The 144,179-nt window shown below is 44.4% G+C and overlaps 1 protein-coding gene and 1 non-coding gene across 8 annotated transcripts; both read left to right on the plus strand.

Moving 5' to 3' along the window:
• Nucleotides 1-23,900: 23,900 nt before the first annotated feature.
• HAPSTR1 (HUWE1 associated protein modifying stress responses) lies at nt 23,901-80,009 on the plus strand. Of its 7 annotated transcripts, none has more exons than XM_075164939.1 (5): nt 23,911-24,339; nt 25,296-25,376; nt 29,576-29,851; nt 44,807-44,908; nt 49,392-49,669. In XM_075164939.1, exons 1-5 carry the CDS (start codon nt 24,120-24,122, stop codon nt 49,652-49,654), a joined length of 942 nt encoding a protein of 313 aa, XP_075021040.1. In that variant the 5' UTR covers nt 23,911-24,119; the 3' UTR covers nt 49,655-49,669. The 7 variants fall into 7 exon arrangements, with proteins under 7 accessions (XP_075021043.1, XP_075021040.1, XP_075021041.1 ...); XM_075164944.1 differs by lacking the exons at nt 44,807-44,908; nt 49,392-49,669 and adding exons at nt 71,552-71,629; nt 79,165-80,009 and having other exon boundaries at nt 23,916-24,339; XM_075164945.1 differs by lacking the exons at nt 44,807-44,908; nt 49,392-49,669 and adding exons at nt 71,552-71,629; nt 75,953-76,047 and having other exon boundaries at nt 23,918-24,339.
• Nucleotides 40,492-40,597, plus strand: LOC142089479 (small nucleolar RNA Z159/U59). Its single transcript, XR_012676211.1, has one exon. It is a non-coding gene; the product is annotated as a small nucleolar RNA Z159/U59 (small nucleolar RNA).
• Nucleotides 80,010-144,179: the final 64,170 nt, after the last annotated feature.

Below are 144,179 nucleotides of genomic sequence, written 5' to 3' on the forward strand. Positions count from 1 at the left end.
GTGAGGAAGCGGCTTTCATCAAAACGTCACAATAACTCTGTTACCTTAAACCTGCTCTTAATTAATGCCGGGCAACAGCATCAGGGCATGACGATGGATAGTCTGTACTCCCCCACTCCCACAAAGCACCCGGCATGTGGGATACAGCCACCCTGACACAGTTTGGTCCCCAACGCCGATCTGCTGTTCCCTCCCCCTTCATTTGATGGGTCTGGGAGAGGACCAGCTCCCTCCTTCCCCCCAAAGCGCTGCTAGTGCTGAGCTGCCAAACACCAGGCAGAGCCTTTCCCCGGACCCGCGGCTGCCACGGCCGCGCTCCCCGGCTCCCCCCCAGCTGCATCCCTCGCCAAAAGGCTTTAACTCCGCACAAGGTTTTTCCAAGGTGAGACCAGTGATGCAGGAAGGGGGACCTCTTTAGAGCTGCTGAATTCATCTTAAATTTGCAAAACCCACTTTGACGTTAAACAGAGCCAGGCTTTGTAAGGGCCATCTCTGCTCCCACTTCTGGAGAGAAGAAAGTTTCATTGTTTTGGCCACAGGCGATGGCACCGATACAAACATTTAGTGTGCACAATGACAAATACTCTGTATCTTAGCACATTCATACTTCAAGAGCCACCAAAAGGGATTTAAACACATCTGAGTGCTCAGCAGGAACTGGGAAGGACAGAAGATTGTGTTTAAACCTTTGCAGTCTTGCCTTAACAAGAATTGCTGACAATTAAAAGAGTCAGCCTGCAAGGAGCCCGTACCAGGTATTGTATGCAAGTCCCCTTTGCTACAGGAGGATTCTAGCCAAAAAACCCATCGCTTTATGTCAAGTGAGTGAATGTTGAGTCAGAGCAGAAGGCGACAGGACGCTGCGCTCTGCCGCGCAGGCACAAGGACATCAGTCTCGGGAACAAGCACGGTCCATCTTCGTGGAAGCTAAAAATAGCGCCTGTTGGGATTTGCAGAGCTAAAGCAGTAAATAAAAGTCCGGAGGGGAGCTCTTGTAATGAAAAGGTGACTTTTTGTGTAGCCCCGATGGGAAGCTGGCCGGGGGGAGGGCAGCCGCTGGCCCAGACCCCGTGAGACCACCGAGATGGTGGGAGGCCTCTGCTTAACAGCCTGCATTCCTGGGCTCTGCCAGCTCCCCTTATCTTTCGATCTTAATGGTAACAACAACCAACCATCCGTACCTGAAGCGGGCTGGCGGGCGAGAACGGCCTTTCAGGTGTACAAGCTCCTGCGGCGCTGCCAATTCTTAATTACTACCTGAGGTATTTCACAATATTTTCTGTGATTGGGTTTTTTTGATTTTTTTTAAAGCTCCACATGCTGGAATCTTGTCAATTCGTGAGAATTTCAGCCCAGATTTCGCATCATTTTTTTTCTAACCCACAGCTTGCTCTTTCAGAGGAGGGGAAAGCAATTTGGGAAGCTCTGTGATTTTAGAGGCAGCGCTCGGACAAAAGCACTCCTCATCAGGGACTGAGCTGGGGAATTGCTCTCGGGCAATGAGCCCCACCAGCCCAAAGAGCAACTTCCCCCAAAACACGCCCTGGGAAGCTGAGGGATGAAGTGGACATACACAACGCAGTACAATGTTTGAAAGCAAGAAGAGGAAAATAAATACGCTGCTCCCCTTGCAGAAGTGGTGTGATGGTGTGATGGAGAGGCTGAGCCGCGGAAGGACCGCTCTGGCTGCGGGGAGACAGCACGGCGTGCACGGTCCTCGGTCCTCCCAGGGGAACTTCAGGGATAGATCTGCTCATCCAGAGGTTTCTGTACACTGCACGCCTCTCGTTTCAAACACAGCAGCCCCTTTGCACAAGCGCAGCCAACCAGAAGGTTTACTCCAGTAATAAACTCACTATTTCTTTGGACTTTTCTATTCCCCTTACTGGCCTTTCCCAGGAAGTGTCTCTGGGCAGGCGCGCGCCCTCCACACGGGCTGCGATCAGCGAGAGCTCACCGCACAGCAACCGCGCCTGTCAGCAGGCTCCGGCAGGGCCAGGGCTTGGCTGCAAGGAGAGAGGGAAGCCCAGGCAGCCCCGGCTCCGTCCCGCTGGCAGAGGTGCCGTGCTGTGTGCCACGGGCTGGGCGAGCTCCTGTGCCCGCACCTCCCCGGGGCTCCTGGGCCGGGCAGAGCCCTCCTGAGCAAACCGTGTCCCTCCCGACAGGGCAGCAGCTGGAGGCCCGTGTATTTTATCATGTTCAGAGTGAGTGTGATGGCAAGAGGTGTAATCTTCCTTACAGCAGCATCGCAACACCCACAGAAAGGTATTTGGAAAAACTTTTCTATTTTGGCACTATCTCATAGAAATGGCACTGCCAGCACATCTTCCAAACGAGTCAGAGTACCGATGAACACAGCGTTAGAAAAGAAGAGAGGAGCGGAACCTGCAGTTTGAAATAAGATGCAAAATAAATGTGGGCCAGAACCTGTGCTAAAGATTTGTTCACAACTGCAAGTGCCAGGCAATAGGGGAGCTCTGCTCTTCTGCCATACCTGCGGTACCATGAAGGGGCATTTCCCTCTGTCTCACAGGACACAAGTACTAATGACGCTAATCAAGTATCAGCATGCAGCCCATCCCATTCCGTATCCCACACAAAAGCCCATGACTTTTTCTCATTAACAATTAGTAAGCAAGGGGCTGGGCGGCCCTTCAAGTAACCTGGAGCAGCGGTGCACAAACTGACCGATATTTCAGGATTTCTCTCTATAGTCTTTCTCTAATTCACTCCTTACATAACTCATGTTATTTTGAACCCCAAAAGGCTTTTCTTTCATAGAAACAAACACTCTTAAACAGACTCCCAAAGTTATGGTTATGTTAGTGTTTAATAATCTTTCAGTGTAAATTGAGATTTCCCACTTAAAACAGCAGGTACAATTTAAATTGATGGTTTCTACTAGAGGAAAATGTTCCCTATGAAATTTTGCCAATGTGTACAGTGTAGTTAGTGCTCAAGTCACATTTATGGTTAATTATTCATTCTCTTACTTTTAAGTGCCTGGGGTGATGGTGTAATAACCCACGCAGTGCTAGGCAGAATTTATTTTGGAGGAAAAGTTATTTGTTGGAATTTCTAAATATATTTTGGGTCGATTTTAAAATAATAAAAAAACCCTGAAAGGTCAGTACGTGGAAGCCTGTAAGGAAGCGTGACCGCCCTTCTCCTTCCTTAGAGGCGGGTATTAAGCTAAAGAAATGAGGAAATCTGTCTTAGCCTAAAGTTACAAGAAATCATTTCAAAATCACCGGAGAAATACTCTTTTCACACGCAGCGTTTGCCTCAAGGGATGCAGCGGAGGGCGGCAGCAGGGGACAGCAGGGGACAGCAGGGGACAGCAGAGGGCAGCGAGGAGCAGCAGCGGGCAGCAGGGGACAGCGGGGGACAGCGGGGAGCGGCAGAGGGCAGCGGGGGACAGCGGAGGGCAGCAGCGAGCAGGAGCAGGCAGCGGCGAGCAGCAGGGGACAGGAGGGGACAGCGGGGAGCGGCAGGGGACAGCGGGGAGCAGCAGCGGGCAGCGGGGAGCAGGGGACGGCAAGGGACAGCGGGGAGCGGCAGGGGACAGCGGGGAGCAGGGGACGGCAAGGGACAGCGGGGAGCGGCAGCGGGCAGCAGGGGACGGCAGAGGACAGCAGGGAGCAGCAGGGGACAGTGGGGAGCGGCAGAGGACAGCAGCGGGCAGCAGGGGACAGCAGGGGACAGCAGGGGACAGCAGCAGGCAGCAGCGGGCAGCAGGGGACAGCAGGGGACAGCAGGGGACAGCAGCGGGCAGCAGGGGACAGCAGGGGACAGCAGGGGACAGCAGGCTCCCGCCCAGGTACGAGCTCCGAGAGTCCCCCGGTGTTTTACCCCCCCCCGGGCTGGCAGGGCTGGGTGAGCCCCGGGTGAGGTTTCTCCCAGGCCAGGGAGAAGCAGAGCTGGTTTAGAAACTATTAGAGACGATTTCTGTGACAGCAGGAGAGCACGAGGGAAGTTTTTAAAATCAACGCGCAGGGGCTGGGGAAGTGGGGGTGGATAAGGACCACCAGGGGTTTGTCGGGATTGCACATCCCCAGTAGGGATGTAGGGAATCCCAGCTGGGAATTTTCCCACAAAATTGCAAGCGACACAGAGAGAGATGAGTCAAGGAACCGCAGGCATCTAAATTCATACAGGGTAAATAAAATACTCTCCGACAGCTACCGGCGCGGCTGTTAGGGGCAGGCAGGCAGGGACAGGGGACAGGAGAAGAGCCAGTAGTGCCCTCCCAGCTGTGTCCCAGCAGTGCCACAGCTGCCTGCTCCCGGCCGCCCCAAGGAGACTCCCTTTCCTTTGACGTTGCAAAGCAGCACCGATACCGCGGCTGAATGTAAATGCATTAAAGCAAAGGCAGCCTTGCAGAACTTGCGACCGTGTACATGTGCTTAAAAAACGCCTGCATCATGGGATCCTGAGAGCTGAATACTGGCTGCGTTACAGTATATATGTAGCTGGCATGAACTCTAAATGCATCTCTTCCCAGAGTTTATCTCCGCTAGTAACCACAAGGACAACAAGCAGATCTAAACTTTCTTCTGAAGCTTAGATGCTCCAAATTTTTTCCTTGCAGTATCGTTAGTTCTAGGTCTCCTGCAGATCCCCGGGGACTCATCCAAAGGCTTCTGAGACCCCAGATGCAGCTAAGGGAATCCAGCTGCCACACGAGCGGCAGCAAATATATCCCATCTTTAGGTTTGTCATACTTGGGTTTTAGCTAATTCTGTGTTCTAGGAAACACCTTTTTACCCATGGCTGTGGCTGCAGGTCTCTCAAGGTCTTTCCAGTATGATTTTGATTCAGCCAAAGAGGGAAAGTCCTGTAAACTATTGCAACATAGATTTTATATTCAATCCTGTGTTCGGGGGTTTAACAAAAACCTTACAGATGCACAGGCTATGAAAATGATGTTTATCAACTAGGGTTTTTTTTCAATATCAAATTTTAAGTCTTACAGTTAAAAATCTTAATAACACACAACACTTCTAAGAAATGCAGCATTTCAAATCTTTTATAAAGATAATTCTTGGGGAAAATATGTGTTATGCAGTGCATGAATTAGGAAGATGTTTTGTACATCACATACAAAGAAAACAGCAGCCTTGGAAGCAAGATTTCCCCTGTCAGTGAAGAACGTCAGAGCACAGATTAAGCCAGCTTCTTGAAATCAAGAACCAGCAGTGCAGAACCCACTCACGCCATCTCATTGTATTTGAGGATCACTCTTCCACAGCTACTAAACAAAGTTCCTCAAAGCCCAGGCAGAGATCGCATTGCTTTGGGATACACCGAGCAAACTCCCGTGTCACAGCTACAGCAGCTGGTGAAACATCGATTCCTCGGGGCAGGCAGCACATCTGTGCCGGTGCGAGCAGGAAGCGCCTTTGCCATGGAGATGAAGTACAAGGTGAAGTTCATCCCCCGTGTTGGCTTGGTCATTCTGCTAGCGTGGCTGGCTGGAGGAGAAAAGGCGACGAGAGCTGCGTGTGAGCGGCGCAGGACCAGCTCAGCTGCTGTCCTCTCCCCCCGGCAGGCCGGCGGGGCAGCGCAGCAGCAGGCTGGTGAAGAATGGTGGGCACGCAGCCTGATTGCTTACACATGCGCCTACCATGTGCATTCGGAGCAAAACGGAAAAATAACTTGGTTATAGAGCTTTGTGCCTGATGCTGTTAAATATTCCCAGCCTGGGATTGTGAACATTCTGGAAAATAGTGAATTGAAACAATTTTCTCAAAGTAAGAGAAGAGGCTTGATGCAGGCTGTAGGACTGTAAGCTCTGAACGTGGCTCTGGAGGAAGAGTAGCAGCTATGGCTCCGCTCGTCACCCCGCCAGTATTTCATCTCCCCCATGAAACGTCTCTCGTGTCGTGACATGTCGCCGGAGTAGTATCTGCTTATTTTACTATGTGGATTTTTTCCCCAAAGGATCTGCTCTTCCCAGGAAATTACTTGGGAGACAGTTTGGTTTAAGGCTGGACTCAGTTCTCCATTATTAATCCAAGGTTATTGTGTGAAAACATTGCTTCATGGTGTAACGCCACCGCTTCAGAAGTGTTCCCCAGGGTGGTGCTGGTGTAGTAGAGGCTGAACACTGTGTCTCTTTCCAGGACTACACCGGCTGTGTGAGCGGGGGAAGCTCGTGTGAACTGTCCGTGCCGCAGTTAACATCTCTAAAATGAACAGGTTACTCCTGGAAATACACTTTGAGATCTTCCAATAGAAGACAATGGTCTTATCCCTTCATTGAATCTGGAAGTTTGAAAAGGGATTTAAGGTATAGTTAGTTAAGAAAATATATGATTTCTTAAATTCTACAAATAGACAATTTAATTCAAATTACTTATGCCAAAACCGATTTGAGGCAGCCAGTGATTATACGTGGTGTTGGATGGCAGCGGCGTCTCCGGTGTTTGCAGAGCAGCCGTCAGGACTCGCAGCCCAGCATCCCAAAGCACACCAGCACTCCTGGCCCCGAACCCCGGGTGGTCAGGGCAGGTGAATGGGCTGTTCTCCCACGGTGATGGCTGGGACGCCCCGTCCTCGGGAGGGGAACATCTGCAGGGTGGCTCTGGCAGAGAGCTGGCAACAGGCAGCCCTCTCTTGGCACCACCAGCAAGCTTGTGCAGTTCCTATCAAACACCAGGTAAGACGTTACCCGGAGGGAAGAATGTATCAGTGATCTATTTTAGCATAAATCCCCCCAAAACATACCCTAAACCGTGCAATTCCTAATGCTCCTTCCCAAGGGGAACCACTTGCTCCAGACTTCGGGGACCTGGCAGAGAGACAGAACCCACCGACCGCTCACACCCCAACCTGTTTAATGAGCCAAGGCAGCCCAGCTGCCCTGCTCCTGCGGATCCCAGCTGGCCAGCTGGAGGGACGTTGTGCTACCCTGATACTGCACATCTATCTTAATTCAGGCACTTCGGCAGTCATTTGAATGGCCACTTTGCTTAAGGGCGTTTTGCTTCGGGTGTAAATCAGTGAGCACCGCTCTTCCAGTTTCAGAACACTTAAAATAATAACTATGTGCTGGTATCTAGGGGTTTTGCCCAAGCACACCACGTATTTCACACCTAGCCTGGCAAATCGCACTTTTTCTGGCCATACCAGGAAAGGCAGAGTTTATAACGGACTTACCCCCCCTTAGAGCAGTCCAGAGCCAACCGGCAGCCCCTGCCGCCGCCGCCCTGCGCCGGCACGCTGCCATACAAATGTGCGGCTGCTGGAAGAGCGCAGGCCTCTTCCTCCTCGGCAGTGGGTGACACCAGCGCCTTAACAACTAAAGGGAATTTACATTGCCCGTTCCAGTCCCCCGTAATTCAGCTTCACCACACAAGCACATCTATGATCAGCGGAATTGTGTTCTTCCATCGGTTGTGTGCGCAACAGTCGGAACTCGCATTGTTTCCTTCCTTCAGTTCCCACTGAGAAGCCTGAGTGCTCCAGCACCCCGAGAGAGCTCAGCGCTCACACGGTTTTATCCATCCAGAAAACTGCCTCTGAAGATTGAAAAACAGTCGGCAATTTTTAAGCTGGTGGAATAATTCTTTATTGTTTATTCTACCAGTGTGCTCAGGAGCATGGTCTGAGCCAGCCACACATCCTGCTATTCCGTCACGGATCGAATCAGGCATGCTCCGGTGGTGCCAGTACGCGGCTCCCTGTAGCCATGTGTGTCTCTTGGTGAACAGCAGCGAAGTATAAATTCAACAACTTACACGGTCCTAGGTCTGCCGTGGCTTCACAAGAACCTCCCTTCGAGCAAAAGGTGTCCGTACCTCGAGATTTTCGATCAAAGCCAGTGATACATCTCCACAAGACACATCTCCGAGAAGCCCGGCTGCCAGCGAGCATCCAGGTGTGCCCGGTGGGCGTCTGCACCGCGGAGGCAGATCTCCGTCCGCGCGAGGCTGGCTGGCAGACGAGCGCCCTGACGAACGCCCTGCTGCAAGGTCTGCAGGCAGGCAGCAGCAGAGCGAGCCTCTACCCGTCACCCTGCCCCGCGGGCGGACACCGGAGCGCTCAGGGAGTTTTATATAGGTCAAGTAATCTTTGAACATCGTGTCTCACATCAGACCTTCCTGAGCAGGAGATTTTATTTATAGATCTAGACGCAGGTACAGATAGAGAGATATAGATTTCAGCTTTCACGGGGGAGTGGTTGTTCCTCGTTAGACCCTTGGACCCAATTTCCTTTGGGATGTGTCATCTTAAAGCGTTGCCAGAGACTGCTGTATCGTATCCAGATAGAAGGTGACAAGCACTATATAACCAAATTATAAAATGAATCAAGTCATTTGATAGTCGAAAGAAAAAACGCTTCTCCCAGAGCTCATCATTTATTAAAACCTGAAATCAAGAGTTGAATATTTATAGTTTACTTTTGTTCCTCTTTCTGGAGCTCTCTAGACAGACATTTTGTTCAGTTGGCCTGAACAATTAAATCTGCTTTCAGAAAGAAGAAATCTGAAATGCTTTCCCAGGTTTCTTTCCTCTTGGAAGATATTAAGAGTTTTGCCCATTTAAGTGCATGATGTTTCCCAGCTTTCTGGCCTTCAGTAACTTTGGGTTTGGCTGCTGCAGTCCAAGGCGGTGGTACCGGAGCCCATGCCACTGGGATGCTGGGTGCCTCCCGTCCCTGGGGCTGTCACACCTCGGCCCGGGGCTTCTCGGTCACAAACACTCGTGCACAAACCGCACAGGAGCTCTTGTCCTGCAGAGCCCCGGCACACCTGGAAGTGCCCTACAGCACAGAAAGCAGTTTTCAGCCGGGTCGTTTCAGAGGATGCGTTTGAACCCAGGCGCTGGATCCAGCCCAAGCAGGGAACCGCTGCTCTCGTGTCTGGAAGAGCCAGGGCTCGGGTTAGCCCAAGGCCTTGTGTAGCCCAGAGTCTTTTCACGTTTGCCAAGTTTTCCTCCAAGTCTCAGCTCCGTCAGCTGCAAAGCCCATCAAATTCCCCCGACGTCAGAACGAGCGGTGGGAAGCTGGCACCTCCCTGGGACCTGGCTGAGCCCACCACGTGGACGGCAGACGGCCCAAGGCGCACATTGACTCACAAGGACTTGATTTTTGACAAGATATTGGCTAAAGCACGGCTCAAACTGTCATGCTGGAGTCATGGTCATTTTAAACTGCAGTGGTATGAAGAATAATTATTTATAGATTATCACCTAGATTGGCATCTGCCTAAGAAACTGGCTTATTTGTTTAAAAATCTCTTTCAGGAGTTTTTTCCCAAATCGTATAGAATAATTCAACATCCATTACAGAAACAGATCACCTGCAATCATAAGCACATCTGGGCTTATTATTAAAGGCTGCTTATTCAAATTAAGCTCATGAGAAGTTCCTTAAAGAAAACGGACTGAAATTAAATTTAGGTAAGACAGCTATAGCAATTCAAACTTCTGGTCTTTGTGCTACCTTAAGCTTAAATGTTAGCAAATCCTCTCCAAAATCAGCTCGCGTCCAGGCGTGGGCAGCAGCTTTATTCCTTCCATCCCAGTGAAATCCCTACTGAGGAACGAAGCAGGTTAAACTGCATCTGTGGACTTTATATTCACATTCAAAACTAATGGGCATATACCTCCACCTGGAACAAAATGAACTGCATGCTTATTTTTAAAAAGTGTTTTTAAACCCTAATTTGCGGGGTGTTTGTGTAGCGGTCACTGTCCTGAAAAGGCAGAATTCAGTTCTATGGCATTTCTCAGCGGCTACAGCGAGAAAGGAAGGTAAAATATCAAGAAACTAAAAAAATATGCACCCAACACTCCAGGGCGTCAATGTCTATGTGAACACAGAGGTGCTTGTGAAGAAGCCTTGGGGTCCAGCTCCTTAAATTTGCATTTTCCCGTGTCGAGGCTGCTCAGGTGGCAGCGGATATTCCAGCACCAACAAGTGACTTTCTGACCACTTTCTGTCTCTGCGGGGCACTGCTGGGAAGTTTTCCTGTTGTTTTTTAGAGAAGAGCTGAAATAGGTAGGCGCTATGTGGTGCGTCGGGGCCCTGGCCGCCGGCACTGACCCAGCATCCAGGGGCCAGAGCCGGAGCGCTGGGGCATTGCAGAGCGGCAAGCTCCTGCCCCAGGGCTGGGGAGCCCCGGCGCGCCCGTCCCCCTCTCCCACCGCGCCCCGCCACCCCCTCCCGACTGCCGCGCTGCGCCCGAGGAGCCGTTGCTGCATCCAGGGGCAGTTCTCATGCAAGATTTTTTTCTCATGATCCAAAGAGAGTTCAAAATGCTTTTTAGAGCAGATTAACTTGTATATCCGTAGAAACCGTAATCATACTCTAGGGGTTTTAAATGCTCGCCCTCTCCCCATATTCATTCAGCAGCACCCATAAACGTTGCCTTTGCAGGATCCCGCCAGGCAGGAGCAGCCGAACCTGTTCTGCAGGGGCTCCAGCTCCCTCTGCCCCGGCCAGACTCAGCCCCTTCTTCCAGCCCGACCGACACACGTGTGAAACGGCCCCGGGAGTCGTCCAGTACAAACAGATGACACACACGCACGGATCCCGCGGCGCTTTCAGAAGGAAAGACCCCAGGGAGGGTTTCCCGTTCGCCCAGCTCGGCAGTGGACCTGCCGTAGGCTCCCAGCGCTGCGGCCGCGGGGACAACGCCGTGACCGGCACTCCTGCGCCCGCCGCGCACGCACGGGGCGAGACACGCGCAGCCTCTTCGCTAAGTGTAAGAGCAAGATTCAAAAGACGAGCAGGAAGTTTTAATAAAACCAGTGTGTTAAAGGGGAAAAAGGCCAAATCAGTAAGAATTCATCTCCTCAACATGCGCCGGTCCTTGCAGCGCTTCCTGCGGACTTTAACAGTAAACACTTTTGTGCTTTTAGCTACACGTCGAAGCTGCCCGACGCATGCAGTGAAGTTTTAAACGAGAAGCACTCTGCATAACGGCACCTGCTTAGGAGAAAAACTGGTGGCAAAAGTGACAGCTGAACTGGTTCCTCTCGGCACTGCTGCAGTTCATGAGTTCTAGTGCAAACATCCAAAAAAAGTTGTTTTATTTACACAGGCAGAAGGACGAAGCCCTGGCTGGAGCTGTGGATGGTGTACTTCAGGGTCAGGAAATCAGAGGAGGCATCAGCCCTGAAGTCAGCGGTGGCAGAGGGATACGGTACGGGATGCTGGCCCTTGAGGGAGATCCAGCGACCAGTGTCCTCGCGGTCCTACGTTCGTTCGGAAGGGCTCAGTGCTGTCTGGTAGGTAGGAGACACCCGCGGATCTGACCTTCCAGCTGGACGTGTGAGGCGTATAGAGGACTAACGATATACATGCAAGGGTTGCATTCCTTCTCTGGGACAAAGATACCTCCAGAGGCAAGGTCTCAATCCTGATGGAAACACGCTTGAAGTGTGGTATTTTCTCCCGGCCGTTGAGATGGAAGTTACTGACTTGGACAGATTTTTCTCTTCTTAAATAGTCATTTCAAGTCAGAAGACACCATTATGAAAATCTGCTTAGCACACAGCAGCGAGCTTCTACCACGGAGTTTTACACAAGGAAGCATAAACTGCCCAGAAACGCAGAGGATCCACACTTACGCTTCAGCGTAACAGGATTTTCCTTCCAGCACTAAAAAGGTCATTTGTTCGTGGGCTATTCAGCAGGGAGCAAGCAAGTGGCTTGCCATCCGCCTCCTGCAACGTATGCAATTATACAATACAGCAGTGCTTTGCAATTACACAGCCTCTTTCATTCAAATGCCGCAAATCATTTTGCAAGCATTCATTCAATAACTTGCACAACATCCTTGCTGATAAAGTACACATGTTAATCGTGGCTCAGCATCACAGGCTGGGCACAGCAAGATTCCGGGACTCGCTCGGGGTCGCACTTCGAGGATCAATAGGAATCACTGGCATCTCCCCTCTCATTACCTAATGCCAGTTCCTATATGCAACTTCCTCTGTTCGGATTTTAAATACAGATGACTGATGCCATCTTTCTATTCCTGTTGGAAGGAATCCATGTGTCAAATCTGAGTGTGAAAATACCGTACTTTGATACAAATATATGCCATAAACGGAGATCACGCTAGTAGAGCTTGCAAATTCATAGCCCTTTAAGTCCTGAAGCATCTCAAAGAGCTCTTCCCCGAGTACCTATGCGATTTTCACTTTACCACCTCTCAAGTGGAACATAACATTCCCTTAATAGCACACAGCAATCCACAGCATAGAAAGTGAGGAACCGTATCGAAGGATGGGACCGAGAATGAGAAGGGATTTAAACCCAGAAATAGGGTAGTGCTTCAACAAAAGGCTTGATCTAGAATTCCAATCTATTTTTCCCTGCTTACCTGAAACACGATTATGAAAGTCTGCCTAATTTTCTGCTTATCACAGAGCAGAGAATTTCCGCCGCAAAGTTTTGTATCGGGGAGTGTCGAGTGTCCCGAAGGGCAGTCCCCACGCTTACAGCTCGGTACAACAGCATCCTTCTGGATCGCCACAGTGTCGCTCACTCCTGGGCCAGACAGAAGGAAAAAAGCTACTTACAGCCTAGTTTGCTGAAAACGATCCCATAGGATATAATTTCCCAACGGCTTTGTCTTTATTTACAAAGGGACAGACAGATCAGCAGTATTAATTAACAGTTATTATTGGAAACGGATGAAACCTTGGACTCGGAAAGTCCGTAAGCCACCGCTTCGTGAGCGTGCCCCAGGGGAGAGCTGCTCTGTACCTGCCTCGCTGCTCGAGACGGGCGTCAGCCCCCTTTGCCCCACTCATGCGGGCTCCGTGGTGGGAACTTAGGGAACTCCTACGCCAGAGGCATCCAGACCGCTGTAATGCTGGTAGTGAATCCATTCGTTTCTTCAGTCCTTTTATTTCGGTGCTCTTGTGTTCACAGTGAGATTCTCCGCTGTTTCAGTCTCCTTTGAATGCTCGGGTGCATTTTGTCTCCCGTGCGAGCGCTGGCGGCCCCCACGGCTGCAGCCAGAGGATGGAGCCCCGCCGCAGCGCCGCAGCAATGGGCGGAGTGGACGCTCCCGATCCGCTCCAGCACCAGGCTCGCTGTCCCAGCTTCTGTCCCCCGTGGATGCCACATAAATTAAACACTCTGACTTTTCACAGGTGTGTATGGGCGAAGGATATGAACGCTCAGAGAACCGGGGGGACTGGATAAGGCGAGAGACAACATCTCAGGCTGCCTCAGCAGGTTCTGGAGGGAACACCTGAAGAGATCCAACTGCTCTGCAGCTGTGGGGCTTGCCTCTCATTTATACCATTGTTCCCAAATCTATTTGAAAAATATGAGTTTAAAGCAGGTTTAAATGCAGTGCAGCACAAACCCCTGCTGTCAGTGGCTACACATTAAGGAGTCATTCACTGTAAGCTATATGACCTACACCGTGTAAAGCAAAGACACTGAACTTTAAAGAACAAAGGTCATTGCGAGGGGTAACCACCATCTTATCTAGACTTGAGCCTTCTGTCTGTGTCCGAGACACTGGAGGGGAACACTAACGGGCACTCTGGCATCCATTTCCTTCCTTCCCCTTGTTGTTCTTTCCCAACATTTTTGACATACTCTCTTCCTGACCCTTCTGATGAGCAACCTCTTTCACAGACAAGCCTTAGGGTGGAGAGGAACTGCTTACAGACAGAGAGACCTTTCCCCTTTTACCTGCTACTTGTATGACCGTGCCTGCCATCCAAAGTCTGATGAAGATAACGCTCGGCGCGTTCTCTGCTCCGGGAGTGCAGCCAGAGCAGGAGGCATCGCTGCTCCCCTCTCCTCCCACATGTGCCTTGTGTAAATGTGGAGTTTCTGTTCTATTTTTTAAATCGATGTCCTCCCGTGAATGCCTCTGGGGGTAGAAATTTAGGAAAACAAGGTCTAAATGTTTGGATGTTCAGATCCTGTAAATCAAAGCTGGAGTTTCTTAATGAAGGAAGTTAAGAGTAGCACTTTCATTTCATTTTCATTTCTGTGCAGAGAAGAGGACTCCAGAAGTTAAGTGCTAATTTTATTAAATTATTATCCACTGAAATACACCCAGATCGGTGCAGTAACTCAGCTAATGGCATCTGTAATTATTTGATTACAGTTGCTGAACTATGGACCTGTGAATATTAAAAATATTATACACTAATATAAAGCCAAGGGATACTCTAACTGTCATGAATTCAGATAAAGCAACTATAAAAATTTGTATTTGCAGTATTAAGCCCTCAAAATGAAAACCACCAATACATCTCTTCCCTTCCCAACTCTAACCCAATGTGATGCTTCTAGGCTATTCAGAGAAACATATTACTATTTAGAACAGACTAACTATCTTTTTTCCCAAATAGTTCAATATCTGTATATTGAGACATATCTTCTCCTTCACCATCCTCATTCCCAACGTCCCTAGAGCTGCCAGCTGTGGCACATCATGAGCTAAGACACTAAGCCTGCTCCAAACAAGGAAATTTAGACACTTCTTAGCCCATACGTATTTTTACAACCTGTTTCCACGGATTCACAGATAAGGACCCGGCACAGTGATCTGTAGACAACAGAAATAAATACAAACGCACCTTTTAAAAGAGATACATAATGATAATTCTCCCCCAAATGAAGAAAACATTATGTAGAAAACATGATGTGACACGTGGACTAGAACAATTCAGTTTTGAAAAACAAAAGAGCTGACAGCAGCAAAGCTTGACTTCAGAAAAAGAATAGTAAGAATTCATGAGAAGCAGGGAAACGTATCAAATAGCTGACCACATTGCTCCCTGTGACAATTACAGGGGCATAGGGTATAGAAAAACCCCGAATCTAAAAGTAGTTTACAAAATATAATAACAAGACCAAACTGGTGCCCCTGAGAACACGTCACAGGTACCTTCTAGCCAGGTTTTACTCATGGTAAACACTAAGCTACCAAACTTGTCCTGCTAGGAGTGGTCAAGTGCAGTCTCTTCAAACCTCTGACGGAGCTAGGCCAGCAAAGAAAACCAAACCAACCCTCCAAACCACGATAAAGCCCGGAAATTCCCAGCGTGAGCCACCATCCAGGTCCCGCAGGCTATCGGGCGCTGGGCGTCCAGCACCCACCCGCAGCCCAGACGCCTCGCTTTCTGTTTTGCACGAGGGGATTTTAATAAAGATAAGTAACTGCCTGGTCGGCAACGGCCATAACCCACGGGGCTGGCAGTGACCACTGGAGCGGTGCACCTACTGGGGACACAGGGAATTACAAATAAGGTTGTTTAGCATGCCTTACTTGTTCTATAGGTTGTACTGGAATTATTTATGATTTCCTCCTCTTCTAAGCAGATATTTTCTCCTTAGGGAAGGCCAGTGTCTAAAGAACCCTCCTTCCCTTATCTTCTTTCCTCCTATTTCCTCCCAAAAAGACAATTTAAAGGAGGAGTTAGTTAATATTTCACCTACAGAAGAGAAGAACGACTTAAAACACAATGTTCAGCTCTTGTTGCTTGACGACTTTGTATTGATTCCAGTCTGCTCTGTCTCACCATCTCCACATCACACCAGGACAACAAGCCAGCTCAGGAACCAGATTTGCCTGAAAACCAGTATTTTTTCAAACACAGTAAGATAAAACAAAAATTGTTTTCAATCTGATCCTGTTTGGTATGTGGTACACAACTGTGAATGCTGACATAAAAGAAACGGAGGGAAAATTTGGCTGGGGAGGAACTTTTGGTGAGTGCCTGTAATTTGCCTAAACCTCGGTTCGTTTGACCCTGCCCTCATCTCTCATCAAACGGAATGGGGGTGACTGGAGCGGTGAGAGTAGGCAGAGATGACCCAAACTGTCTCGAGCTGCAAGGCCAGAACCAGAACTTGAGATCTGGAGTAAAAGGCAAAGAAAATACAGAAAAAAAAGTTTTTTAAAGAAAGGAAGCTTATCCCATTTCCATGTTTATTGGATTTAAGGGTCTGTTTCTGTTCTATTCCCAGGAGTAAAATACAGGAAGAGTTACAAACATTTGTTGACAACGACTGACTATAGCGATGGGGGGAGAAAAATATGCTCTGGAGTAAGTGCTCCAGCATCCCCATAAATCTGCACTGGAATAGACCCTAGCCATTGTATTCCTAAGGCTGTTACAACAGAGCACAGCAGGACACGCTCTCACCATAGCAACCCAGAAAACTGCCCCATCGGAGAACGTTTCCGCTCTCTGCCACACCAATCCTTCCCTGTCCTTGCTTCCCAAAGGAAGTTGATGTATTCGCCTGAGTCCCGGCTCCAGTGCCACTGAAAGCCTCCTGTACCCCATCGAACAGCAGCAACGGGAGGCATTAGCACCGTCTTTCTTACGCTGCAGAGAGTTATTGAAAAATGGGGTCACACCCGGGAAAGAGTCTCTACACACCAACCTTTCGGGGCCCAGCGCTCGCTCCTTATGGCGCGTATCGGAGAGCTTTAATGATCTGAGATGAAGTTCTAGCCGTGTTCTTCACAGCATCACCCTCCTCCTCCGTACGACTAGCCCCCCCCATGAAGAAGGGGGCTCCGTTCACAGCCTGAGCCCTGATGAAAGTGATTTTAGACCAAGTCACTGGGCTGCACCGTGTACACTTGCACGTACAGCCCTGCTACCCTGCTGCCGCGGAGGTGGCTTCTGGCACGTGCCAGCCAGGCGGCCAGAGGCGATCACGTCAGACTACATCTAATACAGAACTTGTCTCTTAAACCTCGTATTCTTTAGTATTTTCATCATGTTTCATTTTAAATATTTTGTTAACACTTCATGACAAAAATCTGTTCTTCTGCAATCTTCCTGGTGAAAGAAGGTATTTCATTAGGCACTTATGGAGTCAATAGGACATCACCCTTATTTTCCTTGAACTAGAAAACCAGGCATTCCAGAAGAGGAACCGCATACATCATCCACTGAGACCGAATGACTCTATTACCATCCCCAGTTTACTACATGTCCTGTCTGCTCAGGACAAATTGTTAAGAAGATTTTAAAGAACTGACACTACGGCGATCTCTGAAGGGCAGGTATTAATTCCATACCTCTTACGGAATAGAAGTGTAATATCTCCTTTATATAGGTGGAGAATTAAGCAGAGAAGCTAGAGGACCCATTTTGAGGAGTGCTGTGCATCCTACTCCCACACAAACTAAATGAAGTCTTCCCTGGCCAGGGTCCCAAGAGATTACTGGTATTCAAACAGCTATTGAATCCTCCAATAGCTGAGCTGCAGAACTGCAAATATTATATTTAGCACTTGAAATGCTTTAAACTCGAACAGTCAGTCCTTACAACATGGGAGTAGGTGGTTTGATTTTTTTTTTCTACTCAACTGATTAGAAGAGCGTGGGGAGAGATGTACTTTTTAAAATAAATAATTTGGTCAAGAACTGAAAGGACGTTGCTATTGAAGCTGGAATCCGAGATCTGATGTCTATCCTCTGTTCATATTACTGCTTACCTCTATGCACAGCTGTGCACGATATGCCCACTTGCTCTTTTAAAGAAAAAGTTCAAATTCAGTTGTCCTTCAGCAAGCAAAATATTCAGTAGCTTCAGTGGGGGTTCTGCTGAGCCTCAAAGGTTTGATCAGGAGCCTGCTTTTCATGGATTATTCAGCCATCTAATCCTGCTAAAAACGTTTCCTACGGAGCTCTGCAGGCACAACTGAACCAGACCCTCCTGCACTCCTGTTCCTGAGCATCTAGTCCAGTTGTGAGTACTGTCAGTGCGGCTGAGATAGGCCCAGCTGCAGGACTGATGTGTGCTACTAGATAAAAGGAGGACATTTATTCTCATTTGCAACAATATCAGGTATAAAAAGATTATGGGATCCCTGCTCTTCAAAGCTAACTCCAGCAGTATAAAATGAGTGTTCTCATGACTGCACCCAACAACGCTATGTAGTAAACTAATGCTCTACCTACGACCCTGCTTCTTGATTTCAGAAGCGGTGGGTTATGTGACATTACCAGCTGTACAGAGGTAAGCCGACAACTCAAAAATAAAGCTCTTTCTGCCTAGAAACAAAAATGCCATCTCTGAGGACAGGGTTAACTTAAGAAACAGTCTTGCACTCTGTGATTCCAAAACACTCTGCAAAGAGTGATACAGCAAGCTACTTTTTCTTTTATAGTCTGTGATGCTCTAAAAAAAGAGGGGAGCTAAATGCTGAAGTGATTCATAACTGCCTTTGGGAGCACGCAGGCAACCTACTATAGACCTTTGGCATCCTGCTGCTCCTTCAACTAATAAATGACAGTAAGTGGTGAGGCACCTGCCAGCTGCAGCAATTTGTATAGTGCCAAATATCCCAACATCACACCACAAGATCGCATGGAGAACTTCTACTTCCATTTATACTCTATTAAGGGTTTCTAAAAGCCTCGGCTTCCTGTCTCATGAAGGGACTGGAACAAGTCATCTACTCTGCAAGCTTAGATGACCCCCACAATGGCTTTTTTCCCAATCTTTCATTTACTCTGTAGCCTTTTTGTTTTATAGGCCAGTCATGTATCTGCAGTAAGTGATTAAGATGCTTTACAGTTAGACTTTGACCTGCAGTAGTCAGAGATTATTGGATATTGTTTCTCCTGCAGCTTTGGACATGGCTTTGGGATTCGATTTTGAGTAAAAATTTCCATAGTGGGCCAACAGATATACTAACCATAGCACAAGCTCCCAAACTGAATTCAGCTTCGAGATCCATCTGTCTTACTACTGACAACAGAAATACCAGCTTATGCACAGACTAATAAGGTTGTGTTATTAGAAGGAATAGTCATCTGCTCATTCATCGTATATCATGAAAATATGATGCGCACTTTTTTCTTCCTCTGTGTTTTAATTGCTAGTCCTTCACAGCAAAGATCATCTTTTCATTTGCATACAGCCCACGGCAATAGGACCTGGTTCATGAATCTTAATTAATGTGCTATGTAGAAACTGTTTTTATTTTTGACGATGCACTAAAGATTTGAATCTGGAGAAAAAAAAAAGCTGTTTAGAGAAGCATTATAGACAAGCAGTGTTCTCATTTCAGAGCAGTTCTTAAGGCATGAAGAAAGACTAGGCTGCTCCGAAGTACTGAGCAGGAGGACAACTGCATCTTCACCATGTGCTTTATCCTATTATGCAAGAAATACCATTTATTTCAGTGCAACCAAACATGTAGTAAGGTACTACCCTGTAAAACTGAAAAATACGTCTGCTACTCTTTTTGGTAGAGTTTGAATTCACACGTCAATGATCCGTATCCTGGCGTAGTCATGTAGCCTTTCTCGCAAAAGGGGAGTCTTGTTCCTTGTCTGGATTGTTAATGATTTTGATATCAGAGCCCTGACATGAGGTTTTGAGAATCTTGTTCCCACAAAGTCAAACTGCCTTCCTTCTCATACTGAGCACGGTTTTTCGGGCAAAAAGTCTCTGGATCTCCATTTTAGGCAAAAATAAATTGACCAAGCTTTAATCACATAGTTTCAAATTGCTTTTATGTGACAGCATTTTGATCACGGTCTTAGAAGTGCTGCTACTAAAGTGCTCCCAGGAAATTGCAGGAAGGATGCAGACTCTGTTGCAATATTCATTTTTTATTTAAGGTTGTCAACATTTTAAAATTCAAAACACCACTCAGATAGCCTTTCTGCAGTGCTTAGCTAGTTTTGATTTTCGGAATGTACCATTACATAGGAGCACATATTGGAAAAGAAATCCTTTTATCCCATTTCCTTTCTTTTCTACTTCCCACGACCCCAAAACAGGAGAATATGAGGCTCTTGCGACAATAACGAACCCTCATACACCGATGCTACTGACCTCTGTCAATCAGTTTCTGTTTCAGACTGATCAAGTGTTTCCACTAAGGGTGCTCTATCTTCAGGTTTTTCAGTAGCAGTAACAAGCAAATAGCAGTAACAAGCTAATATACATAAAAGCCCAACTGATCACATCAATAACAGGTTAAACTGTCTTGATTATGTGATATGCAACAGCCAGCGCACTGCTGTTCTCTGTAAACCAGACTTCTCATAGATACCTGCTGCTTGCTTGCTCCGGCATACTACTTCAGATTTACTGGGGCTGAAAACTTTTGCCTGAGAAACATTACAATTTCCAGCTGAGTAATTTCCCTCCCTCCTGACCTGGTTTTTTTGGAGGACAGCATACCTAGAGTCTGATCCCAAAGGACAAAATGGTGAAGAAAAATGAAACTATTGTCACTCAGACCTGTTTTTTTCCCTTTGGTGAAATGAATACCTGCTCCCCTCAGTTCCTTCAATATCTTAAACTATCATGAAAGTTCTCTTGTACAAGTATCCACACATCTGGCCGCAGCACTGTGAAAACATTTCCATGTCTATATTCAGTCATCTATACATTCAGGTATTTTAAAATGTCAGTGTTCACTTTGAATAGATTGCATTATCAATAAACCCTTCTCTTCCCCCCATTTTGTATTTTCACATTTAAGAAGTGTTTTCCTTTATTGATCATTAAATTCAACTCCCAGTATACAACTCTGCATAAGGGAATAAAACAAGTCTTCAGAGCCTTCTACAATTAGCATACCCTCATCATGCTCCCGTAATTCTCTCCCCTGAGACCTCAGTTGGGATGCCACACTGCTCTCATCACTACTGCGTTCCCATGGGGGAAATCAAGAGGCAAAACACCAAGATTACTCAGATGCCACATTCACCACGCGTACACCATTGATCTCCCAGTCTTCTTGCATTTGACTCTAGTCAACAAATCGCTTACCAGCAACCAAAACCAGCACAGCTGTCATTGTTCCAGGCCACCGATGGCAGGTCAAAATGGATTAGCATGAAACTTGTTCTTTATTTACAGGGAGGAAAAATTCTTTAGTCAATCAGTATTGCTCAGAGGATACAGGCACTAAGCTTCTTAGGAGGCATCAGGGAGAAGAGTGCTTGGGTGTGTTAAGGGGTTTTTGCGCATGGTGCTTTTGTTCCTTTTTCTTCTTTTCTGCCTCTTCCACAATCTACCCAAGAAAAGTCAATCAATATTGTCTTCATTCTCCATTTAATGCTACTTCTCTACCTGCACGACTCCTTTGGTACATTATTCTTCTAGTCCCAGAAAATGCTTGACTCCTTTCCCAGGTCCCTAACACCCTTTTTATTTTCAGGTGGCATAATGAAGTCTGTGGACCACGTTAAAATTCTTCAATCCATTCTATCAAAAAATGATGCAAGTTTTCTAATTTGAAAATTCAGTATTCCAGTTCTCAGCTGTGCTAAGCCTCTCCACACTATTATCCCAGAAATCGCCAATGGCTACTTCAGAAAACTGTAAAAACAATTGATACAACTCCAACGTTACCCACCCCACTTGGCGTAACGCGTGTAGAAAGGAAAACAGCCCTCTTAAAATTTCTATCAGCCGTAGCTATTTCTGAGAACTGTGTGTAGCCAGGTTTCTCGAAATGAAACCAGGAAATTCGGGTGCTACGCTTTTACCCAGGATTACCTGGTGATGCGTTACAACTCCCTGCTTGATTTATACTGAATGGGCATCAGTCATAGCCAAATTTCAGGACTGTGTGCTTGATAAATCATGACTAACACTACATTGTATTGCAGTAACCAACTGTTTATTTCACAGTTGCCAACGTTATGCAACTCTTTAGAAATATTCAGAAAACCAGATGTGTGGTACACAAAATCCAGGATAGCCATGTCCCCTCCTACATCAAGCTCCACGCAGTCACTTCCGATCTCAGACCCTACAGAGAGCATCTGCAAAGCCCACTGAAGCTGACAGGAGCACTTTTGCTCACTTTTTGATGAGGGAGATGGATTTAAGTACCCTATTTATTGGAGAAGTACTTGAACACAATCCCATCACACATTCCCATTTGATGTCTTTCAATATTCAAACAACGTAAGAATATAAGGAATGAACATTTCCAAGTTATAGGTAGTTTATAAGAAATCCTATTCAACAGAGAAGATAGTTTCCTCTTCTGTTCTTTGTTTTCCTTAAAACAGTTGCACAGGAGAAAAATCCATGTTCCACCACAATATGTACTTACTGGCCTACTGATCAATATATGATTTACAAAACCAATTCTCATTTATTGTCAACATTTTAAAATTTTTAAGAATTTATTCCTTTCTTTTCTATGCTATCTTTGTACATTCATAAAAGCCCAGTAACTTATACCTAGGACTACTCCTAAACCTGCTGAAGTTCATAATCCTAAACAAGGATTGGACAGAGCTTTACCTAGAAAGGAACAGAATATCCATGCCTCTGTGTATGTGCATTAGTGTTATGAAATATATATTAAAAAGCCAATGCCACAACTTCAGTTTAAGAACACGTGCAGAGAGATATGGATACTCACAGGCTCATCCTTTCTGCTCACATGGAGCACCATAGCATAACCCACAAGGAGGAGGTCCCTAGTAGGTAGTCTCAGTGGTCTAGGAAAGATAGTAGCCTGCAGCTTTCGTTTTCAGTTGTCTTTAGAGATAAAAAATCCCCAACAGTTCTAATTATTTCCCCATACCATCTCTTTCCCCACTACGTATGATTTAGGCTTGAATTCCTGCACGTTTTAGGAAGTTGTATGAAGATCAACGTTCAAAACGGGAACAAGTACGGACTGAATAAAATAGACTGCCAGAGGAGGAAACAGTCCCTAAAGCTTGTGAGTGTTTCTAACATCCAGTGGGCCTGAGTGGGATGGGAACACCAGACTAGCAGTTTATGTGTAACACCAGTTTAATAACATGGAAGAGCTGGTCTGAAACCCAGCTGTGCACATGCAGCAGTGGCATTGCGCTCAGGACAGCGGATGCAAAACCACCTGCAGAGATGCCCAGCCTTTGCACGAGAGCAACAAAACCCAAGGGAGTATTTCGTAGAGGATGGAGAGGGAAACTCGAGGTGCTTGCCAGCTGATCGCTGTTTCTACACCAGTTCATGGCTTGGCTCACGCACTGGCTCGGGGGGACATCTGCTTTCGTAGCGTGGCTGAGCAGTTAGGAGGATGATTTTCACAGCAGCATTTTGAAGCGATCGTAAGGTAAATGAGTGCTTTAAACACATGCAAAGAAGCTGTGATTTCCATCTGTTTCTTGGAATTTTGCCTGGTACAGTGCAAATACACTATAAGAAGTGGTAAATAATACAAGTATAAAAATGGTAGAAAAGGGACCGCAAGGGTTTGAATCCTCATTGCCAATCTCCCGGCCGACACCTTGCCCTCTCAGGCGCCGGGCTCGGCCGTGCAACAGGGCTCAGCCCCGGCCCTCCGGCCCTGCGCGGCAGCCATTTTCCCCCGGGCCTGGCCCCGGCCTTGGCCACAGGCCGGGCGGAGGAAACCACCTCCGGGCGAGGATCTGCCCCTCAGGTGGGTCGCGCGGCGGCCGGCTGCCACCTCACGGGCTTTGGCGCCGCCGGCAGCGGCTGGGGGGAAGCCCGAGGCGGGGCACCGCCTTACCCGCTTGGGAAGGCCCCAGCGCCAAGATGGCAGAACCGCCCTGCCCTGCCCCCGCGGGCACCCCGGCCCGCGCAGCCCCGCTGCGGCCGTGGCGGGGCTCCAGGACCCCGAGCTGCCGCCCAGGCCCGCGCCCGCTGCGACCCGGGCCCGGCGCGGGGTGAGGGGCGCCGGCGGGCGGGGCCGCCTCAGGGCCCGGCGCATCACGCCAGGGGCAGGGCCAGGCCGCGCCGAGGGCGGCGGGGGAGGCCACTGCGCCTGCGCCCCGCGGCCGACGACATCTGCGCACGGGCGTGTGCCGGCGTAACCAATCTTGCGTTCGGGCCCGCCCCCCCGGTACGTGCCGCTTGATGGGCGTGCGGGCGGCCCAGTGAGGGCCGGCGGTGCCGTTCAAACCGGCGGTGCCGGGGCAACAGCGGCCAGTCGGGCGACGGGGGCGGGCGCTGGGCGGCAGCACGTTCCCAGGCGTCTCCGACGGGCTTTTACTGTGCTCGGGGCGGCGCCGGCGCTCAGTGTGTTTGGAGCCGGCGGACGGGCGGGCCGGGCCCGGGAGCATGGGGGTGAGGTAGGGCCGGCCCAGCTGCGGAGGGGAGGCGAGCGCGGCTGTCCGGCGGGGCTGGACCTGCGCGGCGGCGGGGAGAGACGCGGAGCCGGCCGGAGGATGGAGGACAAGAAGGAGGAGGGTGAGGCGGAGATCCAGGAGCACGGGCCTGAGCACTGGTTCAGCAAGTGGGAGCGGCAGTGCCTGGCCGAGGCCGAGCAGGAGGAGGCGCTGGCCCCGGAGCTGCAGGACGAGGCGGCGGCGCAGCCCGAGCACAAGCAGCAGAAGCTCTGGCACCTGTTCCAGAACTCGGCCACCGCCGTGGCGCAGCTCTACAAGGGTGAGCGCCGCGGGGAGGGGGGGGGGGAGACGGTGGGGAGGGGGGCACTGCTGAGGCGGCTGGGGCGGGACGGGGCTTGGCGGGCGGTGGAGCCCCAGCGCCGTGGGTTTGGGGCCGAGGCCGGGCCCGGAGAGGTGGTGGTGCGGGGGGGGGTCGCGGAGGCGCGGGGCGCCCGCGGAGCCGCCGGGGGTGGGGTGGGAACGGGGCCGCGGCGTCACAAAGGGGATGTGGCGGCGAGAGCGGCCTGGGCAGGGGGAGGAGCGGGCTTCCGGCCCGGGGGCTCCGCGCCCGTCCATAGAGGCAGACGGGAAAACAAAATGGCGTGAGGGGGAACCGTGGCCGCTGCCCGGACATCGCCCTCCGCGGCCTCCAGCGGAGCGGCCTGGGCCGGCGGAGCCGCTGGGCCGGCTCTTACCTCGGCCCGGCCTGGCCACCCTCCCAGCCCCGGACGGGCGGCTGGCGGAGGGGTCGGCCTGGGAGGCGGCCGGCGGGGCCCTGCCGGCCCGGGGGAGGCAGGGCGCTCCGGCGGAGAGCGGCTTCGGCGGGGAGCCGCGCCGGGAGGGTCCCGGTCGGCGGGGGCGAGCCCCGTGAATGCCCGGGGAGCGGCGGGCTCCGGGGGCGGGGAGGGTGGGGGCAGACCGGGAAGCCCGGCCCTGCCGCCGGCGGCGGCTCCTGACGCCCAGCCCAGGGAAGAGGCTCCGACAAAATGGCGAAGTGAGGGGCCGGCCCCATTGTGCGGCGGGGGCTGCGGGCGGGGGCCGGGCAAGGCGCTTCCCCGGCGGGCTGGGGGCGCCTCCGCCGCGCCCGCTGCCTGGGACCGGGCCGCTGCCGGCCCGCCCTTCTCGGCCCTGATCCCGAGTTGCCTTCGGAAGGTGGAACAAAATGGCGAAACCTAACATGGCCGTTCGGAGTTGGTGACTCCAAAATAAACAGCGTGTGTCCTTCCCTCCCTGCAGACCGGGTGTGCCAGCAGCCGGGGCTCTCCCTCTGGGTCCCCTTCCAGAACGCCGCCACTGCGGTCACCAACCTCTACAAAGGTAAGGGGCTGCCCCCCCCAGCTGCCCCGGCAGCCCTCCCTGCCGAGCCAGGCCCCACTCTGCCTCCTGCCCCGGCTTACTCATAAGCAGGGCCTGTTAATGTCTCTTATTCACCCTGATAAAATCTAACCCGAGACTGCTTCCTGAATCTTGCAAGTTTTCCCTGGGCCACTTTAGCTGACGGTAGCTGAATCTTTTATGTTGCCTCATGTCAGTGACTAATAACTTAAAAGCTGTTTTACTTTGAGACCCTTGAAAAAGGTTGTTTTTAACGTGTGGCTTGCTTTCATGAATTCAAGGGAAGAGTTCAGTAGCTTATTAAACAGTACTTAAATTTCCTGCATTTTGTATATGTCATGGTGTATTAAATGTTGGGATATCAGTATAATACATGTATATTTGCGGTTAAGCATAGGTTGGGTTTAGTGTTTGTACAATTCTGCAGAGATGTTACGTGACAAAAAGTTTTATCTTCTTGTGACAGTGAGGCTTCTTAAGTAAGCCTCCCAGTTTATTTTAAGCACTAGAATGTCATTATGACTGTGTCCAGGGTAGCTGTAAGAAAGCAGTGTTAGCCAAAACTTTGATAAGAGTGCAGTCCGCACGTGGCTGTGCTTTCGTGCTGTTTTACTGTGTGTTTCTGTCTGTCAGGATCTGTTTCTGAACTCTCCTGTTCTTTGGGTTGTCACAAGAATTCTTGTCTGCAGAAGAATCATTCAGTGGTTTCTAGTTTGCTTAGAAGATTGTACAAAAATGATATCTATATCAGTGGAAGCTTAAATTGGCGCGGTGTGATTCCCATTGTTACTGTCTTCTATTCCTAGGAAGGAAGAAACTTTCAAAGTTCTACACTGTTGTTTTTCTGACTTGTAGTTTGATTTTGTTGGGTTGTGGTGTAGTTTTTTTTCTTGGTCTGTACAGCATTATCTATAGTTCTAGGTGCATTTTCTTTCATTTGTCTCCAGTTTTCCCATTTTGGATTTGCTTTAAGCAATTGAACTTTAACATGTTTGTGATGGCTGATCAGGTTTCTGACAGATGTGGACAGAGCAAGGAGGAAATGTAGATGCATAACCCTCACTGCCAGACTTGACTCTTGCAGAAAGTGCATTTGGATGTTGTATATGTGTCATAGGTCATACAAAGGGGCAGCACATCTTATAACAGGGTAGGTGTTGGCCTGAGGGAGTGGGTCACTAGAACATGGTCTGAGACTCTAGTCACTTGAGCATGGTGCTAGAGTAGCAGCAGGTAGTGCTAATAAGTTGTCTGGAATAATTATAGTCTTTTTTTACAAATGGCATTGCTCTCCCTTACAGTGTCTTTACTACAAAGACTTAGGCTGTTTATTTTTGGTTAAATCATGTGATTACTCATGCTATAGGCAAAATGAGCCTTATTTTTCTTCAATAATGTGATTAACAGAAGATTATGTGGTGATCAGGGAAACTAGAATTTAAGTAGGAAGCTGTCTTTAGTCAGGTGTGATGTAATACTTCAAAAAGCAGCACCTGAAACAAATCTTTCCTTAAAACAGATCTTTAAGAAGTGCTGAAGTACCTCAGTTATTCAGAACTGCTATCTTTCAATTTTAAATTAACTTCCAAGTGGGTAGAAATTTGTTGAGAACACAGGCAGAACCATCTAGGTACTGTCATACCAGGCACATTGGAGTCTCTTAATGTGAATTTGCCTTCCCTAGTGATGAACATGGCTTTTCAAAAAAATCGCCTCTTGTTTCTCCCATACTCAGTAATGTTTGTATTTTGGAGGACTCTGTCCTGTACTGGAGAAGTACTTGGTGTGGTAAACTGAACATCACAAACTGCCTCTTGCCCTGTCAGCTGGTTTCTGATCTGATAAATGTTTGGAATTTTGAGGCATCAAAATTCTTTTAACAAGTGATACATGATGAATAGTGCATAAGGAGAATGCCATGATGTCTTGAATGTCAGCATTTTTTCTGAAAATAGATTAGAAGTTTAATATCACATCTCACTGCGAAGGTCTTAAATCATGAATTTCTGATTGGTGCTGGTGATAGAGGCCTCATTTAAAGACATTTGATTATCTTCCAGATTGCAGTAAAGAAGTGAAGGTGTGGCTTGTAACATAGGATTTAGAACTTAAGGCCACTGTAAAAAGTCTTAGGCATATATTAGAATAGGATTTCTGAGCCTACAATTTGTCTTATTTTTATTAAAAAAAAGCTGAATGTTTGGTAATGTTAGTTTTGATTTAGTAATTTCAGGATGTAGGCAGCTTGACTGCTTATATTTTGCCAGCTTAACTTTGTAAACACAGTAGTTATAGCTTTTACCATAAAAATCTAATCCTTCCTGGGGTAATGATGCTTGAAATTTGTCCAGGCTACATCAGCAGGCAGTGTGTTTGACCTCATAACTAGTTCATAGTTAGTCTGTTGTAAAGCATTCTTGTATACAAGGAAAGCAGGTTATTGACAAAAAGCTGGGCTCCTTGCCTCTCAGAAGGACTTTCTCGTGGTATTTAGGGAAGTGATTAAAGGACTATTGTCAGTTTTCAAATTAGCTCCAAAATGTTTGGGGAGCTTTTACTAGTGAGTGCATTGGAGCTTTAGCTGCTGTGGAGTATAAAATGGCTGGAGGAATAATCTGTCATGTTGCCATTGCTTTCACAGGAATTAGCATTTGTAAATCTTCTAGCCTTTTGATTACAAAGCAGCATAGGCAAAATACTCTGAGAGTGCATAAAAGTAACTAACATGGTACGTGTACTCTATGTATACTTGTATAGCTTATATTCTAAAAGCCCCAAGATTTAGCTATGATCAATTTGAGATGTTTTTCTTTTTTGGTAGATTGTGTTATTTTTGAAGTGCTGCTCTTTGATAGTGTAGATTTCAGTACTGTCTTTTGTGGACCATGGAGTGGTGCCTTAGAACATAAGTCTAAGAATAGCATTTCATAGTGATTATTTTTGGGTTTTTTGAGTGTAAGAAAACTAGATTAGATGTGTATGTCACTGTTTACCTGTAAACCAATATCTTGGACAGCTGTTGTTAAATAAATCTCTTAATATTGTTCTGGGCAAATGGCTCTTATGTTGGACTTAATTAGTAAAGCAAGAATGTAGAAAGCTGTTTTAATCAGCTCTGCCAGATTTAAAAAAAATAATCTATGGAAATCAAGTAAATGAAGTTGGAGTGGATATGTTGATGTCTTTTAATGGAGCAAGGGCTAACATAGCAGTAATTTTCATAAAACTGAAATAGTTGTTGGCAGAGCTCTGATAACAAATCTATGACAAACAAGATGAGCATAATTGTGTAGAGAATATGGTTTGTCCCACCTGTTACTGTTGTCTGAAATTTACTCATGCTTAAACTAGTAGCCAGAAATGTACTTACCGAAGTTTGAAAACAATGTAATATAAGGCATTTAAGAGTGCCTCTTGGAGGCACAGTTACAACTGATGTGCACAGGTGACCAGTTACATCAATGGAGAATGAAATTGCATTTTGTAGTAGGATTAATTGCAAATAATGTGTTTAAAGCTTCTGTATGTAAAATTTGCAATGGGATCTTAAATGGGGAAGGAAATTTTTTTAGACTTCCTTTGTAAATGGTATGTTGCCTAGTTGAAAGGCATTGGGGACCCTTGTGTTCTAACTAGTTTCAAAACTATGGCCTCCTGTGAATTGCCTCTGCAATTGAAATTCAGATGAAACTAGAGTGACTCTAAAGAAATCTGAGTTTTCTGAAAATTCCTTACCAATCAGAATCAAGAAAAGCAGTTATTCCTTTTGGTTTTGTGGGGTTTCTTGACTGTACTGAAGCACTGTAAGAGTGCGTCTCTTAAGGTGCATTGTCTCTTAATTTAAGTACCTTCCTCAGACTGACAAGCTCAAAGTGTATTTTTAATGTTAATGCAATATGGTTTTGTAAACAGTGCTGTAGTGTTGACCTGAAGTGTAGTAAATGCTGTTTAGGTGGTGCTTGAGTGGAACTTTTTAGCTAATATTCTCTTAAGGTTTAATATGACTCATCTTCAATGCTAGCTAATTTGTTACAGCTAACTTGGTACTGCATTACAGTAACCTGTAGAAGATATACTTCTTTCCCATGGTTGACAGGGAAGCCATATCAGTGATGTGCCATACTATACCTTGCTCTATCTGTAACACTTACTAAGAAAACTTTTTTTTTGTCTTCTTGCAGAAAGTGTGGATGCCCATCAGCGAAGCTTTGATGTAGGAATTCAGATTGGCTATCAGCGTCGGAATAAGGATGTGTTAGCTTGGGTTAAAAAACGCAGAAGAACTATTCGTAGAGAAGACTTGATCAGCTTCCTATGTGGAAAAGTTCCTCCTCCAAGAAATTCTAGAGCTCCCCCAAGACTGACTGTAGTATCCCCTAACCGAGCTACTTCAACAGAAACTAGCTCATCTGTAGAGACTGATTTGCAACCCTTCCGTGAAGCCATAGCTCTGCATGGTAACAGTAATTTTTTCAATACTACTTGGTTAAAATTGGGTGGGGGTTCTTAAAGCATGTCTGGCTCTTGGCCATTGTTGGTGTCATAATATGTCATGTACCTGATGTTCCAGCTGAAGGTATCTCCTTAATTCTCTAAGGGAGTTTTTGCATGTATAAGGCATGTAGCTACTAAAAAGTTGCGTAGTCAAATATTTTGAATGAGGAAAAGGTATTGTATAAAAATGAGGTTTGGATCTAATATTCTACAGCTGTGAACTCAACAGTTACGTAGCAACTTTTGGTAGTGTTTTTGAAACATGAAGAGACGTGGCATTCATACCAATGCTAAAGTAAACAGAATTCTTGGAAAATGATAATACTATGCTAGCAACTAGTTAAATACTAAGATTTGACTAGTGACAATTCACTAGCAAATTTTTGCAGGGCTAGGGAGGGAATTTGATGTCTGAAGCTTCTGTCTTTCAGGTACCTTACCTCGCCCTAGTACTCTTGTTGTTATGCACTGGATAATATGGTTTAGCATTCTACTTAAAGTACCCTAGAAAGGGTGCTTCACTTGCACATCATTGTGATAGTTGAGTCCTGTTCAGAACTTAGTTCTAGTTCACTTTCAGTCTTAAATTTTGTCTTCCAGTGTCATACTGAATTTCCTTCCTTGCCATCACCAACAATGTTGGCGATGTATCTTTTCTCTTTTTCAGATATGAATATTCAGTAGCTTATTCTGCATTGGCCTGTTACCTAGCAAGTGATAAAGAAAAATGTGTTTTAAATTGCTCCTGAGGTGAAATGAAGCGGTTCTTCTGTGGGTTTTATGCCTTCTAAAATTCTAAAGGGTAGCAGATATCTTGAGGTATAAATAGTAGACCATTCTAAAAGGAAAAAATCAAGCTATCTGGAAGTACAACCTGAGAAACTTAAATGAAATTTTTACTGTCTCAATATTCTCAGTGGGTGGTGGAATTAATGAGTTAATTAGATGAGTGGATTCCTGAAAATGCAGTTGTTGCTTCTGCTATGCTGTGGTGGTTTTTCAAGATACATAAGCCAGACACTTTTACTGTCTAGGTGATAGCCTAATTCTGGTATTGTTTGCTGCTCTGTTGCCATTTAAATCAAGCATGCTTCCACCCAGTCAGGTAGTTTTTGGCAGTTTTCCTTCTCGTATTGGAAGCTGGCTAGAGAATTCTGTGCACCAGTATTGCTTATCCAGTAGGTAAAGCTAATTTCACGAGGAGGACAACTGCAGAAGCTGGCTCTCACCTAATACAATGTAATAAACGCCCTCTTAAAGTCTTGTTTTCTGAAACTGTAGTTGAATGCGATGTGCAGTTGCTTTAACTATAAAGGCTTACTTTCAGGTGAGACTAAGCTGGGTAGACTCACTTCAGCACAGTGAGCTCTCAAGCAGAGTAAAATCAGAGGCATTTTTATTGGTAATATGGCTCTTTTCATGTTCTTGTATTGTTTCGTAGCATCTGTCTTGTATAGGGGTGGTTTATGGAAGTCACTTCTCTATAGCATGGGAATCTGAACCATGAAGTATGAAGTTTTTTCATACTTCATAACCTAATGCAGGGTCATGAGGACTGTAGGAAGTTCCCTGCTCTGCATTGGCACTGCAGGGGCTAGAAATGCACTCTTCCCCTTCATCAGCTGGTTGACAAGATTACATGTCAGTCACCTTCTGGATTAGGTTCTCTTGATATCAGTTTCAATCTGGTCTTTGACACAAATGCTTTTGTGCTAATCCTTTAGTGACTAGGCTTGTATTTGGCCTCATAACTGTTTTTAGGTTATTGCCTACAATGTCTGTGTTCCTTCGGCTTCTCCCCTCCTTTTCTTTAACGTTAGGGAAGCTGTGATTAAACTGTCTCCCAAACTGTTTTCCTATTTATCATAGGGCTTCTCAGAATTCTGTTTTGATTTTGAAACCTGTGTAGGATCTTCAGGTGTGTGGAAAATTAATGTCCTCTGTAGGGCTATGTTTATCTTCATTTTTTGGCAGGCTGTTTAAAAGTGATTTGCTGCTTCTAGGTATTGTGAGGAAACATGAGAAAACCTGGTGATAGTGAATAGCAGTCTCAGCAGGTGTTCGGGACTAAGCTTTAGGGGGAATTTTTGACAGGCATGAAAAGGAGTGAGGCTTTGTTTTGTGCTGGTAGGCTTCCTGTGGAAATGAAGTATTTCTCTATTGGTAATGTGGATGGGCTGAATTAGATTTGATGGGTAATGCTAAAACTTGCTGCTCTAAGCAAGATCTCTTAGTGAAGCAAGGATAGGTATGAATCTATGTCATATTATGACACCAAATAAAGCTCTGTTGAAATTGAGCTGGTTTATTGACTTCTCAGAAGTAGGTACTAATACATGTCAAAAAAACCACGGTCCTACAACTTGTTGATCTTGCTCTTTGATGGGGGAGATACCTGTATTTTGATCATGTAACCTCTAAATGCTTCATAATCACCTCTGAAAACTTTGACAGGCACTGTGGTAACAAAGTAGCTAATAATTAAATATTTCCTGGAACATCAAACACAATTCTAGGTGTATGCCCTAGACTAAAACATCAGAGAAGAGTATCTTTAGGTATCAGTACAATCTTAAAACTGTATGCTGCATCTGAAGAGAAATCTGTTAAAATTGGGTTTTTAACCTTACCTCTTCTATCTCAAACCTTGTTATATCTGACCTATATTGTAGCTTGGCAAGGTAGTTAACAGTTTTCTTGATGAAAGCTAGGGATTTTGAACCCAAAATTTAATCCTGTGATATTAGTTATTAATAGTCTTTGTGCTATAAGGAAACTTGTTCTTCTCTACTGTTCTGCTTTCAAGACTTGTTACAGTAGTTAAAAGCAAAATGGTCATGCAAAAACTATAATGACACAAGAATGTTTAAGGTGTATGCAATCTACCTTTTTCTTTTAACTCTATGGCTTGTATGCTGTGCAGCTGTTACTGAAATCTTTAGTGTAACTTAAGGGTACTTGAGAATGAGTTTTTGGAACTAAGTAACCTCTTGAGAGAGTTAAACTCTCGTAAATAAAAAAATGTTTGCCCTTAATATTAGATTTCTGTTAATAGTGTGCTGATGGGTAACTTTTGAAATAAAACATGGCTGGAAACTTGAACTGTGAATACCTGAAAAGACATTAAAGCCTTCAAGAAAAGCTGAGTAGTTAGCTCAAGGTAATATAGGCTATTTTACTCTGAAGTTCAAGTGGATTTTTCTGAAACCTCAAGAACTGTACATCTGATGATGCTTAGTGTTTTACGATGGGATAGTAGAAGATAAATACCTTTATTGTTGAACATCTCAAGTAGAGTTGGGTTTTTAGTTTCTGCCAGACCCTAAAATGTCACTGCAGTTAGCATAGGTGTGGATGTATCTTTACCTACTTTCTGGATGCGTATTGCCATATCCAATTCTGTAAGAGAAGAGTTTCAAATGACAGAGTTATATCAAACTGAGCTAATAGTCATAAGATTCCCAAAAGTTGATGTGTGCCATGTCATTTTCTGATTGGCTGTAGCTAGCATACTAAGCCTTGCAGTGCTTGGTGGCTGTGCACAGTCCATGTTTGAAATGATGCTTTGGTCTTTTAATGTGGGATGTGCCCCATGCTTTTCAAACCATTCTCCCAGCATAACGGGGGAAAATGCTATGATTTGAGGAGTGGGAAGAAGTAAGCATGGGAAGACAATGATGAAATGCATTAGACTTGAGCACTCTTAACTAAAAATGTTGTGAGTGGGCAACAGCACAGTGAGGGAGTGTTAGTTCTTTTGCTCCTTAGCTTTAATGTTGATGTATATCACTAATGTGATTCAGTCTCTTTTGGGGGGTGGGGAACCCTTGCTCTAGCATGTAGAAGTGTGTGACTTCGCCCCTTCAAAGAGCCTGAATTTCCATTAGGCCTTCTCTTCTCAAAATATTAAATTGCAATATAAAACATCAGCAGTTGTTAGCAGAGTGGAGAAGAAGCAGTTGGTGGAAGAGGGGATAGGAGAGCAGAGTTCAGGTTAGTTTGAAAGAGTGCAACTTAAAGGTTGTGTATATATATAGCTATCTTAGAGTTGGGTATTGGTATGTACTGCTAAAACTTGCTCTTTGAGCAGTACTGTGAAAGGGTGAGTGTGACACAGAGGAGTGACAAGGATCTATCTGCATGCCATTTTGTATTTATCTGGAGTTATTAACTAATTCTTGCTTTAATCACACTTATCTAAGCATGAATGTTCTTTTTGATACTTCCTGATTAAAACTTCTGGAAAACAATAGTAACACTATTATTATACAGAACAGTAGTTATCCAGTATATTATACTGTGGCAGTGACCTGAATAACTCATACTCATTATGGACATGGTTATAGTGCAGATAAAACAGCATTTTCAGTTTGTTAGGCCAGTGTTGATAAACTTGCTAATTTTGAGTGGACAGTTTTATTTACCTGAAGTATTTCATACTCTATAAAATATATAGTTTTAGCCAAGCATTCTAGTCACTTGGTAGGTTTGGAGAGTACTTAGTTATAAATTAGCTAGTATTGGTCACAATTTCTTCTATACTGCAGCTTTTTCTAATAGTACAATAATAAATGCTTTAGAATATAGCTTCAGATAAAAGCAGAGTTTTTTTGTGAAATTACTGGCTATGAAACACCATATTGTTGATGATTTGACTGAAAGATATGGCAGGACTGAGAATGTAGTAAGTACTGCGAAATATTTCAGATATGCCCTCCACTTCAATCCTTCCAAGTTTAAAAAGGGAGAAGGAGCCATGTGTCCTGTCTTAAAGGCCTTTCATAAAAAAGGAAATGTCTCCTGCAGAAAGCAGTGGGAGATTTCAGGGATGGTCATGAGATCATGAAAGAAGTAAAGACACTTCAGTAGCTGTTTGAATCTCTATCCCGTTGTATAGACAAAACTGATGTGCCTGTGAATAGGTCATGTTAATCACAGTACAGAAATCTGAGGTTGTGAAATGGTGTTGCTAACAGTCATGTCATCTTACTACTTCCTAGTATCTATTACTGCTTACTTTCTGCTTTAAATGGTTAAATGCTTTGGGAAGAGGTCTCTGAGTCCACTGAAAACTTAAATTCAGAATAATTCACAATAAATGGGTTTTCTGAGATTTCCTCTTTGCATTGCAACAACATTCCAAGAAAAAATGAACTGCGGATCACAGTTCAGTTTCAGATCCTGAAAGGTGTTTTCTCTGTGAACAAAAAATACATCTTTTCTATTGCATTGCTGATTGTCTTCAAAGGCGTTGCTTCCATGAAATGGCAACTTGATATTTCAGTGCATGCCTTGAATTTTCTTTCTGACTCTTCTATGTTAGCTTGATTACCCAATCCTAAACTGTGATCTAAATGTTTCATTTGACAGTTCTGCTCTCTTGGATTGATGTGTAGTGCTATGTAATGTGGTTAACTGCCAGTAACTGATACCAAATTGTCACTCAGTCTGTTAGCATACTCAGTAATGACTGTTCCTCACTTGTTCAGTATTAAATACCTGTATGAGATGCAAGATTAAACTGCAACTAGAAGCCCATGTTGTGATGCAATATCTTTGTACTCCTAGCTCTGTAGAAATTAATTCAAAACTACTCTCCTGCCTTTGACACTAGGTTTGATTGAAGATTTTAACAACTTGATTATTTCCTGAAGGTTGTTTATGTCTTTATATTTACAGTGATTCAGTATCACCTAAATATTGGAAAGTCAATGCCTGCTTGAGGCATTGCTTGCAAACCTTGGCAGTCTGTTTTAGAATATGCTGCAGGATATTACAGATGCATCTTTTAATTCTGACTTGTATCTACTATTTTAAAAAATGCCTGTTACTTGAAAAGGCTCTACTTAAAACAGTTCTTGAATGATGCCAAAAATGTATTCTCACATCACAGGTCAGTTTTGGGGCTTATTTATAATAATTTGTTTCTCCTTACTTGGGCATCAGACATAATAAAAAGATGTCATGATAAAGCTGAATTCGAATATTGATCATTTGGTTATGGATTGTATAACGTAAAAGTAAATGACTGATAAGTGGTGTAAATTGTTGACTCTCAGTGGAAGTAACAACACTGAACTTGTGTGTTCAGAGCAATTTTGCTTGGAATAGTGATGTGGGGGGAAATCTGTGCAATCAGTTTGGATTTGAAAAAATGTCACCTTCTGTGCACTGTCAAATTTTTTCCAATTTAAATGTACAGGATGAATTAATGTTGTTCTAATGTATGTCATGCCAGTTGAAATTAAACTTGCTGTTGTCTTTGAATTGTGAAGTGATTTGTTACCTGCCCAAATCTTGCACATTGGTGGTTTATCCAAGTTATGGTATCTGAATTGGCATTTTCCTCATGCATCATCCAGTTAGCTACTTTACTTTCTTTAGTAGATGTACCGGAACCTCTTTTCATAATGGTTTTGAATTTAAGCTTGACCTTAATCCTGGGAGTACTGGAACAAACCTTGTTTCTGAATTACCTTTTCACTGAAACAGCTTCTGCTGTTTAAATACTTTCTGCCATTGTGAATGAAAGATGATTTTAATATTAATAAAACCTGCAGGGTCCCTGTCAGGCTTCAAATGATGCTCCTGGGTTGTGTTGGAATGCCAGTTAGAGCTGTAAGCAAAAGCTCTAGGAAAGCATCAGTGATTAGTGGCTGTTTCTACTGGTTGTTGTATAATGCCCAATCTGTGTAAAAGTCTATCCTGTGCTGCTACAAGATACAAGCTTCAAATGTTCATTCAACAGTACTGTACAATAGAGTGAAACTGGTTGGCCTGTTTTATCCTGACTTGTATATTAACCTGCCACTGCTGCAGATGGCTTTAGAATTTGTCTTGCGATTGAGGTTTCTGGCAACTGACCTAGTAGCTCTAGCAGCCTTCTCTTCATAGAGCCTCTGAAGTTGCTTGTTTATCCTATCAGCAGCTAATAGGTAGGGTTTTGTTAGGCTTTACCTGTCAGTGTATGACTTCTGGCTGCCTACTTGACTATATATGAAGATGTGTATTAAATGGCTTTGCACACACACAAGATGTATGATGGCTGGACAAAGGCATAGAGTATTTGAGACTGGAGAAAACCTCTGAGAGAGCTCAAGATTTTGAAGGCTACTGAGACACAAATCTTCCTAGACAGCTTAACGTTTGCTTGTTCTTATTGCTAGAAAAATATAGAGATGTAGATCTTGTCTGCTATTCTTCATCTTCCTGCATGGCTCTTGATTTGGTTTATTTCTAGGGCCAACAGATGGTTTTGTACTTTCCTAATAATACTCAGATTTGAGGCAGTTATGATAGCAAAGATGTTTGTTTTATATCTGAGCTCTTGTTTATCTACAAATGCAGCCTGAATTCCAAATTAAGAAGAATTGTTAGGCTTTCATGTACTAGCTCTTACTAAACTCATGTTTTGGAATGTCCTGCTTTTGCAAAGTTGTAATAGTAACATTACTGAAAACAAGCAGTTTAAATTAGTATGAAGTTCATGGTTTTCTTGTTTATGGCCTTGTTTCTACAAGAAATAAACTTTGTTTTAATTAAACATTGTATTAATAACCTGAACACAAACCAAAGTGATTGCAGGGTACCTGTGACAGTGTTTTGGATCACATCTGTCAATAGCAAATTTTGGGGGATTGTCATGTGGTCTTGTTTGGCTTATTTTTTTATTTGTAAGTGCTCTTTTGAATTCTGATAATACTAATATGTTGGCTAATAGTGGCAGCCATGAAATAAAGCTTCTATTTAAACACTAGCTGTGTATAGACCTGTCTGAGATCTGCTGTCATACTGCACTTTTCTTTAGAACTACAATAACTCAAGAGTGAAAGGGAGCAGGATGGTGGTGTTTGAAACAAGACTGAGTCAAGTCAACCTGAAAAGCTCTTGGTAGGGGGATTTTCATTCTGGGTAACTATTGGTCTAGTGTGAAGCCTTCATATTGAAATAATCTACTCTTGAGTATGTACGCATATTTTGAATAGCCTGTCACGCTTGTGGAGCTAGCATTTGCCATAGTGTGCTGTTTACAACCTGGTGTATAAGCTCACTTCTAACGTCATAAAAAGCAGTTCTAGTTATTGCTAGATTCTTATATGGACTAAAAGCTGGGAAGGTGTGGTCTGGACTTCAGATAAGTAAGTGTGGTACAAATAATAGGATGAAGGGCATTTAACATACCACTAGAAGTCAGATAAGTGTCATCCCTCTGCCACACATGGGAAACTAACTTTCTTTACTGTTTGACCTAAATGCTTTTTCTTTTTTCCCCTAGGTCTTAGTGGTGCAATGGCTAGTATAAGTGTTCGCTCAAGTACCCCAGGCTCGCCCACTCACGTGAGCAGTGGCTCCAATGCTAGTCGAAGGAGAAATGGACTCCATGATGTTGATTTGAACACTTTCATATCAGAAGAAATGGCACTCCACTTGGACAATGGTGGAACTAGAAAGCGTACCTCAGCCCAGTGTGGCGATGTCATTACAGACTCACCAACTCATAAACGCAACAGAATGATCTAAACTGCAAAAATTTCAAACCCACCATGCTGCTTGAAAGCCACTTGATCCTCAGAGTACTATTGAAAAGGAAACATGAGGCCATCTTTCCATATTCACTGTTTAAGACAAATGAATTCAATAATTGCCATAAAGGAAATTTTAGATATTACATTAGATGCCTCTTGTAACTGCGGCTTTCTTAAACTATATTCTTAGCAGAGGACATCAGATATTGTGTAGTAGTTAGCAAGATCATCATAGGCAAACATGTATCCGTTCCAAGGCTAAAAGTGACCTTACTTGTATTCTTAAAGGGAAAGGAAATTTCAGATGTTTATTTGGTTATAGAACGCTTTTTTTTGTCCTTATTTCCTGCTGTGTTGAGTATTTGCTTAAACAGTATTGCCAGTTTGACTGAAATTGTCTACAACATGACTTGGCATCTTTGTCAAAACTGCAGGCTTCCATTTTTGCAGCACTGTACCATGCACCTAGTTTCTATATAGTAACAGTGTGCAAGTTATAAATATTGGACTGTACCCTTTTTAGTTTTAAAAGCAGTTGATAATTCTGGTGATTGTGTGATAATGTAAAGAGGTGCTATGATGGTCATGCAATTAATACTTAATATTGAATCAATACAAGGATCTTTATTGGATTCACTTTGTGTGTTTTAGTGCTCTGAAGTAGCAATATTAAACTTTTCCCCGATTAACTTCATAGGCTTTTAAATCAGTTTGAGAAAATATATGTACTTATTGGTATTATCCTCGTGGTAATCATACACAGTGCAGACTGCACCAGTGCTGACCTAAATTTAGAGAAAGATGTCCTGTAATTGGAAAATAGGCTTTTCTGTTCAGTATTAGTGAAGGGTAGGTTTTGTGTACACCCATATCCCATTTTACATTTCTTGTGAAGTAATTGCCCATTGCGGGGGAGGGGTGGGAGGAGAGGGAATGAGGGGGGAATAGTTGGAAAAGGGGTGTGTTCTAACAAGTAAGACTTCTGGTCACATGTGGAAACTTGGACTAACTTAAACAAGATTCTGTGTGATGCCATCTCCTTCAGGAGGGAGTGACATGCAGGTTCTGTGAAGTGCTAAGAAAATAATTTAAAACTGGAAGTTGATTATAAAGCTCTGGATGAATTAAAAAGGATAAATGGCTTTCTTTTTGTGTTGAGCTTACATTCATAGGATTGAACTCTGGCTGCCATAACTTAAGCATAATCTAAAACTGAACTAGAGATCAAGACTGATCTGCTGCAAATCCGTTTCTGAATGGGGAAGGATATGTGTCAGTCTCAAAGAGTGTCCTAACTATTTTTACATGTAGATGCAGCAAGTCTTTGGTGGAGAGCTCTGGCTTTTAGGGCCTCTAAATCTCTGCCTAGAAAAGGGATAATACAGGAGGAGTAAGAAAATGAAGAGCTCCAAACCTGCAAGTTGGGAAGGGGTATTTAGCGAGGTGGTATGCATGCTTTAACTGGAAGCATAGGCTGATTCTTGGACGAAATGCAGCTATGCTAGATTCACAATACTAAAAAAATTGTGGTGTTCTAGCTCAGTTAAGGCACCTTGAGCTCCATGTTAATACACAGCTCTTCAAGACTTTTGCTTATGTGCGTGTAGAGTCAGATCTTTTTTTATATTATCTTCTCTGTTTGAAGCAGACTTTGCTGTAGTTTTGCTCCTTTTTACCCTGATGTCCTCTCATTGGTGTTCTGTAGTCAAGGCAAGACAGCAATGATGTGTTAAATTCTCAGAATTCAAGGCTCTCTAAGAGCATGATTTTCTTGCTTTGTGGTGCTTCCATCAGATTTCTTTACATTGAAGAGCTCTTGAAGATGTCAACAGTTGCACAATACTGTAGCTAGAGGTTCTGTAGCTTATGGGACAAGTGTAAGAACTGTCCAAAGCACGATGGTAAAACTGTTCAAAGCCCCCACCTGTGTTACATAACTGAACTTGCACATCACCTGAAGACTCAGTGTACATTAATTTCAGTTACTACTATTAACTACGATTCATAAGACTTATTTTATGTAAGATATTAATACTGCATAAAGCTAGTTTTCATTTGGAGACTGCATTTTCAACAAAGATTTTGAAGATGGTATCTAAATATATCTGTTAGTATTTATTAGGCTGTTGGCAGAGGGATTTTTCTATTGCAGAAGAAAAATCTGGAGTCCTGAACAGAAAGGACATGTGTGAGAACCATTCTTCAGCTCTTCTGTTTATTCATTAACTGGCTTGTACAACTAAGATGCTTACGCTCCGCAATTTCTAACACACTTTACTATTACATGTGGTAAAGGTAACATCATATTGGTATCAGTTCTGCATATATGGATTGAACTTTAACAGTGCTTCTGGTCTAGCCCAAATATTCAGAGCCTGTTCAAATTACTTCTCCCCTTCCTTGCAGTGAAATAAATCCTGTTAACGCTTTGAAGTGTTAATTCAGTCTAGTACCACCTAAAACTAAATTTGTCTGGCTTTTTATTTAATTTGTGCCATTTTTCTTTGGAAAAAAGCAGGCTTAGATACTAAACTGGTTGCATTAATGTTTTTTTTGCTTGTATCTTAAATATTTGGCAACTTTTTGATTGTTTTTTGTTTAGCCCAAACTGTTGTTTGCTCTTTGTTAACCTCTGCCAGAATGATCAAAAATGCATGTATTCACCCGGTAAACACAAGGAGAACAGGTTGTCTCTTAAAAAAATAAAAGTCCAGTACCTGTTGCTTTGAAGACTATTTCTTGTGCCAGTGTAGAAAATTGATGTTCTGGAAATAGCTGTCAGCGATTATCCAAACTGTAGCTCCTGGAGCCAGAAGTGAGTTGGTTTCCTGTAAGAAACACTGAATTGAGAACTGTTTAGTTTGGTAAAAATGGTGCTTACTTTTGCTTTCTCCTATGAATCGTATAGTTGACCGGTCTCTTCTCCATGTACATCAAATCTAACATGAATGTGCGGCAAGTTACATAAAGTACATCCTGCACTGAAGCTACTGAGCTTGGCTTGCTTATTAATGAAGTAAGTTTTAAATGTTAAATTTAAATCTATATTACAATAAAGTAATGCAAAAATGATTTTGGCTGAAACTGAAGTCCTGCAGTTAAACTTACTCTCAAATGTGGTTTACCCAGCTGGAGTAATAGAAACTCTAAGTCATAATAAACCTAATAAAAAAATAAATACAACTAATCAGGCTGCTTTGTAGTTCTTTAAGTTTCTGAATAGTACAGTCTATCAGTAAACCCAAACCAAGATACGGTTAATGTGAGTTGACAGGCTTATTTGGTTCTGCAGAGTAGGATTTTTCTTCAGGAATCCAATTTGATGGTAGCTGTTCAGTCTAGCTACACTTAGGCTTTCCTTTGTCTTTCATGCACTAATGAAGATACTAAGAATTGGGGTGTACTGTTGCATTTGTACAAGATGTTCTGCAGAGTTTAACATCACTAATACTTAGGAAAAGTATCTTAAACTATGCCACTTAAAACCTCTTTAGAAAGTTAAGTGGTATTGACTTCAGTGATAGAGCTTTCCAATCTTTTGCAAAAGAATCCTCGGACTTAAGTGAAAAAGAATCCTCGGACTTAAGTGAAATTAGGTGCTTTAATTAGCAGCTTTTCCTGCTTTATGTGGGTGTCCCTAAACCTGCAAACTATTTTCCACTTGCTGTATCAGCATGTCTTCCTTATGAAGGAAAGCTTTATTTCACAGGAGCTTTTGAGTTAAAAATGTCTTTTTTTTTTTAATGTTAACATTTTTTCACTTCTAGCCAATGAAATGTTCCTGTGGGGATTTGGAAAGTATTCTTAAATGACTTCTAATAAAACAGCATCTTTCAAATGTTAGCCTAGAGCTACTTTGGCAGAAATAAGGAATGCGCACCTGACTTGTTCTGCTGAGGTCGCGGCACCAGGTGGGGCTGACGGTGTCTGGGGTGGCTCTAGGCCCAGCGGTGCTCTCATTCCAGATCCGCTGGTTATCGAAGGGGTGAGGACGGCACTGGCCCGTGGCAGTAGCTGTGCCTCTCCACAGCTTTCCTCCTCTGCGCCTGTAGCTCCTGCGGGTGGTTGGAGGGTGGTGAGCTTTCTCCGGGAGCTTAGGATGAAGTGGCTCTGTAGTCAACACTGGTGCTTTCTGCTGTCATTCTCTCACACCATCTCAAAAGGGAAACTAAACGTGTCTCAAGCTCACGAGGGTAGCAGTGAACAAACCAGCCAAATTCACTTCTGTGTAGTACGGAAGCATCACGTAGCTCTGTGTTATAAGAGAGACTTGGAAGCTCAATGTTTCTCAGGGGGTCATAAGATTCCAGCATTTCTTATGTGACTTCGCTTTGAGTAGTGATGCTGCTGCTCTTGTGGCTGATATTACAGCATCTATCTGGGTATTTCGAACAGTGGGACTGTACGTAAGGGCTGTATTTTCATTGACTAAGATGGGATGTGGTGGGGGAGTGCACGGGATTATGACCTCATTGGGATCTGCTGCGAGCCCGTTGGGCAGGCACTATGGTTTGTAGAAAATCTTGAACTTCAGTATAAAAAGTCCTGATCAGTGGGTTAAAATAGCATCTAAGACCACTCTTAATCATGCCTTAAAATATTTCACCGTTCTTATATTGACTTTGTTTTAAGTGTAAAGGTGAAGTCGGTTCTGGATGCCAGAGAACAGAACAGCAAGCTATGCATGAAAGGAAATGCTGGGGTCCTCGTTTGTATCGTCAAGGTGTAACACTGTCTTGCATCTTTGTCGGAAAGAAACTCAGGATGCTTTTCCAGCTCTGAAAGTCAAGCTGCAAGAATTCCGGTACTTTGTACATCTAGTGTCCTTTTTACAAAGCATCAAAGCAGAGGCTACAAAATGTTTGCATTTAAAATAGGTACACTAAAAATCGTGTTCTAAGTCTCTACTGGAGTTTTGATGGGTCACTTCGAGCTCTTGCCCATACAGCCGTGTGTAGCTCTGCTCACAGAATACGGTCAATGCTGAGAAGTCCAAGGTTTGCATTTGTTTCTTTATTAATGCGTATTTTTGGTTTTATGTTGGTAACTGTTTGAACCTAGCTTTCTTGTTTTGAAGTGAATTCCTGGAGTCTTATCTGTAATGCAGTATGCAAGAGTAAATGAGGAGAAAATACCAAGTTTGTTCTGCTGTTTAACTGAGTAATTACTTGATCTCGTATAGTTAGTAACTCCAGATGCATATAGTATTGCCTCTCTGCAAATTAATGATCTTTAGACCACTTCCAAACCACAAAAATCTTTACATCTCTGGAATGCTTTAGGCCAGTCTTGTAGCTATTTTTTAGAAAGACCTACTGTGCTTTTTTGAATATAATTAAAATTATAAAGCTCTGGGGAGAGAGTTTTGCCACAAGTTGGCAACAGTGATATCACTCTATCTATTTCATAAAGCACAGCTGAAGATAACTAATGCTGTCTTCTACAAAAGTTTCCTAAAACCTGTTTTCCTATTCTCTAAAAGTACCAACAACAAGAAATGTGTGGATTGTGCTTAGAGGCGAGCAGACTTCTCAGGAAGGACCATCTTCTAGAGACTTGCATTGAATATCCTGCCAATAATCCAACTCTTCATCTTACCGAGGGAACCACAGTTTGTATCATTTCTTCTGTCTCAGCCTTTCAGCTGGAAAAGCGCACACAGTTAAGTCCGCTCTGTCATGGCTGCGTTTCAGTGGCTTCCTGAGGAAGAGCATCTGTGATCTCCCACGGTAGGCAGGCTTTTTTCCTCTCCCTGGAGAAACTGTTGTCATTAACGTAAATCACTGAAGATGCATTTCTGTCTGCTAAAATGAATTTTAAAGTCTTTGACTTAAGTGATTGTAGTTTTTGGAGTAGGAAACTGCTGAAGATGCTCTGAATATTGTAGCTGCAGAGGCTTCTGTGCTGCCAGACGACAGTGCAGTGGTGCAACTCATTTGGAGTCTTAGATTATTTATTAAAAACTGATTTGTCTGCCTCTGCTTGCTCTGTAACAGCTTTGGATGTGGACTTGCCAAAAGGCAGGCTTCCTTAAGCCTAGATGCGTTTCCCAAAATATGGGCAATTCTTCTCTCCCACAGAGAAATTTTCCAGGGAAATGGGTCCAACATATTTAAATAAATAGTTGGGGTCTTTAATAATAGTTTCAACACAAAAAGGCCTAAGAGTTCCTTCAGAGTTAGTTTTCAGGTTGATTTGATCTTTTCTAAAGCACGCACCCACAAGCCGTGTCTGCATCTGGTTTTATTCCTCCTGTCTGTGCCCATGGCCCATTCTGACCTCGTACGTAAGGCGCATTCAGCGTGTCTGAACGTCAAGATATTTCTGGTAAATGCTTGTACGTGATACGTGTGGTGTTTCTTTTAAATGAACATAATCTTGGGTTGCCCACAGGTTGTGGGCCCTACATCCCTGGAGATGGACATCCTCAGGACCCAAGCGGATACAGCCCAGAGCATCCTGCTCTCAGACCTGCTTTGAGCAGGGTTGAACCAGGTAACCTCCCGGGCTCGCTTTCCACTTGAGTTCGTCTAGGATTCACTAAATACCATCCTTCTTGATGCAGTTTTGTCCATAAAAGACACTCGTCTCCTTGTTGCCAAGTAACACCTGCTGCTCAAATAACAACTGACCACTGATGATAACTTGGGAACGGATGATTTTCCTTTCCCATGAGGCACATACTCCTCCGGAAACTTAAAGGTTGTTCTACCAAAATTGCTAGTCCGTAACCTCCTAAGGATATGCAGCCCTGCAAAGTAGAAACTGGTCCCAGATTTGATTACTTGAATTTCTCGCCTCTGTCTTGTGTGTTTCATGGGCTTTGAAGTAACAGAGTTGTTTCGGGCTGAATTGTGAAGCTGCAGTGGATGTTTGCACTACATCATCTGCTCGGCTGACGGAAACGCCTCCGAAGGACAGGAAAGCGTCTGCCAGAGCTTGTCTTTGATAAGTCGTAAAAATGCCATTTTCTAAGAGGTGAAATTCCAATTAGGATATAGCTAAGTGCTTCTGTATTAAGGCCAAAGCCTCTCCTCATTAATGTTCTGGCAGACTGGTAAGTGATATTGCGAAACTTGGAGTGAAACTTCGTACGTTAGCTTCTGTTGGTGCATTTTGATGTGATCTGATATAGGGGAAACGGTGGATAGGGGAAACGGTGGATAAGTGAAACTGTCAACACAGATTAGACGTCTAATCAGTTAAAGCTCTAATTGTCGTGTCTGTTTTTCCTGTGACTTATTGGAGACAAATGGTAAAATCATATCAGTTATAGAGGTCTAAAACTTTCCACTTACTGGACACTGTCTGTGCTGAAGACTCAGAAAAGCACCAGGTGGACTAATGGTGGCTTGAAAATGTTTTTCACAAACCTGGGATATTGCCTGAAAAGTAGAACATGGATTAGAGTTACTCTGTTCCAGTCTTAAGATGTCCAGAAATGCAGATTTTTGAAGTTGTTCCAGTGCCTGAGTTTGTTTGCTATGAACTGGAACTGTATTACTTTAATTTTTTATTTCCTGAAATAGTCTGACTTTTGCGTATTCCACTGAGACTAAAGCAGCAGGTCCCGGCTAAGCATCCTTCCTTTCAAGGATGTGTCAAACTCGCAACAGGAACCAGTGTTAAATGTAAAAAGTCATATTGAATGTATCTTCAATATTCTGGCTTGGGAGGAGCCTAGATACTACCTTTTGGCCACAGGCTCCTGCAAGTGCATACTGCAGTGGGTTTTTTCTTTTTTTTTTTTGTCCTTGGACTCCCAGGTTATGATATCATTATGACAATACTGGAATACTTTTAACACAGCCAACAGTTTCTTGCATCTCCAGAAGATGGGCTGGACAGATCTGAGAGATGTCGCTGGAGCGTGCCAAAAAGGGGGGCAGAATTGGGAAGGGTCTCCCCTTCTTGAGAAGTTTTGGTACCTGTCTGTGCATCAGAGGCTGATCTGATACCACTTGGAGTAAATAAATATCTGTAGATTTGATCATGCTAAGTTCTGCAGTTATGTTTCGTTAGTTTTAAACCTTTATACAGATGTGAAGATGCATGAGGTTCCCAGCACTGCTGGTGAGTAACACACCAGGTTGTCTTTCTATGTTGACCAAGCAGCTTTCAAATGAGACTAACTTTCCATCCCATCATTTACTGTGCGTGTGGATTTGAGAGAATACTGTCAACGTTTTTGGTGCCCCTTGTGCAGCTATTTTGCCACATCTCTGTTCTGAACAGAGATGACAAATCTAAAGGCAGATTCCCACCACCTGCCCAACCATAAACTTGCCCAGTACAGGGCTCTAGGTCAACCCGTAAGTCTTTGTGGTAGTTGCATTAACGTGGAGCTGGAAGACCCCACTGAGACCCCTGGACTCCATACAGATGGTCAGCAGGAGATAGTCTTGAAGAATGTAAGGAATAAGTGATGGGCAAGAGGTGGTACAGCAGCGTTGGAAGGTGAGGTGAACTTGCCCGTCAGCTGTCACAGCCCTCAACTACAGTAACTCTTAAGCTTAGTCTGGAGTAGCTTTGTATTCCTGTTGTCCCTGGTTCAGCATTGGCTGTACTGGCCAACTGATGGCTTGGGTGACTTCAAAAAGTCATTTTTACAACTGCCCATGTGCTGTATTACTTAATTACACAAAACAAGTGGCTTAAGTTCCCAAATAAAGCCATGATGCCCTAGTATGGAGAAGAATCTCTTTTTTTAAGCCATAGTTTGGTTTGTGGTTTAAGCTCAGTGGAGGCATTTCGGTTTCTATCACAGGGGGTTTCATGGGGATGATGCTGATGCTTTGAAGTATCTCCGAGTTTCTCAAAGCTTTAAAGCAACGCAAAGAGCCCTTGGGATTATTTAACTGCCGTGCTCAGTGCCTTTACCCCTTTGAAAACCATTCATTCAGCAAGCAAAAGTAATCCCTGTGGTGACTCTTGCCAATGATTTTGAAATGTTCTTTGTAAAGCAAAAAGTCCGGAGTCAAGTAACGAGTCACACGAGCGGTGCTGGGAGGCAGGAAGATGCCGGCTCTGAGAAGCGGTGATACGCAGTTACCGCACTGAGCGTCTCATTGCTTACAGCGATGTACCGCTCTGACCACGAAAATGAAGTGCTGGCCTGAAGAACGTGTATGACGTTGCAGATCAGGTGTGGCTGGTCACGGCCGAGGTGCGAGGCAAGGTGGCAGCCATCTCCGTTCGGGCGGCTGGAGAAGAAAGCTCCTGGTGCCCAAGTGTTGACCGGGGGGCCGGTGCAGGTGAAGTCCACAATTGTTTGCTGTAAAGGCTGATGTTTGGTAACAAAATCCAGTATGGAGGGAGTATGGGGTGTAACTTGTCAGAAACAAAAAACAGATTACATGATAAGATTTTCTACAATTTCCGTCTTGCTCATATGGCTGCTTGCTGTAGTTAGCAGGATACCGGAACAGAAGTGGAGAGAGGGGACTTAGCCAAACCCTTATGCCTTAATTCCATTATCTGATATCCCTCCAAGCTGCCTGGCAAGCACTTGGGTAGGTGTGAATAAGGATTTCTCGAAGGAATATGAAAAGGGCCAGCGGGGCCATCACCTTGAACTTGTCCTTTCAAGCGTTATCTATAAATATGGTCCCCCAGAGCAATCCAGCTGGCACCCTCTAGTCAAGCTCATTGCGATCTCAGATAAAACTACTGTCAAGTGGAGCCAGATCTTCAGCTGCTTTATGGAGCTGTGCCCATTTGCACTGCTTGGGAGTGTGAATCGGGGGAGCTCCTTCCCATGGCGCAGCCTCGCAGCCAGTCGGCAGCAGGGAAGAAGAGGGGTGAACCTCCCAGTGATGGCTGAACCGCAGCACTCGGACGTTGACAGCGTGCAAGTGGAGAGGAAGAGGAGAAAATCCAACAGAGATGGTGTGCCCCGTAAATCCCATGTGGTGCTGCAGCCCCTGATGCTTTGGGAGGCTCATCCCAGCGCGTACCCGTAATGTGACAGTGGTCCAGCTACTGCCTAAATAATGTTTTTAAAAAGCAGCATGAGCCCCCACATTAACTGGCAGAGAAAAGACAAGGTGACATGGGCAGCCCAAGGTGTGGGGAGGGAATCCTGGCTCTCCCGAGCTCAGGAGGAGTTTTGCTGCTTGTGTTGTAGCCCAGATTTTCCTTCGGTATGTGGCATCCAGCAGGTTGTGCCAATGGCTGTGCTGCGCTGTGCGACGGGCTGGGCCTGCATCCTTCACCCGTGGGCCTGCATCCTTCACCCGTGGGCCTGCATCCTTATGATGCCTTTGCCTGCTAGCGTGTCTGATGAGGAATCGATGCTTTTTTTAGCTGATGAACTCTAAGATCATCCGATGAACGGAACTATGGAACAGAAAATCTCCCTTGAATTTACTGGCTGTATTTGTATTCTTAAAAGAGCTACGTGCTGTCATCTGTCCTTTGTGAAGATCAAAATACATCCTGACAGCCTGCTTTCCTCCTTTCTCAGTGGCCAAAGGCAACTTTGCTGGCCCTTGGTGCTGAAACTGTCACTTTTTGTTAATCCTGTGTGTTTTCTACACTTAAACTTTCAAATATATCAGTAGGATTGCTGTAATCTCCATAATCATAGCTTTATTATACAAGAGTAACTCTTACATATGTAGCCCAAAGTTAACTCTCCTCGGACAGCAATGAAACAGGCGACAAGAGGGCCAAGACGCTTTCCAGGTGCTCGGGTACAACGGTGGCCCTGCCCAGCCCAGCCGGGCGAGGCTCCGGCTGGGGCCCTGCTCGCCGCAGGGGGACGCACCAGGCAGCGGGTGGGGTGACGCCCTGTGCTTTCCCGCTTCTGCAACGTGCATCTCTCTCAGTTTTACATTTGTTTCCATTATCTGCCAGAATGACACTTAATCCATGCGGTAAAATCCAGGTTTAGCATTTCACATAATGAAACCAGTAATACATTGCAAATTAAATGACATTATTTGCTTTCTCTTCTCTGAACTTTGTTTCCATACAGGATGTGATCAAGAAATGCAAGATGGAAAAAGAAAGTCAATGTTCATTGACGGTGAAATATTAATGCTCCTTCAAAATGAGGGGTGGAATAGGGTGCTTGCTTTTCTGCTATGCGGCCCCAGGGCTGGGGAAATTCACTCCCAGGAGTTCACCGCAGCTGTGGCTGCGATCCCTCAGGGTAGCGCAGGGTTTGCGGGTGAAGCTGGAGAGCAGAGGGGAGTGCAGGCGCAGGCAGGGAGAGAAGAAATGTCTGATAAGAGTTAGCAGGCATCATCATCCTCCCTCTTAGAGGAGGGGGTTGAGACGAGCAGAGCTTGGAGGAAGGGCCAGTCTCCATGTCCCAAGTCGTGACCTGCCTGGTTTTATGGGAGATCCTTGTCCTGTGTTGGAACAGCCACCTCTTATGGGAGGTGTGGAGAAGATAGCACAGTGCAGGGTTCATTGCTACCTCGGCTTTCGCTGTGCACGTCTATGGGGACACTGAGGTGTCCCTGCCAGCCTCACCTCTGCCCCTCTGCCTTCAGCTGGGCAGGGTGTGCCTGCTCAGCCCCGCGTTCGGTCCTGGGATCCTCGCCTTGCCCCCAGCATTCGCTGATGCCGCCGGCTGGCAGGAGTGTCACCGTGGCAGGTAAATGATGTGGAAACTCTTTTATCTTTGTCTCTCCATCCCACGCTGGGGCTTGCAGAGGGCTCTGGTATGAGTTGACTTCCCTGGGCTGCTTGAAGCGCTCTGACAAACCTCGCCCAGCGAAGCGAGTGCCCGTGCGGCGCCTGTCCCGCGTGCCAGCGTGGAAACGGCACCTGGCATCACCTGCTGCCGAGTGGGTCCCCGAAAAATCCCGACAGGGTGTGCTTACGCTGCTGTCGGGTGGGTGTAACAGGGATGTCTCTGCAGCTTCTGCCGGCCAGCACTGTCCCCCCGCAGCCATCTCCCCACGCACACCCTGTGCCGACGCCTGCTCCGTGCTCCTTGGCTGCGGCTTTCCTGCTGTCCGGTATTGAGAAGAGGTTGGGGGAGCTGGACAAGGGGTGGACCAGTACTGAAACAAGTGGAATTGTTTTAAGGTATGGGCATGTCTTAGGAATGATTACACAGGGAAATGGACCAAGATTTCCCCCCTGTTGGGGCTGTCATCTTTACCCAGGGTTCAGCCCTCCTGGTTACACAAGGCGGTACCTTTGCATCGGGGTTATTGCCATTATTGTGCCGAAAAGCCTGCGGGTACCAGAAGGGCTCAGGCTGCCCCGTGTTCCCCGCAGCCTGCGCTGGCAGAGCCGGCGCGAGGGGAGCAGCGTCCCCGCCACCCGCGCTGCTGCGGGCGCCGCGTTTCCCAGGCCTGCAGAAGCACTTTGGTGCTCACACCACGCACCTTTTATTCAGGCTTCCAGAACATTTTTTTTTTTTAGCTGGAGGCCTTCAGGTAGGATTTAGGCGAAGGTAAAGAGCAGATTTCCCCGGGCAGGCCGGGGGTTCCGGGCCCGTCCTTTGGTCGGTGCTGCCACCTAGGGTGCGAGCGGCCGAGGCTTCCTGCAGGCACAAGCAGCCACCTTCTGAAAACGCTTCCCACAGTGTTTTCCGCAGGGTTTATCCCCCGAGCACCGCTCGAGAGGGGTGTGCGGGCAGCCAGGCCGGAGCCCACCACGGCTGCTGGGGCAGAGCAGCGCTTGGAGGCTAGGCTCGTATCCAGTATGTTATTGCAATACATTATTCCAAGGAAAAAGCTGCATAAAAAATTGCAGAAGTGTTGTACTGTGGCTTGGGCGTTAGCGTGGTCTTGGGGAGTCGGGGAATTGGTTTCCGGCTTTGCTGTGAGCTCTGCGTCCCGCAGGCAGCACCGTCGCTGCCGTCGGTTGCTGCAGGCGCGACGTCCCCGCTGAGGTCAGCCCGGGTCTCGGAGCGGCCTCTTACCCGTGGCTGGGCATGTACTTTTTGGTTTGTTTGTTTACAAGTACCTGTGCAGCTTGTCAGGTTTTGTGGAAGAGGTCGGAGATCGCTGGCAGTGACCCGTGTTTAAGCCACGAACTAAGGGCTCTCCGCAGAGCGACCCTTACTCGTGGCGTGTGCGCTGCCTCTGCAAAGCGCTGCTGAGCACCTCTGGGGACGGGCTCGTGCACCTTACCACGTGCTTTGCTTTGCTGTTATGTTAAACAGTCCTTTTCTGTAGATCCAAGTTTTTACCCGTACTTAGAGAAAGCGTGAGCCAAAGCTATGCTGCGGGCCGGCTGCTGCCTGGGCTGCGGGGCAGGGGCAGGGAACAGATGTTCAATTCAGACCGAAATCAATCCCGAGCTTGAAACCTGCACTAATGGCTCTGACCCCACATCAAGGACTTCAAAGATAAAGGGAAATTTTTTTTTGTAGTTCCAGCTCAGGTGTAACTGAAATTCCATTTTACAGACTGCTTGCCACAGACTTCATACTTGGAAAGCCCAGCAAAAGGGCTCTCACTTTTCTGCACTAAACTTAAGCCTGGCTGAGCGTACTGAAGCTGCACGAGTTTGCCCTAAGCTTACCTTGGTGTAAGAGTTAAAGACCTCAGAAATCCAGCCGGTATTTTACCCTGTGCTCAAATTCCTGGTTAAAAGAATTTCCCCCTCGCCTTTGGAAGTACACAGCAGACCTTACGCGTTGTTGCAGCCCCGAGGGCTGCTTCCATTTTTAAGGCTTCTTGTTGGACATCTTCCCCCTCTCTGAAACACTTCTTGGAGTCCTGTGGTACTGGTGGGCAGGAGATTCTGTTCCTAGAAAAATGTCTGGCTGGCACTTTTTAACGTGTGCGGTTTTTAGATTCATCTCAAATGTGTACATTTAAAGCCATATCGATTTCAGTGTGCTTTGAACTTCACCCTTTTTTTTCTTATTTGTTAATGTGGATGTAGATAGCTGAGAAAACTATTAAGTTTAAGTATTACAGATGGACTGAAATCCATCAGCTACTCAGAGTGCAATTAAACGCTTCCTCCTTTAGGTACTTTGGAGATTTCAGAGGCTGCGAGGCTGGTAGTTCTGGTATGAATGCATTGTCAGTTATCACAAGTAAGTATTATATGTTGCATCTTTATTTATACGATTTAGAGTCGTATATATACCTTGAAGTGATGCTTTTTGGCTGTGAACAAGAGAAAAAGTGAATGCTTCACTGAGGAGGCTTTCTGAACGGGGAACACGAAGGACGGTGTTGTCCCTGTGGCGGTGATGCCGTACCACAGCAAGTCCCTCTCCTGAGCTAAGCGTGGATGCCAATTTGCGGGGGTAATTACTGCCTAAAGTCACCCTGAGCGCACGGACCTGGGAAGTGGCTGGAAATGGTGGAAGGAAAACGCTGAGTGTCAGCAGTGATTTCATAGAGAAAAGCAGCTTGTTAGGCACAGGCATCAGCTGTAACTAGAAATTTCAGGAGAGACCTTTTGTGTCATAAATGGCTTTAAAGTCATTGATTAAATAATATTTGTGTCCTGCAGAGAAGGAAACCTTCAGCAGCCTTCCTTAGCACCCATGCAGAGCTTAAAGGAGGACAGTCGTGGGGTGGATTTGCAACAGTGCTCTGAATTTGCTTTGCACTGGCTGATGAGGAGCTGCAGCGGGGACCTCAGCTGCAGGGGACATGCCACCTTCCATGTCTGTGTTCGTGGTCCATGTCATCTCCCGAATGGATGGCTCCATCTCGCCTGGGTTGCACCCTTGCTGGTACCCCAAAGGAGATGCCCACGCTTACACACAGCACATGAACCAGCTCGAGGAAGCTCCCAGTTCAGCTGCTGCTCTTTCAGGCCAGAAGATCCCAAACCTGGTGTTTTGACATCAAGGAGTTGCTTTCTCTGACCTGATGAAGATGCACTTCACTACAGGTAGGCTCCTGGATGTACAGCCTTCCCTTCATATTTTACTTTGGGACTGATTTTCTCAGAACTATGGAGCATCATTTCCTGCTTGCACGTCTGTCTGGCACCCACAGACAGTGAATATGGAAGTCCATTGATGGGCTTTTCCAAAAAGTGTTGTTGTAGGGCTACTGGGAGTTTGGAGTTACAGCCACAAGTCATTGCATGTGACTCATTTTAGACTCCAACCAACCCAGCTTATGGTATAGAAACACTGTTAGTATCTTCTAAACTTAAGTTTATTTTGGTGCAACATCCCCCTTATTTCTTTGCAAGAGCTCCAAAACTTGTTCTTGGATAAACCTCCCTATTTCCCAACTGGCTTTCAGCAAGTTCCAGGTCTGGTCCTAATTAGCGTGTGTGAACATATGTTATGGGAGGAATTTGTCGTTGGGAAAACCCTGGTATACTGATGGGTTTTTTTATGTGAGCATCCAAACTGGGACAAATTAATTTTCTTTCATTGATTTGAGTTGCAGGAAAAAAAAAAAATTAGAGATGTCAAAATCGGCGTGTGAGGAGCTGAGCGTTACCCTCTGAGGCCTTTGCATCCTTGCTCTGTGCTATGGGCTTTGCTCTTTGGCTGGGCCAGGGCTCCTCGGCGTGAGCCCTGTGACCACGGCTCCGGCGTGGCCTCGCTTGTTCTGCCCCGCAGTGACGTCTCTGCCGGAGCCCGCGAGCCCTGCGCGCCCCACAGCAGGTCTCTGCTCCCAGAAGGAGCTGCCAGCAAACAGGGTTATGGAAAGCCGGTGGCAGGAAACTTGGCAGCTGATAACAGAGCAGCTGTGTTTGTTGTTTCTAACTGGCAGAACACGAAGCAGAATTAATTTGAGCTACTGTACAGGTTACTACAACTCTTAAAGCAAAGGAGACTCTAGAAATATTGCTGCTGACATGCTAGGTAACCTTTTGGTATGAATTTTTGGCTGACCCTGTCAATTTTACTTGTAACAGCATAGGAGAAATACGAGGAATAACATGTCATGTAAGGTGGCCCATCAGTAACCACAGAGGCTCTGTGCTTGCGTCGTCCGTTGCTGGTTGTTGCTGGCGATGGTGACAACAACTCTGAAACCATGAGAGTGGCACATCCGCCAGCTCATCTGAGCCCTGGGTTTCAACTGGTCAAACTGGTACTGCTCCAGTTGGAGCAATTTAGGTTTCAGAAGGCACAGCATCCCCAGGAGCAGAGCCTGACTTTGCCGGGAGGTACGGGCCACCCCTGAGTCCCTGTGGACGATTTCCCTTGGCGCTGGTGGCAGCAGTGTCACCAAAGCCCTGCTCTGCCCAGCAGCGTCTCAGGGAGCTCCTCTTCCATGCACAGGTCTGCTTGCAAGCTTCCTAAAGCTGAAATGTGCTAAACGTGTTCATTCACCACGTAACTTCCATATTTTTTGCTGTCCATGTTTTCGGCTTCTTAGGGTTGTCTCATTAGCCTGGCTAAGCCTGTTCTCTGAGGGATGAGACGGTCTCTTTAGTTGAAGAGTCAATGACTGGGCAGCAGTTTTACACTTCACCCCCCTCCATCCTTAGCCGTTGGGTGGCCCCAGCCACTGGAGAAATTGAGATTGAACGAGCACCACGGCACTGCAGCGATTGAAGAAATGGTAATTACTGGATCCAAGAACAGGTCAGGAACTAGAAAATCCCATTTGACAGGAGTGTCTTCACTGCTCCATTTGCCTTGTAAAGCTCCTGGTCGGCTCTGGGTGTCAGACACTGCCAGAGCACTTGCTCAGCTGAGTCAATTTTGGGGAGCTTTGGGTTCTTTTTATTTGCCTTCTGAGTTTTGAGCCATTCAGCGTCATGCTTTCATGCAGCTCTCTCCAAACATGAGCTGGGAACCTTCACTGTAATAGCCCGGCGGCTGAAATTTCCACGTTACAGCGTGACTCCAGGCGGTGGTGATTCAGAAGAAAGGAAAGTTCCCTCTGTTTATGTATCAATAACAGTTCTGGTTTGGTTTTTTTTCCCCCCACTTTGGTCTGATATTTTGCCCATCCTAAGGCATCTGAGGGACCTTGTCCTATTGGGAATATTCCCACCTTCCAAGAGGGAAAAGGTTTTCAGCTCATTCTTTTGATTCCTTCGGTTACTTTAGGACGGGTGATAATACTAGACCAGAAAGCAGCTTCATCAGAGCTCCCCTTCAGAAATACTCGGGATAACTGAAAAAAAGAGTTGTTAGAAAACACTTTGTAACATCGCCGCTGCTTTTGATCCTGCGGTAAAATGAGAGCGAGTCCGTGCTGTCGTAATTAAGTGATGGTGTGAAAAGTCTGGAAAACAGTCCAGGTATAATGGGAGCATAAACTTCCCCGACGTCAGACCCGCTAACGACTCCCCTTTGGCTTCGGTTTCCTCCTCCGTGACTTTGCGGATACATTTGGCAGCGGCTGAAGTTTGAGTTACAGCCACAGAAAGTAAAACTGAATGTCACTGAAGATGTGCTTTGGAAAGAAGATCCAAGCCTGCTGTACTTAATGGAATGAGATAGTTTGAGGATTATTTCTTCCTAAACAGCCCAATGAAAGTGAAAATTTTTCTGGACTGCAGTGAAGAGGATGCAGCGTCCAAGGAAGTTCTGCAGTGTTTTCACCTTTTCCCTAACCTTATAAATACCATGTTTTATTAGTCGGTAGCAGGATGTCAGGCTGTTTGGGACTATTTCCCCGCAGCCTGGGAAGGCGGCGAGCGTGCCTGGCGCGGGCAGGGCCGCCGGTGTGCGCTGGACAGGAGAGGGCACTGGCACTCCAGCAGCGCTGCGGGCTCAGCACCCACCCGGCCAGCGCCCGAGCCGCCGCATCTCGGCGCACACCCGCGTCGTCTTGTGCTCCCGATATGAGACAGAGCCTACGAAAAGAGTGAACGAACTGCGCTTATTGCCTGGGTCTCTCTGGGATAGGGAAATCAAAGGGCTGGGGGTGGATTGCTGGGCACACGCTTGCACCGGGTGGGAGCCTGCCCCTTTCCCTTTAACATAGGCAAGTTCATCTGCCGGTGTCCGGTACGGCTCTTTGAGTTTTTTTCTGAAAAACTCTGACTTAGTGCCCTTTCTTTTTCTTTGCACACACAGCAGGTATTCAATACACAAATTAAGGTGACGTTCACGTTGCCAAGGGAAGCTCAGGTCTCTCCTGCAGTAAAGGTGCGCAGTCCTTCACCCCGGAGCCAGGGTGTGCTGCCTCCCCTCCTGCCTCCCCCCAGCCATCAGAAAGTGTGAAACACTGAATTTCCCACAGCATTTCCAAACAGCGTGCTGGGAAGCAATTAGCAAGTGGCCCCTAACCAGAGGGTGAGGAACGCTGGGTCAGGCTCCGTCCCTCCACAGTCCCACCATCTCTGATGGTGAAGGGCTCCCTGCCCTGAGAGGAAACGCTGGGCACAGACCTCTTTTTTTTTTTTTCTTAGTTTCCCTCCTTTTTTTTGTTTTAACTTTTTGCTTTGCACATGTAAAGGGTCTATAGTGTCGGAAAGAACCGAGTTCTGTTTGTTTTCGACTCTAATAAGTCTTAATTAGAGACAAAGTAAAGCTCTTGTGAAGCTGTCGGCATAATGACAGGCTGGGAGAGCCTCCCTGCTGAATCCGATCCAGCCCCTGGCTTCCTCGTCCCGCCAGCGCGTGGCAGAGGGGCGGCGGGACGGGGCACGGGTGCTGCAGCCCCTGCCTTTCTCCCGCCAGTCCCTCTGCGATTTGTCTCCGCGCCGCTGAAGGTCTGTGAAAGGCAAAGCAGAAAGGGCCCGACTGCAGCGGAAGGAAATATATTTAGAAACGTGAAACATAGGAAGGGAAAAGGTTGTATTGTATCATTCACCAGGTTCTTTTGTTTATTACGTTGCTGGGCTAGTGTATCGTTTTATAACCCCCAAAGAAATGCTCGTGCTTCTGGAGGGCGGCTTTGTGCCGCTGCAGCCCGTCTTCTAAATACAGGCTGTTGGTACGAGACATTGTTTGGCTATTCCAGTGCTGCTCAGTTTAAACGATGAATTTGTCAGGCTGGGCTTTGACGTGGGCCCAGGAGAAAGGCGATTCACATTCACGCTGCTTGTCACCTCCCCTGCTCCAGCTTCAGCTGAATTCTTCCTTAAACTGGAGTTTATCGGGCGAGGGGAGCCAGCAAGGTGCAACCGACTGGTTTCCACGCTGGATTTAACGAAGGCGACGGGACAGCAGGAGCTGCCTTCCCACCCCGAGCAGGTCAGTGGGGATCTAATCCTCTTCGGTGACCTTCGCAGCATCGCCTTGTCCTCAGGCTGATCTAAACCAGAAGGAACCTCTGGGCAGCAAAGGCACGCTCGGGTCTTGCACCAGCCCGTTTAGGAGGTTGCTGCATTTCCAGTGTTGCTCTTGAATGCTACGGAGCCGCTGGTACTTCGGTGGGGTGGTCGGCATCTTCAGTGGTCTGCTCTCACGCACAGCTTGGTGTAAGGGGAGTGTGACAAGTTAGGAGAGACTTTCCTGCACTGTCGTCTTTTTACAGAAACTAAGATGCTCTGTCTGTCACACGTTTGCCTTCTCGGCCCAGAAGATGGGTGCGTGTGGTGTGGCTCCTTATCACAGCTCGGCAGGTTTGTGGGAGCACCGTCTCTTGGAGCGGTCCCCTTTTGCTGCAGCAGCTGCTGCCCACCGCATCTCTATAGTTATCTTGGAGGAATTTTTTTCCACTCATGATATAGGCAAGATTTTTAGCCTGTCTTAAACAGCTCGAGGAGCCTATGCCTTCTAATACCTCCCCATAGGCAAATATTTGCACATATGTAAAAAAATAATTCATTTTTGTGCAGGCTCTCATTCAGATTGTGCCCATCCATAAGTGTCCTTTAATGAGGGTCTGCCTGGAACCCCAGCCTCAAAATCATCCAGACTCAGTGTCCATCTGAACCAGGTGAACCCTTAAAAAGCCTGGAAAAAATAAGGACCTAAAACGTTTCTCTGTGAGAATGCATAAATACTCAAATGCTAAACTAAAAGGGCTCTCGTCTCATCCCACAAGCCATCTGAGAGCATGGCTCATTCAGCCACAGGAGGATTTTAGTACTTTAAAAAAAATTGCCACAAAACATCTGCAGTCTGCAAAGAGCTGTTCTGCAAAGCGTCGTGTAGGCATTCTGCGATGTGTCCCCAAAGGATTTATTACCTCCAGCTGGCTGCTTCGCAGCAAATTCTCCTTCCTTCATCTAGATGGCACTCTGCGGTCTGAAAAAGACCTTTTGCAAATTAACGTGGAGAGCGAAGTTTCAGCAATCGCAGCCCAGAGCCTGCATCTTTAGTTATAATTTTGTCAAACTCTGGTTACGTGAATGGGCAGGAAAGGAAAGCGGGGGGGGGAGAAGAAATTACATTGATGGAATTTTTTAGGGTTTATGAGCTCTGGGACCTTAGGGAAAAAGGTCTTTTCTCCTGGAGCAGGTGCTGGTCCTTTAATGTTCACTTGATAAATATGGGCTCCGTATTTTGGGAAGCTGCAGCACAGTCAGACCTCCTCATCATCTCCTTAACCAGCCCCACCGCTCACCCAATTTCTTCTCCTTGTAGGTTGTGCTACTTCTGAGCCTTCTGGGTGTGGGATATTTGGCCCATCCGAGCTCGTTCGCTCTTTCTGTTCCCCAGGTCACTACATGTTGTACAGCCCGGCCTTCAAAGGTTTGCAAGCAAGCAAAGGGATTAGAAAAATAAGCAAAGATGGCTATTACTTAGATACTGATGTACTGCAGAAAACAGAGCTGTCCCAGGGTAGCACTTTCTTGCTTTTAAAGGCAAATTTATTGCCTTCTACAAGTTTATTTTTCTGGCTATTCTCAGGCAGCCAGAGAAATGTCTGGGCGCACCAAATACAGAGTGGGATCCGATAAAGGCAGTTTGGGGAGGATGAGAAAGGGGTATATGGGGATGTGCTAAAATGACCAGGGGAAAACGCAGTGAGGTGGAAGGGCGAAGAGTGAGGGAGGCGCCGGGAACAGCAATGTGTGTTTTTAAACTGCGTTAAAATGCCAGCATCCCCAATAGAAGCAGAATACCACTGGTGCCGTCTTTCTGCTGGTCTGAGTTCGTGGCATGGGCTTCAGACTGTGAGAAAATGAAGCACCTTAATCTTTGGCCAAGCAGACGTCTGGGGATGCCCAGGGTGCGTATGCAACACGTGTATGTGATTCCCTATATAGCTTACTGTAAAATTCTGGAATTTATTGGCCTAAATGGGATGAAAGGTGATGAATACGTTGTATAACTTCGTGATGGTCTCCTTTCCTTAGCATGTGTTGGTGAAGGGAGACTTTTGTCTATCCATATGCCCCTTGCCCGCAAAGGGAACTGTGCGGCTGAGTACTGCAATCAGCATTTGCTGCATCTGGAGCCACTCTGCCGGTGGCCTTTGCGTGGAGTGAGGCTCCTTTCAATTGACGGCATCAGTGCTGGGAACGGTGTCTGGGGAGACTGACTTGAGATATTTCCCTGTATGTCTTGTGAGCTTGCTCTAATTGAGCCCTCTCTGACCGTTGGTGACTCATTTAGCTTTCAGGTGGCACTTGGAGAGCACCCCAAGCTGCTGCAGGGACCCACCTTTCCCCATGCTGGCCATGGCCTCGTCCCAGTACAAATCCCCAGTACACATTGCTTAGATGTTTTCAGAGAGCAGCTTTTTGCTGGGTGGCAATCGTCAGAGCAGCGGTGGGTTTGTCAGTCCAACGTCCATTTTCACCAGTCTGCGATTCTGCCCGGGGTGGTGGTGTGGGCATGGCTCACCCGCTCCTCCTCCAGCTCCCACCAGCGTTCCCTTCCTCTGCTCTTACTCATCTCTGGCGTGATCGCCCACGTGTCTGGATGTGTTTCCTGAAGTTCTCCTTCCCTTTCATTTCTGTGCCTCTAGTGCAGGCGACGTCACGTGCACAGCTATTTCTTGCCAATTTGCAGTGGTTCAGCTTGCAAAACCCCTGTGCCGTGTTTCCTGGTTTGTGTTTCCATGGACAGTTGTTGCTTGTTTGGGGCTAATGAGAGCTCTGGGACATGGTTTTGTAAAGCTGCTGCCCTGTCCTTCAAATCCCTGCCCTCGAGGTCTGCTACTGCTAAGACAAGGCAGAAGAGGATGAAGTGTTGTGCAAGTTGGAAGATTTAAATAAAATTACGTAATGGTTTAAGAACTTTTCCTACTTCTAGTGTCCATTGATCAAGGATACAACAAAAGAAATCCTACCTACCTACATGCATAGAGCCGTCTTCTCTCTCCACCCCTGCCCTTCCCTTGGTCCCTTCCACAAAGCGTTACCTTTGCAGCTCAGCTGCATCACTTGGTGCTCCTAAAATTAATAGATCCTCTGAAAACTACAGTTCATGGTGGATTCATGTGAACCCACTCTTTCTTCAAAGCTGCTTGGCCCTGGTTTGGGCAATTCTTAAATCTATCATCTTTGGCTGCTTCGCCCCATCTCCCGGGCTGCTTGCCCTGTGAAGAAGATGGCAGAAGTGATGGGGATGGTCCCAGTGGGCTGTCACTCGTCACGCCGGCCGGGAGGTGTGACTGGATGGACCACGGGGTTGCTCACGCAGGATGTGAGTAACCTGAAGGAGCCGTCCTGTCCTGTCCTGACGCGGAGCGAGCAAATGGGGAGTGAGTAAGAGGTGGCCTGGGCATGGCATGGTGGAGCACCAGAAATAGCCTCAGGCTCCATGGAGGAGCTGCTGATGTGGTGAGAAGAGGAATTTCAGGATTCTGGCAGTGTGTAAGGGGGTGGCAGAGCTCCAGATGGGGTTCCCCATGTTACGAGCCGGAGCAGACTTTGAACCTGTGCTGCTTTTATGGCAGAAATAGGTTTTCGTGTCTGTCTGCTGCCCCAGCAATACCCCCGCTGCGCCGGGGGAGCGTCTGACTGCGATCTGCCCCACCGAAAGCCTGCCGGGGCCCAGCGGCAAGATTAATGCTTATGGGGCTTTCCTGGTGAGACTCTTTGTGGTATTTACCAGAAGTCCCTTGAAGGCAGAAATTATTGCCTTAAAAGATTAAGGCATCATTAATCATGTTTTTTTGTTTCCCACTCCCCACAGGTTTTCTTCTGGCAGGCTGGCTCGGTGTTACTGATAAGATCTTTCTTATTATTCTCCATTCAGAAGAATAAGTTTATTCAAGTCTTTTCTACAATTGTGCCATCCTCAGGTAAGAAGGAGCCTCGAGAAAATTTCAGGCAACCGAGAGGAATTGCTTTTCACTTTGAACACAGACATATTTTGGCCTCTCATTCTAGGTTTCGAGTGATGTATTTAATTCACGGTTCTTCATAAATTAATGGAAATTATTTAAAAAAATACATATTTTTATCTATGATGTCATCATCATCCAAGGATCCTGCCTTGGTGTAAGGGGAGCAACGCGGGACGGAGGGTGGTTGCAGAAGTACTAGTTTCTCCTGACGTGGTGGCACTAGTTGTTGGGGTCGAGGGGTTGACCTGACAGTGGGACTGCATGGGGGTTCCCGGCTATGGTCTGGCCCCAGGAATAGTGTGGTTGAAACAGAGTTTAGGTGCCCAATTTGGAATTATTTGGAAAGTATGTCCCAAATTTTTGAGTTGAAAACTTAAAAATTAATCAAGGAAGGAATAGATGCTAGGATAGAAACAGGGTAAACTTTTAAATTTGCTTTGGTTATTGAGACTGTCTGCACCATGGGCTGTAGACATGGCAAAAAGTCGTGCCCTCGCTCCCTGGTGCATTATTCATTTCCATCCCCACAACCCTTCTTCTGCGCTGTGCCACGGAGGGCCACGGTTGTGCCTTGTACTACTGTGTGCAAAACATTTCTTAATTTATGTGCTAATTAACCTGACAGCATGACTTGATTGTTAGGAGCTTGGTCTCCTGGCAAGGCTGTCTTTGCAGACAATGATCCTTCCCTTCTGTTTTAACTAGAGCAAGGAGCGCGAGGCGGGAGCAGCCTGGCAGCGGCTGCTCGGGGGGGCTCAGATGCGATAAGTGCGAGTACCGTGGAGGATGCGGCAGCTTCAGAAATATCTGCTTTCAGCCTCCCTTTTTAATGGAAGCTTTATTTTAGAAAGCTTTAGTTAACGTCATTCTAAAGTTTATTTCCATTTTATATCTTTAAATAAAGAGGCTATAAAGCTCCTGGCGGGGTTTTCATTTTTGCTGGCTGGGAGAAGAGAGGTGAATTGGCTGCTTGTCTCCCGCAGGGATGCTTTTGGGGCTGCTCAGCGTGTTCCTGCTGGCAGCGCCGCACAGCCTGACCTACCTACGGCCGTGACTCATCCGCCGCCTCCTCGGGGCAGGTGAGGATATCGGATGCGCTTCTGCAGCCTCCCGAGCTGTATCTATACCATGCGACGCCGCACGCAAAGCCCCTGTCACTTTTGCCAGCGTGTCTTGGGGCCACTTGGGTTTCCTTCGCTTCCTGCGCTGCTGCCCCAGCCTGGGCAGAGTCTTGCCAAAACCGCTGTTCATAAAGGAGAGATGAAGGCGTGCGCTGCTTGCGGGGCCAGGGCAGCTGTGGCAGCCTTGGGTTCGGTGCCAAAGTCTTTGCCCTGGCCTCCGGCGCGGGGATGGGGGATGCAGCAGCAGGCAGCGTGTGCTGGGGCTCCGGGGGTCAGCCCTCGGTGCGCTCGGCCGGAGGAGCTGCAGCCCGGCTGCTTGGCAGGCTGAGAGCTCGCGCTCTCATCGCCCAGGTTATTGCAAAAATAAATCTAGGCGCATGAAAATGAATGGCTAGTCTTGCTATGCTTTTCCTTAATTGCTTGTTTCCTACACGCTTGTACAGCACAAGCTAATTTTAAGTAAATTCATATAAAATTAAAGTCTTGTAGTGAAGCTTTTCCTGAAGAAGCCACTTTCATGTTAAGTGGGAGAATAGCAATGGCCAGTTCCAAAGTTGGACTCGGAGCTGCTCAGGGTTAATTCCCTGCACTGCCACAGGCTCCTTTCCTGCCCCCAGGCAAGTTGCTGAAATCACTGTGGGCTTTTGATGGAAGCCTGTGTGATTTGAGCGCCCGGATCCCTCAGATAGAGGAATTATCTGTGTTCCCACATATGCTTCAGTCGCTTGTCTGTAAAATGGGTGAAAGTGCAGCATTTGCCTTACAGATGTGATGAAGAACGCAAGAATGGTGATGAGGTGCTTGTATCTTGGGTGGTGTTTGCACAGTCTTCTCTCTCCCCTCACATCTCTCCTCTTGGCTGGACCACTCGGCCCCTGGGAAGGTGTCAACGTACAGCTCACGTGTGAGTATGCTTTGTTATCAAGGAGCTTTTTCAGTGATGCCAAGTTTGTGGTGTTTGAGTTGCAGGTGGGGAATGTGATCCCGGCTGGCGGGAGAGCGAGGCTCCTGGGCTGCGCTTCCGAGTCCCGGGAAAGTCACGGTTTGCCCGTCCCTCCCTTTGCCCCCCTGCTTTGCTCCCACAGCAGCATCCTGCACTCCTGCTGCATCAGCACCGCTGGCCATGCTGTGAACTGATTCAACTGAAAAACTTGCAAAAGCAGCTGATTTCTTAGAGGACGGTTCAGCTCAGAGTGGTGCTGAGCAATGGGAGCAGAGGTGGATGGGAAGAGCTATCGTGAGGCCACGTCTGCGATGCTAAGCCGAGTTTGTAGGGAGAGAGGGAGTTTTTTCCCTTTTCAGGCTGATAACATAAAGCACCAAAGTGCCACGTTTTTGGTTTTTTCTTTTTCTTGAATGTCTCACCAGAGGCACGTGTCTGATTGCATCAGCCCGCACCACCCACTGCATCACCAAGGATGTGCTGAGGGAGCACAGTGCTCCTTGAAATTTGCTGCTGTTTTAGAAATGTCTCTCTCTGGTTTATTTTCTTGTTGAGTAATATTTTTTGTTCTTTTATATATTTCAGTATTCTTAGTAATTTTGAAAAAGACTCATTGAGGAAAATAACATGCATGCAGAGGTGTGGGCTGCACATGAGAGAGAACGCTAAATCTTGAATAAGGCTGGGTCGGTGGGTAACTGTTCAAAAGTTCAGAAGGAGACCACAATGACACTGCATTCTCATATATTTAAAACTGTCCCAATAAAATTGCTGCTTAATGTGCTCAATCGATGCAGCAAAAGTCTGGTTCCTGAATTCATTACTCCCCAGCTGGGAAGATTGTTTCTAATTCCACGTGCTCTGTGTATGGATTTATTTTTCATGGGGTGAGGGTGGGAAATTTGCCTACTGTAACAAACCCAAACAATCAAAAATTAATTTGGTAGGGCAGGACGAGCACAGGACGGGCCCTGATTTGTGAGCATTTGTGTAAATGGAGCATGTGGGTCCTTAGGCTGAGCCCAGCACCAATGTCGGGATGTTCGGACTAATCCATCGTGTGGGCTGGAGTCAGGTTTGCTGGTTGGTTTGCTCTTTGGTTTCCTCATCTGGAGGAAGGGAAATGTTTAGAGTTTTGAGCATATGGATAAAGCTAAATCAAAATGATAAAGCATTTCATTTCAGAGTGAGGGCATCCGTACAAGAATAACTGTTCCAGAATAACTTATCACGTAGACAAACTTAAAAAAAAAAAAAAAAAAATCTATTTTAACCAGAAAAATGAAGGAGGTATAGAGCTCTGGGTGACAAGCACAGCTCCTGAAAACACATAAATCACAGATCACAATAGGTTCTTTAAGATCTATAGAGATGATAGTGCTGTTTTGGTAATGGCACATCATGATCCTATCTATACGTGCATATACTATATTTATAGTAATACATGTATATATTTCAATTTTATATATATATAAAAATCCAATTTACTGGTGTGGGCTTTAGTTAAGAAGAACTCTGACTTGTAATTTTTAGTAAAATTACATGATAGAAAGGAATGTCATTTATCAAAGAAACACTGCTGAATTTATGACAAGAACTGGGAGATAATGGGATTTCTGAGGCTGTACAGATGCTCTTCGCAGCGATTTGAGAAGACAGGATATGGGGGAACTTAACTGAAAATGAGTTCTCTTTTTTCCTGAGATTGTTATAAACCTAATCTATTTGCAACTCTTATTTTATGGACGCACACGGATTCTTATATGAATACTGAAATTTTTAGATCATTTATCATAACAAGTAGTTTTTGCCTGGAAAAGATCTCATGCTGCAGACCTCCATTACTAACAATATATTCTTTCACAGTGCCAGCCTTTAATTCTTTTTAGTCAAAGCTTTCTATCAAATTCCAAACTTGAATTAAAACTGCTGTTCTGGCATGTGAAACATTGCCTCATCACTCTGGAAATTTGTCGCATTTTTTTCCCCTTCTTTTTAATTAGACCATGTATAGAGCTGCCCCAGCCTAGTGCATGCTCAGGTTTTGATGTAAGTGCTCGCGGTCGTTTGGAAAGCACAACGGACACGTGACTGGGGAGGGTAGTTCATTTCTGTATAATTAGGCATAAAGGCTTGACGAGTCCTCCCGTGCTCTGCACGACCCCAGTGGACTTGCTGAGGAGCAGAAATGAGTATTTCTGCCTTCAGCCCAGGTCGGCATTAGGCTCTGCCCGTTTCGCAGCTGCATAGTGAGGTGGGGGGTCCCGGGTCGGGCAGCCGGGCAGCGGGGGGGTTTGTCCTGCTCCTCCCTGCCGGTGGGTTTGCTGAGGCTGCGGGGGGCTGAGGGATGGGCAAACCGTGTGGTCCTGGGGAGAGGCTGCGAAGCCGCTGGGCGCTGGGTGGCACCGACCCCCCCGCTGAGCAATATTGAACTCGGCTGCATTTTCGAGGAGCCTGAGCTGAGGTTAAGCATGCACGTGCTCATGTGCGTGACTGTGTGAGGAATATTGTCTGGGGCTGCATTTCTGTCAGTGCCGATGGCGTAGGTCGCGTGAAGCTTGCAGCGTGCCAGCTCCGTAACGGCATTCCCTGTGCAGGGAGCACGGGCCTCCTCAGGCTTGCCCTTACCTCGCAACCTTGGCGCTCTCTAAGGCAATCTACAGTGACCCAGGAGGGCTTTCGACTACTACAGGAGGATTCTGTCATTTCTTTGGGACTCTTTTCCAGCTGCAGAGCTCAGTCACTTCGCATGTTTTTCAGTTGGAGGCAGTGTCCTGTGTATGATCTGTCATTTTTTTTAATCCATTGCATCCTGCAAAGGTCTCAGCGGGAAGGTACAACAACACAGCCCAAAAATGTCCTCGCGTTGTTCATGTGTCCCCTTAGAGGAATAAACCCCAAAAGACCTCAGCCGTCCTCTGTTGCAAATGGCTCCGGCAGGCAGGCCGAGCAGCTGGCTCCCCAGGTACTCTCCGTGAAGCATCCTTTTCTTTTGTTCACTTGGAAGTTTTCCCACTGCCATTAACCTTCTTTTCGGTACCGTTAAGGACACCATCGTGCATGGGGCAGCTGGGGAGAGCGTTTAAGAATGGCCAGGAGGGGTTTCTCACCTGCAGGACCCCCAGCGCCCGCCTCGCTCAGGTGTCCAAGCCAGAAGGTGCCGCTTTGCACATCCAAACACCGCCTGCACCTTCTGCTTTGGGCTCCTGACTTCAGCCTCAGCCCTGGCAGTTTCTCCACGTCACACATGCTTCTTGCTGAGCGGAGTGGAGTCGATCGCACCCCAGGGCTGGCTTTGCTTCCAGTGACTGCTTGCCCTCTGCTTTAAAATATTTACTTCATTTACTGCTTCTGCAATGTATCCGTTTTGGCTGGGCTAGGAGCCCACATGCTATCGGAGTTTCTTCCTCTCAGAGGTAATTGCAGACCAAGGCTGAGTTATCCCTACCACCTCTTGGGAAAACTGCACAGCCTGAGCTACGAAAGCCTCTTACTAGCAGGCAACTTTTCCAGAGCCAATATAACTTCAGAGTCTTGTCTGAATCCTTCATATATTTTCAAGACTATCCTTGAAATATGGCCACCAGAGCTGCTCACAGCATTTAGCGATGGTATCTTGGATACTGGATGCCAAAATAGCACCATTTCCCTGCACTTGCTTGTTAATCTTCTATTTATGTAGCCCTGGATTGCTTCTCCCCTCTTAGTAACAGCATCACATGAGGAGTTTATGTGCGGCTGGCTCTGTACAAACCTCCCCATTTCCTTTTCTTAATGGCTGATGCCAAAACTGCTGTTGTCCATGTTATTAGCATGATCTGTGTACTTGGTCCTTAGACAGGCAATGTGCCACCTGCAGCTATTCAGAGCACTTTGCTCAAATAAACTGATATCACCCAGCTTTCCAGATCTGTTCCCGTCGTTAATGCTGTTCCTGGCACCAAATACTGCCACGCACAAACTGTGCCATAATGGTTTCGTGTGTTTCCCAGATAATTGAGTCAGGTACTGAATAGGGTTGGATCAAGGACAGAAACTATCTGGCTATTTGTCTGTTTATCCTGAGTACCTATCAGTTAACTACTTTTAAAATAACTTGGGTACCTTTATTTTGTATAAAACACTTTTAGACTGAAAATCTACTGCCCATGGAAGTCTGCTTCAGGCTTAGGTCTCTGCAAACAAAGTACTGATGCAACCAAAATACCTGGTTTAGTTGACATTTTCTTTTCCACGGTTGATGATGATGATATGCAGATTAGCTGACCTTTAGTTCCCAGATACCCCATTCACTTATAAGTATTGACTTATACTGAGCTTCATCCACAGTCCCCAGATGGATCTTGCTATATTTTTTGAATGTATTAGCAGTTGGCATGAACTGCTCAGCGCTCTCTTTTGGCAACTTGTCTTCACATTTGCTACGAAGCAATACAAACCTGCTTGTTTAGGCGTTTGTGTAACGAGAGTTTCTCATAAGAGAAGGGATTCTGGCCAGAGGTCCAGGGCCCAGCAGTACTGTGAAATACACTGTGAGTTAAAATATAACAACCCTGCCGGTGACAACCAGCAGCTTTAACTGGCCCCGACTCCGCGAGTGCTTCTGGGTGCTGGCTTGTGGCTCTGCTGGCTTGTGCCCCTGCCGGCTCCCTCCCTCCCCAGCGTGTCTAACCGGAGGCTGGCCCCGCTCAGCCGCCCTTCCCGGGGAGGGATGGCTCTGCCACCGGCTCGGGCCGTGTCTGTGCCTGCAGGCTCCCAGCTTAACCTCTCCGGGCTCTTTAATGGTGAAACAGCCCAGCTGCTCCTTAGGGTCTCCGATGGGCACAACTGAGATGCCAACCGATGATCTTAGAGGTCTTTTCCAACCTTAATGATTCTATGACTGGAAATTCTGCTGCAAATCATTGATAATTGCCCACAATTGTTCTGAAGTGGATCCGGATCTGAAATGAGGTTGTTTTGCATGTGGTCTGTTCTGTACTCACTGAAGCACCTACGGAGAGTTATTGCTTCTACAAATAGGAGGGACTGAAGTGGCCCGATTTTGGGTTTCTATATCAATACTAAAGAGGTTCTCCCAGCGAGAGCACAAATAATATTGGCTTTCCCCCTCCCCTGGGGTGTGCATCTCTTGGTTGCAGTGCTGGAGCGAGCCTCGGTGGGAGCCGAGCGAGCGGCTCGCCAGCTCCTGGGGCACTGCCTCCAAGCAGCCTGTGCCTAAAAAGAAAGAGCCACCTTGGCTGTAGGTGCAAAACCACTGTTACCCCCCAGCCAAGCCTGTAGCCATGCCCGGGCAGAGGCAAAGCCACTGGCCAGGTCAGCAGCGCTGGCACATACGTGCCGTGCATAGGCAGCCCTGCGGTGGAAACCCCGGCTGCTCAATGGCACCGCAGCCACCGCGACAAACACGGGTAGAAACTGCTCGCCCTCTGGGCACGGCCCAAACACAGGGAACGTTTGGCTTTATTTCTGCAGCACGTGCTGCTGCTGCTCTTTCTGAAGCTGGTTGCTTAAAAAGAGAGGGTACAACATAGCTTGTGGGGCTGTGCAGGGCAGTATCCCGGTCTTTTAGGAGGGATTTGGCTCAGTCGGTCCCTGCTGGGGATCTTCCACATGAGGATTGCTCAGTGTTGCCTTCAAATCGGGTAGTACCTGCCAGGGCCATCCCCTGGCATTTCTTACTGCTGAATCCCCCAACAAAGAGGCATATTCACATCAGTAGAAAAACAAAATGGGAAGAATTAACCCGAGAAACACAGGTGGGAAGGAAAAGGTGGTTTTTAGAGTCCTGCAGCTGCCGTAGAGCGCTCTGCTGACGTGTCAATCCCCTGCGATGCACAGCGTATGTCAAGGCGGCACCATTTAAAGGGATAACAGCAAATGATCTGAAAGGCTCTCTCCTTTTGTGTTCTTATTTCATCCCAGTGTATTACAGGATTTCGTTCAGGTTTTTCAGTGGTCTCCTGGGTAAGGCTTTATTACAGCAACAGTGCGGAGTTCTAGTTTTTAATAATGAGATCTATATAAATAAAACTGATTCTGCTGCCACCTGTAATGCTTCCTGCCTGAGAACACTCGAAAGCCTTTTGCAAACGTTGATTTCCCATTATTTGGGATAGGGAAGCACCTCCAGGTACTGCGCAGAGCATTGCAGCAGTGTGCGTTGTGTTGGCCAGCTGCCTGTAAAAGCCATACCTTTGAATCACGGGCTTCAAACAATTGAGGGTCTTTTTACGCCCAGAGTGAGTCATTAAAATAATTGCTTTTTTAGTTGTTTGATTTTTTCCTTTGTCATTCTGAGGTTTTAAAGCAGATGCCAGATAGTATGAGACTAACTTATGAGAGTTGAAGATGCTGTGAGGGGAGCTTCAGCCTCGGAGAAGACAGATGAAGGTTGGGAGGAGAGGATGGTTATGGTATTTCACAGATTATAACTTGATGTGCAAGGAGGTGAAGGATGCTGTGACCCAGCAGGCTGCAGTGCTGTCGAGGACAGGCATTTGGCTCAGAGCAGCGTCCTTGGCACCATAATATGGCTTTCCATATGGTGCTGCCCTGTGCTGGGTGAATCTATAGTCAGATACTCAGGCACAGGGTAAGGCCCCCAGGTATCCAGGCTCAATTTGGGCATCTATGTTGCCCTAAACTCCCCGTGCTTGGTCAGGCAGAGGAGGACGAGCTGAGTCCCCGGGACCCCGTCCTGCTCCTCCCCGGGGAGCTGGGGGGGTGCCTGGTGGGAAGGGGTGATGCTGTGCTGGGCGTGGAGCGGAGCCGGCAGCAGAGCCGGGACGGCACGTGTGGCACTGGCAAGAGAAATCAGCAATGGCGATGAACCGAGTAAAGGTATCACGGGTTTCCTAGAACCGTGCTTTGTATGGCCCTGGTTGTCAGGATTTGCACTGTATTGACGTGGGTTTTCAAAGGGATGAGGACTGGGTTGTACAGCAACGGCTGTCACTTTACTTGGCTGAGCTGCCATGCCCCCTCCTTGCAGGGTAACATTAAAATGAAGATTGTATAGCGGAGAGTGCGGCATAATTGGCTGGAGACAATGTATGTGCTGTGCTGTTCTGTACAATATTGATTGCTCCTTGTCCAAATATATGTATCTAAAATCAGTCCATTAAGCGGCAGCCCCCTTGGGCCGATGCCAATCTTCTCACGCTGCAGTGGCTGTCGCTTCATCTTGGCCGTACTACAAGTCCTGCGCGCGATCTGCCGGCACGCCGCAGCCCGGCACGCGGGGGGCCTGCGGCCACGAGGGGTCAGCGCCCATCGTGGGCCCCTGCCGCCGCCTTTGTGGGTGAATCTTCTTTGCTCTGCCGGGGATCTCCCTCCTGGCGCTGGTGGTATCAACCGCACAGGGACGTGTAGCACTAGTGCCGGCTGCCGCGTGGTCTTTGGGGCTTGTGTGAGGCTGCAGCTAAATCCCAAAGGAAAACTCTGTTGTTTTTTTTTTTTTAGGCAGGTGAATTAAGGGGAAAACCCATCGTGGCTTGGCAGAGCCCGGCCAGCAGCCATGCTAACGCAGAGATGAGTCCTGGGGGCTGGCAACATGAGCAGGAGTGACGCAGATGCTGTCGGGGCACGGCTACGTCACAGCACGCTGCACAGCCACCTCGGCTGGTTTGAGATGGTAAAACCAGTCGTGCGGCTGCTGGGCAGGGTAGCTGCAGCTCAGTCATGCTGGAGCTGCGTCACATGTGGTGCTGCGCTGGCCTGCCTGCTGCCACCCACCCACCCACGGCCACGCGCCGTGTCTGCTCCCCTCCTGGGCTCCCGCCGAGCCCGTGGGATTAACAGCAACACAGCTCACACAGGCTCGGTGGTGGCCACTGAAGTGCCTCGCTCTGGTTTTTTCATTACTTTTTACCACTTAGAAGCTCCTAAATCTCTGCATTCAGGGAAAAGCGGTGCTGCTTTTCCACCGGTGCAGAAGGGGTGCAAAAGAAGGAAGGTCCATGCTGCTTTTCTCCAACCTTCACCCCCAGTCTAACTTAAATCTCTGCTTCTTACTCAGCAGACTGGAACACATTACAGCCATCCCCAAGCAGAAGTTTTCAGGCTGAACACAGGACACGTTACCAGGTTACCGGCACCGGTACGTACAGCGTGCACCAACAGGCACGCTCGACGGATGCGGCTTGGGGCTGTTTGTGCTGCTGCAGGGTTTATGGCGTGCTGCAGAGCGGAGGGGCTCAGCTGCAGAGCTTGCTGCGCCCGGCGGCACCAGCTTCACGCTGTAATGCAAAGCCACTCGATGCTGCATGCTGCAGCTATTTGGAACTGAGGTCCGTGTATTCCTACGTCTTATATATATACGTACACATATATAAATGGGAATCATTCCTCTGTTAAATCTAAGTAAACAGTTTCTTTCCTCCTGCAAATAATTAGTGTCCTAGCAGATCCCATAATAAATTAATCTTCTTTATCATCCAGTTAATCGGTTCCACAAAACCAGTGAGCAGTGAAATCTTCTGACCTATTGATTGATGTATAATGCTGTATTAGTAGATAGCGGATTACAAGAGCCGCTGTGCGCTTTGGTGCTGCTGCTGAATTTGTGCCACAGGGAGCTCTGTCAGGGTTAGTGCCTTAGCACGTAAGAGCAGTGTGTAAGGGTCTGGGGGAGAAGCACTTTCTGTGGAGCTAAAGCTCAAACAGAAAAGAAAAAAGTGTGTCTGCTGTTTTCCTCGCCCCACACCATCCGTTTTAGATAGAGAAGAGCAATATGCTGTGATGTGACAGACTGCTAAAATCAACAGCTGAACTTTTAGATAATACAGAGATGACGAAGAGGCTTGATTATTGACTCTCGCAGAGCTGCTGGTGGCAGTAATGGATGTTGGGATGGGGCTTTGGGTTCATCTCACCTGAGGTTTGGCATTTGTTCCAGGAGATGGGACGGCCGTCCCCCTGGGCTCACCCTGCAGGAAGCAGAGAGCGAGGTGCACATCTGGGTTGTTATTCAGCCCATCTCAGATGTTCCTTTGTACTTTGAAGGATGCAGTGTGTGGGCTGTGGGCATTTAACACTTCAAATTAATGTTGGATATTTAGGTGGGATGCATGTGTGCTTAGGTACGCAATCGATTTTTCACGTCCCTGCCTGTGATCTGCTGACGTGAAAGGCTTAGTTATACACGGTGCTTGTTTTGGCTACAAATAATGCTTTGGGGCTACCCAAAATTATCTTGTTTTAATACAGCAGTTGGCAATAGCTGAAACTCCTCAAGCTACTTTTTTTCCAAGACAGTATGGGGAAGGAGAAAAAGCAGAAAAGGAAACAGATAAAATAAAATATCCCTGTGGTATTTTTTTCTATTAGAAACCTACCAAAAGTTGCAGTGGTATGTTGAGATAAAGGGCTGAGCCCTTGATGTCGTCAGAGGGAAACAGCACAGAAAACTCTATTAATCCCTCTGTATTGCATCGACCTTTTATTCGCTCCCATCTTTTTCCTCGTTCCTGTGATGTTTGTGTGCTGCACGGTGTCACGTCAGCCTGCGGGGCAGGGTGGGCAGTGCAAGTCCCAGCGCTTGATTTCAGTTCAGGTGTTTGAGGCACACAAGTAACACATGGAGGAGGAAAAAAAGCCTGATAACTTCTGAAACCCTCAGCAATGTGTGACATTGTCAGAGACGGAATATAGGGAAGAAAACATTTATTCCCTTTTTAAATGGGAAAGAACAACAACTTTACTTCTTGCTTTCTCATGGTAAGTAATGGATGGAGAAGGTCCTCAGGGACAACATTTTGTGTGTGTTGAGACAAGTTGCAAGAACTAGAAACTTTTGCGAATTCTGGCGCAGTACAAGGAAAAAAGCTGGAATGGAGATAGAAAAACGTGTTAATCCTCACCGCTGTTTGGCCACTGAGACTCAGGCACGGTGCTTTGTGCTGACAAGAGCTGACCTTCCCAGGAGCAGCAGCACTACCGAACGCCCCTCAAAGTAAAGTGGAAAGGAAAGGTGAGCTAGAAAATGTTGATTCCTTTGACTAACATGAGTTTTTGTTAGGGCTGTTTTTGGCTGAGGGTCTTAATTCACCACGTTGCTCTGCAGGAGGGATCCTCACATGCAGGAGCCATTCGTGTAGAAAAAGCGTCTCTTCCCAATTCTACCCAGTAACTTTCACAACAAAATAAGGCCTGGTTTTTAAAAGCTTAAAATGAGGAGAGCATCAAATAGCAATTCGAATAATAAATAAATGCTATCTCATCTAATGAGAAATTACAGAGAATAGAGCTGGACTCTCTTCAGAGCTGCACAGCGAAGGACAAGGGGCCGTGAGCAGTTTGCAAGTGAAATTCTGGTTTGATAGGAAGAACATTCTCACTGTGAGGGTGGTCAGACATTGCCACAGGGGCCCGGGGAGGTGGTGCCACCTCTGTCCTTGGAGACACTCAAAGCTTAACTGGCCACAGCCCTGAGCAACCTGATCTGATGTTTCAGTTGGCCCCACTGTGAGCAGGGGTTGGGGTGGGGACCTCCTGCCAACCTCAACCGTTCTCTGCTTCTGTGATTTACAGGAGCAAATTCTCTGTTATTGTTAAGCTATCATTTTATAGATCTATTTTTATCATGAAAATGCATTGCTTCATAAGCAGTGATATCTCTGAGCATTCATTATTCAGAAAAAGTTTGTCTTCCAATTACACAAGATCATAAGAAGAAAAGTGACGGTTTGTCAGAACTGCAGAGCTAAAATAAGCTGCAGCAAGCACATTTCCTTGGCATGGAGCTGGTGTCTCTAATTAGAAAAGCCCTGGAGAGTTGATCTACTTGGGTAGTGAGACCTATTGCTTCCTCCTGCAGCATGCGAGGTGGCTGGAGCTGAGCATCTCAGAAAAAAGGCCTGGAGGCTGGGCTTCAGATAATGAATATCTCTTATTTGGGAACTTTATACATATATGAATTTCCCAAACATTAGGTGTGCTCCTGTCAAATGGCTGAACTGCAGCAGGGCTGGGAATTGACTTAGAGATGTAAATTCTTTTAGTTAATAAAAAAAAAAAGGGCTGAAAGTCCTAATCTCTGGAAAGCAGTTGCTGCAGAGAATGGAGTAAGTTACTGTACCATCTAGCTGGGTGAAAGACGTGTCCTCAAGAGGCATGAAGAATAGCAGTTGCTCAGAAGTGCCCACGACTGGACTGGTTTCTAGTTTGGGGAAACCATACCTCCACCCTTTCAGATGTATCAGCAGTAGGAGGGGAAGAGGTTGTGCTAATTAGCTGAAACAAGCCTCTTCTGGGCCGATAACCTCACCCACGCTGCTAAACAGATAGCTTCAATATTTACTGGAATATGAAGGTTATCTTCTGCTCTCATGCTAATGCTCTCCAGAGCAGGGGCAGCAACTAATCAGAGTTACAGCAATCAGTCAGGTTTTCCTTGACACACGATGAGGTTAATTATTTTGCAGTTCGCTCCACGTTCTTGTTAGCCACGGTGATGTTTATTCTGGGAGGCTTTTCTGCCTGAGGTGGTACAAGGGTTTTAATTTCAGACAGGAGCTTACCAAGTTGGGTGTTTGGCCTGGCCTCCAAATCTCAAGAGTTTCTGTGAAGCCCCGCTCAGCTTTATCAGACTTCATCAGTCCCAGTTCCTCTTCTGAGACATCTACCACATATAACAGTTTTGATATGGATGTACTAAAGTCGACTGACGAATGCCATTGGACACAAATAGCTTGATTTACTAGTGATTTGAACTAAACTCCTTGATTTAAAAGCAAAAGCCTTATCTGACTTGGACAAGATGCTCCACTTTATCTTCTCCCCAGCAAAACTTCTAAACCTGACTCCAGCTGAGCAGATCATGAGCTGAAGATACATGAATGCATCGCTAAGGCATGCAGCTGGTGAAGAAGGGGCTGAGTGCTTTGTTGCTGCAATGGCTCTCGTTCGGGTTCTGGGAAAGCTCGGGTTTTGCCATGCCATGTCCAACACGTGCTGATGTACCTCGGCTGGCGTAACGGTGCTGCTCTCTGGGACTTCAGAACACCTTCCTGGTGCGGTGGGCAGCTCTCAAACACTCAAGCATTTAGCAGATTAGCATTGGCTTAGAGCTCATGCTTACTTAAGAAGCACTTACTGAGTTATTAGTCAGTGTGAAAAGCTTGGCAGGACTCTCCAGGCTTCAGGCAGCTGAGAGTTTACTCTCCGATGGATGCTCTTCTGCCCGGTCACACCTGGGTAGAGCCAATGTTAACTTACCTCATTTTAATATTTGCAGTTACTTAAGCATATCTTCTTCTTAATAACAGATTCTTACATCTGGATTGCCAAAAATTTGCACCTTGCCCATGTCAGGCTCTGCAAATAATATAAAAAGTGATGCTGTAGGGTTTTTTTTTTTTGTCTCTACTGTCAATTTACCGATTTCCTTTGAAAGCTACAAGAAATATTTTTATTATGGCAGGAAAACTCCCTGGAAATGTGCAACTGAATCTTCAAACCTCATGGTGCTGCTGCTGCAGAGACTTGTGTGGCTGTGGCTGACTTTGATTCCCTGAGAGCCTGTCTCATGCTTCTGTCCCCTAATGCAGCTGGTAGCATTAAGTCATGCAGTTAATCAAGCGAAAGAAATTGCTTCTCCTTATCCAAAGACCTGATGACTTTATCCGACAGGGAGGGTCTCTAACAGAATGAGACAAGGAGAAGTAGATGAGATAAGAAACATCCCCAGGATTCAATACGCAGTGGGGTAGGAGCACTTTTAAGGGCTTCAAATTTGGAATAGAAAAACATCCTGAATAATCTATTGATAAAAACAGCCCTCTGGCTGGCTCTTTCTTATTGCATTTTTGTGTATTAAGAAACCAAAGATCAAGAATAAATTAAGACTAGGTAATGATACACAAAATTGTTAATTTAAATGTGGAGAGTGAGCTCAGCTTGTCAGCAGGCTCTTCAGGCACTCGACTACAGCACGGAGCACAGTAACTCCATATAGAGGAGGCAGCTGACAAAGATGGGTGCAAAGTCCCATATTATCTATGTGTGCATGGGTTTCTGCATATTATTTCCATCAGTGATAATAAGGAATTAAAACATAATTCACTAATGCATGAAAAGAAAGGTCTTCACAGGGTTGGGTACATGCAGGTAATGGTTATCCTGCTAAAATTAACTCAATTACAGGAGGCTCAGGAGGGAGCATAATCATAGAATCATAGAGTGGTGTGGGTTGGAAGGGACCTTTAGAGCTCATCTAGTCCAACCCCCCCTGCCATGGGCAGGGACATCTTCAACTAGACCAGGTTGCTCAGAGCCCCGTCCAACCTGACCTGGAATGTTTGCAGGGATGGGGCACCTACCACCTCTCTGGGCAACCTGTTCCAGTGTTTCACCACTCTCTTTGTAAAAACTTTGTTCCTTATATCTAGTCTAAATCTACTCTCTTTTAGTTTAAAACCATTCGCCTTTGTCCTATTGCAACAGGCCCTGCTAAAACATTTGTCCCCATCTTTCTTATAAGCCCCCTTTAAGTACTGAAAGGCAGCAAATAATCCTTCCTTTTCTTGCTGCCCATTATGGCTGATCTGTGCAAAACCAATTCGACTATTACATTATTCCTACTAAAATAAACTAAAACCATTTACAAGTATCCTTGCAGGATTTGCCACAAGTAGATGCCTGAGTGCTGCGTGGCTTCCAGTGCTGTTGAGTTTAATTTGCACTCTCCCCATTACCTGCCCACTTTGCTATATGGAGCTATTCTCTCTGATACATGGTATTTCTGCATTACTGGAGAACAGCAACAGGCAGAATGGGGCACGCGCCCTCCGCGGAGGGAATGACAGTGTGCTCTTCTTATTCTTAGACTTTAAGAGATGGTCCCTTAAGAAGCCTTACATGGATGGCAAGCAAAACTGCGCCTGGTTCACACGAGACAGGCCCCAGTCTGATCTCTGCTGTGCTCTCATTTTTAACAACTCTGCTACAGTGAAATGGTTCTAAGGTTTTGCTAGTAAGGATGCAACAGAAATCTCTCCCACTGGGAGCAGAAGCGCTGCATAGGAGTTTGCCTCCTGCACCGGGGCTGTTTGAAGTTTGGCTGTCTTGTAAAGATCTGTTGGTTTTGTTCTCAGAGTTACGTACAGGCAAATAAAAAAGGTAAAAAATAAAGTATTTTCAACAGATGATGGGGTTCTTTGGAGCAGTAAGTCCCCCGGGGAAGCGGAGAAACAGAAATCACGTTCCTTTTATGTGTGCTGCACCACAGAAGGTATAAAAACATACAAGTGTTTTACATGCCCAGGTTCATCTTTTGCTTTAGATTTTGGTGAACATAATGTTAGTACTAAAAGTTAATGAAGATTGTGTGGAGTAAGGGGCTGCAGGCTAAACATGGACTAACATATTGATAAATGAGAGTTTTATGGGAAATTGCATAGCATTTTTTCTGGCAGATGTTTACACATCTTCCTCTTCATGTAGACAAGATCTTACTTGCAATCAGCTAATAAAGCCATTGTACACCAGTCTGGAGTAACTAGCAGAGCAATTGTAAAAGAAGCACCATTTTAGGGATAATCTATTTGGTTTTACTGGATTGTATTTACTCACTTGGGTCAAGGAAAAACAAGTTTTTACTCCTTGAAAAGAATATATCTTGCTAGACAAAAGAAAATGCTTGATTGTTGGTGAGACACTAGTGAAACTATTGGATTTAAATATCTGGAACCTCAAACGGCAAGTTGTAGATTCAGCTGCTGAAGAAATGGAAACAAGAGCCAGGAATGCTTTCAGCAGCGAAGTACCACACCGACGTGCCTTGGGCCTCCAGCTGGGTACCTCTCTGATAACAAAGCTGGTAAAGGTCTATGAGAAATGCCAGAATGTAGAGTAAGGAGGGCTCCTCAGTCACATCCTCGCCCTGGTCGTTCTGGCTGGGATGGTTTAGAGCATCTCAGCAGGTTGCTGTTTGGTTGTCCAATGCTTCTTGAAGCAAAAAGAAATGAATCTGAATTTATCATAGTGTGTGACATTGAGAGCAGCTAGAGCTGCGCAGTGCTGTGGGTGTCATGCAGGATGTTATGCCGGCAGCCTGGAATTTATTGCCCACGTTTTGTCACATGTTAGAAGCCAACTGAAGATGAGCTGGCACCATGTGAAGCGGCGTGTTGGCCAGGTAATCCATTTAGCATGTGTTTAAGCTGTTGTGGGATGATCCTTCTTGGTCTGGGCTGAACACCGTACTCTGAGATTACACCAGGTCCGGTTCGTTTAGCGAGAGATTGGGTATCTGCACTCTGTAATGTGTCATGTCCTCCTCGAAGGACTACCAGGGCCCTCGTTTACATTACTTGACAACCTCTGTCGCATTTGTTTTTGTAACAAATTTCTTTTTTTTTTTTGCTCAAGGTAAGCCCACACTAAAAAGAATTGATTTGGAGCTCCCCAAAGCCCAGCGCTACTTGCAGCCGTTGATGTTTCAGGCTCATCTCTCTCGTCCCCTGTAATTACTACAGAAAGCAGATGTGACAATGGTTAACATCAGGATTAATAAAAAACCCCAACAAAACACAAAGAGACATTGCAGCAGGCTTTGGCTAGAAATGTGACAGGTCCTTACGAAGAATTTCCCTGTGAGTTCATAAATGCTGACTTTCTTCTTTCTCCTTGCAGTTTCTCACTCCATGTTCACGGTGGCTTTCCATCCCCTGGTGATGAGCCGAGGCGCAGGAAATCCAGCTAACTGCCGTGTCCCACACGGTCCCTCCCCAGAGCATTCCTCCCAGGCAGACTGGGAATCACCTTGATACTGGGATTGTTACTGTTTTCCTCTCGGTTGGTGCCTTTTATACCTGTTCATTGCCCGTTCTGTTCAACTGCGAAAATGGTAAGATTCAAGCAATTGTGCTGTTACTTTTTTTTTTTGGATTGCTCTCTTGCTCCTGGGCTGTTCCTCATTTATTTCTTTGGACTATATCCAACATTCAAGATGAGTGCTGTCTTTGCCCTAAATACAGTGGTTTAAGAGACGTTCTGTGGGCTGTGCTCACTCCTGCCCTGTTGGACTGATCAAAGGTTTTTCTTTCCTTGTATGAGTCCAACACCATCAACCACAAGTGCTCTGACCGTGGAGAACATAAAAGTGATTGTAGGAATAGCTGGCTCCTGTGCTGCGACCGCGATCCACTTTGTCATCCTTCCTTTGCTGGCTGACTTCAGCCAAAAAGGCACCTGGGAGAAATTTGATGTTTACGTAAAGCACGCCTCGCCGTTCCAGCACAACCTCTGGGCAACGCTGGTCATCATTTTCGCAGTATTTTCTATAAACACTTTCACGATATTGCATATAAAACACCTTATATGTAAATGGATGGTCACATTATATAACTGATGCATAAAGAAAGTAGTCATTGTCAATGCCCAGGAAAAACCATAATTTACTGCTAAGAATAGAAGTGTGACACCTCATGACTTACTAACTGCTCAGGGTGTATTGCGTTGACTTCAAGCCTATTAATTTTAAGTCATAACCTATTTTTGGCCTTAAGAGAGTTTTGCAAACAGAAGGCTATGTTGCACTGTATCCATAGGGTAAATATTTCAGTAATAACGTAAAATATGTTGTAATCAGATGTAATCAGATGGTTAGGAATTTACTTCAGAGAACCCGACCTGCTCATCAGCTTGCTAAGGACTCTCCCCCCAAATCTGTGGGAATTCAGGGACAGTTTGAGGGAATTTTCAAGAAAATTTTTTGCATCTAGATAATTGGATATTATTAATATTAAATTGATCTATGGAGGATAAATAAGCATACCATGATAATAAGTTATCCTATATCACAAATACACAAATACACAAATACATCTACAGGCTATTTGGTGACTAAGTGGGCTTTCTGTCCTCTGTCCTGGGACAGCCCCAGGTAATTTATTTTCCTGAATTTTCTCTTTACAACTGTTTTCCATCCACCTTATTTATTAACATAACTAAAGCAAAGTTCAGTCTAGGCTGCTACAACGGCTACTCATACTTGCAAAGCTTTTACCGGTAGCATTGTCACGTTAGTGATACTACCCTTGTATCTCTAAAGATTATCTTACAGTATTTCTTTTATTACGTAATAAACTCAGGCTGTCTAAGGCAGATATGATTAAACCTGTGTGCTAGGCAATTTGTCTTCTGCGGATTGCGTGTAACAAGCATGCAGTAAACTGCTAAACCAGCACGAGCCACAAGCACAATCTAATTTAAGAGAAGAAGGGACAAAGGATGAGCGTTTGCAATACAGCTGCAAGCAGAGGGGAGGGGACCTGGCCAGGTCAGCTCCTTGTTCTGGGAGCACAGCGGTGGCTGCTCCCTCTGCCAGACTTTGAGGTTATCTCTTTAAGGAAGGATGCTTTTCCAAAGTAGTCAACTCCTTTCTCTGCCTGTGCCCGTCATTCCAGTCAAACCATTCCTGCTCTTGAGCTCCGTTCCCGGCTTGCTGTTACTGTGCTGTTGCTGGGTGGCAGTGGCCCTCCAGATTAGGAGTAAGAGCAGAGTCTGGATGTAACCTTTGCTTTTCTTTAACATTTACAGATGCCAGATACAAAACAGAAATTTTCAAAGGGTTTTAGCCAAAACACCAGCCTGAGATCTCCCCTCAGCTCCAATAAGAGTCTCCTGTGTTGAAGTTTGGGTTGCTTGAGGATGATTGCATGGGCATTGGTGTAGCAAAAAAGCATCAGGATGAGTGAAGAATTAGTAACAAATTGTTCCAGGATTGGTGGAATTAGTGAACCCTGTTGCTTCTGGATTTATTTTTCCTTACATCCTTGCAGTATTCCTTAGTTAGGTATTGATGTTTCTTTGACCCCTCCATGCAATACCTGTAAGCCCTCTCTATATCCCCACGTATCCTTCTATATTCCCTCTCTCTCCCTGTGCCCAGCCATGCAACTTTTCACATCCACTATCCATTTCTGTGGAATGAGGTGAATAGGTCTCACACTGCATTGCTACTGCCTTTCAAAGCGGGGGCATTTGTTGGAGTCCTTCCTGGCCAGAGATTGTATGACTTTAACATCTCCGAAACCATTATCTCTTCATTAATTTAAGTTGAAATTGGCGAGCAGGCTCAAAACTTATCAGAGTGGACAAACAGGCAGGCAGCCCAAGTACACCGACTTCACTGTCTTGGGAAATGAGGCTAAAAATAATAGTATATTTATTTCTGGAAGAATGAAATTGGGTTTTATCTACTAATCTCTTTAGGTAATAAGGGTAATGGAAATGAGATTACACTGGCTGATTTATTATTCCTGGTGGTTATTAATTATTGGGTTTTTCTTTTGAGTAATTAAAAATAATTTTTCCTGCTTTAAGTGAGTGCACTAGATCTCATTAATCTGAAGTTTTTAAAATGTATTCTTAACCTGGAAACCCAAAGAAAATGCTAGTTTTCCTTATAACTATTCATTTGCAGTGTAAGACCATGAAGCTAATCTTACGAAGACTTCTTTGAAGCTTTCCATGTTTCTGTGAGCGTGTAAGTCCTATTTACGCCTTGGCTGTTTGTTTGCATTTTGGTTCTGCCTTCTTCCATTTCTATCCTTTACAGATCTGGAGTCCTCAGCAGAATCAGTCATGGCGAATTTTAAGCACACAGATATAAAATAAAAACTGGATTTTTTTTAACCATAAACTTAAGTTTCCCTAAGAAAGACCTTAAAAGGGAGACATAAGTGGTTGTGGCGATTTTAGGTGGTAGCCCAGCTTCTTGCTCCAAGTGAATATTGGGAGGCAGTTTTCTGCCATGCAAGAGCTAGCCGAGCCAGAAAGCTGCTATGGGTTACTGCTGACATAAGTGGAGTCCGACAGCAGCAGGATGATGGCTTTTAAAAATAGGACTTCTTGCCATTTTGTATTCTTGTCAGTGTGTCACAAAGGTCATAAGGTCAGATTTGTTTCTCCTACCGTTTTTCTCTTCCGGTTATTGCCTTTGTCAAAGGAATAAATTAATTTTGTTGGTGTGGGATTTCGTCCTTGCAATGACAGGAAAAGAAGGAATAAAGCCGCTTGACTTTTTCGTGGTGCCCGTGGCTCCCTTAGGACAGCAGATCTGCATTCATACCGCGGCGTTTGCAAGGTGAATTATGGGGCTGAGGCTGAGCTCTGCCGAGCGCGGTGCTGAGTTTCTAATGCTCCTGTTATGAGGCATTTGACCTTTCCAAGGATAGAGGCGTCAGCTGCCCGCAGCGCTGCAGGAGTGGACGCGGGACTTCCCACCCTTCCCTTTACAGAGCACGGGCGTCTCGTGCTCAGGCGGCCGACCTACCCTAGGTGTTCTTGTCCCTGGGTATGGCAAAAGAAAAGCAGCGTGTTCAACAGCTCGTGAAGATTATTTTGACAAAAAGCAAAGCCAAACAAATCCTCTTCCCATGCAACTCAGCCACGCCGTGAAGCGATGTAAGCAGAAAATAGGGAGAAAAAGAAAAGCAGGGTTTGGCTTGGTCAAACCAGTTGACTGAATTATTCAAGGGCCTTCTGTCAGCCTGCTCAGCTGTCCCGAAGCCCAGTCGCTGAAGTCTGTCGTACATAAGCTCTGCGGGGTGCGTGGCAGAGGGCTCTGGCGAGCCTGTGGGAATGCTGCAGTGAAATCGAGCTGGCCCGACAAGTTTCAGTAAAAGCCAAGGCTGTGCTGGGCATTAGGAATGATCCTCGGTGCCCATAGCGCTCGTACAGTGAGGGGCTGTGCTCGCTTCCAGTGATTTCCAGGTCACGGTGGGCTGCGCCTCAGCTGGCTCCATCCCTGGGGCCGGCTGCATCCCCCAGTGTTCATTTGTCAGGAGCAGCGGGCAGGATGGGTGCTGGGGACAACGCTTTCCTCATGCAGGTCACTGAGAGCAGGTGGGATCCCCCATGTCCCCTCTCCAAGTCAAAGTTTATTCAGCTGCAAAACTGGAATAGTAGAAAGCTTAATCTTTGGGCTAAGCCGCTATCTGAGTCCAAGGTGGGCTTTTTATTGCTTGTAGTAAACAATAAACATGTTCCCAAGGCTTTGTAATGAACCTTTTTGTAAAGATGAAATCAATTTTTACAGTCTCCTTGCAGAACTTCTGCATAACGCTTGCATTCTGTCTTGGATGAGCTAACATTTATTATCCTTTAATAAACCCTGTAGAGGCTCTTCAAGGGCTGGCAGCAGGAGGGTCCAGCTCTGAGCAAGCGCCTGCAGGTACCATTTCCATGGCAACTTACCTTTGAACTTAAAACCGAATTCCTCAAAAAAGAAGCAATCACCTGCTTCAGAAATGTTTAAGACAGTTTAAGAATAAAAAAAGGCAGGTTTCCAGGAGAGGAGAAAGAAAATACCTCTCCTGAATTCAACAGCTGATAGGGAAATCTTTTTTAGAGCAATCAAATCCACTCAGACCCAATACCATCCCTCTAACTACTAAAGCCAGGATGTGGCTGATGTTAATCAGCACCGTTGTGGTATGTGACAGAGAATCCAGGAAATGAAGAAATGTCAGGAATTTGACCTCCCAGCAGAAAGTTTTGTGGAAAAACATATTCTCAATTATATTTATACTTTGCAAAGGAATACCCAACATACTCCAAAGGTACTCCAACAAGCAGGTCTGTAGCAAAGAACATCAGATGGGTAATTACTCTACATGCTGTCAGGCTGACAAGATTAATAGATTTTCCTAGGGAAAAGGAAAAATCTGTGTAAAAGAAGGAACTGGAGAAGTTTTCAGAGAGAAAAAACTAAGGTTTTCTCATGTCTCCATAATTTTATAATATTTTTCCCAAAGGGTTTGCCAAGCCATCCATTCTGTCGGCAACGGGATGTTGGTAATTGCAGGTAAGCACGATGGTGCTGGCTGCTGATCTTCTGGTCTTCAGAGACGGTGGGGTGATGTTTGCACAATGACACTGATGGGAGATGATAGAAAGTGCAAACCTGACTTTGTGCCATATGGAAACTCTTTGAAAGCTCATGACTTGGAAAATTCCCACTTTGTTTTAAATTAAAAGAAAAGTTGATTATATTTCAGTAATATTTCTGCCAAAATGATGATATGTTTTTAAAAGGCATGCCTTTTTTCCAAAATGGGAACGTTGAAAATGTCAAGCGTGATACAAGAAGCCTTAATGTTAATGAAATTGTTCTTATTGGAAAGAAACCTTTGTTTTAATACTTTTGACCAGTTCTGGGCGGGATACCAGAATTATGGGACTGACTTAAAAATTCCTAAGTTTAGAAAGAAAAAGCTGTTCTCTGGGTTTAATACCCACTTATGGCCCTGATATGGGACACTATTTCAAGGTTATCTTCGCAGCCATAAATGACAGATATTGGGACAGAACACTTCTCTCAGTGCTGAGAATTGGAAGCAATATTGAATATCGTGCAATATGCGATACAGTCCTGGCAGCTGATGTTTTAATTTGCATCTGGCTGTGGCAGTGTGTTTTTGCTTGAATTTACAAATAAGTAGGAGTTGTACTTTGTACTCGTTTGGATTTATACACCATAAGCTTATGAATAATCAATATTGTCCAAGTGACTTCCTAATAATAAAACCACAGTCACTGTCAGATCTAAGTAACCGGGAGATTTGCTATTGGCTTAAATAAAAACCACATTATTTTCTCAAACCGAGCTAAAATCAGTGAGGATTATAGATTTTCAATACTTTTAAAACCGGGCCAATAAAACATACTATGTATTACCTGATCTACTTCTGGAGTACCAGAAAGCACTGACATCTCTTAAACAGAATTATTGTTTTTTAAAAAGCAGCGAGATAAGAATGTAACCTGCAAATTTAGCATTTTGAAAAGAATGGTTTCTTGAATAAGAATATTGTAAAACCAACCAAAAAAAAGAACGCTCCTCGAAGGATGATGTTGCATAAGGTGCCTGAGATAAAGATTTTACTGGTTTTCATGTTCTCATAAAATTTTACTGAAATGGAAGATTTTTTTCTTTAAATCTCCTTTGTTATGAATATGCTTTGCATAGAGAGATAATAGCTACCTTTGCCTAATCCTTATAGTCTGATTTGAATGTAGAGTTGGTATCACCCTCCAGTTTCTTTGAACCTGGAGGAAAAATAGTAGTGTTTTATTCCAGAAGAGTTGATGAGTTTTCAAGTTCCCCCAGACAGCAGAGACCTAATAATTTTAGCCCATGAATGAGCAAGATAATTAAATATGTGCCTGACTTTCAGGGTGTGTTTAATAAATGTCCCTGAAATCAGTTGCAAAATTTATCTATCTGCTTTAAATTTTAAATATCTTCCAGTATCAGGGTCCGAAACCTGATTTGCTTTTCAAAACCATTTGAATTTTTTCAAATTCAATTTTTTTCATTTTTTTTTCAAATGCAAGAATATTTTTTTTTCCTTCAGAGTAACCTATAAACATACTTTGTTTGTATGTCTAAGTGCCTTTTGAAGTGAACGGGAATTCTATGCAAGTTTCTTGTTTTAAGGCTGATTCTTACAAGAACACATTCTTCTGTGATAGAGAACTTCCCATGTTGGGTTCAGGGAGTTATATAGCCCAACTAGCTAGTGATGCAAGGATGCACTGTGCAGGGGTTTGATCACATTATGGATGTCAGGGTTTTGGTCCTCATACTGAACAAATATTTTGATTATCTAAAATGGAGTCACAACAAGGTCCAGTTCTTCAGCAAAACTGGTGGTCCTATGGACAATTCTGTCTTTTGTTCTGCTGCTCTGTGTGAAGTTCATATTCCCAGCCTTTCACTGTGAGTAATTGTAAGCTTTTTCTTATCTTTTCTTAAATGTAAGAATTATCTTAAAAAAAAAAAATATGGTTACTTCAGAGACTTCTACAGAGCCATCCCTGAACCTGAGGAGTACCTGCAACGAAGAGTTGATGCAGAGCTCTGTCTTGAAATTGTGAGTCAAAGAAATTAAGCCACTGTAAGAGAGATTGTTTAATTTTTCCTGTGAGTCACTGAAGGTAATATAAATATTAGTCTCCAGCCTACAGATATGTCATTCACTTTACAGAAGGTGGCAGCTCTCTTCAGGTTAATGAAGTCACTGATATAAACAAAACAGACTCCTGAAGAGGCGTTTGCAGGATTATGCAAAGGTTTGGGCTGGAACTGGATATGATATGTGAAATGATCCGTACAAGCAGGTCTGACCAGTGGTGGGCTCTGGATGCCATTGCCCAAACTCCTGCTTTCCTTAGGTGCTCAAACCTCTGTTCAGAAAAGTAAGTGTCTATTTAAATCCAGTCTAATCAGGAAACTACTGATGTGTGTATTTAGCTTTACGGATATGTTTAAAAACCATTCATTTTAATGGGACTGAAATATGTGCTTAATTTCAAATACAGTTTTAAATACTTTCTGACACAGTAAGACCTTACTGTTTTAAAGCTTTCGTGTGAGCTCAAGACCACTTTATTACAGTGTTGCAGAAACAGTCACGTTTATGCTTGGAAATACAGGCTTCATTTGCTGCCATTGCTGCATTTACTTATTAGACAGCTAATCTGCATGAGTAACCACTTGGCAGTTGAACATAAACCATTATGGAAAGCATCCTGCCACTGATTTTGTGAAATTATCTTAAATCTTCCAGTCATGCATGAGGAGCTCCACCAGTTGTCTTTTGGCTTTAGCTAGGTATGTTTTTAGCGAGAGAAGATGTGAAGGGCAAGGGGCTTTGACCTCCTATAAACCTGTGAACAAGGTGACAGACAGTAAGATATAAACCTAGGACTAAAGCCAAGATGCAGTTTGATTATAGATGCACTGAGTGATTTGGAAAGATAAACTTTGTGTGACCCTGGGAAGAGGAATGTTGCTGAACGCTCAGTATTTCAAGTGAAGCCACTGGAGCAGTCGGTATTTCAAACAAAATGTTGTCTCTTTAGGGCTAAATGCAAATTTATATGCCTTTTGTGAAGTCTGAACATACAGGTGAATTATCTCCTTTTGCACCTCCTTTTTTGAGGCATCTGGGTATTTAATGAAGAAGTACACTGTGACTGTTGTATTATTGCTGATTATGGCATGAGAGGGGGGATTGTGCATGTCTATAAGGGACCAACTCAATGAGCTACCACCATCTGCTCCTGCAGATGAGCTGTAGCTCTTATGTGTGTGTTTGTGGTTAATGCTGATGTTTTCATTAAGTCCCAGCAATGTCCCAATTATTTTAGTTTTGTTTAGAAGTTCTTTATCAGTACTAAAATGACTTTTATAGACTACATTATGAACAAAGATGTAATTTTTATGTTAAAATTCTCAAGGTCATCAGGATCTTCAAGAAGAAGGAGCAGTCACCTCCAAAGTCACTGCTGAAGGTTACGTCCTGAGAACAAGTGTTGGAAGCTGGTAACCGCCTGAGCTCTTGGAGGTGATATACAGTAGAAAGTCCTTTAAAGCACAAGCACTTTACCCATGAAATTAAGGATCTTGTTTCAACTACAGTTTCATTGCTATATATTGGCTATTCCTATGCATTGATTCCTTTATTTAATTGTAAAGTTTTGCTTGCGTCTGTTCAGCCATTTATCTGTCTTCGTAGAGATCATTAAGCCAGGAACCTGCAGTTTCTGGTGTCAGGATGGTAATCCACAGAAGGAAAAGGCTGTTAGGTCACTCAGGATATCTTCCCAAAATTCCTTGAAATCTACTTTCTTTCTCCCTTAGGGGCTTTAGGAGTCAGCTGTAGTGAACTGGAATAAGGTATGCCTTAAGATATATAAGTGTGAACCTGTTCCATGAGCAACTGTTGCAATGTTCATAATGCGTAAGTCACAGTAAGAAAAAACTATTGTGCATTTGGGAGAGATGAACGTATTTCCAATAATTTTGCTTAATTACTGTGCCCTTTTCTGACTAACACTCCCCAGATTTTAATGAAATAGTAGGGCTTTGCCACAGACACTTTTCCTAGGCAGTAAACAAAAGAGCATTGATGGAAAAAATTACCAGACAATGTTGACCTCAGAGCAAAATCTCTGCAAACAGGAGGTAGGACATGGACTGCTACTCTGCGTTGTCAGATCACTGCAGAAAGCAGATATGCAGATGATGATGTTCTCTCAGATGACATTAGAAAACGAGAGGCAGAGGTATCCTAGAGGATTAAGAACAATTGTCATAGCTATATCGGGGCATGCGACATAGCTGTGAGTCTCAAGAGAGTCCAGCCCATCTGTTGTAGATGTGCAGCAGTCAGGAAGATGATAGGTAGCATATGAACCAGACCTTGCAATATGTCCCGGTGGATATTAATGACAAATCAATCCAAATCTCTTGAGCTTCAGGATATTTTTTCCTCTGACCAATTTCAAGTGAAAAAGATAATTCTCATGCAAAAAACATGTGTTATAAAATGTTAATTGTTAAGTAAGTCCTGATAGGAAACATTTATTTGCAGTACTTTTCTTTGTTAGTAAGGTGTACTGCCCAGCCAAGCCTGCGATCCTACACCTTAGGGCAGTGATATCTTGACACACTGTGCGAGACAGATCCATTCCCCAAGGGATCTTTGACCTGAAAAACAAAACAGTAGAGCAGAAACAGAAAAAGCAAAGTGACTTACCCAAGGTCATGAAGGTCTGCAGTAAAGCCAGGAGTGGAGTTCAGATATTTTAATTCATGGAACAACTCCCAACCACAGGATGTACCAACCTCCAGTAACATTTGGAACTGAGGGTCTTTTAATCTCTCAGATGTATTGAGTTTATTTTTTGGGGAAATTTTCTGGTAGCCGGGGTGTGGAAAGACCTAGAATGTTGTGAACAGTTGGTAAGAGCAGCTAAAGCACGTAGATGGGCTCAGAGTATTGTGGCTGCTCTCTTCTTGTGGAAGGCAATGAAAAGATGCTGCAAACATTTGCATACTGAGACAAGGTACGTGGTATCAGCTGCGCTCTTCTAGCCGTAAGATAGAAGAGTTAGAAGATGGCAGGTTTTCCCTCTGTAGAAGCACAAGGTCTCCAAAAGTTTCAAAATATTCCATCAGTACTTCAGTTCACAAAGCTTTACATTGGGTTTAGGTAGTGTTTCCAAGGGTCCTATGAAAATTAGATATCTGCTATTACTGGCTTTCAGAGAAGTTTGAGTCCATGTCTGTCTAGGTGAAACAGGTAGCTACATGGTCAGTACACTCACGTAACCTGCAGATTCTCCGGATCACTTTTGAAACTGATTTAACCCCCTTTTTCATTTCCCCCCTTTCTCAGTAGTGATGTCTTCTGCCTCTAATAGCTATCTGGAAATCAGTTTACAGACGCGCCATCAAAGAGCATTCGCATGCATAACTGTTCGGCTCAGCACGTACTCAGCACAACGTAGAGGAGTGTAATGGTATAATAACGCAGCGCGGCTGGAAGGGTGAGACGGGAGTCAGGGGTTATGAAATGATGCCGCTCTGCTCTAAGACCTCACCGAGAACGCTACTGATGTTTTGAGCTCTGCAGGAGATAAAATATATTGCTGTATGTAAAGACATTCTGGGACTGGAGGTGATATCTGTTTCATGAATAAAGGGTATGATGAGGCCATTCTCTAAGAGGGGAAAAGCACACTAACAGAGTAAAGCCTGCTGATTAATTTAGATAGAATTGCAACATAGATTTGAGGGAATTGCATATTGTTTTCATAAGGCACAAAGCAGCCAAATCCAGAGAGGGAGTCATAACATGAAGAGATGGAGAACCTGAAACTAATGCTGGGAGGCAATGTGGTGGCTGTTGAAATGAATGTGTGAACAGCTGGCCGTGCAAGGCAACATACAGTAAAGCCAAATGGAGGTTAATCCCTGGGAAAGAGTAGTAAGTACACCAAAACGAGAGGAGGAAATACCTCTTCATTGATTCTCATAAGTGTGTCCGTGTTGTTATAAATTTATGTCAATGCATCTTACCTGTGAAAGGAAAAGCAGGCTCTGTGGAAATAAGAATACAGTTGTTATTTGTACGGTGGTTGTGCTGGGAGGTCCTGATTCATATGGAACCTACACCATTGCCAGACATGGACATGGAGGCGGGGAGGAAGGATTTCATGCCACTGCCTTAAACATTTAATTTAGACACTGCAAGTTCTCTGTGTGTTCAAAGAAGAGAAGTAGCTGCTTCAGAAAGGTCAGGAATGGCAATTCAGAGTACCTAATTTTGGCTAATTTTTGACTGAATTAGGTGCTTGAATAAGCCTAACGTACCTTAGTTAGAGACCTTTGTAGCCCCCCAAATAACTAATCAAAATAGCAATACAACCAGAGGGCAAGAAAAACATAGACTTAAGAGCTGCCAGAGCAAAGAAAAAGCCAAAGTCCCATGGCTTTTGTGGAGTTCTTCTAAATCCTGCATTTGTCCTCCACTGAAAGCCAAAACCTTTTGACTAGATGGACTTCTTTCGCAGTTTGTCTCTTACATCTCTCAGGAATCAAACCAGGACCAGGGACCAGGGTAGAGGTCTGCCAAGTCCAGGCTTGATCTCTGAACTGTAGAATTCTTACTACTGAACATAACCAGCATTGCAGATCCAGTGGTTGTAAGTAGTCTTTGCGCCTGAATTTTTTCAAAGCTTAGGTGTTGAGACTTGATGTTTCCAAGTAAAAACAGGCAAACTTTATTGATGCAGAAAGATTAATCTGTAGCAGAAATAAGTTTTGCCTGTCATTTTTTGACTCTCTTGAAACAAGAAACCTATAGAAACTATTGCGAATGCAAAAACTTGACAGAAAAATCAATTGTAATTGTACAGTCTTAAATCCTTGAAAGAGCCTTAGATTTTTGAATGAAGGTTGCTTTTGCTAATTCATGTTGGTGGCAAATCATACATCCAACATCTTGTGGGAAGCCTAAGAAGGTTTCCAGGACTGAGCGGTGAGAGGTTGTTCTGGCACAACTAATTATTTTGGGCAATTGTAAGTTACCTGTTGATTTGGGAATGATTTCATATTCATGCTCAATACATGAAATGAGGAGAAACAACAAAGCATCAAACCAAAATGATCCCTCTTCTCTCTGCACTTCCATATCTGTCCAGACCCTGTAAAGAACTGCAATGAAACCAACCCCAATGAAACTAAGAGTTCAGCAAGAATGGTGGCATATTCCTCATCAGGTGACTCTGAATCCTTCTTTTCAATTTGTTCAAAGAAGGTACACCCTGGTTTTAAAAGATACAGCTTAGTCTGTCAGAAGATACTGCAATGGTCTGTTTAATGGAGAGGTGGATTTTAATGATCCATTCCTACCAGCTTAGCATTCAGCAATTATTCTGGGACACCTTTGCTTGTGCGGCCACCTTCCAGAAGGCATAGAAACCTTGCTTGTACTTGCTTGTCAGTTGTGGTGGACAATCTCCCAGCTACTTCTGCACAGGCTGTTTAGGACAGAAAACAAGCCAGGATGTGAGCCTACTCTGAGACCTTCCCTGCTCAGTGACAGACAAGGAGGAGGCTCTGAGAAGAAGGAGTAAGCAGTAAAATGGATGATTTGCATTCTGGGTAAGTAAGATGGATTATTTTCATTCTAGGGACTAAGATTATATTCACAGCTTGGATTTAGTGCTTGTATTTTGGGACATGGAGCTAAAAGGAGGTCGTCAGTATCAGGAGGAACAATGCTAGTCCAGTGCCGACACCCAGCAGGACTGCACACTTTACCTACGAAGAGTTCAGGTCAAGTGGTGATGGTGTTTGGGAACAGGGTGGTACCAGCTATATGATGTTGGAAACAAAGCTGTGATGCTTTGGGGTTGAAGGGAATGAGAGTTGAAGTTTTAATAATATTAAATGACTTTTCAAGTGGTCTGTAGCCATTCTGCAAGTTGGTGGGTCTGTTCTAGTCTGTGTGCATTATACTGTGCGTTCTAATGACACCCTGACAATCAGTGTGCCTGGGTTGGAAAGTGAGTCCAGGTTTGAGTATTTATAGGACAGACAAATTATAGCTGAAATGAAGAAGCCCTTAAAGAAGTGGAGGGGACATGGAGACCTCCTGGCCTGTGTAAGTAATGCTCCAGCACAAACGTGCCCGTTACTGCACATTCATACTTGAATGGGGAAGAAAATTTGCTTTGACAGCTCAGGCACAGTAACTGGCAGCAAAACAACATGTCGTGTCAACAGGCCAAGACAGATCTGTTCTGTAAGCTGATTAGGTTTTTGTACTTCCAAGTAATTATTAGTTACGAAGAAGGGTTACAAATGTTCTTGACACCTGGAGGCATCCCCAGGTCTGTTGTGGAGAAACGCACTCACACAGCTGCTGCTTTCTTTATTGGTAACAAGGTTGGTTAATGCTTTCCCTTCGTCATTGCTGCGTACCAGTTACTGGGTAGGCAGCGTGGGCAGCATTGGAGGGACAATCAGCCCCATAACTATACGAAGCAGAGTCATGGCTTACGTGGCAGCTCAGACAAGGCAAGCATATAAGAGAAAGGAGTGAGGCTGCAGAATGATCCATCCTTCCTCTGTGGAGGTCAGGGAGTCACCTAGGGCTGCGTCTCCAGTGGCAAGAGCTGGGCAGATACGTTCAATGCAAAACTGTAAGCTTCTCTATCTCATCTGGTCTGCCACAGTCATAAGCCTCAGATGAATTGTGATTTTGCTATTGTATTTTTATATATATGTACACGTGTTTTTTTTTTCATTCTTTCACCAAGAAAATATGAGTAAACCGGTGCTTCTGATGGAGCTTACACGTGGAGTCTAATCAGAATGAGACTTGAGAGTTCAGACCCATGGAGGTAGAAAGTAGGAAGGGCAAAAAAGCCAGCGATGCAAAGACTGTCATTTCCTACAGCTGCAGTGTCTGGAGTTCACTTCTCATCTTTCCTTTATCTGCTGTAGTATAAAGTGATCCCAGAGTGGGTATTAATGGTTAAGCTGAGTAGCTAAAAAAAGTAATTGGCATTTCATATTTTAGCAAAGTATTTGAAGTTGTGTATATTTTGTAGTGTCTCTGACCTACCAGCTTTTGTAATTTATCTTTTTGTGTGGTAAATTCATTTGTTTTCATGCAATTTTTTTTATTGGGCCAATTGCTGAGGCTCCAGTAAGGGTGGGAGCATTGGGCAGGGAATGCTGTTAACAGTTCAAAGATTTTAAAACCAGAAGTCCTGTCTTGTCTGACCTTCTGAATAATAGACCACAAGTTCCAGGCAGTGTTTCCTACATGAAGTCTAAGAACCTGTGGTTGAACATTGTGCTTGCTGATTTAGAGACTCCATTGCTGAGAAATCCACAATACCCATAAGTGGTCTAGCCGGTGTTTAGTTACGTGAAGGTTAGATTTTATTTTCAGTGTGAATGTGGCTGACCACTTTTCAGACATGGCATCTGGTTTTAATTTTCTTTTTTTTGCTCTAATTTTCTAGTCCCAGATATCTCTTCTCATTATAGCTCATGAACAAGGTGTCTTCCTTTGAATATCTTGCTAGACTGAACTCTTTCAGTTTCTCATAAAAATAATGGATCAAAGAAACTAACGAGCAGATGTATAATTGGCTCTGAGATGACTAAACAGTGGGAGTTACAGCATGTCAGGAGGTACCGGTACTGGCCCCAACAAGAAGGAACAAAAGTGAGTGGCTCACATCGTTTGCACCTTTTTTTCTTTAATTCGCCGGTACTGGGAGGACTCTCAACTGTCCACCTTACTTCAGTTCTCATAACTCAGCTGGTGCGCTGGTCACGCGTGGATGATATTCCCGTCCTACTACAGTGAGCACTGGCATTGTAGAAGGAACTCTTGAGGGACTCTATAAGAGGTGAAGAAATATAGGCAGGTGGGAGTATAAAACATGTTGTATTGTTTACATTTGGTGTGTCGTGTTTGTTTAGCACAGCACCATTCCAGAAATACCATGTCAGCAGCAATAACTAACAATCCTTCACAATTCAACTGAAAGGGGGAGAGAGCTGTAAGAACAAAATGGATTCCAGCCCAACCGCCTCATGCAACTGATGGTTTTTTGTTTGAGGATATTTTTAATTTAACCTGTAGGAGAATCTCTCTTCTGTACACAATTAGGTATGTTTTCTTTGTTGTCTGTGTTGCTCTCATTTATGCCTCTACCATGTATCTTTAAATGCATGTTGGCCTGATTGACCCTTGCTGCTCATCTTCATGCATTTCACTCTTCTCAGATGCCCATAGCTAGCATCCAAGTATGAAGAGAACGGAGGAAAAACCCTTAAGAAAAAATGCCAGCAAAGCAGCACGTGGTGAAAATAAAGCTAGAGTCCCTAGATCTTTGCCTAGGAAAATCAAATGAGTCAAAAGAAGTCAACAGGACCATATCTAGTAGGGACATGATGGCCAAACATTTGTCTGTGGGTGATGGCATCTGGGGAGGCCAAACCATAAGGTGTTTTACTACGAACAAGTGCTTCAGGAAGAATTCCCTTCTTGATTGGAAAGGGGAACTGGAGTCTCTGGGGTCTTTGTGAGCTGAGCTGGGAACCAAGGGCTGCAACACATGCTGGTGGCATGCTCCGCTGTCAGAGGCGGCTGTGCCAACGTCCCTGTACCACAGGACCACCAGTGGTTCCTTACATCTGCAGTAAGTAGATTTGGCTGTGAAATACATGCATTTAGGCTACAATTTTTCCTTCCGTACAGTGTGCTAGGGAAGCACTTTTCAACTGGCAAGGCTTGCCCCTGCTGAGGCACTGCCTGCTGAATAAGCAATGAGGCCTTGCGCCTCTGTGCTGGAAGCCTTGAAGTGTAATGAAGATTGAAAGGATTCTGGTCTGATCGCAGTGAGGCATAGCCTAGATCCTCTGGGCCTTTCAGCCCCCCGTTTGTCCTGTGCTCATACCAAGTAAGTATGTGGTCAAGGGACTCTGCGAAGGTGGATGAAGTGGAGGAGGTTGACAGTTACAGTTGTCATTGGCTGCTAGCTGGGATTGCCTTTCCTTCCCCCCTTCCACATCTATAAAACAACTTCTCTGAGAGCAATCATGGACTTCAAATTTCATTACTGCTGATACATTTTGTAATAGCTCCTGACACTGCTTTCTCAACTGATAACTTAGTTAAGCTCTCTGCTGCACATACTAATGTTTCAGTGTGGAGGCAGTGGAAAATTATTTAATAAAACTTAACGTTGCTTTCATTTCATGGCTGTTATTATCAAATATTAGTCATTGCTGAGAATCATTCCTTGAACAGTTCTTTCTTATCATCTGTATGCATTTGGCTATCACCTCTTTGAAATGCAGCAGCATCTTGGGTGGTAAATGAAGGCAGCTTTCATTTTATTCAGCTGTGCATCTTGAACGTGGGTGTGACCTTAACAAACAGGAGTTGTTGTCATTTCTGAGTCTTCTGTGGTAGTTCAGCATAAAAGATGAAGTTTTAATTGAACATTAGGACTGAAAAATTTACAAGTGGTTCTGTTACCAATGAAGCTTGTTTCTCACCAAAAATGTATGTGCTTGATTCAGTCAAAATTAAGAAACTTTTTCTTGCTGTTGGGTCAGTAATACCCTGTGCCTCCTAATCTATATGAATTTATAAGAGCTGGGAAGAATAGACCCAGATCTTGCAAAGCTTTCTATACATGTGTGTATATACAGATACTGACTCCAGCGGTTCTTCTGCCTGTTCATGTGAACAAAACTCTACATATAAATTTTCAAGACCAATAATGTTTCTATTGTGGCTTGAAAAGCCTGAATCATGTTTATTTTCTCCTTTTGTTCATTGAGTAGTGAAGATACATGCTATTAATGTTACTTTGGTGAAAATGAATGCATTCCCGTTTCTGATGTTCTATTGAAAAGGACGTGCCTGTCTCGTACAGCCATGCTGCTCTCTTGGGGTAGAAAAACACTGAAATACTGTGTTTTGTGTTAGAGTCTAGATCTATGAAAATAACAACCCTCAAACAGATTTTAATACTGGGGAGATGTTTCATGATATATCCTGCTTTGCCATGTTTTTTTCTTTTAATCTTCCATTCCGAAGGCTATATTTTCCAGTCAGACAAAATCAAATTACTATGTGCTTGATGCTGATATATATTCCACCCAAATCGCACTCAGTAGGCAGCACTACTTATATTATTTCTTTTCTACAGCTTGGATAACTTCTAAGCTGTTTGGAACCTGCTATGGCCTGATCTGTGCGATGGTGCTGTCAACTGCATTTTGCATGGCTTTGGCTGGCTGGACCAATACTAGTTCGCCAGGAGAGATAAGGAGCTCTGGAACATCAGGAGCTCCAGGAACACCTGAAGCATCAGGAACACACACATTCTGGTTAAGTGTGTTGGATGGGACCATGCTTACAGTCTCATGGATCAAAATGTCAGTCCTGAAGAAGAAAGTGCCATTCGTCATTGTTTGTATGGTTTGATATTCATGTCTTAATGAAGGTTAATTCCATTTGCGCTTTCGTACAAAATCCATGCTGCATGGGGCTTCCTAAGGAAAGGTTTATTGTAACGGTGCTCCGCCACTTAGAAAGCCAGCCGAGCCTGCCTTTATCATAGCTTTTCATTATGCTTTCCCTCAGATGCACTACCAGTAGAAACATGGAAACTCTTCGTTTGCTTTCTATTGTGTGGGCGTCTTGAGTAAACTCTCACTGGGGATGACTGGGAAAGATGTTTTCTTACCCTTAGAGCATCCATTACGCCTCTGCGTGAAGGGGAAAGTCTTCTCTATGTAAATGAGGAGTCTCTGGATGTTCAGTGGACTTTCTGAGAAGGTAACTAAAAAAGAGAAAAGATCTTCTCTTGTAATTTCCAAGGTCATCCCCACTCAAACTTTATTTAAACATGAATTATTTGCTAAATGATAAAAGGGCTTCTACAGAAGCATCACTGACTCCCGAGCCAGAATTTTCTCCATCTGACAGAGACTCGTCCTCCCCAAACTTTTTAATCCAAGATGTATTGCCACTTCATGAGTCAGGTAGCAAACCTGATGTAAGAAAACCAAATCTCCTATCACTCAATTTCAGTTAATTTCTATTTGGGGTAAGATGTGTAGGAAGAGGTAATATCTTTTATTGTCACGTTTAGAAAGAGTAGGCAAACTTCTGGGTGCACAAGCGTTTCTCAGAGGACAACATAACTTGTAGGACAGCTGTGTCTATCTGCCAAGCCCATTTCTCTTTTCCCCTTGCAGCCATTCGGAGATCTCTTTGTGTTGTGAGGATGGCTGTGTGGCTGAGTGTCTTTTCAGGAGGGCTGGACCCAGTGACCCAAGGTTAGTGACTATGCTGATGTTCAGAGACTTATCTCCCCACTTGCTTCTTTGCCCCCACCCGGAGCAGGGCAGTTGTTTTCCTCTAGCGTGCCCAACTCTGGCTTTCACCTCTTTTATTTTATCTTTATGCTTCACAGAGCTGAGTTCAAGGGAAGTTACCCAATGAAACCTTGAGAAATTAATTTCTGCTCAGACTGAATCAAAGGTTCAGAGACATCTTTTGGGTTGTGCTGGTTTCCATGCCCGAGATCTTGCTTCTCCCTTGTGCTGTGCAGGGTGCTGCATGCCCGTTAGCTTGCACACTGGAGAGCCTTGCTTCCCAGCAGGCAGTCGGTATATCTTGTGGTGGAGTGGGACCCCTCGGGATAAGTAGAGATCTATAAATGTAAAATGTGATTACTGCAGTATTATTTTAAAGGTCAGCCTGCCATATTTGCACAACAGGGTTGAGAGTGACTGTCTGCCTCAGATGATTTATGTGGACCAGGGTTGTGTCCAAATATTAATAGTGTTGATTAAATAAGGCTGGGGAAAGTATTCTATCTCTGCAAATACTGAACACCTAGTATATTTATAATCCTATAATAACAGGAAAATTTAGTAGGAAAAATGGGCACATCTTCAATGTTACAGACTTATGGAAGTTTTTAACAATTTCAAAGCAAAAACCCACCCTCGTGGAGTCAGATATCTGTAGGGCTAAGGCCAGTCTGTCTTTTCTGGCCAATGTAGCACAAACACAAATAACCTAAAGATTTTAAATTCAGGCAGCTGAACAATAACCCAAAGCGAATCAACAGCAAAACCATTAGAAGGATTTGGTTCCTTCAAATGCCAAAAGCATTCACAGTTTTTTTGGGTGGGAGAGAAGGGGGGAAGATCCTCATAGAGAGTTTCAAAAAATAAGAGGGTAAAAAGCACCATGTGGGATCTTCAAAGAGGCTGTGGGCCCTTATCTGTCTCAGAAATACGTATTCAACAATGAGTATCAGGGTGGGATGATTTATACAGGCCCAAAATCCCATTAACGCAAACATTACATATTACAACATTCCCTTTGTAGATATAGATCAGCAAACTACAAGAACACCAGTAAATAATCAACAGACCTTAGAAAAAGGGCAAGGATTAAACTCATCCATCACTAACTGGCACATCTGTAGCAAATCCACAGAAAGAAAAAAAAAAAGGGGAGGGGGAAGAGAAACATTTTTATCATGTACTTGTTCCTCATTTATTACTGAGTGTGTGAAGGGCGAGTATCAGTATCACAGCTGGAAGTAGAGAGAAATGACAAAGCAAAGGGCAACCTTTTCTTCTTTTTGAAATGGATCTGAGGCTTGCCAGGGAACTGGGGCTGTGCTGGTGGTGCAGCCTGCTCCGTGCAGCCCCGCGCCGCTCCAGCAGGCAGCCGGGGGGTCGAACTCTACCCGTTGCTGGGCATTCACCAGATCTCTACTCCTTTTGAGGTCTGTCAGTGATATGGAAAAGGATTTTCTCTTCTCTGCATTATTTTGTGCCATACATCCTCAACAGCATCCGTCTCTCAGAAGCAGAAGCAGAGTCAATACCGGCAGCTCCTTACCTTCATTACCCCGCGTACCACACACCGGCATGGGGGCAGAGAGCGGCCGTAACTCTGCCGAGGGGCGAACCACGACAGAATACCTCACCTGGACCCAGATTGCTCCCAGATGAAAGCCTCGCTCCTGCCGTTGGCTCCATGGAGGTGCTGCCATCATCTGAGCTTAATGGTCTTTTCCAGCGCCCGGTGTTATATTTGCTGCTAGACCCCAGTTGTCCAGGTCCGTACAGCAAGAGACCAAAGGTTGTCAGGACTGGAAGGGGAAAGGATGCTAATGGATTGCAGGAGGACAAGAGGGGCTGCAGAGGAGGCTCCCTGCTCGTGCAGGTAACTGCTGCAGGGGCTTGAGCTCTGCCTTGTGCCACCTGCCCATGGAGGAGGTGGCTTCCCCGAGACAGAGAGGGCTAAGTGAGGATTTGTGCAACAGCCCCAAATGCCATTTCATTAATCTGCCCTCTTATAAAATCCAGTACAACTCATTTGGCTCTGGATATTTCTTCATAGACATAATCTTTACCACTGTAATAATGTTGCCTTTCTTGCTTACAATGAAAACTCTCTTTAGTAGGAGTTCGCCATTTGTTTGTTTCCTTCGCTAAGCCTGCCCTCATAAGTATGGCAGCATATTGCAAAGTGTTCTTTTAAATAACCAGATCTATCGCCATCCCAGTAAATGAACTAGGAATGCTTTATGGTGCAAATCTTTGTTTTCATTGTGTTTTTCCAATTACTTTGTAATTCCCAAGGTTCAGTAGCTCACAATGGGTCTCCCAGCCATTACTGCAAATTTGCGCAGTTCTGCTGTAGGTAAAATTACAGGATAGAAAACTCCAGCAAGAAAAGTAGCTGCTTTACTTTCTCCCAAGCCTTCCTTCCCCTCGACTTTCTCCTGCCTCTCTGAAAGGTCTGTGTGCTCTTTGTTCTGCTCTGGTACGAGGAACAAGTTTTTGCGTACTGCTGTTGGATACTTTGGAGAGCTTGATGGAAAATCAAAGTGAGATGGGACTCAAAATGCCTCCTTTCTGATTGCTGCGAGTCCTTTTCAGCTATTAGGAGAAACAGCCCTGCAGCTTCTTATGGGTCTTCAAGAAACAGCTGCCTTTTACGCTGCTGTCTCCAGCGGGAGAGGGGCCTGGCATCCCTGCATCTGTGCTCTGTTTATCAGAGGGAAGCTGGGATAACATGCTTCAATCCCTTCTGGGAAACTGAACGTCTAGGAGAAACAAGAAGCCTGCTCATCTTTTTTCTTCTCTTCTTTTTCCTCTATGCTCTCTGTTGCCTCCCCCCGCCGCCCCCTCCTTCTCTTTCCCCTCCTCCTCCGAGCTGTGTGTGCTGAGAAGCAGCTCCTGACCCGCTCCTGCTGCTCCCGCACTGGCTGCAGCCCTGGGGGGAGACCACCAGCAGCCACTTGACTTGCCAGAGGTAGGTTACCGCCGTGCAGCAAGGAAGCAAAAGCTTATTTGGAGGAGCAAACAGTAAACAGCAACTTTTACAAACCAGCTCAGGCTTGCTGATTCCTAAAGAAAAAGAGGTGAAACCCCACGAGACCTCTTTCTATTCCCCGAACAGGGTGGACTTTCAAGAGTTCAGGTCCAAAGTACAGGTCTAGACTCTGTGTGTCTGTCCATCCCTCCTCATCCTCCTGAGAGCTTCTGACACTGTCAGCCAATTTCAGCAATATTTGATAGAGGGAGAGGGGCTTGAAGACACGGTTCCTATAAGATTCACAGCAATAGATGTACAGTGAAATCCCTCCTCCCGCCTAAGGTGAGAAAAGACGGCACAGAGCCAGTTCTCATTTGGTGCTGGAGAATCCAGGTGGACTTTTTCGGTGCCCCAGGCAGGGGGAAAGCTTCCACTGAAGTTTTTACCTTCCCAGGCCTCAGGGAATTTGGTAAAGCTTCAGACACACATGACAGGGCTGCTTCTCGTTCTAGTTACGCAGATTTCAAAAACGCTGCGCGATGTCCGAATGAAATCAATACAACTTGCTGGGAGGCTTTACTGGCCTCTGCAGAAGATCCATGGAAGAAATGGGAAAAGAGGGGGCCAGCTCACTAGCAAGAGAGACTTTGAGCGGGAGTGAGGCAAGGGAAACACTGGAATAGGGCAATGAAACATTTAAAATTGATAAAAGAGAACACTTGTGAACGGGGTCAAAGTGAAAATGGCTCAAAACAGGGGTCTGAGGTGGAGCGGTGTATTTATGTCACAGTGCAAATAGATGCTGAGAGCATGGCTAGAAGAAAACGGTGACGTTTTCTCAAGGTTCAGAGGTAATTAGACCCAAGGCAATGGCCAGGCAATAGCATTTTAACCCATAGGAAACGCTGATGTCTGTTCCCACCCTGAGCTGGGAGGAACAGGCCCAAAAGTGAAACGCAGGTGAGGAAAGCCCCTGCCAAGCCTCCACGTGAGCACAGCAGTTGGATCTGGAAACAGCGCACTGGAGGCCAAGGAGGAGATGCCAGAAGAGAATGGGACTATTTTTTCTCTTTCTGTTTGTCACCACATTTTTCAGGAAGAACCAGGGGGAAAGGCAGTGCAGAAAACCCTCAGAGGAAGTTGGAAAAACATTTAATGTTTCCAAAACTTGAAAAAAAAAAAAGTATGAGATGGATCTATTTCACCTACTTGCATCTTGTCATGTCTAGAGTTTACAAAATCTTGTCTAAGAGAGTGGTTCTTTCTTGACTGTTTCTAGCCCTGATCACTAAAAAAGAGTAAACATTTACAGACTTGGTCTGGAAACTTGACCAGAAATTGCTGATGAACCAGAATAAAAAAGGGGGAAGCTGAGTAAACATAAAACAACTCTGTTAAGTGTCTGACTCTGAAGGGCCATAAAATCTATTTTGGAAAGTTCAGCTGTAAGTTTAAGCATCAGGGCAGCTTTAAGTAACTCAGCTTATTTTACAGGTGTTTTAAAGCAGCCTTGGAAAGAACAGAAGGATTGCTCAAATAGCTAAAAATCTCTAGGACATAATGCACTGACTATCTCCTATGCCAACTTAGGAACATACCATTAACACTACAGCACTAAGCTGCTTTCCAACCTAAAGGAGAAGGTTCAGGTTCATCCATGGCTGATGGATAACACCAGAGCAAGCTGGCTGCTGGTCTCCAGAGAAATCCGTTTGAGGTGTGGGGTAAGGGCTGTGTAGCCTCTATCTTTTATATATACAGAAACATGGAATTCTGAGCAAAGAATGAAGCTCACATAACCCTTTCTTTCTCTCGTAGATTTTCAGTTCTCATTCATTCTTCACTCCTTAGAGAGGGATATGTGTATTTACTGGAAAAACTATGGCCCTTCATCAGAACAGCTCAGCTAGTGGTAGTAAATGTGATAGCTGTACTCATGAGATGTCATGATTATTTACTACTGGCTCACTGATAATGAAATGCTTGTATAATACCAATAATTAGAGGCACTGAATCCTTTTTGTTGTAGTAACCACTAACCCTTGCATGCTACAGGATATGAAAAATTGTTCATATTACATGAAGCTGAGTTTGAATACCTTTTTCAGTGAGCCACATTTATTTTAAGATAATACGGTTTTTCACTCATCAATTCCACTGATTATCTTAAACATATGCCACATACTGTCATCCCAAAAGGTTAAATCCGAACTCCTACTTCCTCTTCCCTCGGGGATGTCAGCGTTGAGATGCAATGTTTCATTAGAGTCCGTTCCTGAACGAGCTGTTTAAATCCCTCTGCATACTTGGAATATGTATCGTTATTATGGGTTTCCAAAGGCCAGATCCTGAAATGTGAAGGTATTTCTAGGGTTAGGCTTGCCTGAAAGGAAGCAGTTACCCTCGTTGGGTTTCTAGATCACTATAACACATTGCAAGTAGAATTTTCAGGGCTTCCTAAAGAAATTCAGCTGCCTGCTAATTATAATTCTAATTAATTTGAACAGCTTTCCTGACAGATTCAAGCGCTGTACAGACACAGATAATTCAATGAGCATGCGTGGGGCTGCATGTAACAGCCAAGCGGGTGCCGTTGTCCAAGAGGAATCACGATGCACCCCTTTGGCAGCACAGCCCACCGCGGTGTGCAGTCTGCAGTCTCGAGACAGCACGTGGAGGTGAAGAGGATGCGTAAACATCTGTCACGCAATTACATCCATCTGCTGAAAAGGAATTTAAGTGTGATGGTAGTGCCTCTAAGATGGGGGTGGAACCGCTATTGAAAAGATAGTCCAGTCATCTCAGTGCGTTGGTTGTAGCAGTATTTGGTTACAAGGAAATCAAAAGATACTATATCTTGAACATAATCCTATATCTAGTCTTATTACAATTATTCTATAAATTAAGGCTTTCAGATTTGGTGCTATCTTTCTGTTTTCTTCCGAAATGAAAGCCTTGAGATAAAAAAAATTATCCTGATGTGGAAAATGTACCAGGCTGTTCAACACACTATTCAAACCATTCCTTACCCTTTCAGTAAAAGGTAATTTGCAGAACATACCATATTCTTTCTGTTCTTCATTTTATCACTGACAGACAGATAATAGAAATGTTCTGGGACAGTCATGGTGCTGCTGGAGATGATGTATGAGAAAGCGAGTGAGCAGCTCCATCCCTTCACGACAGATCTACTCTGCAGGACCAAGAGGCAGAGATAAACTGCCTGGTGACGGGTACTGGCCAGAAAGGCTATTTGAGAGTATCATCTACTGCTCAGTGTTAAGCATATCAGCCAAAAATAGTTTTCTATTCAGTCTGGAAGAGGGAGAATGACTGCTCCGCACTGTCTTGTGTTTGCAGGTTTGTATCTGTTCAGGGCCAAAGTGACCCGAGCATAAACTATGGTTTGTTTCTATGAGTTATCTGGGCACAGGTAGCTCTTTGGTGAAATGACTGCTCTTCAGCTATTTGTCTCATGTCTAATTTTCAAAATTTGCCTGTTCTTCCAGGAAATCACTGCTGGAGTGCGTATGAGGAGGGTCTAACTTCTAGTTATGAGCTAGCCTGTAACAGTTTAGATTAAAGAGCCTTTGCTCTCTTAAGCATTAAAGGTACCAAATTCAGAGCCGGGCAGTGAAAGGTAAGGAGGACATGGGACATCTCAACTCTGTAAGATCAAGGCAGATGACGTAGTGCTGGAAAAGTGTTCCCAGGTGTCTGTCCAAGGAACAAAACCTGACAGTGACCTGCTCCTGGAAGGGCTCCCTGTGCGTACAGCACAGAGCCACTGTGCAGTCCTTAACTCGTTAACTGACCACGCATTATCAAGGCGAGATTCCCAGACAGCTCTGTGTTTCAGGATTGTGATCATGTCTAGAAACACACGTCTTGTCTGAAAAGTAGAGCATAAAACCCAATCCCACATGGTTAAAGGTGGCTTAGGAAGCTTCTTTACCTGATGGCAGGATGCCCTGGGCAGTGATCTGGACCAGGCTGCGCTCCTGCCCAGTGCACGCCAGCGAGAGCTGTGCCGCTGCATGCAGGACGGTTCCCTGGCCGGGTCTCTAGCTCTGCATAGCACCATTAAGACCCAGAAGGCAGTATTAGTTGCTCCAAGAACAACATTTGGATTAGTATAAGCTAAGAAAAGCAAAGAATACACTTGCACCAGAGTTGGGAAAAGAGTTTTATTCTTACAGGACTTTGTGGATGGACGTGTTCAGCTGCTGCTTGGCAATTTCTACATTGCTCTGTGCCTCAGTCTCCCCGTTGGTGAATAGGTCTGGTCTCCTTTGTGATCTCTGGGTGAGCCTTTGCTTATCCTCAGGTCCCACCTGGTTGCTCTGCAGCTGAAGGCGGTGCTCTGAAGGGGGCCCTTCAGCCAGCCTGTCACTGATGCTGCCCTGCCTGGCGGTGCTCCCCGTGCAGACGTGCTCTTGGAAAGCAAGGTCAGCTACCTCCGGGGAACTTACGGCTGGTTTCCTACTTGGGTTCATTTATTGCCTTGTGGGTACATCCAGCTTGGAGTGATAACAGATCTGTTAAACACTGAGGTGCCACATAAGGCAAGAGAACGGTGGTGTTTTGTGCCTATATGCGTTTGCATAAGCAGGTAGATGTATAGCGGAGGGGCTGCAGGCTGCTTAGGTAAACAGCAGGTGTGCGAATGCAGCCTGTATTCCTGGAAATTTCTGAGCTTTAAGTCAAAATACTGTTGCTGCATATGGCATTGAGTACTCTATCATAATGTATGTGGCCTCACAGCTATTCTCTCCCCGGTGTGTGCATTTTTTTGTTAAATTTGATTTGTGTTTATCTTCACACCAATTAATGCTGCTCTGACAGCGTATGTGGGTATGTAAGCAAACGAGGGTGCATAAAGAGGATTGGGCTCCAGGTACTTAATTATACAGTTTCGTACTGTTTTCTCAGGTTACAAACTCTTTTGCTTCCACATATGCTCAGGAATGTTTTCAGCTGGCGTATTCTTTTATATTGAGCCTAATTAAACTGACTGATTTTCAAAACTGCCAAAACAAGTTACAAACCCAAGTTTGTTTGAGAATGGTTGGGACGGAGGCATCTTGGCACCTAGGGGCCAGTGAGTCCTGGGGGAGGTGGAGATGTGGGTGGTTAACCCAGCCCCAGCCGTGGTGTTTCACCAGGTGCCCTGCCTGCTGTTAAAAATCCCCTGACAGACCTCTATGGTTTTTTTCACAATTCCATAATTTTGTAGGTTCCACTCTAAGTTACTTTAGAAAATGACTGCTCAATATTTTATGTTGTTTTCAAAAGTGTACTCAAGACAGGCAAATATACTAGTATGAGACAGCTGGTTTGTAGAAGAGCGAGGATTAGAAGACGGTGTAAGAGTTGTCCCTGGAAAGGACGCTGGAAGGTGTAAGACAACAGTGGAAGGGGTTTGGAGAGGTTCCAGTGCTACGCAGGGAAGTGGGGGGACACAGCAGCTGCCTCTCGCCGCTGCCCTGCCCTGGGGTGGGGGGTTGTGCCCGCAGGCAGCTGCGCCCCTGCCTCCGAGTCGGTGGTGCTCATGCAGAACCCCAGGCGTGGGGTGAACAGCTCTAGCAACATGCGTACACCTTGTTTGCCAGACCACTGGGGGGTTTACTGGGACTTGAATATGGTCAACAGGTCACGCTGTGTTTGTGATTATTGCTAGTTTTGTTGGAAAAGCAAAACCGTCATGACTCAGCTTGGGTAACGCCTTGCAAGCTTCAAATGGTACATGAAATCCACGGTGAAAAGCAGTTCAAAATTCTGTGCTTGTGTATATTCGGTGTCCTAGAAACTGTTAAACCTCTTTCATGTAGTGACTGGAGGTTAGCATATCTGCAGAGAGAGAGAAATTGCCGGTGGCTTAGCAATAGATTAGTTGATGCAAAAAGCTAAAGGTCTTCTCTATATGTTTTGACCTCCTAAAGCGAGTTGGAAGTCAGGATATCTAATCTAAAAAGGCTGGCACAACTGTTTAATAGCCTGAAGGCAGGGGCCAAAATTCAAAAGCTCCAGCATTATGAAAGAAGATGAGGAAAAACCAGATTCCCCAGTGCCAGCAAAGGTGGAGGACAACAGAGCTTGCTATGTAGGAGTGCAAGCTGTGTGCCTCAGCTACCAGAGGCATCGGGTTGTTTCACATACAACCGATGTGTCGAAGAAAGAGAAATGAGGAGACTTTCAGGTTTTAGGTCTAGTAAGTGCTAAGGAAATGTGTTTAGCTAATGCATCTCTGTTACAAAAACAGCCCTGATGCTGATTTAATCTGGAGTGGTGTCAATGAGTTGTGCACAATTATGATCTGTTAAAATAAGATCCAAAGTGGGATCTTTAATGTTTCTGACCTGAGCTGACTTCCTGGACTTCCCATCCCACCTAAGCTTAGGTATAGATTTCCACTCATTTGTCAAGTTCTCAATTCACCCACTCGATAGAAATCAGATATTCAGTAAATCCTGACTCTTTTGGGCTTTTTTAAAATTTTGTTTTTATTTTTTATTTGGAGAGTTCACACTCAATCAAATCTATGTTAGCACCTGGGAAGGGAATGAGAGTACTTCTGACTGCACACGTTTCACATGGCACCTTTTGGTGCCACCCAAGGTTTCCCTCAAATCTGTAAACTAGGTCAGTATTGTACCTCCTGAGCAATCAGTGTATCTCAATACAGTAAAAGAAGTCCTAACTTGTTATGTTTGATAAGACCTGAGGTTATTGCAATATGAACTAAAATTTCATGAGAAGGGTGTAAGTGTTTTGCCTACTGAACTGGGTCACTTTTCCCTTGTCATGCATAATCCTGTATTATACCAGCAGAATTATTATACAGAGTGCATTTAATTTTCCACACATAATGAAGACAAGCACTCATAACAACTCGTGATGGCTCTTCGGAAAGTAAATATTTAATTTTTGAAAGCATACATTTATTCTTCGTTAGAAGATACAGAACTAATTATTCCCTGAGTATTATAACAAAATTAAAGCAGTACAGCCATGGTGTACTTGTAAAACGTACATGTAATTGTAACAAGGGAGGGGAAAAATGGAAATTTCATTAGGGAGGGGCAATGTTTTACAAAAGTCCTGTGATAAAGGAGGTCCCACGTATAGGATGAATTTTTGCAAGAATCTAGGCACAGGAGATTATGTTTTGTGAACATCCACCCCATGGCTTAGAACAGCCTTTGCAAATGCTGCAATGAATATTTCCACTTGGATACAAATGAATTATCAAGGATGTAGAAGCAGATTTTCATTGAGATATTCTATACAGTCATCACAATACACGCAGGTTTTGAAGTGTCTAGATCTCAGGTTGCTATATGAGCAGAATAGAGTGATATAGCTCACTGCATCTGCAGAAGTGTCTCATGAAATGCAAAATGAATGGCTGAAAGAAATATTCTTACTAGAGGAAAAATGGGACTCCAGTGTGTGTCATAAATTTTGCTAAGAGAATTTTAAACAGGGATACTGGTTATAGATTTCAAGCCCCCCCTCTTGAGCAGCAACTAAATCATCCTTCCTTTTCAGTAAAGTCATGTTAAAACAACTCCATCCCAGCACTAATTCTGACATCCTGACTCCTGCTGTTGCACTGACAGAACGGGAGTATTTTCAAGGTCATTGCAGTCAGTAAAAGCTCTTGTTGATGTCAGTTGGGATTTGGGTTTTCCTTGTCCTTTATTAGTGTTGTAAAGAATGTGGAGTGTTGGTGTAAAACAGTCTGACACCTGGGAGCTTGCATGTATATACAGAAATCTTATGAGACATTTACTCCTTTTTTCATGAAGGCACACAGAAGATGTTACCAAAACTTCTAGGATCTGTTTTCAAAGGTAGGCAAAGACCTCGACAAGCTTGAGGAATAGGCTAACAAGAACCTCATGACATCCAGCGAGGACAAACACAGCAAGTCCTGCCTCTGGGACACATCAGCAATACGGGCTGGGGACCGACAGGCTGGGGGAAGTAGAAAGGACCTGAGGGTCCTGGCGGACCATAAGTTGAATATCAGCAGCGTGTTTAAGGTGATGAAGCTTGACTGCCTACCAGGCTGTTCGGGTAAGAGTGTAGCCAACAGATCAATCATTCCCCTCAACTCGGCACTTGTGAGGTTGCGTCTCACCGTCGGAAAACTGTGGGTTTGGTGTACCCCAGTGCCAGAGGGAGGTCAACAAGTGGGAGCAAGTCCAGCAGAGGGTCAATGGGGTGTTCAGGAGACTGGAGCACATGGTATATCAGGAGAGGCTGAGTGCACTGGGTTTGTTCAGCCTGGAGAAGGTAAGCTAAGGGGGCACCTGATTGCTGTCTTCCACTAACAAAAGGGGAAATGCAAAATGACGAGGCAGTGGTTATGCATTGCAGCAAGGGAAATTCCATCCTTTGATATACGGAAAAAAATCATCAGAGTAAGAGTTATGCAGCACAGGAACCGATTCCCTGGAGAGACTACGGGCTCTCCATCCTTGAAATTTTCAGAACTGAGCTGGCCAAGGCCCTCAGCAACATCCCTTAGCATCGAAGTCGTCCCTGCTTTGAGCAGGAGGCTGGACTGGAGGCTTTCAGAGGTCCCTCACCTCAATTCTTCTCCAATTCTCTGATTTTATTTCAGAAAGTGGATAGTACCTGTGAAATATGGTCCTACCATAAAAAAAAGGCTGTTAGTATGGCACTCAATCTTCAGTAAATATGTTCCACACGGATTTTTATAGTCCTGCCTGCTACCTTCAGAGAGAACAGAAAGTTCTTACTCCCATAAGCTCCATACAGCTGCCAGTAGAGATGGTGAAAGCCTTTCCTTCCTTCACCTACAGCATCTCTCTGGATGTTCATTGGCTCCAGCTCTATAGGCCCTGTGATATCCATGGGTTTGTGTAAGTGTCTGAAAGGATCTAATTTAAAAAGAGAGCTGTCTCTTCCAGGCAGTGCTGGTGTCTGTGGGTGAGCTTGGTTGGCTTTCAGATCATGTGTTGATTTCGGGGCCAAGAATAAAAAGAGGACAAAAAAAGTTCCCCATCTGCTCCTTCGGCTCCTTCTGTCCTTAGGGATGCTCGTGTGTCTTGGGTGTTGGAGCCTTGCTGACGGCAATATCGGGGTGGTTCCTCGGGCTCTGGCCACGGGCAGAGGTGGGGGTGAACTTACTCCCCTCCCTCCCAGCTGCCCCTTCCCGACGATTCCTGCGTTCAGGCTGGAGCAGGCACTGCCCGACGTAGCTTGCGTGTTGGGGAGCTGGTTCAGCCACTTGTACCTGGCAGCCTTTGGGGTAAAATAAAAGGGAAATACTTGGACAGCGAGGGCTTCCTACTGATGTACCTGGTATTTGTGAGAACTCTTCCCTGATTACGCTTCTGGGTACAGAGCAGCAAGAAATTCTCAGGATGGTTTGATTTCAATGGGGATGACTTTTTTCCTTGCCAGCATTTCTCTCTTAGCTATATTCTCTCTAATGAAATTGCCCATTCGGTGTTAGGTTTGTAATCTAAACTGAGTGCTATAGATTAACAGTTGTTGCTGTTTTATTATTGAAACGAGAGTCATGGGATCAATTTAACTGTTCCTTGCTTCATTATTTGCTTAAGACAATAGAGTCATCTCTGCAAATTCTATTGCTTTGTGGGTATTTTTAGCTTAATTATCATAGATATTAGCAGCAATCAACAAAGATTTCCTAGGTGCATGTGCTTGCTCCTTGGAACACTGTTTTTTTGTAGACTTTGTACTTTTAACTTGCTTTCCTTTTTGTAGTCAATACAGTCTGCTCTCAGAAAAAAGCAACCAAACAACCAAAAAACCACCAATCCAACTTATTTTGCAAAAACATTAATGCTTTCCTAGTAGTTTATTTTAAGAACTAAAGGCATAGTGATGATTGTGCCTTCTGTTATACACATAGATAAATATTCTGGCAATTGAGCCTGTGTAGGTGCAATGGGGACTTCAGCTTTTTTGGGGGGTTTATTTCAAATAGCTCAGAATAAATCAAAAGCTTCCTTTGAAGTGAGCTGTGGGTAAAGCCTGACTGATCCCAGGTTTACCATTTTTTGCAACGTATCATAAGCTAAAGACAGACATGTTGCACAAATGTCTGCACCCAGCTGCCGCTGGTTTGTTCCTTCCAGCCTGGCCAGGCAGCGATCACAGGTCTTTATCAGAGGTTAGTGCCTCCAACAAAGGGCATTCATACGACCTGAATTGAGATAAAAATCTAGCCTACAGTATTGCCAACATCATTTTTAAAAAATCCTTCAGTATAATTTACTAGACTCCTAAATCATAAACTCACCTATTGCTGGTATTTGAATTAGTGTTCCCCAGCTGGCTCAGAGCAGGGGGAGTAGGTGCCAAGGGAAAGCTCTCATTGTCCATTGGATGCACTGAATTTTGGATCCTGGCATGAGCTGATTCAAAGTTTGCTGGACAACTTTATGCAGAATATGTAAACAATAGTCTCTCTGATCAGTCAGAGCATAGCTGGATATTCCAGCAGAATAAAGAAATCAGTCTGCAGTTTTGTTTATACTGCTTATCTTCCATTTAAAATGTAGAAGGAAAAAGGTCTTATTAACATTTCTTAAGAGTGCCAGTAAAAGCACTAGGCAGTTTCTTGCATTTGAAGTACCGAAAAACCAAATTTAATATCTAGTTTAATGTAACATACATATGTTTATCTTCAGGTCAACATTTTACCAACCATTTAGACTACTTCTGCGTACTTTAAACATGACTGGAAACCTCTTAAACTCCTTTCAAACTGCATCCCCCACAAGATAATATTCTAAGAAAAAAATTATTTTTTTTTAAGATAGCCATAATTATCCTTATGTCACAGACCTTCTTCTTGTACCTCATCTCCTCTTCCTCTTTTCTGCTTTTCCTCTTCCTCCCCAAACAGGTAAGACAGTAGGAAAGCAGGACTAATTTTATATCTATTTTAAGAGATGGCAAACTAGTAAAAGGGGTAGAGGAAGCAATGAGGGCTCTATTTTAGCACTGCATCTCAAATCTTGTAGGATTTACATGTGTTACTTAGGTGGCTAGGTGCTCTGCTGAATCCACGCTTAAGTATTTTGCCCAAGGATGCAAAGAATAATTATAAATGAATACACAAATGCGGGTTCAATGACACTTCTATCGGAAAGTGCTCTTAATTGCTTTAGTTTTAATTTAGCCATTCAAATTTTGGACATTTTTCTGTAAAGGTGAGCTTTGGCATATGTCCTTATCAAACAAAGCCTTCCTGAATGAATTTTTGCTGTCCAGACAGATGTTAGCCATATGCAGGACAAAAAAGTATGTGTGGGTTTTTTTGTTTGTTTTTTTTTTTTTAAGGTAAGATGGAGCGATGCCAGATTGTATACAAATGCCCAATATTGAGGTTGATGGCTAAAATACGTTAAGCCAGAGCCAATCCTGGCTGTACCTGGTACCCATCAGATGAACAGTATCAACGTTCCCAGGCAGGGGCAGCGGTGGCTTTCTCCTTCCTCCGGCAGCCTGTGCGGCTCTGCACGCAGCCTCCTTCTGCCATCCTTCCCCACTCGTTTGCACATTTCTTCATAATTTTGCTTGCAGTAGAGAGTCTTTCTTCTCGAAAATAACAACCGAGATTTAATGAGGAAATTTGGCTTTCCTTTAATAAGACTGTGGCCATAATAGAGTTTGCTTGCCTGCATAGTCCCAACGGTGCAGACAGAAACTCCGATATGTTTGCTTCTTTAGCATTACTTGACCAGCTAAAAATTCAAGCCAGGGATTGCTTGTATGGAAAGAATGCAAATATTTTTTTTTCTCAATATTAGAACAAAAAGACATACGCATATCTGTAGGTGGTTTGGAAATGAGTGCTTGCTAGTGTATAGCTGTGGGAAATAAATTGCTCCCAAATGATGATTTTTTTTTTGCTATGCCAATGTAACATATCACAATTCTGAGAGATGCTAAAGACGACTTTTCAAGTAGAAGCTTCCAGATAGACAGTGGTGTCTGCACAAAACAACCGTAGATTAGAAAATTGAAAAAAACATGTATGTTAGTAAATACTGCCTCATCTAACAAGTGCCTCAGTAAGTTAATATTCACCCCACCTGAGGTAGCTATGCAGTTCTCACCACCCATGTACAGAATGACTTTGTATCTCCCAGATCTTCTGCTGGTGAAATCCACAGGCTATTCATACCTGGTGAAAGGCTGTTTGCTGTGCTGGGCATGGATGTTGCCCTTCAGTCTTGCTCTGGAGCAGATCAGCAGAAACATTTAGTGTGTCTCCACTGTGCATCTCTCCTTTCTTCCGTCTTTTTGTTGTAGCTATGGCTCTCCTCCTGAAAATAAATGCCCTGCAAGTTATTAACCTGTCTTCCATCATCTGAAGACAGATTTTTCGTCTAGACTCTGTGAGGCTGTCTAAAAGGAGCTCTAAAGGCTACGTGTGCTGGGGAGAGGCTGGCCCTCCTTGCACATCACAGACTACAGGAGGAGGCGCGTTTCAGGGCAGAACGCTACAGCAGTGAGGATTTTGGGGACCAATACTAACTCATTCATACCTTGGTTGAATTAGCATTGATTAAGGAGGTGATAGAAACCAAAGACTTTCTCTTACAGCCATAATTCAAACACTCATTGATTCAGATAAAAATCTTTGCTTTTTGTAGTAGACGCTCCTGTGTAAGAACCTGTCATTCAACTAGGAGATCACTGTTTTAGAGCTCTAACTTCCACCCATGGTCTGAGCTTAAAACAGAATATTTTCTGTACTGCCAGTTTGATTTTACCTGCCACAAGTACAGACCCCTTGCTACAAATTCTTGTCAGCTTCTATCTTACAACGCCTGCCAGTAAAGTCAACAGTTTCCTCTTGGCGGTGTTTGAATACCACATTTTTATACAGTACGTAGATTAGGACTGTACAATGTGATATGTCGATGCCACTATGTGATAATATTTGATCAGTATGGATTTTTTTCCTTTTTATGGTAGATGTCTGTGTACGGATTGTGTGAACTGAAAAGGAGCCTGCAGCAAGAACCTGACGTGCAGTCGCTGTCCCACATGGCCAGAAATAACAACCAGGGTGACTGCGCTGCTTTCACCCAGCAGAAGTCAAGCTCCCAGAGGGATCACACAAGCAACTGGCCCCACTGGAGGAATGGGCTAATTCAGAGAAAAATAGTTTCCCTCTTGTTAGCAATGCCTTACTGCAGACCCGCCTCCGTTCTTTCTTACAGTCTTCTCTGGTTGTGTTGGGATGGCAGATTGCACATTTAACTAGTTGATGGAGTAGGGGGAGAAGGCCCCTACTGATGATGTGGGAGCAGGTGAAATGAGATTAATAGTATGGGAGAGCTGGGGTGAAAGCCAGGTATGATCATTGTCCATTAGCCAAGCACATCTCGTCCCCGATGAGAGGGGCTATTGCATGGCTCCTACCAGAACCAAGGGAAACTCATCTGTCCTTTTAGTCCAGGTAGTTTGTAACGTGCTTTGGGATTTTCTGAGGTGAGAAGAATGTTTGTCACTGCTGTTCAGCTGAGGAATGTTTTAGGAATAAATTGCCATCTGCCTACTGTCTGAAGAGGGAAAAAAACAGTAAGTTGTAGTAATAATGTAATGACCACAATTTCAGGTCACAAGTTTTCAACCAAACCTTGATTCAGCTGAGGAAACCGTTATTTAACATGGCAGTAACTCTAATTACAGCATCTTCAATATTCAAGTGAAGCCAATGGCTGTCCTCCTACTTTTCTCCCATCATCACCAAGATGATCTCTGCTCTCTCAGCTTTCCTGCAGTGAGAACCTCTGTGTCCTCAGCGATTCATGGATGGATCCGTGTTCTGCGGGACAGGAGTTTTGCTTTTGTGATTTATCCATCCTAGACCAGTGCCAATCTCAGGGCTAGTCACTGGAAATAGGTTATTATCTCATAAACCCTTTCATCCCATTAATGAAGAGAGCATCAAGCATGTCAAATAGACTAATTGGTATAAGAAAGATGGATACTGCAGCCTGGCCTGATAGGGAATGTTCCAGCCTACTTTATTTTCAGAACTATCATCGTAACAAATATTTATGGATAGGTGGGATTTTCCTACTGTTTCTAAGGCTGAGGAGTAGGTGGCTGGTACAATCCTACCCATTTGTTTTCAAATAGTTATTCAGCATGGGCAGAGTGGGATGGCTTTCTCAACGGGGTATAGAAACATCCTTTGCCTGGGACTGCAGAGAAAGGCAAGAAGACAACAGCATATTTGTTTTTGCCTGGCTCATTTGTTGCTTACAGTTCAACTGTGCTTTTATGAAGGCAAGGTGAATTTAAATGCAAAGCTGCAGAGAAATCCACTGAGAGAAAGATAAAGAGTCTGAAGCCATTACAACTGATGGTATGAATCTGAAGAGCAAGTGCATGTGAGGCTTAACGACATCTTGTCTTATTTTTGGGATAGTCAATTGCCAGCACGTGGGTGTGGCTGGGAGAGGGTGCATAGTGCAGCCTGCGGCCTCTGCTGATCAGGAGAGGTGACGTCCAGAGGCTTAACATGGAGGAGTCTTTAAAGGGCTCAGAGTGGACCCAGCTACCCCACTGCTTGCTGCTCTGCTTCTGGCCTTACAGGTTATTTTTCACTGACGTCTAGTCTGGAGAAAGGCTTGGGTCTTCTCAGAGTGGTATGTGCTCATTTGAACTTGTCCATGTATTGAAAACCAAAATAAACGGTTTTTGACAAGGGGATGGGAAAAACCAAATGGTTCTCTCAGTTTCTAATTTAGAGCCCTATGCCAGTGCCCACATCCCAGTGCTCGTCTTCCCTCATACCCACAGCTGCTTCATGCACGTTAGCGACAACCTGTGCATGCTCCTGACGGCCACTCCAGCACGCTGGCCATCCGGTGTCCGTCAGTAGCTATTTACATATTGCAGGAAAGTTATTGCTACAAGTATGACCGTGGGATCAGATCAGTACACCGGATGTATTAAAATTGGTGTAAATATCGTACTTCACTCCTGCAGAAGGTCTGGTGCCCTGACCTGAGCTGTTTAGATGCTTCAAGGTGATTTTGCTGTAGTGGAAAAGTACAACAGCAACAATATTAGAACTATTCCAAGTGACAAAGAGCTGTGGTTCATTGCAAAATTTTCTGTTGCAGATCATAAAACACAAGTGAAGAAATGCTTTCTCACTTTTTACTGCTTATTTGCAATATTAAGAATCTTTTTGGCCATGCTTAATAATGTCGAATGATGTGCTATTCCATGCAATGGGATAAGCCACAACAGATTCAAGGACTTGGTGTGTGCTGAAAAATGAAGGAAAAGAGCTGAGCCAACCGGTACTTTGCAAATCCACCTTATGATAATTAATACCTGCTCTCTTACTTCTCAGAGGAATCATTCCAATTTTTCCATCCTGAGGGACAAAGAAAACTCCAGTCCAATTGACTGTTAGCGTGGATTGGCCAAAACTGCAAAGAAAGAAAATTGTGTAAGTGTCCATCAGAGAGCGAGAGCAGCTCTCATTCTGCATCTTAATGGCAGCATAAAACGACCAGCACTTCTGCAGCAGATTACAGGGTCACATCTCCCATTACCACGGAGTGTGCAGAAGGCAGAATATATAACTACAGACACCACAGTGCTGTCTTCTCTGCTTCTCAAAATACTTCTCCTGTGGTTAAATAAAACTCTGAGGTGCTTTGGTTGTGCTATTCCCATCTGCTTTCATTACCTCTTTTTTTTTTTTTAATAGAAATGGAATATGCTGAGCTGCAAATGCTGTTACACGCTGCATTCTTCCTCATCCCTGGAGTTATATGTTCATTTCCAGCTTGTAAAAATAATCTGTTTATTCCATTTCTAAGTCCTGCATGAGACGGTTCTTATTTTCCCTGTGCTGGCTCCCTGTAGTTTTATCACATCTGGCTGCCCACCTTTGTCTCCGCTTTGGAGTTTTCCTTCTCCAGAAAATTGCAGAGCAATTCTCTCCAGCAGCAGAGAAATGATAGTCAGTGCAAAAGCCTCTTTGTTGAATTAATTGCAAGCCTCACTATTAATTTCAGAGAAAGCAGTATTGTGCCCTAACTTATCCTGGATGGTTTGGGGGATCATTTCTTTCTCTGGTTGTCTCCAGCCAGTCAAAATAGAAGATCATACGCTCTCCTCTCCCACCTCCACACACCTCATGCATCTCACTTCACCACTCGCTCCCCGCACTCTCCGCAGGCTTTGCCAGGCTAGCCCATCTGCTGAGCAGGCTGCAGCCTGCGTCTGCACAGCAGAGCTGAGTTTAATTTCAACAGTAATCAGCGTGGTCATCATAGCCGTAGGGGATCGGCAGAAAATGGTGGCCTTCAGTTGTAAACAAAGCAGACTGAGGATGGGTGTAAAGAAAAATACACCTTCCAGTAAAAAAAGATAGTGAAGCCCTGGGATATATTGTTAAGGGGATGGTGGAATTTTTTATAGGTTGGCAAAGGTGTCTCAGGCCCACTGTGGCCATAGGTGATTCTGTCTTGGAGCTGAAGGGTGGGCTGGCTGTCCCCACTTAGCCAGCTGCCTGCTTTTCCATAGCTGTACAATTGTTTGGTTTCCAAAGGAACTGTCGTTATATCAATAACCTTGTTATTATTGCTTTATTATTTTCCATTCAGAGACTGCAGAATTGAATTACTAAGCATCCCCTAACTCCACCACTCTTCACACAGCTTTGGTCTCTTCTGAACCCATCCAGAACTATCTACTCCCAGTCAGACGCGTGCAGATGGATCCCTGGAGCATCTGAAGGACACATTTATGAGTAATTATTTATCATCTGGAAGGTTACAAACAGAGCAGCAGCATAAATGTGACCTGCCTTCTGCATTTATATCTAACACAAGACTAAGAAACATCTCTAGCAGACTGGAAAGCTCTCCAGCCCCCTAAAGCTTCTCCAAGGTGGATTATTCACTATCTAGCACCTATCAGAGAAATGAGAGCTTATCCAACACAGTCTCTCTTACGTCCACCTCTTATCCATTCTCCTTTAATCCATAAGAGTCTCAATCAGGATTGATCAAGATACTGAAGGAGAAATTAGCCAGCATGGGGGATTTATTTTTGACCTATTTTATGACCTATTTTTTCATTTGTGCACTGCTAGAAAATTGCATGCTTGGCTTTGAGACCCGGTGTGTGACATGCAGAAATGTTTCCTGACTAGCGTATGCCAAAACCTTTCAGCCACTGGGCTGTCAGATACCACGTTCACTCTGGTTATTTGCTGTTCACAGCGCAGGGCTCACCCACACAAGGAGGACAAGTTGCGCAGTTTCTCTCTGACCTGCAGGACAGTCTTGTGAAGATGACAGTCCTTCCACAGGACCTGTTAGGACCCTCCCCACTAACCTCACCAGGAGCTGTGCAAATGGACAACTGTCATCCAGCCCAGCAGTGGCAGCACAGCAGCCTTGGTTTGGACAGTTAGAGGCACCAAAGGGCTTTTGAGCCTCAGCCTGAACAGAAAGTCAGGAAAAAGAGACGTGTAACTCTTTGGATTCCTTTGAAAACCTCATCTATTTTTAGTAAAATTTGTGGCAGTATTTCTGTTATTTGACTGAAGTATTTTCACTTCTATTCTGTTTGGAATGACAAGATATTTGTTCCCAACTCATCACTAAACACAGCCTCTTCAGCCCAGGGTGCAAGGCTCATCACCTCGTACTGGAGTTGGGGTCCACAGATGGGGTTGCACAATATACAGATGAGAAAGCTGCAGAGATACTGTAACCCCTTAATGTAAGGCATATTTCAGCAATTCATAAATATATCTAGCAAAAGAAGTACACCATTTCTACTGGTTTCTAGTTGCTACTGAAATACAGTTCTGGGGGCTCTATTACTGGCAATCTATTCTGGATGCATTTTAAGTTAAGTGCAACAGTTAAGATAGCAGTTACATCCACTTATTATAAACTAAATATTTCTTCCTGAGCAACAAATACAGAAAAAAAAATCTTTTTATTCTTTGGCAAGAAGAAATTTATCTGTGAAAGCCAAACCGTAAACAAAGCTCTGTTGTCATTGTCAAGGTCTCACAAAGGATGAAGGCATTAAGTCCCAGGAATACATCTTCACGGCAGGCAGCTGGCTGTTAATGCAACTCAAGACACTTACTTTTCTGTCTATGATACCCCTTTTTATGCCACTCTGGCAGAGCCTGAAAATAGAAGCTTAACTTTGTTTGGCTTCAGTTGGATACAGAGATTCAACCTGGACTTTTATCTGAAATGTCCTCTTTAGTCTGGAAACTGCTGCTGTCGTGAGTAGAGACAATAATGTAACAAGATAAATGAGTTTGTGTTGTTTCATGGGACTTCTCTAAACAGAAGAGGTGTCTGTGGCTCCTGGTGCAGGACATAGACATTGCTCACTACCTGGTGCTTCACCCTGTGCTCGCTTCAATCGAGAGCTACGCTTCTTGTTCACTGTTTACTTCTCCCAATTGCAATGAAGTCATCCAGATGGAAATTGCTTGTTTGGCTTTCTGGGAACAAAACTAAATCTTCTTGGGAAGCTTCCATCTGTCAGTCTGTAGGCCTGGCAAAAATTTAGAAGTACAGAGGAATTTCTTCCATTGTAACTTTCTAATAACCTTTTCCAAAACTCAGAGCTTGAATTTGGCCTGAGCTTTAGAAAATATTCAGGCCAGAGCTCGTTATGTACAAACCCTTTCGCTTCCCTTTAAACCAACATGAAAAAAGGAAGAAAAAGCTGAAGTTTCAGTTCTACAAACAGCTCAGCACTTCTGAGCGCTACCTCAGTGGCTTCACTCCAAGACCTCTGTTGCCTCCTCCCTTCCTACCTGGGACGCCTTGAGACTGCACATCCAGAAAGTGTTTGGGGAGATTTTATGAAGAACTAGTGTTATGAAAATCTTAGCTCACAATTTTTTAAAAAAATCATTCAAACCACAAACTGTGCAAGGATTTGTGACAGCAAAATGAAACACATTTTAGACATGGCTGTATTCATGGGAAGCAAAACATATAGGAAATATATGATCCCTCTTCAAAAGGAATCCTATTTTTTTCCCACATCTCATGAAGTCATTGATTCTTCAGAACTTCCCAAATGAATCCAGAGTAAAAGCGGTGCCTCACAATGGGGTTTGACACTATTTTCGCCACAGTCAAAGCGAAAGCTCCCATTTTAAGCAGTAAAACCCTGGAGGGAATGTGCCAGCCAAGAGAGATTAAACATTCTTTGTATTGTATAACAAAAAGCGTTGCAAGGTTGATTACAATAAAAGCTTTCCAAAGTGACAGCACTGGGTTCCTTCTTTTTCTTCCCCCTTAAGCTGTTACATAGTTATAAAAAGAAATACCGTTTCAGTAAAGTGCATGGTCATTCGGTGTTCAGAAGCTGGGTAAAACGTACATTCATTTTTCATGGGTAGAGAGCTTACCATTTCGGTCCCTGGGGGTGAGCCGTGGAGCTGAATCTCTCGCAGAAGGCTGTGCTGCTGGATTGTAAATGGGAAAATTTATCTTTAAAATACCCTGATACTGTTTTGAGATTGGCCAGGTTTATGTCAAACTTCCTAGTCTCTCCAGGAGGCAGTGTCATTAGTGTCACAGCAATTCAACAGGGGTTATATGACTTGTGAAGAGTGTCTATTTGTGGCTTTTATTGCATTTCGCAACACGCCTAGTTTAAAGTCAGAACAGAGAAACTTCCCAGCTATAATCCCAAATTTACTCACTGCAATGCGAAAATCTTTCAAACATCTCCTAGCAGATAGAGTTAGTCGAAACTCTGCTGAGATCTAGTAAATCCTTCTGTCCAAGCAGACAGCCTGGCAGGGGACCCCACCTTGTTCACCTGGGACAGACCAGTGAGGTTGGATCCCATCCTCATGTCAGAACATAGCGCATGGGGGAAAAGTGTGGAGATGAACGGCACAGATCGCTTTTTCCTTTTCTCTTCATTTTACTTCAAGAAATTCAATGAGATTTACTTTTGTTTATCTGGGGAATTCAAAGTAAAAGTCAGAAAATGTAAAAGAAAACAGTAGTCTGCCCTTTTGAAATGAAATATATGACAATTCCCATGGGTGACCCGCACCCCTCGGGTTGATGCAGTTCTGCATTTATCCACTTAGGAACAGAAGGGGGCAACAAACAAGATCTCATCAAGCTGATCAACAAGAAAATATTTGATTGGAATTTGCTTACAGAAAACCATTCTAAGTGATACTAAAGCTTTCCTGCTTTTGTCATAACTGCGTTTTCTGTGAGCAAACCATCCTGATAGAAATTTCCCAGCTATCTTTTTCAGGAATAATTGGGTCATGATAATGCACTCCCTTGAAGAGAGACTGGAAAGATTAGGCATGCTTGCTTTGCAAAGATTAGCCACGCTTGTTCTGGAAAGGAAGGTCATTATAAAAATAATGACTGCTTTATCTTGTGTTTTTATACAAGAATAGGAAGATATTTATTTAAAAAAATGGCAAGTTCAAACTCATAAAAAGGAAAGCAAATTTAGTAAGATTTGAGATTATTGTATAAATAGCAAGAATAAAGAGAAGTGACAAAGGTGGCACTGAACATCCCCAAGTCTCAGACTAGAGTTTAAATGTTCTCAAATTGAAAGAAATGCTGAACAAACCTCTCTGTGTGCAAATGCCATAAAAACCATGCAATGCCCCAAAGCTGTGGGCTTTTTGCACTGTTTTCTTTTCAGATGTGTTGAGCACTATCCAATAAATCCTTGTTTAATTGGAGAGGAAATGGTTTCAACTGAATTGAAGCTGAATTTTCAAAAACCCTCACAACAATTTCAAAGGAATCTAGCCTCATATCTGTCTGTTAAAAAAATCAAACAAAGTAAGATTCCCTTATGTGTTTTTTTAATACATGTTTTTTTGTATTTCTGCTCTTCTTACTGGGAAGTTTGGAAAAGCATTTCTTGGGGATTTTGATGAACAACTGCAGGTATCTGCTGCGAATAATAGTCTTTTCTCTGTTTGAACGTTACTTCTCAGTGGTAAGGTGCCATGTAAAGGACAATCTTACAGCAGGCTGTGTACGTACAACAGTTCCTAGCTTCCCTGACACCTTAACTTTCTCTCCAGGAGCAGAATCTACCCAGCTGCACACGCACAGTATCTCAGTCCAGACCCTATGTAAAACAACTATATTCACTGACAGAAAAGTGAAGAGGCCATCTGGTTCATCCTCCTGCTCCAAAGCAATCACTAATGATCCTGAAGTTTCTTCAGCCTTTTTGTTAACAGGGCTAGCTAATTTGAAAACACACATCTAAGCACTGTACCTCTCCTATTTGAATCAGCACCCTCCATTTTCCTGATGTAGTCAGAATTTTGGTTGTTTATTAATTCTTGCATTAATACACAGACATCAAGGATGCTTGATGGGACAGGCTATTTACTCCCTTCTTACTCATATTAGGGACAAATCTATCCAACAGACTCTTAGGTTCTTGCTGAGTCCACCACCATTTTTAGCTGCCTGTAGACTTTCTTCTCTTCCTTGTTATCGTACTTCGTTATTGCTAACCCCTTCACTAGAGCAGCAATAGGCAAAGATTTCTTCCACTTCTTTACAAAGTGCACTTCAGCTTTGATCAAATTTGGTCAAAATTACCCTTTGCAACCATGCATTTATCAAGGGTGCATCTATCTGCTTGAATCTTGTCTCATGTCAAGCATGAAAGAGCACGAGAACATTGCCTGAATCCCCAGCCTGGTTACATATGAAGGTGTCCCCTGACAGCACCAGTGGTGTTGATGGTGATGAAGGACTCGAGGCAGTGTTAGCTTCTGGACGGAGCACAGCAGCTGCTCACTGCGTGTTGGAGTGGGGTCCTGGGGGGGAGCACGTCTCTTGGAGTGTAGAGTCCAATGGGCAGATATGTCACACTTCTCCTTGCAAGGAGTTTCTGTTCCCTCCCTGGAAACCCTTCCAGGGCTTGGGAATCTTGCAGTCTTTGGGCTACACAACCTTTCCTTCAATGCCCAGATAGCACAGAGAGTGCATGGGGGTCTTTCAGAACCTCTTTCTTTGGGCTCATTGAAGTGCTAAGGAATGGTATCTGGGTCAAAGCTGAGCAAAGCTCCAAAGCAAATTCCAAAACAATGGATAAGATTTTAATTAATCTGTCAGCCCTTGCATCTCCTCAGGGTACTGCCATAGGTGTCTCAACACTAACTGACAATTTGGTGATACCTGTGACCTCCTGAAGAAGGGAAAACTGAGCCTTAATCTTTTCCACAATATTATCAACTTCAAGCATCACAGTGAGAAGAAAGCAGACATGTTCCTGAGCTGGAACAGCACATTTTTCCAGAAGGTATGAGCTAACATAGAAAGTATTGTCCCCAATATGGAAGTTCTAATATATTTTGTGTTTGTTTTCCAGAACTCAGGTTAAAAACACAAAGGAGCTGCAAGCAGCAAGTGACAACTGTGGCTTGCTTTGGAAGGGTGTTCAGCACAGTGTAGCTGGGGGTGGTTCCCTCTAAGCTCTCAAAACGGCAGGGCCAGTGCGACTCGCTCTGCTGCTCCCGGCCTCTGCTCTGGATGGTGGTGGGAACAACTGGGCAGAGACAGCTGAAATACAGCTTTACGTCTCTTGCTCATCTACTTACATTTAGTGTAATTTCAACTTTGACTGTGGTTGGGAGCAGTTATTCCCCCAAATCGTACTGTTCCATCCCAATAATTTTTAAGGCTAATTCCTCATGCAGGGCCGTTGGTACAAAGACTTCTATTGACTTCAGTTGTGTCAGGTCAGGATCTTCCTTCAGTCTATCCTGACTCCAGTGAAAAAAACACTCTATAGGTTTAAATATCCTCCTGGAGAGTATGAGATGTGTTTCCGTTTGGTCTCTGCCTGGCTGCGGTGCTGTGTTTCTTGGGTGAGGTGGGGGCAAGCACAGCTGAACCTGCTCAGGGCCAAACCCTGCCTTGCTGGAAGGAAAGGGAGGGAGCACACGAGCAATACTGAGCTCATGTGGGGCTTATTAAGAAAGAAGTCAAGTCAGTCAGCTGCTGGAGGGAATTTAGAAAGCATTGACCAAGAGGTAGTAGGTAAATTGGTATTATTTAAGGTTATATAGGTGAACTTTAAGGAAGGAAAGCAGATGGAAGCTTAGCTCATTGCCACGTGCTCTGGCGTGAGTACTCTGACAGGCTGGGTGAAGCAAACCAGCCCCTATGACGTGCTCTGAAGTGTTTTTCCTGAGCTGTTGCCTTTATGTTGTCAACCTTTGCTGCTAGTGACTTTCTTCATGACTCTAAGAGCTGCCACGTGGGCTCGGCAGATGCAGCAGACTCAGTATTTGTGCAGTAAGGTTTATGTTGTCCCATCCATGCTATGGCAAACTGGGTTTGCAGAAGAAAACTTTCTGACCCTAATTATAATTTTCCTGGTTTATTACCAATTGAGAAAGGGATTTGTGCTTGAAGATTGCTATCATCGGTTCTCTGCAGATGAATCCAAGCTGCACACTCGCTGGACAACTGCCAAGGTATTTATCTGTTTCTCATTGGAGCACTGCCTGGGTTTCCTTTTTGATATTCCAGTGGAGCAAATAATATTTGTAATTCTCTTTCAGTCCAGCAAAGTGTATCAGCAGCATACATTTGCAGGTTTTCCTTGCTGGTGCAAACAGTGCCTGGTTCCCTGTGGAGTTGGTGTGGGTCCCTGTGGTGCTTTTAAAATGCCCCACTGCAAATCTTTGTGTTACGTGATTGCGACGTCCTGCTGGGTCTCTGTTGGAGTGTAATTTTGCAAGCTTCTGCTTTGAAGGCTGTGGCAGGTCATGGAGTACTTCTTCCCATGTGCTTAACCCTATGGCACGCCTCTGGTTGTGAGCTGTGCTTGGAGTTCATCTGGCTGAAAAATAAGCTGCTGAAAGTAGTGGTGACTTTTAAATCCCCGTCTTTAATCTGTTGCCCAGTTCAGTTCAGCCCACATCTGAAGAAACAGCCAAGAGCAGCAGGCGGGTGGCTGGGAGCGTGCGGCAGGAGGAGGTGTAGAGGGAGGAGCTGTTTCAAAGCAAGGCTGCGAAGGAAGCTCACAGAAAATTGTAGCTTAGCTGAAGTGGATTTAGCCCTAAATATATGGAAAGCAAAGTAGGATTTTTTTTTTTAGTTCTGCTTCTGAACCTTTGGAGAGTGTAGGCACTTGACACATAACAGTGAGGGAGCAAAAGGAGACTTTAGGCTTGCTGGAAGATTGGCGGCCGTGTCCCCTATGGTATGGGTATTAGCAACGTGCTTGCACTGGTGCAGGTTGGCTAGCTTTCCTCCTGCTTTTCCTCTGAATCAGTCTTGTGATGTGTGAGTACTATTAGCTCCTGGGGAAGGGCCTCACAACCTCTCCTGGTCAAACTTTCATGTATGTAAATTATTTTTTTTGTTTTTAAATATCTCTTTTCCTTGGTATCATTTCCATTGAACCCAAAGGAAATGGTACCAACCTGCAGAATTCTAGAAGGAATTAATTATTGCTTTTCTGAGTAGCTTTCTTCTGCCAACATGCAACAATACCATTTCCAGTAGGTGCTGGAAAGCTCCGGTTCTGTGTTGTGAGCCTTTTCCCATTGAACAGCCCTTAATACTTGCCATTATTTGTCTTAAAGCCTGAAATGTATTGTGGCACACTGAGAGGCTGGTGTTCCTATGTTGCAATTTAGTGTTTCTTTTAGATATATGAAGATTTAGCTGTAAATATGGGTATAGAGTATATTTGTGAACACTTAATTACTGAGTGTCCAGTTTCAGGCACAGGTATGCTGGATTTTCTGAAGATCCTTAGAGATTGAACCTATGGCTACCCTATTTAACTGTTTCAAATTTTTGACTCGGATTGCCCCTCTCTTCTCCTGTGGCAGAGTCGTGAACTCATGTGGCTGTGGTTTTTATGTTGTCTTAGTGTTTGGATACAGGTTGTGTCCAGAGGACAGAAAATCTGCGAGTAGGTGAGAGCTTTGTGTAAAACTGCTTTCAGTGAGGTCTGGGCTATTTAACAGTGGTGCCCTCTGTAACACCTCCTCGCCTTCGTTGGGGGCCAAATGCAGAAGGGCTTTCTGTGGAGGAAGGGAGACGCTGTGCTGTTGTTCCCCATGGGGAGACCATCAGGGAGAACTTTGTTCCCTGGAGAATTACCGTCCAGATTCAGGAGGTCTGGATATGTCTCCAAATGCACCAACCTTTTCAGCTTCTCCAGTCGCAAACTCACTTTGACAGTCTCTATTGCTGCCCAAATCATCCAATGAATCAGCAACTGCTTTCTCTGGTATTTTCCTGGTGAAACACATTTTCTTTAGCAAGACAGCAAGCAGTGCTGGATATGATGGATGGAGGCATAAATGTAACAGTCCATGTACGCTGACACGTACTCAATGGCAGTCCGGTCGAGCAAAACCACCAAACGGGTGGTTGTTCACGTTGGCACGATCCAATCATGTTGCCAGATAACGTATCCTCAAGATCACCCAGATAGCTGTTGCCTTGAAAGTCAGTTAATGAGGACCAGGTCCCTCGCCCTCACTGTTTGTGAAGTTAGCTCGGTGCGTTTTTATCACACCTGCCTGGGAGTGAGGATTTCCATAAATTTGCCTGGAGGGTGTTCTGGTCTTATTTGTCGTGAGATATGCTATCGTCATCTGCTTGGTGAAATCCTACATGGCAACAGTATGACAACAAATGCAGCACTTCTGATGGAAAACTGTTTGAATGGTCTTGTATTGTTATTGAATCTTTAAACTGAATCAGGTTTTTCTTCTAATGACTGCATGAAGAGAAATGTAGATAAGCACGTTTGTTTTGGGTTGAGCTGGAATACTTGGGTTGTTCGATGTCTCAAGTGCTGTGTGATTGCTCTGAACGTCTGGAGCTGCTGTTATATCAGAGACTGGGCAGCGTATAGAGACAAAAATTAAGGCACTGCTCTACGGCTGTACAAAGTCATTACTGTTTATTACTCTTCCAAAGAGGTTTTTAGTGGGAAAGTTGGATTCAGCTCCCTGTTCTGCTTAATCCATGCCTGTTCATACTCTGCGAACCAGACATGCATGTCTGCAGCTGCAGCACCCAGCACTGCCCCAGCTATAGGACCTGCTGTCAGTTCCCAGCATCACCTTATGTGTGCTTTGTCCCCTGGGGCTGTGAGTGTGAGAGGGGAAGTGTGTCACCTTGTACATAATTAAGATAGGTTGAAAGTACTTAACTACAGGTTTTAATGAGAAAAAAAATTCCATTTACTTAAATACCTAAGTTGTGGGTTTTTTTTTTTTCCCTTCAAATATTTAAGGACAGTAGACAATACCTTTGATTTCCATGAGATTGGATAACTTGGAGAGGGGTTAGGTGGTAGAAATAACTTTTCCCCTATGGTACGAGCAGGGATAACAAGCTTTTAAAATGACAGTGCTTCCTCAAGAGCTCAGGGTCTTTAAATAAGAGTATTGATGAACTTCAATAAAGTGTGAGCTTGTCTAGGTAGAGCTTAGGATAGAACAGTTTCATGTTCTTTACTCCCTTTCTTTAATTAATCTTGAATCTGGCCTCAGTATGTTCTGTGCAATAAATAAGTTAAAATAAGCTGAATGATTATACATGCAATGAATGTATGAAGACCTACTGCTATATGTAAAATAGGATGATATTAATACTGTGCTGAAATATAGACTTTGGAATGTAGGTACCATATCTACAATTCTGTACAAGAAAACTATAACATAAGATGTCTAACGTGAGATGAAGTGCAGGATGCTATAGCTTATCTTTGAATTCTGATGCTTACTAAACATGTTTCAGACAACTCAGTTCTCAATTTTTTTTTTTTAATGATAATCTCGGCACATACCATCCATGTTTCATGTAGTGAATACACTTTGGCTAGGACTAGTCCATTTTTCAGCAAAATATTTGCAGTACTAAATCCTGTATTTACCCATTTTCTCTGTGTTTTTGACTCCTAGAAGCTTTTCTGTAAGGGCACCTATGTCTGCAGCCTCAGTCCGTACTGATGGAAAACTCTAGAGAATTCAGATAAGTTGATCTTTTGTAAGGGTCTGAGGTGCAGCAGAACACGAGAAGGATTTACGGCACAGAGAGTAATCATACATCCCACTGAATTCAGAGCTCACTCGTGTGAATCTAGCTAGAAGATAGGCTGTAAATTAATTCCAGCTGTGAGATATAATATACCTGTGCAGAGCGCAGAGCTTTATCTCCCCTGAGTGGCCTACCTTAGTCGCTTTTGGGAGAGGTCATGTATAAGAGAAAACATTGCCTCCTCCCCTGCAGAGCAATGTGATCCTGAGCCTTTCTACTACACTCTGTACTCTGGAGTCCTATGGCTCTGAAGGAAAGGAAGAATAAGCTAATAAGTATGCTTTAATCCCTTTTACCTTAAACATAAAATCCTATTTTAATGTTCAGGTAACAATTATTGAAAATGTTGTTTCCATTCCAACGCTCTTAATAAGCATGGATAAAGGAAATGAGATAGACAATGAGTATGGTATTTGTAAGCAGAACTTTCCCTGCTTCAGTCGTACCCAAAGATTGAGCTCTTATTTCAGATTGCTTTTGTCCTACTCTGTGAGGAAGAACTCTTACATCATTACAATCCTTGTCACCACAGTTGAAGGATGTCTGAGCTAGGAATGGCAAAATAAAATGAGGCGAAATATGCTACATACTATGAAAATGTGCCTGTTGTATGTTTTTAATTAAAGCGGATGACATTTATTATTTGAAATGTTTTCAGCAGATCTGCATATTGTTGAGTGCTGAGATGGGAGGATTTTTTATTTTTAATTTCTGTTTTGTAAGCTGTTTCTTTTACAAATTACTTGTAGTAGAAATAAGCCAGCTGCACAATAAAACCATAAGCTCTGTAACAAAGCCGTACAGAACAGGCGCAGGCATTGTAGTTCTGACCACAAGTGCAGGTGAATTCAGAGGAACCTAAGTGTCACTATCAAGTTAGAATTAACATTCCAGTTAACTGCAAGATAAGAAAACCTCTCTCAAAATTCATTGCAGCAATAAACCCGTACACCTGTGGGTGGCATTATTTGGCTTCTTTTCACTTTACTGTGCAGGGCAAGAAAGCAATTACCAAACCGCAGAAGCAAGTATTGGTACAAATGGAAATGAATGATGCATAGAAGTTCAGTTTCTGACAAATTTCTTTCTTCCCAACATGAGGATTTTGTAGGGAAAAAGACTGGTTATGGTTACTCTTTACTTTAGCTTCTGCCTGGGTATTAAAAGCTGCATGAGCAAGTACGGCAGTCTGGAGTGTGCTCACGAAAGCCATTTGCACCGGCAAAAAGCAGTGAAATACCTGTATTAATAAAGAATATACCTAGGTGTTTTTGTAACCTAGCTACATCTAAAATAGATCCCAAAGGTTATGTTATCCTAGCTGCATTCCTAAGATCGAATACATCTAAGCCATAGAAAGCCATAGACCTCTCTCTCTGGCCTTCTTAATCCCCTGCTATTTTGGGTGCCCGGGCAGCAGAACCCCTCTCGCCCTCCTTCCACTCCCGTGAGGGGTTTCCCCAGGACTCTCTCCCACCTACTCCTCTCTGGCTCAGACCTTGCATCCAGGTAACACCATTCTGCTCTACCTCTTAGCTGATGCTTCCCCCTATCTGACCCGCGTTCAGCAGGACATCTAAGTTTCTCTGACACCTTTTCAGAGCTATCCAGCTGCCAGCTCTAGCTCCGTGTAGCCACACACAGGTTAATCTTTACTCCCACCCTGCTGCTGCTCTACTAGACCAGTATGGACAAAATCCTATCTGTTAGGTTGAAGCATTGCTCCTAACTGAGACTTTTCTGTGGGTGCTTTTATTTGACCAATGTCTAAATCTTGCTGATTCCTGCAAAACACTTTTTCCATATTCATATACATAAACAAGGCCTGAAATGCAGCTTTAGTTGTGTCCCATTTCAATTACTGTAGCAACTGTTTTTCTCGTCTTGGTAACTGTGGTCTTCCTTCCTCGTAGCTGTTGGGAAGCCTCTAGAAAGGTCTGTTCCTTAACCTGTCCCCTTGCTCATGTCACCAATTCTCTTTGTATCCCTTTACTGCTTCCCTCTTCCCAGTCACCTTAGGAATAAGCAGGCTGTTCTCACTTGCAGGACTGCTCACTGCCTCTTCTCTCTTCTTCTACTCCCCTTTACCCTTTTTATTACTCTTGAGTTACCAGCTCCCACCTGGCCCCTGTTAAAACCCTTAATAGTGCAGCTACTATATCCCGAGAGAGGTACCTTGAAGGTTTTCCTACGCTCTCTATAACCAAAGCCACCTCCCAACCTTTTCTTTAGTTCCTCCATAAAAGTTTTCTTGCAATGCCAGCTGACGTGCTGAGGGTTCCCTGTCCCACGGATCTGCACGGGCGTCATTCCCTGGGTCTGGGGTATGGCCTCTGTCTGTGCCGCAACAGGGTTTAGTACTTGCCTCGCTACGCTATTTTTATGTTCTCTATTTATTTGCCACTTTGAAGAATGGGATTCTGGTCCAGATACAAGGTATTCAGGCACTGCAGTAATACAGATAATTAACTGTAGCTATATATGTCTGATACTGTGCCTAGATGGTAGCTTTCGTTTTACTGATGTATTCCTTAATACACTGCTGTGGCCAAAGTCTGCTCTTGGCTTTGTGTACGTGACCTACCCATTTCGGTGATAGCAGGGGATTGTTAGCAGGGATATTGCAGTCTTGTTGCTGTTATTTCACTAGCAAGGCAATTTATGGTGTGGTGAGGTAATAAGAGTAGATGGGTTTTAGCTCTGTTTACAATGACTGAGCTTAAGAGTAGCTCAAAAAAGTCAGCACTGCTGACAAAAAGCATAAAAAAAAAAAGAAATCGTGTTTGATTGTTTGTGAAGTGGAATGAGATTTCATCTCTTTTGTTGACATTAAACTTGGAAAAAAGTATAGGTTCTCTTGCCAGTGATTAAAACTACCATTTAATTTTTTGGTTTTTTGGCAGTCTATTTTTTGTAAAGCTGATCTTCAGATCTTGGATTGGTATTTAGGAAGGAGAAGGGAGAATTCTGAAGACAGTGTTATATGTCCTACTAGGGGATATAGCAGGCTTTCATTTTGGTAAACCAAAAGAGATATCAATCTCGGCAAAAATTTCTCAGCTGTGTAATAAATTCTGTCTCTTTTTTTTCTTAATTACTTAAGGCTGCATTTGACTCTTTTATTACCAAAACAGGATGAAGTTAAATCCTGACCCAGAGCCCATTGATTATTTGCAGTGGCCACAGGGTCTTTGAAAGACTTTTACATGAGGATTTGTCCATGAAGCTTTAGACACCTAACTGAGGTGAACTTGGAACGTACTTAACCTGTGCTCCCCTATAGATAATGAGAGGGTTGGTTTCAGCAGGCAATTGATGTCCTGCGTGGGCTGAATTGCCCTCTGGAGATACCTGTCTCTGTTCATTGATAACTGTCTTCAGTGATTATGCTCTTTAGGTCCCTGAAGTTAGGTGGGATGAATGTGAAACTGCGGTGTGAAGCACCCAGACTGGTAGCACTAGATACCGATAGGGTTCTGCTTCAGAGTAGTTATGCATTTAACCCATAAAGGTTTTTAAAGCAATGAAGCTTCTGCTAATGTGGACACTGCAAGCTAGGTTTGGTGTGGGTATGGATGTTGCAGGCTTCCTCATTTCTTCTTGCCTACAGGTTTGATTCAACATCTGAAACGAAGCTGTTGGGAAGTCTCTCCATCCACTCACATCTCTCAGTTCAGATCCTTTCTTTTAATACCCATATCCCCCAAAATACGCACAAGTTCTGTGATTATCTTGAGGGGAGAACAGAATCAGGTTGACTTAATATGTTAACTTCCTTTTTTTTTTTTTTGGCACCTGAATACAGAGTTTTGAGTTCCTGTGATAACTCTGTTCAGGCTTTTCGATACCATACCATTATTTTCTCCATGACCTAGCAAAGAGCAATGTCTCACACCAACCAGAAGCATTGGATCTCAATGGCTGGGGGAAATCAATCTTGAACGTCTCATACTTGTGCTGCCTTCTGAGCACGAAATACCTTCTGCTTTGGAGGTGGTAAGCAAAGGCTGCGTTACAGCCTCCCTGCAGTTGTTTTGACAAATCTTTACATTTTCTTTCCTACGTTTCAAGGTTGGAAAAAATTAGCTCTGAAGTATAAATCAAAGTCTTAAGCTCACAGCCTTAGGAAAAAAAGACACTATAAAAAATAAAGCTGTATGAAGTGAAGGATTGTAAGAGGCTCAGAGGTCTGTCTTTCCTGCTATAGAACCTTCTTTACGCCTGTGACTGCTATGTGGACTCTACTCCTCCGTTTTTCCTCGTTGCTTCAATGCTTCATATCTTTCCTTAAGTCTCTTCCCCTCAGGCTGGGGCTCAATTCGTCATTGTCCTTGCGTTGTCTTCATAGCAATGATTTCTCATTTTGATTTATTTAGTACTTTGCAAACCTTTGCATTAGAACAAAATAACGAAGTAACTGCAAGGTGATGATAAATAGGGTTATTTTTCTTCAGGGGCCCGATTCTCATCTCAGTAAACTGGCATTGCTTCATGGCAATGAATGCTATCATTGCTGTCTTCCATTTTCCAAATCTGTTGTAGCCCTGGTTCCAGAGCACGGTGGAATCCTTATCAAGCCATTAGGAGAAATCTGAAGTCATTTTGTACTACGACGATACTGCAAGTGCCTTTTCTGGAACATACAATCTGGGGCATGGATGTTCCTAAAATGAAACAGGAACAGCCAGTGGTGCCGGTAGCAAAATAATAATGTAATTTCATGTCCTAGAGAAACCCTGCAGCAAATCCCTGCGATTTATGTAAATCTTGCCAGCACATGTGTCAACGCCCTGAGACAGAATCCATGAGGCTGTTGGGTCTCTGCGCGTGCCCGCAGGGCGCTTGCTGTAAATGCTCTGCTGTCTGTTTTGTGGGTGAGATTTAATGGCTGAGAGTCTGTGGTGTTAATGACAAAATCATTTCTGCTCCAGCATTTTATTTTATGTTATTTTATGACTTTCCAGTTGGATAGCTCCACTACCAGTAGGGTGCAATATATCAAGCACATCAGGAATCTCCTATGTTACTGCTTCAGACCTACTGAAGCCATATATCCCCATGTTTATTGAACTTTCCAGTTGAGACCTCAGAGGTAAAAGTGTTAGACTGCTAAGATGCTGCATGATGTAAATAGCTCAATTAGCTACAGAAGACACAGGATTTAAACTGCTAATAAAAGAGCAACGTCCCCTTCCAGTACTGAAGGGGCTCACTTCCTGAGCCCCCAACGTGGTGGTTGATCCCCAGGACTCTGTCATTAAGGAAATGCACAGAGCCTAATGCCTCTGGCAGTCTGGCACCTTATGATCTCAACTTCAGAAAGGGATGATTCTGCAAATACAGATTTTTAACTAGTCTTATCATGTCGTCGTATTAATATGATTAATGTCTCTGGGACTACAGCAAAACGCATGGGTTGTGTTTGCTTCTGACTTCCCTGGGACTTGTCATGGCATAAGGCACTAGGAAGCATGGGTAAGGTGGAGAGGCTGAAACCAGCTAGTTGAGCCTGAGGCAGTCCCTGAGTGATTAAAATAACACACTCATCCTAGAAAGTTCATTTTTGTTAAAACATTTTATTAAACAAACTTAGAACACTCAGCCTCTGCACATAAAACCAGATAAGTAACAGGTATCTTAAATACGTGTTCCAATAATTTTCTCTTGCGATTTGCATTTTAAGAAGAAATAGAACCTATGTATATATCTATAAAATAAATAAATAAATAAAAAATTGGCAGCACTGCACTCCAAAGAATGGGACATAGATTTCCCACAAGGTAGCCTGATTTCCCGTCATGGTTTTTTCACAAGGTTCATTGCATAATTCTGGTTATTTCCTTCCCTTCTGTATTTTCCTCTCTGCCTTGTCTGTGCAAGATCTTGAGGGCAAAGTGTAGAGTCAGTTATGCTTGGCACTGGATGACTCTATCTCTGCTGGGGACCCCAGAGGCTGTTTGTTTAAAAAAAAAAAAAGAGAACCAGTTAGAAAAGGAAATTAATTATTTACAGGACCATGTCACAAGAAAAGGGGGAGTGGGGGGGAAATTTCCCTAAATTTGCTGTTGCTCTCAAAGTGATCCACAAGGGTGAGATTTACCTTTGTGCTGATGTTAACCTTAAGCCATAGGCACTGTTTAAGGTTTCGGTATAGAGTTTACAAGAAAATAGAGATTACAAGTAGTATTGCAGCCTGGTGGTGGTTCATTGGTCCAAAGTTTCAGAGCCACTGATTTGTGTAACCAAATCTGGCCTCTTACAACAGGTTGAGTGCCAACATGCCATGATTGGTACTCACGTAACAAATGCGCTGCCCTTTGCATTTGAGTTGTAACGGTTTTGGTTATCACTTCCTCGGTCTTAGTAGGCCTCGGTCTTCTTATTCATGTACGTTGAGTGCATGGGAATATGGTTACCTTCTTCACCTTTGGAGGCAAACAATATGGCACAATTTTGCTAAACATGTTCATTGTCACTAGTGTTGCCTTACGCTTTAGTTCATCATGGTTATTTAATGTTTTGTGATGTGACAATCTTATGTGAAATGCATTTGCAGCACTAACACTTATTGACATTTTTGGCATTGAGAGGCTATGTGAAAATTTCACCTGTGATTTCCACTTGGAGGAACTACCAACAGGAGCATTTTATCTTTATTCAGTCTTTCACCAAAAGCAAAACCTGCATTTGATGCACAATTTTAAGATTTAATTATGTGCTATAACACTCCCAGATGAAGGTACAATGACTTATTTGTAGCAGGATGGGACAAAAAGCAGAGAAATTCTTCCAAAGTACTAGTTTCCTAGCAGTTTCTTTGCCAGGGCATTTCCTAGAAGGGATAATTTCCTTCTTGATCAAATGACATTCTCAATTGCTAAAGCACAGACAGTGAATTTTTAGGTAGTTACTTTATACCAGGTGAATATCTGGTGTCTGACTGGCAATGAATGTCAAGGACCTATCTGGAAAAGATATAGCTTTTTTAGAATAAAGTAGTTTTTAAAATCCCTTCTGAAAACTACATGTGCAACCTCTACAGTCTCACTGTTTAAACAGAGGAGAAACAAGTAATCCCATCTGGCAGGAGGCTGAGCACATACTGTTCATCAGAACATTTTATCTACTCCAAGAGATTGGAGTTGCACATTCTCAAGCATCTCACATCTTAAGGTCAAAAGAAAACGAATGCAATTTTTATTTTTCAGAAAGTTCTGTTGTTTTATGACCTAACCTTTTTCTTTTCCTGGCCTGCTGCACTGTTACCAGGCAGCATTTCAGTAGATGTTTCCTTTACTGTACGTGAATCTGACTTTTGCCCCTTTCTTCCCTACCGCTAACTGTTGAGGCTACAGCACCAGCTGCAATCCATGCATGCATCACGTAGGTCTTGATGGCTGTAGCTGCACAGATATTCAGCAGAGATGTACAAAGTACTATTGTAGCTGTCTCTCAAATCAAAAACAAACCTGCAAACTAACAAACAGAACAGGGAACCATAAGAAATATGACTATTTTCTACCCGGCATGGTAATGTAATAGCAAACCTCTCTCCACAAAAATCTAATTTTTACACTAGCAGAGCCTGAGAATGGCCAAAAAAAAAAAAGTGGGGGGGGGGGGGGGCAGGGGAAGCAAGTCTCTGCAAGTCCTATCCCAAGGAAAGCTTGACAAAACGAGGTATAAATAAAGACATAACTTGTAACAAATAGTCTGTGCATGTTCAGTGCCCTGACCCCCACAGCTTTGGAAAATTGGGCAGGACTACATACAGGGCAGGTACGGATTGAGTTACTCATTCCTGTCAAAGATTTCTGCTCTCCCAAAATCCTGATATCGGAACACTTAGATGAGCTTCTCTCAGTTGCTGTTTTCATACACAGTGTAATTAAACATCTCTTCTGTTTGTGAAATGACTATGCTAAAGAAGAAACAAGAGTGTCTTTTATAAGATCTTCGTTTGATGTTGACTATCAATCCATCCCATAAAAATATTACCCTTTACATCCAGTGCTGCAGATGTAGCAGATGCTGCAAATGAAGAGCCCTCCTTGTAGAGGAGTGCCCTGAAAGGGCTCAGAGAGTCAGTCCGTTACTCGTGCTGGAGGGCAATCGCTCCCAAGTAATCCTCACTGATGTCAGAGTCCACCACGGTATGAAACTTTAAAAATATATGATCAAGGGCTTGAAATCCAGCTTCTTACTGTGTATTTGAAGAGTGAAGTGCCATTAAAGAGGGAATTGCTATAAAAAGAAAGGCTATAAACTGACTCATAAATACTGTTTTTTAAATCTTCTGTAAGGAAAAAAGGAAGTCTAATTCTAATAAGCACAGTAATATTAAAACTTCCTTGATAGATATAAAGCCCTCAGCTTTATCTGTACCAAATGGACTATACTAGGATGAATCAAAGTGCCGTGTGGATGTGATACCAAGTTAACTTATGAGCTACCCCCAGCATTTGGCAAATTTTGTAGACTTCACTCAGGTGGGTCTTCCTCAGACAGGTGGTCTCACTACAGTCAGTGTGCTGCTGCCGGAATCCATGGATCTGATTTTCCATGCATAATCCCCGGCAAGTGCTGATCTCCTGCCAGAATCATGTTAAGTATTGATAAAGCACTGAGCTGCTGTAGAAATGCAGGGTCAGGGCTGAAATATCTAACTTTGCGACTGCTCCTCTCTGTGTCTTTTGGTCTTGCATCCTCCAGAGTTCCAGGTCTTGTCCTGGCCTCCTGAAGATACTTAATTAAGGCAATTTACTAACACCAAATTTTCTTCATAGGTGTAAGAACATAAATCTCCCTCACCTAAAAGAGTTATTTGTAGTATCCCAATCCAGATTATTTGCCTTGGCATATCCAGGTGTGAGGCTGATATTGTGAGAGGAACACAAAATTAGCTGCATGTTATTGCAGTTAAATATGTACTTGGAAACATCTACAGTCTGTATTTCATTCTGTTTTCTTCTTAAAACTCCTTTGATTTTTAAATCTGGTCACCTCTAGTGTTCACACATCACTTGTGGAGATGTGTACTCACGTTTGGTGCGGAAGGTCCAGAGCAGGCTGTAGGGATGGTACTGATAAATGATTCACATCATGGTAATGGTAGTGCTGCAGCAGCCGCTCGGGGATGGAGAGGCAAGGCTTAGCACTCTAGGAGTGATGGGAGAAATGCCTTTAATCCCAGGAGGAATTAAATTTAGCTTGGAAAGAAAAATATAATGTTCTGAAAATACTCAGTGGGGCTAGAGCAGAATTCTGTGCAACTCTTCCACTCAAAGGTATTTAAGAAAAGAAGTGTTGGGAATAATCACAGGCAGCAACGCTCATACTTTGGGACCTTTACGCAATGAAATGTGAAGGGAGAATAGGAGCTGGGAAGTTTTTAGAGCTGAGAGTCTTGGAAAACCTACTGCTCCTCAGTGGGTGGTACTTTGCTCTTGGTCAGATAATTGCACAAACTGTGACTACACCAGCTTCTTGGCCAATACGGGGGCTAACAACATAAGGAAACAGTCAATGGTACCACTGCTGAGAGAACTACCTATTGCAAGATTTATCACACTAAACAATTTGTTGGAAATTTGAGTTCATGAGAGACTGATACGTAGACAGAAGACAGTTTCTTTTCTTTCTATATTGTTTTTGCCACCTGTCTTCCTATCAGAAAGCCTGGGAACTCCAAAACTCTAGTTTGTTCAGGATTGAGAGGCAACCTCGTGCTACTGTGCATGTTGCAAGGAGCTCAAAGGATTATTCTTCTGAACTGCTCTTGTTCACATAGACTAATAAGTGGACGTTTTGTTTTTATCTGCCTTTTACAAGTAAGCCAGAAGAAAATATCAAACAGAGAGGGCATCAGAGCTGCTGCGTGAGAAGTGCTGTTTAGAATTATCTCGCTGGATTTTAATCATGCTTTGTTTTGTTCTACTATTGTCATGGCTGAAAAGAGAAATGTATATTCGGCCAGGGTCAGGTTTTCTCACAATATCACCTCACAGCTACGCCTTGCTTTCCTGTGCAGTCACCAGCTAGGGAGGATAGCTGTAGAGCTTTCCTGAGCAGGATGAGAACATTGCGGTAATGAAGAGCTTTCAAAGTCATAGCGAAGCGGTCTGTAAAGTCAGCATGCCTCAGCTCGACTTAATTTTCCACTGCATTAACGTTGTCAGGATAATATCTGCTTTCAGTGATTGGAGGTTAACAATGTAAGTAGAGTAATTTTTTGTTTTGCTTAGAAATCTTATCCGCGTTGCCATTTTTGCTGTATTCCACCATTGCGGGGGAAAAAAGTGAGCAATAGGGAAATCTGGTTCCCCCAGTCACACTTGAAAGGACCATTCTGAAGTGCCAGGAGGATGGACTGGAAGAACAAAGAGGTCTTTCCTTTCTGTAACTTCTTGACTCTTTAAAGAAAAACGTGATTCGGTACATACTGAAGCAGACATCTAAATAGTTACATCCTGAGTTGCTATTGCTCTCCATTGACTACGAAGAGAACTAGATACCTAAAATTATTTGAGAAGATGCCCCTTTTTTTACCACCTGATATGAGAAGAGTGATTCTTTTTTTTTTTTTTTTTTTACAGAAACATTGTGAGTCTGGGAACCAGACAAATGAGTTATTGTATAGTTCTGCAACTAATGATAATTGAAGTTGGAGGGACCTCCAGAGGTCTTTAGTACACACACACGCTTCTGCTCAAAACAAAACTGAGTTCAAGTTTGATCAGGTTGCTCAAGGCCTTGTGGCCTTTCAGTGGAGACTCTCCAGTTTGTCAAGGACTCTCTTATTCTAGAGGACCCAAAACTGGATACAGTTTTGTAGCTGTGGCCTCACAGGTGCCATGCAGAGTGAAATAACCACTTCCCTTGACCTGCTGACTATGTTCTTGCTGATGTCCAGACTGTAGTTGGCCATCATTATGTTCCCCGTGGGCACACTGCTTGACTCACACTCAAATTATTTAACCAATTTGTGTTTCTGAAATGTTCTCTGATCAGGGATTTGAAACCAAGTCCTGTTTGTTTCTCTTTTGTCTCAGTGTACCTGTGATATTTCTGCAAGTCCTGTCTTAGGAATATTCTGCTGTGAGGTAGCCCAGGTGGCAACTTGAGATAGGGACTCAGGTGCATAACCACACTCATTGCTAGTGAGCTCCAGTGGAGAAGCTCACTTGTTCTGCTTCTTTCCATTCTTCTAGAGCAGCTGAAAAAGCCTACAGTCTCCTCCACTTCACCTATGTCTTTCAGTGATTTAAAATCCTGGGGTCCAAAATGGATGAAAGTTAAGAGACTCAGTACTCCTAGTGATGTGCTTTACTTCACCTTGGAATGTTTTTTGCTACTTCATGAATTTCACCTCCAGGAAACGCATACAGATATATTTGCTTTTATGTGAAACTCCTTTCACTTCCTCTGAAATTGTTGCTTTGGGAAATGATAATGATAAAACAACCCTTTATCTGTACTGCTTAGTGCCTCTTGTGTAACGTGTAGAACTGGGGGCTGCGTTGGCAGATACTTTTATCGTAAGAAAGGAGGATGTTTGCTGTACTGTGTGTTGTTTGGTGGGTTTGTTTGTTTGTTTTGCTTTTAAAATGCGAATACCCCCCACTGTCCACTCTCCTATCACACTGCAACACAGGCAGCATCATGACGTTCCTGGACTTAATGTACTGCATCTCTCAATGTTACGTAAATGTAATCTCGTAAGACTAAATCTCTTAAAATTTCCTTTACCAGTAGCTTGCCATCTCCACTTCTGGAGTCCTATATTCTTTGGAAGGTGAACTTTATCAGGGAGATACAATCCACAAAATACTGCGTGGTCCTAATTCCCCAAGACACAAGTTATAACTGGAATGTCAACTTCTCGTTAGATCAGCTCAGTTCATAAGCGAGCAAGATGAGGGAAGGGTGTGTCTCAGAAACTCCAAGACTGCCTTTATTTGTGCAATGTCTGTTAAATATTACAGATATAGGCGGTACTTCTTCAAAGGAAGAGTGGTTTTGTGAAGACAAGGCAATTTGATACAAAGAGATAAAAAGTGAACACTAGGCCACTCCAAACATAACCAAGCAATATATTGTTTAATCCAAAAAGAATATATGCATTTTCAAGTAGACAGAATTCAGTGTCTCCAAGGAGATAAAAAAATTATTCCCTAAAAACCAAAAAAGTTGTTTGCACTGCAAGCTACCCCAGCTAGCTTCTATCCAGCTACATTTCAAATCAAATGAAATTGTAGGGCAACACACAGATGGATGACAGGATGTGGAAGATAAAATTCATATCTGATAGCCTGGTTATCTTTTCTTCTGCAGTTATTTCTTGTGCAAATAAGTTTCTTGTGCGAATAAGTCTCTGTATTAGCAAAGGTGCGAAGACTAGTTTTGACACACTTTTGAGCAACCTTGATCTTGGCTTTATTCACAAACAATGTCTATTTTGTACACAGTTTGGCCTATCATGTATGCCTTCCTCAGAAAAACTACTGCGTGTTTAATCTCCCTTTACATTAAGGGAAACAAAGCTAATCACATGTCATTTAATCGAGTTGCCCAAGATGTACATAATGCCCGTCCGCATGATGTGAGGATGTAGCTGTAGTGATACACTTTGATCTTTCTGAAGAAGAATGGCTTACATGGAGCCAGCGTATTCTTCAGTGTCATCTTTAAATAATAAACCTAGATGGTTTCAGCAAAAGAACAAAATGAAACATTGTCTTTTATTTTCAGGTTAGAGTGGAATCGATTCTCAAGTGAAGCATTCAACCTGCGCATTAAAACCAGTTTACAGCACAGATCAGTGAATTTAGCACACCGTGGCAATGACAACCATCAAAGCTGCTATGCTCAGGAGTTAAATGACCATCTCATTTCAGTTCTTGTGGCCAGATTGGCAACACACCAACAGCCATGGGCTGACTGTGCACATTTTCTGCTAATTTTTCTAGCATGGAACTGAGTATTATCATGTCAGTGCTGTATAAATGATCCTGTTTACACTGTGTTGAGGTCTGTAAAGGTGATCTCAGTGCTGTTTAGTAAATAATTTTAGCTTCTCCTAGAGACAGGAAAACATTGAGAGGTAAAAAACTTTCCCTCTTCAGAAAGTGAATGCAAAACATTTTTTGACTTGTCTAATGCTTTCAAGAAAGGCTTAAAAGTTGCCATGACCTTTTGCTGGTCCTAGATTTTCACCTTAAGGAAATAAAATTATTTAATCTGTTATTTATTTTCAAGGATTGTTCCCCGTAAATGGTGAGTAATACTAAATCTCAATTTATCCTTCTACCCTAAAATGATGCCAGCAGAAAAAACTTGCAAATACTTGGCTGTGAAGAATTTTGGATGTGTGAACAGGTAGTACATTTGTTAGCTGAGAGCTCTATCTCTTATTTAATGAATAAGGAATATCACTCCAATGACTAGATACTTTGCTCTGAGACCTCCGTGTTTACAGACAATGCATCTTCACATAAGTAACAGCTGGAGCTGTAAGAGTAGGTGTATCGTGGCTATTACCTTGGCCATGGCCATTGATTGAGCTGGAGGTTAGAAGAAGGGTAGAGATACTGCATTAAACAGCTGATTGCATTAATGGAGGGATGAAGGGGGGGATGTGTAACAAGAACTGAACACTGATATTAGGAATTTGGAATCCTGTTCCTAGGTTAGTCCTTCTCCCTTTGCTTGGATGTTGGACTTAGCTAATGCATATAGCTTAAAATTGTGTCAGAAAGGTACTGTGAACAATCCTTGAGGAAGGAGAATAATTTAGGTTTTAGAATAATTGATGATTTCTTTTGCTTTTCTGTAGAATCTGAAAAAAAAAAAAAGAAATTGTTCCTGATATCTCACCTTTACTAATCTGAAGAATATAAGCACTAACGCACCTTGAACTCGGTCTGCATTATTACAATATTACACCTGCTGCTGCTATTGGAGTTGGGATGGGCTGGCTGCACAAACATTTGTCATTCCTTTCGCTCAATCTTTTGGATGTATAATACTTCGAGGCTTTCTAACACAAGTCAAATCACTCAATCTGAAGGGAGCAGCTGTTTCCTACAGAAACTAAAAAATTCTGATTTTGACAGAATTGCCTATGGCAGTTGTTTTCAGAAGCAGTGGAAAAAGTCATAAAGTTGATTGCATGATCCTTCTTTTCAAGAATCCTTATGATAAATAGAAAGAACACACCATTTTATCAAGCCAGGATTTTCCAAATATCACTGGGAGCAGTTACATAGACAAAAATCCCAACCAAACAAAAAATAACGCCTATAAAAATCAATGGGATTTAATCCACACTTTATTATTGTTATTTTTTACATCTAGCATTTCTGAAGTATTAGACTTTTGTCTCACCTTCTGCAATAAGATCTGACAGAACTGTAGCATCCTCATTTTTAATCAGACTGAGAAGGATATAGCTAGATAAAAATCTAAAAGTGTGATTTGTATTTCATATTTCATTTACTCAGAACATTTACAACATTAGGTGGTTAGTGTCATCTATCCGTCTATAAAAGCAGATGCAATTGCTATTAGGCATTTGGTGTGTCTATTAACAGATTTAATTTGATGGTGTACCTCTGGGTAGAAATTCAAATTATGAAATCTTAAATTCAGATGATCATGCAAAACCATAGTGTTGCCAGCCACCATCTGATGAGCAATAATCGTAGATCTTTGAATTTTTCAAAGAAGTCAAAAGCTGTTATATTTGCCTGGAAGTTGGAAAAGTAACGGGAACTCAGCTCTTAAAGGCCTCTAGATTTTTTTTCTTAATATCAGCTCAAGCCTCTGCATTCTTGACATAATCATGCTAAAGAAAGTCTGTGCTCAACTTTTACTTTAACTGGGAATTCCAAAATCAACATTATTCGCATTTATCTTCATAAGAAAAACATATGGCAAAGACTGCCCTGCTGAAATGGATGGCAACAGACTGTGTGGGGAAGACTGTTGATTTCTGGGTGTTAGTTTACTGTAGGAGACGCAGATCTTCAGGTGCTTCGAGCAGCGTTAGGGGAAGAGTGCCATTCCAACCCTTGTCGATGACTCAGGCTTATTGCACTCTGCATACCGTATGTTTGATTAGGCTGCATACTTCAGTAGGTGACAATCTCTATAGCAAGGCATCCAACTGGCTGATACTCACAAATTAAGCACTGTATATAATATAGGTGCCATAACATGCACAATTGTATTAGATGTAGCATACCTGATATTTCTTGTTGGTGTTTTTTGTTGGTGGGGAGGGCATGGAGAAAAAACACTTTCAAATTACTGAATAAAATGTACAGCACAGATAATGAAGTTCTAAGAATCTTTCACTGTATCACTTTTTCTTTTGACACAAGTAACGTAAACTATTTGCAAGAACTATTTTCTGCTCCAAGCTTAGGAGTCATGTGGTTTGCCTGTACAATGCAGTAAGTAAATGCACCAGCCACTATGTAAACGCTGCAGTAAGAACCTGTTTTTTATTCTCAAGTTGCATGCATGCAGAGTTGTGCAAATCAAATCCAACTTCAGTTTCACAAGATAACATGTCACATGTGAGTGACCTTGAAAGTCAAGCTGGCAATAAGTGTCTATGTACTCTGGTGTCTATCATGAAGATCCAGATTACCATGAAATCTCAGCAAAGGCCCACACACAATTAAACCTAAAATCCTCTAATTGAAGGGAACCACTGTTAACTTCAGCTGGAAAGCTGTACTAGGATTGGCGTTGAATTGTTCTAGTTTCCTTGTGTTTCCATGCTCCGCTGCTGCTGTTGAGAAGCTGACCTGTCCGGGTAATCCTCCCATCCCTGCGGGCAGGGCAGGGACAGTGGCCTGGGACAGGGCAGCTGTATGAAGAGTAAGGATGGGAAATTTGTCTACAAATGGTGTCATTAAGAGAAAGAAAAGCGTTGAGAAGGTGTTGCAGGGGAGGACAACAGCAATAACATTTCTTGGGTTGCTGGTGGGTTCTGTAGGCAGAGACCCACCGCAATGTGCACAGTCAGTGCTGGAAGCACAATAGCAGTCAGAGCTGGCACTTAAAATCAGTATTTTCCTTTTAATATTTGATGATATATAAGGCTAGTGGGAGCTCTTTACAACCTTGTAGGGTAATATAGTTGAAACTGGAGAATAGATGGATCTATTTGCTATTTTATTATTTCCTTTCCCAGATGATGCCGGTGCGTGATGGCATGGGCTGCCTCTCCCTCTCTCGCCCCTGGCTGCAGGGCAGTCGGAGGCAATGGAACAGCTTCCAGGAAGGCGAAAGGAAGAAGCTGCTCTTC

This window comes from Calonectris borealis, chromosome 16 (genome assembly GCF_964195595.1).
Source record: "Calonectris borealis chromosome 16, bCalBor7.hap1.2, whole genome shotgun sequence".
Classification (NCBI taxonomy): Eukaryota; Metazoa; Chordata; class Aves; order Procellariiformes; family Procellariidae; genus Calonectris; species Calonectris borealis.

What these genes read in the sequence shown, in the direction of transcription:
- HAPSTR1 (XM_075164939.1), top strand. Translation starts at nt 24,120, where the DNA reads ATGGAGGACAAGAAGGAGGAGGGTGAGGCGGAGATCCAGGAGCACGGG. An exon ending in CGTGGCGCAGCTCTACAAGG is followed by an intron (nt 24,340 to 25,295) that starts GTGAGCGCCGCG and finishes CCCTCCCTGCAG; the next exon opens with ACCGGGTGTGCCAGCAGCCG. An exon ending in GGTCACCAACCTCTACAAAG is followed by an intron (nt 25,377 to 29,575) that starts GTAAGGGGCTGC and finishes GTCTTCTTGCAG; the next exon opens with AAAGTGTGGATGCCCATCAG.